Source organism: Cucumis sativus, chromosome 3, assembly GCF_000004075.3.
Source record: "Cucumis sativus cultivar 9930 chromosome 3, Cucumber_9930_V3, whole genome shotgun sequence".
Taxonomy (NCBI): Eukaryota; Viridiplantae; Streptophyta; class Magnoliopsida; order Cucurbitales; family Cucurbitaceae; genus Cucumis; species Cucumis sativus.
In genome coordinates, this window is record NC_026657.2 from 14,031,480 (window position 1) to 14,175,658 (window position 144,179).

The 144,179-nt window shown below is 32.1% G+C and overlaps 9 protein-coding genes, 1 long non-coding RNA gene and 1 other non-coding gene across 31 annotated transcripts; 7 read left to right on the forward strand and 4 right to left on the reverse strand.

Moving 5' to 3' along the window:
- Nucleotides 1–5,362: 5,362 nt before the first annotated feature.
- On the forward strand, nt 5,363–8,082 carry LOC101220982 (uncharacterized protein At4g06744). The gene is made up of 3 exons (XM_004140662.3): nt 5,363–5,972; nt 6,794–7,299; nt 7,469–8,082. The coding sequence occupies exons 1-3, from the start codon at nt 5,390–5,392 to the stop codon at nt 7,730–7,732; spliced, it is 1,353 nt and encodes a 450-aa protein (XP_004140710.1). The 5' UTR covers nt 5,363–5,389; the 3' UTR covers nt 7,733–8,082.
- A 2,061-nt stretch (nt 8,083–10,143) lies between these two features.
- On the forward strand, nt 10,144–10,232 carry TRNAY-GUA. Its single transcript is given in 2 exon segments — nt 10,144–10,180; nt 10,197–10,232. It is a non-coding gene; the product is annotated as a tRNA-Tyr (tRNA).
- Nucleotides 10,233–10,253: 21 nt separating this feature from the next.
- Nucleotides 10,254–46,584, forward strand: LOC101220748 (actin-related protein 2/3 complex subunit 4). Of its 11 annotated transcripts, XM_031882608.1 has the most exons (11): nt 10,254–10,484; nt 10,880–10,945; nt 11,045–11,161; nt 11,359–11,504; nt 11,648–11,700; nt 13,472–13,499; nt 19,349–19,423; nt 19,607–19,711; nt 20,644–20,733; nt 21,104–21,212; nt 26,289–27,265. In XM_031882608.1, the coding sequence occupies exons 4-10, from the start codon at nt 11,487–11,489 to the stop codon at nt 21,191–21,193; spliced, it is 459 nt and encodes a 152-aa protein (XP_031738468.1). In that variant the 5' UTR covers nt 10,254–10,484; nt 10,880–10,945; nt 11,045–11,161; nt 11,359–11,486; the 3' UTR covers nt 21,194–21,212; nt 26,289–27,265. The 11 variants fall into 11 exon arrangements, 10 of the variants coding, with proteins under 10 accessions (XP_031738468.1, XP_031738467.1, XP_031738466.1 ...); XM_031882607.1 differs by lacking the exon at nt 11,045–11,161; XR_004215251.1 differs by lacking the exons at nt 11,045–11,161; nt 11,359–11,504; nt 26,289–27,265 and adding exons at nt 30,852–30,949; nt 46,024–46,584 and having other exon boundaries at nt 10,258–10,484.
- On the forward strand, nt 32,403–34,045 carry LOC101203557 (uncharacterized protein At4g06744). Its single transcript, XM_011652940.2, has one exon. The coding sequence runs from the start codon at nt 32,713–32,715 to the stop codon at nt 34,000–34,002; it is 1,290 nt and encodes a 429-aa protein (XP_011651242.1). The 5' UTR covers nt 32,403–32,712; the 3' UTR covers nt 34,003–34,045.
- LOC101220507 (UDP-glucose flavonoid 3-O-glucosyltransferase 7) lies at nt 34,085–36,127 on the reverse strand. The gene has a single exon (XM_004140660.3). The coding sequence runs from the start codon at nt 35,881–35,883 to the stop codon at nt 34,450–34,452; it is 1,434 nt and encodes a 477-aa protein (XP_004140708.1). The 5' UTR covers nt 35,884–36,127; the 3' UTR covers nt 34,085–34,449.
- Nucleotides 46,585–53,314: 6,730 nt separating the features above from the next.
- Nucleotides 53,315–57,456, reverse strand: LOC101220279 (CBS domain-containing protein CBSX1, chloroplastic). The gene is made up of 8 exons (XM_004140659.3): nt 56,927–57,456; nt 56,288–56,372; nt 56,135–56,199; nt 55,732–55,780; nt 55,322–55,374; nt 54,251–54,366; nt 53,838–53,895; nt 53,315–53,747 (listed from the first exon to the last, which is right to left on the reverse strand). The coding sequence occupies exons 1-8, from the start codon at nt 57,143–57,145 to the stop codon at nt 53,673–53,675; spliced, it is 720 nt and encodes a 239-aa protein (XP_004140707.1). The 5' UTR covers nt 57,146–57,456; the 3' UTR covers nt 53,315–53,672.
- Nucleotides 57,457–67,689: 10,233 nt separating this feature from the next.
- LOC101219802 (polyadenylate-binding protein 8) lies at nt 67,690–73,089 on the forward strand. The gene is made up of 9 exons (XM_004140657.3): nt 67,690–68,432; nt 69,996–70,114; nt 70,214–70,870; nt 70,961–71,038; nt 71,201–71,290; nt 71,524–71,661; nt 71,869–72,042; nt 72,133–72,339; nt 72,570–73,089. The coding sequence occupies exons 1-9, from the start codon at nt 68,186–68,188 to the stop codon at nt 72,822–72,824; spliced, it is 1,965 nt and encodes a 654-aa protein (XP_004140705.1). The 5' UTR covers nt 67,690–68,185; the 3' UTR covers nt 72,825–73,089.
- A 1,191-nt stretch (nt 73,090–74,280) lies between these two features.
- On the forward strand, nt 74,281–75,101 carry LOC101220038 (40S ribosomal protein S16). The gene has a single exon (XM_004140658.3). The coding sequence runs from the start codon at nt 74,358–74,360 to the stop codon at nt 74,790–74,792; it is 435 nt and encodes a 144-aa protein (XP_004140706.1). The 5' UTR covers nt 74,281–74,357; the 3' UTR covers nt 74,793–75,101.
- A 23,419-nt stretch (nt 75,102–98,520) lies between these two features.
- LOC101219559 (exocyst complex component SEC15A) lies at nt 98,521–104,100 on the forward strand. 3 transcript variants are annotated; one of them, XM_031882872.1, is made up of 3 exons: nt 98,521–98,887; nt 99,356–101,767; nt 103,892–104,100. In XM_031882872.1, the coding sequence occupies exon 2, from the start codon at nt 99,370–99,372 to the stop codon at nt 101,737–101,739; it is 2,370 nt and encodes a 789-aa protein (XP_031738732.1). In that variant the 5' UTR covers nt 98,521–98,887; nt 99,356–99,369; the 3' UTR covers nt 101,740–101,767; nt 103,892–104,100. The 3 variants fall into 3 exon arrangements, with proteins under 3 accessions (XP_031738732.1, XP_031738731.1, XP_004140704.1); XM_031882871.1 differs by lacking the exon at nt 103,892–104,100 and adding an exon at nt 101,923–102,176; XM_004140656.2 differs by lacking the exon at nt 103,892–104,100 and having other exon boundaries at nt 99,356–102,015.
- A 13,034-nt stretch (nt 104,101–117,134) lies between these two features.
- LOC101219319 (U-box domain-containing protein 26) lies at nt 117,135–119,561 on the reverse strand. Its single transcript, XM_004140655.3, has one exon. The coding sequence runs from the start codon at nt 118,723–118,725 to the stop codon at nt 117,448–117,450; it is 1,278 nt and encodes a 425-aa protein (XP_004140703.1). The 5' UTR covers nt 118,726–119,561; the 3' UTR covers nt 117,135–117,447.
- Nucleotides 119,562–131,367: 11,806 nt separating this feature from the next.
- Nucleotides 131,368–140,235, reverse strand: LOC116402531. Of its 9 annotated transcripts, none has more exons than XR_004214959.1 (9): nt 139,894–140,235; nt 139,664–139,820; nt 139,427–139,526; nt 139,043–139,250; nt 137,244–138,821; nt 136,635–136,696; nt 136,376–136,492; nt 131,612–133,879; nt 131,368–131,503 (listed from the first exon to the last, which is right to left on the reverse strand). It is a non-coding gene; the product is annotated as an uncharacterized LOC116402531 (long non-coding RNA). The 9 variants fall into 9 exon arrangements; XR_004214958.1 differs by having other exon boundaries at nt 131,612–132,399; nt 132,704–133,879; nt 137,244–139,250; nt 139,894–140,234; XR_004214960.1 differs by having other exon boundaries at nt 131,612–131,731; nt 132,266–133,879; nt 137,244–139,250; nt 139,894–140,234.
- Between the last annotated feature and the right edge of the window lie 3,944 nt (nt 140,236–144,179).

Genomic DNA, 144,179 nt, shown 5'->3' on the forward strand with positions numbered 1-144,179 from the left:
TGTGAAAAATTAATTAATAAATTAAATAGATATTAAAAGATTTTGTTTATGATTGATTTTATTTTTTTCCTAAAATGATATAAATAAGTCAAAAGTGATATTAGAAGATTTTATTTTTTAAAAAAATCATTTCTTTTTTTAGTACAAATAAGATAAATGTGATACTAAAAGAGTTTTTTAAAGATAGATTGATTTATTTTTGTTTCCTCGCATAATAAAAATGAAATATTATAAGATAATATATTATTACTAAATTTTTACCTTTTAAAAACAAAAAAACAAAAAAATAAATTTACCTATTATTACTAATATATTTTTTTAAAAAAAATATGTGTAAAATAAAATTAGGTAGCTACACTAAGTATAATAACGATTAAAGTATCTACGCTAGAAATTCATATGACAGAATCAAAGCTAGTCATATGTAAATTGCAAAATAATGAATCGAAGCCAACAACTAATCTAGATATGCATCCACATTATTGTTCTCTAATTAAAGGATGGTTGGAACCTTCTTAAGAAAAGAAACAATGAGAAACTAAAAAACCAAATACAAACAATATATCAAGACTTTAACATTTTCACAATATCAAAAACAAGAATTACAAGCAAACAATGCCTTTCGAAGGAATACAAGCTAAGCTTAAAGACTACACATTTTCAAATACCAAAGTAACCAAAACAATTTACCTTATTTCAAGAATTTATAACAAATAAAAACTTAAAGCAACAACAATTTAGCCCAATTTCAAGAATTTCTAACAAATAAAAACTTAAAGCAACAATAATCTACTATGAAATTTTTGGTTGAGAAGAGAGCTTGAGGTTGAGGTTGAGGAGAGAGAAAACTTGAAATATGGTGGGTCAAAACAGAAACAATTGTAGTAGCCGAAACGAAAATGATTGTGGGTCAAAGAGCTTCTTCGTGGTTGTGGGTTGTCGATAGAAATGGTAATGGTTGTGGGTCGCCGGCGAAAACGGTGGAGACGCATGAACTCGTGGGTTGCCGGTGAAAACAGTGGGACGCATCAAAATCTTGGCCGCCAACGGAAATGATGTGGGGATACGTTGCAATCGTGGGTTGTCGATGGAAGGAGAAATGTTTCAACTTGGGTCGCGGTCGAAAGCTTTTGTGCATCGTCGCCGGCCGAAATAGAAGAGCTTGGGTCGTCGGCGAAATGCTTCTTGGGTTGTCGTCTGTCGAAATGGGAGCATGTCATCGCCGGTCGAAAGAAACCCGCCGTCATGGAGTGGAGTGGTGAAGATTGGGGATGGGTTTTGGGAGGGGGTTATCGTGAGAGGTAGAGGGAAAGGGGAAGATTAAAAAGAAATAAATATTTATTATATTGTTTAATGAAAAGTGGGAGGGAAAATGAAATTGGGGGAAATTTTCTAAAGTTTTAGCAACAACCTAATTTTGTTGTTAAAACTATTTTATTTTCAGTGACATTTACTAATTCTTTCAGTGGCACAGATCACTAATAATACTCTTTTGTGACATATTTCGTGTGTTGTTATACATGAATTTTTAGTGACAGAAATTATTTGTGCCACTAAAATTTTGTCACTGAGTAATAAATTTCTTGTAGTAAAGAAAAAGTACATATTATGGCAGTTGTATACATTCCAAATTAAAATGAGGAAAAAAACTGTCATAAAAGTTCGCATTTTCTGTAGAAAAAAATAGAACTTTTCGGATTCAAAGAATTTATGATAGTTTTTAACTGTCATAAATCTATGACAACTTTTAAATGTCATTAAATATAAATAATAAAATATAATTTTCATTACAAATTATTAAAATATAATTTCCCCTTTAATTTTCCTCCAACTTTTCATTAGAAATTATTAAAATATAATTTTATTTTTATTTCCCCTTTTTTCGTTATCTTCTTCATGATATAGAACCCAAAGAAATATCAACTCCAACTACAACCCCATTCTTCTTCATCTTCACAACATTTCTTCTCACCGATGGAGACCTACGGTGAAGAGACTCACAAAAGTTTAGATAATCTGTGGCACATTTCAAATTTGGAGTTCCAAATGGCCTTACGTGGGTTTCCATTTCTGATGTTCAATTTTTTTTTCTAATGTGCTGAACGTGGAGGATTGAGATGGTAGATTGTTGCAGCTACAACATGGATAAAGATTTTATTAGTTGTTTTGAATGACTTACTTCCTGTCTTCCCTTACAAATACATTTTAGGGTAAATTACATGGTCCTAAGTTTATGTTTTGTGTTTATTTGATCAAACAAAAAAATTTAGCCCCTATGCTTTGAAAATTAATTATAAATGGTCCCTAGGGCACTTGACCTATTGGAAGTTCCACATCATGTTAAAATGTTATGACATCCTGCAACTATGGTAGTCTTTTTCTTAATTTTACTTTATGCGCGCTTAAATGATCATTTCTTTTTAAACGTGTTTTGATAAGGAACATATTTCTCCATGTTAGAAGACGAAACATATATGGTATACATTTTGGTGCTATTCAAGGAGTGAAGAAAATCTAACTACTTTTTGCCATGTTGTAACTGTTAAACGATGATTTAATATTGATGTTGATTTGGTTGACATATTTGGTTCTATTTTGTCCTGGTAATGTTTAGTCTATGGGCATTCTTTTAAAGGGACACATTTTATTTTGTATTTGTGTGCATCGTTAGTTTAGTTGATATGTTTGTTTGTTATCATTCATTATTGTAGTTTTTCACCATTCTTCACTTATGGATTGTTTTGGTAGGCAGTTTTGTAGGATGAACCTTTGTGGGATGACTAAGTGATTGTTAGGACAATTCTTATGCAATTTTTGTATGCATAAGCAACCTTCTTCTCCCATTTTTCCATATTTCTTTTCGATTATGAAAACTTGGGGTAGCTTTTATCTTTTCTTTCCTCTTCCCATGTATACTCTTCTATGTTTTCTTTCCTCTTCCCATATACTCTTGTATGTCTTCTTGTGACTACATTTCTACATTTAGTCTATAGATTATTTTTACGAGGGTGGGGTCTAATTAGGATTATAATTTGAAGTTCTTTTTACTTCTATGGTATAAGTGTAATCAGTGGCAATTTATAGATATAGACTCTACATGTTAGACTACTAATAGCAACAATGTTCAATATTCTTCCAAACAAATTTGGCACTCATGTGACTTGACTGATTTATGAGAATTTTAGGTGTACAAACTTTCTTTTTCGTTTACTTGTGAATTGATTTGCTTTGGAAATGTTCTTAGTCATACTCTAAAATGAGATTTTGTTTTCTTACTAGGTTTGCAAGAATCCATTCGAGAAGTGAAGTCATATTGAAGCAATTGGTTGATATAAGACTTTTTGTATGGTTGGTAGTAAAATTTTGGTTCCAATGTGCTTATTTTAAACTTGTTGGTAGCAAAAGATGTCATTGTTTATTCTTTTTGTATGTAAACTACCCTTTACCAAAAAATGGTTATTAGTCAGTTATATTGTACGAATATTGCGAAGAATATGATAATGCGTGTATATATTAAAGTGTTGACTCTTTATTTTCATATGGGTGTGATGTATTAGAACAACTTTGTGATTTGACTAGTTAGTGTAATGACAGAGCGGTAAGAACAAGAAATGACATTAATGTATTTTATTGTAAAAATGTAGTAATAGAGGAATATATGACAAACAAAATGTCAAATTATACAAATTTGTGACATTTTGTAACCGTCGTCAATATTGAAACAATGACATTTGATTTTATAAAAAACCATGTCACAATTGACATATTCTTGATAGAAATTTTTTTTTCATATTATACGAATTTGTGAAATTTTAATAATTGTCGTCAATATGCAAAATATGACAGATAATTACTCTAATATGTATGGGCTAATGACAATTATTTGTTGTCATAAAATATTAAATAATGATATTTATTTTCTGTCATGAAAACATTTATTGTGACAGTTTTTTAAAATTATCATCGATAGTCTTTTCATAACATATGATTCTATAACCGTAAAAAATTGTCACAAATTTTGTTTACGACAGAAAATAACTATCGTCGTAAACCATTTTTCTTATAAAATCATTAATGATGACTTTCTTTTGGAGATTACTTACCCTCTTCCTCTTTGTAGTAATTGGTTTGGGTTACCTAACAATATTAGAGTTATTTTTTACCCTTGAAGTTGTAGAGTATCAAACTGAACGCAACTCAATTATTTTTCAATTGGTATATGTTTATCTGCTCAAACGGTCAACTTGAACACAGAGTCTCATAATTTTCCTCTTAGGACACGTGCTCTCCTTTGCCTAGTCCTAATTTATTTCGAAAAGTTGTTTCGAAATACAACTTGGTGGGAGAGATTTGAACCTAGATAAACTCGTTTCTTTGTAAACATACCGAAAATTCATGTTAGCAACAGAAAAATAAATGTAAATTACGTTTTCTGCTTGATTAAGAATATATATATATATATATATATATATATATATAAATAAATAAAAAGAGGAAGTGAAGAGGGCAGGGGCATACGTAAAATTTGTCGACTTTGTATAATAAGTTACGACAAGTCGTTTCAAATTCCATAGCCATCTTCTTCTCGCCGACACCCCCTAACACGTGAACTTCTTTGTCTCATACATTACCATCCAACTATCATTATATTTCAACTTTTTTAGCAACCTTCAATAATTCACCTTTTCTTTTTTTTTTCTTTCACTTCTAATTTTGCCTTTCTTTCTACGTTTAAACAAATTACCATTTTAATAACTTCATTTTTACCTTAGTTTTAGTTTTATTTTTATACTTTTAGACCTATTTCTGCATTGATTTTTATAATTCTAAAAGCTTCAATTTCTTTTTTGATAAATATTTTCTAATCTTTCATAGTTACTGTGCTTATTCTATATATACTTGATAATTGATATTTTTTTCTTTTATTTAATTAGCTATTTTTAACTTATTAAAAAATGTAGAATTGAATTACGAAAAATAAATATGATAGGTTAATTAAAAAACTATTAAGATAGTAATTAGAGTTCCAGGTCAAATTGGCAAAATAATCAAACTAAATTGATTAAATTATAACTTTTAATAGTGGAGATTAATTAAACTAAAGTGATATTATAGTTAGAAGTTTGATGTTGTCCAACTCAACAAATAAAATTTAGAAATTTCTCTCTTATGTAAAACATGTCAAGTCACTAATAATTTTTTTTTAATTACACAAGATAATGTCCAACCTCTAAGGGAAAAAAAAAGATTATATAATTTTATTTTAACAAAAAATTTCGATGTATAGGTTATGTTAAATTTAATTATATAAAATATTTAAACAAATTATAAATCTCTATTTAATACTTTTCTACCTTTATTCTCTTGTTACATACAAAAAAACACATCCATGGCTTCTTTCTCTTCTCTCTCGATCCTCCTCCTCCTTCCTCTCTCCTTTCTCCTATTATCACCGGCGGAGTCCCGCCCCGCCGCCGCCACCGGTCAACCCAATTTCCGGGAGGCACTGGAGATAATAATTGGTGGCGGCGGTCATAACAATCCCGACCCAAATCCACCGGAATACCCGCCGGAGTGCCCTCCACCGCCGCCACCGCCATGTCCATCACCGCCACCGGAGTTCGAAAACGAGCGGTTAAGAAAGGCGTTCTTTGTGATACGAAGACTAAAGAGCAAAATCAAGAGCGGGAGATTGGACGTGGTGAGGACGTGGCAGGGGAACGACGTTTGCCAGTACGTAGGGTTTCGATGTGACCCTTTGCTGGTGGAGAAAGAGAGGAGCATTTCTGCGGTGATGTTCAATGGGTTCCGATTTGGAGGACCGGAGCTGTTTCTTGAAGGATTTATGGATGAATTGGATGATATTGCGGTATTTCATGCCAATTCAAATTTTTTTCGTGGCCCAATTCCTAAGAAAATTGATCGTCAACGGTTCTTTTATGAGATGGATCTAAGTAACAATAAGCTTCCAGGTTCTTACATTATTAATCTTCTCTTTCTTTCTATATTATCTTTTCATTTTTTGTTTTTATTTAACATTATTATATATGATGGGGTGTGATGTACTATTCACAAGTTTTCTTTTTTAAAAAAAGATGCCCCTCTTTTTGTCATGTTCATAAAATACTCTTCAAATTATTTTTAAATTTATTTAATTGGTGTTTGTTTAATTAACAACCTTCTTAAAAAAAAGTTTTTTTTTGTTGAAATAACCCATCCTATTCATTAAAAATATGATTTATAACTTTTTTTTTCAATAGTCTATCATATTTTGTAAATGATATATAATATAAAGGAGATTATTATTTTTTATATTTATAATTATTTTGGTTTCTTATGACTATATTTTTTAACTAATTTTTACTTTAAAACATTTTTTTTAAAGATCAATTTAGAAAAAATAATTAAAATAACTCTATTGAAATTGGACTTTTTTTTTAAAAAAAAATAAACGTGTAAAGTTTTAAAATGGAAAAATATGAATAAAAAAAATAAAATTTATATTTTAAGTCCATAAAAAAAAGATTTTTATTTCGTCAATAACAGGTTCTCTATTCAATATACCTTGCAAAGAGTGTTTACTTTTATTCTTCCCATAAACCTCTAAAAGTTTCAATTTTGAACTTTGTAAGGCAGTTAAACAAAATTAGAAACAAGTTTCGAAAATGATTTTTTTTTATTAGAAAAAATGGGTTAGAACACCATTGTACTTTTGAATTTTTTTCTACAGAGTCCATGCAGTTTGGATATCCAAATAATTAAATCAAGTAGTGATTTGAATTGAAAATGTCAGGGGGGTTTCCGACGAACGTGTTGGGAGCGTCGGAGCTAACATTTCTAGACCTTCGATACAACAACTACTGCGGCCCAATTCCGGAGCAAATTTTCGACATGGACATAATCAGTGCCATTTACATCAACAACAACCAATTCAGTTCAAATCTTCCCGACAATTTAGGCAAAACTCCGGCCAAGTACCTAACATTTGCCCACAACCAATTCTCTGGATCCATCCCCAAAAGCATCGGGGACGCGAAGAAGACGATGGAAGAAATTGTGTTCTTCGATAATCAATTGGAAGGTTGCTTGCCGTTCGAGATCGGTTCATTAGAAAACGCAGTGTTGTTTGACGCCGGAAAGAATCGCCTCACGGGTCCCATTCCGCTTTCGTTTGCTTGCTTGGCTAAGGCGGAGCTTCTCTACTTGGCTGATAACCAATTGTACGGTCCTGTGCCAGAAGAGATCTGCAAGTTGCCTAATCTTGGTAACTTCACCTTGAGGAATAATTTCTTTACTCAGGTATCTACCCCAACTATCTCTAATTCCTTGTTTGAATTCCGATGCTTATGATTTACGTTTTGATATATAAGTTGTTAGGTTGGAGAATAAAAGTTGTAATATTCTTAAATGTGAGTCTCTTACCATTTTTAACTTAGCTGGTTTTCTTTTTTATGGTTTGAAAATTCAGGTGGGAGCAGAATGCAAGAAACTAATAAAGAAAAAGATTCTAGATGTTTCAAACAATTGCATTCCAGGACTCCCAAAGCAGAGATCCAAAGAAGAATGCTTACAATTTGCATACAGGCCCAAATACTGCGGGAACGACAAGTCGTTCACTTACATTCCTTGCAAAAACAATCACTATCTTCATCCACACGTTTCTAAACCTACCGATAACATAAACTACGTGTCGCCAAAGAAAACTTATGCTGCTCTCACTCCCCCCTCCTAATAATTCTTAATTAAATCTCAAAACTTTATCATTTTCATTTTCATTTCATTAATAAACTACCCCTTGCTTTAATGTATTGTATAAGGCCAACTTTCACAAGTCCAAACAAATAACCTATACTGTTATTATTATTATTATTATTATTATAGGCCAATTTGATGCTCCATGGTCGTTGTTTATGCATTTCCCCCCATATACATATTATATTTAGATATCATTATTAGGGTTGGTGTTTGTTTTTTTGTTTTTTAATTTCCAACTCGATTTTAGTTGACTTTTTAGATAATTGTTGACGTGTTATACTTGTGAATTATTATCCAATAAATTGTTCCCACAATCATTTTCATCTACCTCTTGTCTATTTCTTTTTTTTTTTTTATGGTTGTTTCCAGTTTTCTTTACTTTGGTTAATATACTTCCACCTTTTATTCATTTTATAAAAGTTAGAGAAGTAATAAACAAGAAAGACAGACTCTAAATAAAAAGAAGAATATTTGACCAGCCTTAACTTAAAACAACATAACAACGTATATTTCTTTATTTAATTCAAACTGAAATGAGAATATATATTTATTTTCTCATTTTGTAATGCGATCAAAGTCCCACGTCGATTAGATAAAGGGATGATCTTAGATATATAAGTGAAAATAACTATTTTTATTAGTATGAGATCAAAAACAAATTCAAGTCATGAGGGTCTATACCCAAAACGGATAATTTTAAACTATTGTGGAAAGTTTGTTGTTCTAACAAGTGGTATATATTAGACTCTATGTTATGGATGGACAATGTCCTCTAAGAAGAGGAATTAGCTTAGATAGAGCTTGATAGAGAGTCGAGGGGAGGATTTTTTTTGCCATAGTTTGTATTTTTTTAAAAATATTAAAACCTACTATATAATATATTAAAAGGGTTATAAGTGTTAGGAAAAACCTCTCACTTCTATAGGAAAATTAAAAATAAAGAAATAACAAAGAAAATTTACGTCAAAAAATTACTATTACCAACACCAATTACAAGAGCACTTTTTAAAAAATTTTATACTACTCACATTCTTTTTACACTCCCAAGTTATAGGATACAAAATAAAATTTAACTAAAGTCGGTAGATATATCCCATTCAACAAGTCACCAATTGAAATCCAAAAATCGCGCACAAACTCATAGTACGATTTAACCTCCCGTCACGTCCTAGACGGTAAAAAATGTCATTGTTCTCTAAATAACTAATACTTTTTATTACGATAGAAATGTCACTTTTTGATAAATAAAAAAAAAACAGTGCATGTTTAACAAACAAAAATTTGATGTGTCCAAAAGGAAAAAAAAATGGAAATTGAAAAATTAAATTTGTACCAAATTTTTTTAAAAAATAGTGGAAAAAAATTTGGGTCATAATCTTTCACACGTAATCCTTTTATCAAACAAGGATTATAAATAATCCTCCATAATCCTCCCACGTAATTCTTGCCCCAAACAAGAATCATAAATAATTCCCCATAATCCTCATCCCAAACAAAATTATAATGATCATTTTTTTTTTCATAATCCCCTTTTCCTTATTCATTTCCTTCCTCCAAACACCCCCTAAGAGAATCAGAACATCACATATTAGAGAACGAACCATATCACATCAAATCAATATAAATACAATATCAACACAAGTTTAAGTTCACAAATTAAATTTTTTATCTGAAAATCTCGTGTTAACACTCATGTCAATGGAGTAAATTCACTTTGCAACGAATTAGTTTAACAATAATTCCTATTTGTAAACACAGTGGGTCGCAAATAGTTTATTTATCTAATTTTAACAATAATTCCTGATAAGGCTAAAGATACGTTTAGTTTTTTCTTTTAATACAAATAACAAGGAACTAATGAGATATTAATAATTAACCACAACAATATTGATCTATGGGATGATCCACAAGCTAGAAAATAGAGACTGGGGTTAGTCGTGCCTGGTACTAAATGCCAAAATGTGAGTAATAATTAAATTCGTGGACAAAAAGGAAAAGTCCGTAACAATGTTTCATAAGTGAAAAGCTTCGAATATCATCAACAAATGCTTGGACTTTGTTGTTGAAATAGTCCCAACTTTTAATCAAGTTCCAAAAAATCATCCAATCAATTTTAATCCATAAAAAATGAATTCATATTTCTGTGGTTGTAATAATAGCAACAACTTTGACAAACTCAAATCATTTAATATTAGAGTTTTTTCATCGAAATCGTAGTTTTATTATTAGAATTTTGAAAGTTTGAATTGATATTTTCTGACTAATTTTTTAAAAGTATTTCTAAGTAACCAAAAAAAGAAAATAGATTTGAAGGTTCAGAAAGTCGAGCTAAAAATTTATTGAATAAAAAGATATTAATCCCTAACTATTTCTATGATTCTCAACAATCCGACCTTAGCTCAGTTGGTAGAGCGGAGGACTGTAGTCGTAAGCACAGATAAATCCTTAGGTCGCTGGTTCGAATCCGGCAGGTCGGATTTTTTTAGCTTTTTTGATCCGTTCTATTAACCTACAATCTCATAATTAATTTAGACTTTTAATTAAATTCTTCAAGTCTTTCTTTCCTTTGCTTTCTCCGGCGTCGGAGTTTTGGAGTTTCGGCGGCATTGTACCAACAATTTCCTACTCTCACCAGTTCACTGCACCATCCAGCCAGTTTTCTTTATCCAAGTTCTCACTTCAGGGCGCTAATCTGATCTCCGAAAACTACTTTCTCTAATTCAGAAATGGTCGGTAGCGAACAATTCTTATTATCCTTGATCTTCGATTCGTTTGAAGTTGTCTATTTGGGTTGTGGTAATCTACCGCTTGAATAATAACGAGATCGTTGCGAATGAAGTTTATTCGTTTTACTTAGCAATGTCCGATATAGCTTACTTTCTTAGTGAAATTGTTGATGCTGATGTAATCGGACGCTTTGAATTCGATTTTCTTTTTCTTTTGCCGATTTTCTTCTTCATTTTGAGATGGTTTGTGGGGGAAGCAAGCTTCACCTTGATGAACTCCTGATTTTGAGATGTGATTTGTTTAGATACTTAATTTTGGAATGAGATTGATCTTTTGTTTTTATTTTGTTTCTTTCTTCTTTTTCTACCTAATTTTCTTTCTGTATGTGTAAACTCAGGCAACTACTTTACGCCTGTATTTGACGTGCATACGAAACACTCTTGAGGCCGCCATGTGCCTTCAGGTATTTGTATCGTTGTCTTGTTGCTGTTTTTTCATTTCATTTTCGTTTGAGTGGTGATTTTTTGCAGTTTGATTTATTATTTCTGTAACCCTCTATTAGGTTCGGGTAAACTTTTCATCCTACGAATTATTTGCCTAACGAACTTCAGGAATGCGATGTTACTGAACGCATTGCTTGTAATTGTTTCTTGAAGACTTAAGTTAATGTAATTTCATTGTAAGTGTGAGTGAAAATACTTCTGTACGCATGTAATTTCCGTTCTGTTCAAAATGCTCTGTGAGAAGGTATATGATAATACATATACAGAGTGGGGGCTTTTGGTAATGTTACATCTCTAAATTTTCTACTTGTAATTGAAGGATAAATTGAACTACCATATTGTTTTCTTTTACCCGCTTACCTCTTTCCTCTAGGAGAAACTTCATAGACATCCGGAATATCCTCCAAGTCACCAGTCTGAATGTTAAGAGAGAGTAGTGAATTCTAAGTATCTTTTGGTATTTACATTGACTTGGGAGTGAATGAAACTTTTCAGCTGTACATGACCAGTTACGTTTGTGTACGGTGATTCTCCCTGCTACTACTCGAATTTTTTTGTTACACTTTGGATATTTGCTTTATTTCTAATACAAAGCTCTTCTTGTTTTCACATGTATATGATGTTTGATCTATAAAACTTTTTTTTTCTCCATATGATTACAGAATTTTCCTTGTCAAGAAGTTGAAAGACACAACAAGCCGGAAGTTGAACTAAAGTATGGATCTTCTAGTAATCTTAAAACCTCTTACTGTATTTATATTAGATATATCCTAAATAGATATATCCTTGCTTGCGAGTCAGTGGAAACCAGAATTGTCTAGGTAATAAGTTTATACATGAGCTCTCTTGCGAGCATTCTAGGGATCACTTATGGAGGTTTTTATCTTGGGTATATCAAATAGCATTTTGCTTATCAGTACTTGCGTAATTATAACACTGTGATTATCATTCTGGTATGATAATAGATAGTAGAATGTTTTTTTTTGTATTAGAAATAATAGCTTCCATTTAGAAAAAAAGAAAGAAAGAATACAAAGGCATACAAAAAACCAGCCCACCAAAACACCTCATCTAAAGAAGGGGGACCGACTAAGTAAAATGTTACCAATGAAATAGTTTCAAAAAGTCTTCGAAATCGAAGCCCAAACGGAAATGTGGAATCTAATCAAGGACCAAGCCTCATTGGTCCCTTTCCTACCATGGAACACCTGGTCATTCCTCTCCCTCCAAATGTTCCAAATAAAAGCACACACCTCGAAAAGCCATATAAACCTCTTTTTCTCTGAAGAGCAAATGGAGGAGGTTCCTCAATCGTCATGCGAATGCTCTGGTGGCCGGCATAGCTAATGCCGAACTTTTTCATAAAAAACTCCACAGGCCCGAGCATATCGACAATTTCGAAAAAGGTGATTAAGGTATTCCTTTGCCTTCTGACAGAGCAAGCAACAAAGGCCCAACAAGTGAAGTCCTCCTCTTAACAAGTCTGTCAACAATGTTACTCGGCCAAACAAAACTTGCCAAATAAAAAACCTAACATACTTTGGAACCTCAGTCCTCCAGACCACGTCGAAAATAGACTCCCTAGGAGGGGATGAATCCAACAACAAATCGAACAAAAACTTACACATATATCCTTGACTCCAAACACGAGCATCCCTCCTTCCCTTCCTAAAGCTACACCCCTCAACCAAAGAAAGAAGAGATGTGACCTCCGTTGTTTCTCAATTGGTCAAATTATGACGAAACCCAAAAGAAAAAGACAGGATTCTCAGACCCAAATAAAAGATCTGACATCTTACAGTTTTTGGAGAAGGATAAATGATAAAGAGGTGGAAATAAAGAGCAAAGGGAACTCTCCCCACCCAAAGATCCTCCCAAAAATACATATCCTTACCATCCCTCACAAAGCAACAAGTAATTCAATTGGAGGGAGCTCAAAAGAGATATCCTTCCAAGGATTGCGATGTGTGTCTTTAACCCCTTTCTCTATCCATTCAAAAGGATGGGTGCCATGCTTACTCACAATAGTAGAATGATTATCACTTGTAACCTGTAGAATGATTATCATTTGTAACCTGTAGAACGATTATCATTTGTAACTTGTAGAATGATTTTCATACGTTTGTAGCTTTACCTCTCTCTTTTCCAAATGGAAAGGTCTTTTGTAACTACTCTTGGGATTCATCCCCTTTGCTTTGTAAGTTCATACCATCAATGAAATTGTTTTCTTCCAAAAGAAAGATTACTATTCTACTGTGTAGGTCATATTTGGTTGCTGCATAGTTTTTTGTCACTTGTCTTACTTAAATTGCATGTTCTGGTTAGTTGAACCCGTGCTGGTAGTTGGTTAATAGCTATCTGTCTTGTGTCTGCTCTTATACACCAATCCCCGAGTACTGTTAGTTTCTTTTGGTTACAACATAATAATTGAAAGGATTTTACTGATTTGTGTTTGCTCTTATTTTTTTGTTCGTTACTCTTTCCAGGACCAGCTCAGAGCTTCTTCTCAATCCTGTAAGTTCATGTCATTAATGAGCATTCCACCTAATTTAGCTGGTTTATCATTTTGTGCTTTGTTTTACTTTTGGGTGGGGGGAGGGGGGTTAGTGGAGGGTGGAGGGTATGTATGTGAAAGGCCTCCAATTATTCACGCATATATGAGGAAGGGTAGAAAGGGAATTACACCAGCGAATATTAATGAGGAATGATTGGAGAAAAGATCGTGCAGGGTAGGGCCCACTAGGGTGAAATGTAGGAAGGCCTATAAATAGATATCGATAGGTATTGGGTAGCTAGGTTAATTTTGTCTTCTTTATGGTGTAAGGCTGCTGTAGTCGAAAGGGGTCTCTATATTGTTTAAGAGAGACTAGTATGTTTTCTTTGCTTGTTTTTCCTTGCTTATCTTTGTATTGTGACCTTGTAATCTCTTTTTGGCTTATATAAATAAAGATACTTAGAGTGCCACCTCTGTTTAGCCATTGTTAGGGTGTTTGGTGTATTATTATTGTTGGTAGCCTAACATTTGGTATCAGAGCTCGAAAACTGGGGGTGGTTACGAGACTCATGGTGCAAAGACAAATCGAGGAAAGAGTTGAGGGAACTGAGAAAGAGATAATGGCCTTGAAGGAAATGCTCATTGAAATGAAGAAATCGATGGAGAGAATGACTGATGAATTAACAGAAAGCCATAGTTACAAAAAAAGAGAAAAGTCTAGAACTTCTGATGGTTCTGTAATGAAGTTAAAAGAAAAAATGGACGATATGGACACCACAAACGAGGCAAACTTAACCACAGTAGATCAAAGTAAATACAAAAAATTGGAAATGCTGATGTTCATGGGAGAAAATTCTGAATCCTGGGTCTATAGGGTCGAACACTTCTTTGAAATCAATAGCCTACCTGAAACAGAGAAGGTCAAGGTGGATATCATAAGTTTTGGACAAGATGAAGTAGACTGGTATATATGGTCTCATAATAGAAAGAAGGTGGAATCGTGGGAGGATTCGAAGGGAAGGATGTTTGAGTTTTTTAAGGACTCGGGCCAGAAGAGCTTAGTTGCACGGTTGATCAGAAGTCAACAAGACGGCTCATACAATGATTACGTGAAGAAATTTCTCAACTATTCAGCTCCCCTACCCCATATGTCTAAGAGTGTACTAAGGGATGTGTTTGTAACCGGACTAGAATCGAACCTTCAAGCCGAAGTCATCAACAGACATCCACAAACCTTGGAAGATTGTATGAAAGAAGCCCAGTTGGTCAACAATAGGAATTTGGCTTTTAAAATTGGCCAAGGCAGAGTGGGGATTGACAAAACAAAGAAAAGGAGAAGGAAACACCGGTAAGAGTCAAGACGGAACAAAGAAGGGAGTACAGAGGAAGACAACATTCCCAATGAAACTGGTAACCATCCCAATTAGAGGCAATTACCAAAAAAATGAACCTTCTATGAAATGACTGTCAGATGCAGAGTTCAGGGCTAGGCTGGACAACGGTCTATGCTTCAAATGTAATGAGACATATTCGCCCGGATATAGATGCATAATGAAGGAAAAAGGGAATTGATGTTATTCATCTTGAATGAAGAGGAGAGTATCGAGGATGAAGGCAGAACAGAGGAAACTACCAAGGAAGTGTTGGAACTGAAACAGATAAACCTCACAGATGGGACAGAAATTGAGCTGTAGACGATCAATGGGTTGACATTTAAAGGAACCATGAAGTTAAAGGGAGAAGTAAGAGGAAAAGATGTGGTAGTGCTAATTGACTGTGGGGCCACCCACAACTTCATACATAATAAGATTGTAGAAGAAAAGAAGTTACCATTGGAAAAGGGGACTCAATTCGGTGTCCCATTGGAGATGGCATGAGATGCAAAGGAAGAGGGCTGTGTAGGAGAATAGAGCTGAGGTTGAAGGAAATCACTGTGGTGGCTGATTTTGTAGTGGTGGCTGATTTTGTAGCAATTGAACTTGGCAATATGGATATAATCCTGGGAATGCAGTGGCTGACACCACATGAACTATGAAAATACACTGGCCTTCCCTAACTATGACATTTTGGATAGGAGCAAAACAAATTAACCTCAAGGGTGATCCATCTCTCATTAGAGCTGAATGCTCTTTGAAAACTATAGAGAAAACTTGGGTAAAGGAGGATCAAAGTTTCCTTTTAGAGCTGTAGAATTATGACATAGAGCTAAGCGATGAATTCGATGAAGAACAAGAAATGAAGGGTGATGAAGAAGAGGCCCCAGTGATAAAACTTTTTTCTGAAGCAATATGCAAACTTATTTGAGAACCCTAGATGGTTACCTCCCAAGAGAGAAGTGGATCACCGCATTCTAATGTTACCAGAACAAAGGCCTGTCAATGTGAGACCATAGAAATTTGGGCATGTCCAAAAAGAAGAAATTGTGAAACTGGTGGCAAAGATGCTACAAAGAGGGGTGTTTAGCCCCAACCGCAGCCCCTACTCCAGCCTAGTGTTTTTAGTTAAAAAGAAGGATGGAGGATGGAGATTCTGTGTAGATTACAGAAAACTAAACCAAGTAACCATATCTGATAAGTTTCCCATACATGTGATTGAAGAGTCGTTGGATGAATTGCACGGGGCCACAGTTTTCTTAAAGCTTGATCTGAAGTCAAGGTATCATCAAATAAGGATGAGAGGAGGACATTGAGAAAACGACTTTCAGAATGCATGAGGGCCACTATGAGTGCATAGTCATGCCTTTCGGCCTCACGAACGCCCCTGCTACCTTTCAATCATTAATGAATTAGGTATTTAAACCCTTTTTAAGACGATGTGTATTAGTTTTTTTTATGACATACTTGTGTATAGCACGGATCTTACTGAACGTGAGAAGCATTTAGGAATGGTGTTTGCGATGACGAGGGATAACCAGTTGTTTGCTAATAGAAAAAATGCGTGATAGCATACTCACAAATCCAATACTTGGGGCACTTGATATCTAATAAGGGAGTAGAGGCCAATGAAGAGTTAAGGACATGGTTAATTGGCCTCATCCTCATCCAAAAGATGTAACAGGGTTGAGAGGTTTTTTAGGCTTGACCGGTTATTATAGAAGATTCGTGAAGGGATATGGTGAGATTGCGGCCCCTTTAACCAAGTTATTGTAGAAGAATTCCTTCCAATGGAATGAAGAAGCTACAGTAGCCTTTGATAAGTTGAAGTTAGCCATGATGACCATACCAGTGTTAGCATTACAGGATTGAAATATGCCTTTCATCATTGAAACCGACGCATCTGGGATTGGTTTAGGACCTGTACTATCCCATAATGGTCATCCTCATCCCATAGCTTTTGTTAGTCAAAAACTATCACCTAGGGCCCAAACAAAATCCATATATGAGAGTGAATTAATGGTGGTAGTTCTTTCAGTGCAGAAATGGAGACATTACCTTTTAGATAAGAAATTTACAATAATATCAGAGGGCTCTGAAATTTCCTTTAAAACAGAGAGAGGTGCAACCTCAATTTTAGAAGTGGCTGACCAAACTCCTAGGATATGATTTTGAAATTCTTTACCAGCTAGGGTTACAAAACAAAGCGGTAGATGCCCTCTTTCGGATAGAACAACCTTTGGAATTGAATACTATGACAACTACTGGTATTGTAAACATGGAAGTAGTAAAGAAGGAGGTCGAAATGGATGAGGATCTCAAACAAATCATAGAAGAGTTGAAGACAAAGCCAGATGAGACAAGTAAGTATCAATGGGACAATGGGAGCCTTACTATACAAAAAGAGAGTAGTACTGTCCAAAACTTCTTCATTGATTCCCACCCTCCTACATACGTTTCATGATTTTGTTTTGGGAGGCCATTCAGGATTCTTAAGGACATATAAAAGAATGAGTGGGAACTGTACTAGAAGGGCATGAAAGCTGATGTTAAGAAATATGTTGAGCAGTGTGAAGTTTGCTAGAGATTTAGTTCGAAGCAATCAAACCAGCTAGGGTTCTACAGCCGATTCCTATTCCTGAGAAAATTTTGGAAGAATGGTCCATGGACTTCATTGAAGGGCTACCCAAAGTGGGAGGGATAAATGTGATCATGGTTGTAGTGGATCGGCTAAGCAAATATTCTAATTTTAGAAGAATGGTCCATGGACTTCATTTAAGGATTACCCAAAGCAGGAGGGATGAATGTGATCATGGTTGTAGTGGATCAGCTAAGCAAATATTCTTATTTCATCACCATGAAACATCCCTTCACTGCTAAACTTGTGGCTGAAGTGTTTATAGATAGGGTTGTGAGCAGACACGGTATACCAAAGTCCATTATATCCGACAGAGATAAGATATTTATCAGCAACTTTTGGAAGGAACTATTCGCTACCATGGGGACCATTTTAAAAAGGAGTACAACCTTCCACCTACAAACAGATGGGCAGATAGAGAGGATAAATCGATGTGTGGAAACATATTTAAGATGCTTCTGTAATGAACGGTGTCAGAAGTGGGATAAATTCATTCCATGGGCTGAATTGTGGTACAGCACAACCTTCCATGCTTCAACAAAAAACAATCCTTTCCAGATTTTGTATGGCAGACAACCCCCCTCCCCCCGTCCTAACAATGAGGTATAAGCTATGCTGAAGAAAAGGGACTTGGCTTTGAATGCATTGAAGGAAAACTTGAATATAGCACAGAATCGAATGAAGAAGATGTCAGACACTAAAAGGAGAGAGCTCAAGTTCAAAATTGGGGATGGGTATACCTTAATTTGAGACCATATCGGCAACGTTCCTTAGCTTGAAAGAGGTGTGAGAAATTGGCACCTAAGTTCTATGGACCCTATAAGATCATTGAAGAAATAGGGGAGTGGCCTATAGACTACAACACCACCTGAAGCATTTATTCATGATGTTTTTCACATCTCCCAACTGAAGCTCAAATTGGGAAATCAACAAGTGGTGCAAATCCAGCAACCAGTATTAATTGAAGAATTCGAACTACACTTGGGCCAAAAACCATACTAGGGATTAGTTGGAATAAAGAATTGGGAGCCAATGAATGGTTGGTGAAATGGAAAGGGCTACCTGAGACTGAGGCTACATGGGAAGCAGTCTATCAGATGAATCAACAATCTCCCACCTTCCACCTTCCACCTTGAGGACAAGGTGAATCTGGAGCCAAGGGGTATTGTAAGGCCCCAATTATTCACACATATATGAGTAAGGGTAGAAAGGGAATTACACCAACGAATATTAATGAGGAATGATTGGAGAAAAGATCGTGCAGGGTAGGGCCCACTGGGTTGAAAGATAGGAAGACCTATAAATAGCTATTGATAGGTATTGGGTAGCTAGGTTAATTTTGTCTTCTTTATGATGTAAGGCTACTGTAGCCGAAAGGGTCTCTATATTGTTTAAGGGAGACTAGTATGTTTTCTTTGCTTGTTTTTCCTTGCTTATCTTTATATTGTCACTTTGTAATCTCTTTTTGGCTTATATATAAATAAAGATACTCAGAGGCGTTTAGCCATTTTTAGGGTGTTTGGTGTGTTATTATTGTTGGTAGCCTAATATTATGTAGCTATTCATGTTGGGCAAAGCTTGTGGAAACAGCAAGCACTTATTTTCTTTGATTTGCAATTAGATTTGGGGAACTGTTAATGTTCCCAATTGGAACACATTTTATCTACTGTGGCATGTCAGCGTCAGTGCCTATGCATAATTTTTTAGTGATCCTATTTTCCTTCCCTCTTTATTTTCTTCAATTGGAGAATCATGTTCATGCAAAGAGCACCCTTGGGAGTTGGGAGTGTTGGGGAGTGACTTTTATATATTTATTTAAGGACACATGTGATCTTGCTACATTATATTGCTCTTGCAGATCTTAATATGTAGAAATGAGTCAGAGAAGTGTTTGATTGAGACATCTATAAACTCTCTCCGTATCAGTCTCAAGGTAATTTTATTCTCTTTGTTTTAGTTTGATGCATTAGTGGCATATGTAGTACCATAAATTCTTTTCTGTCCATTCCTTTGATCCACTTACCTGATGAAACACCATTGAATGTGTACGATTATTATCATAGATTGCCATCAACTTGTTTACAATAATTTGATTTGAATTTTTTCTTGTGCTCAGGTTAAGCAGGCAGATGAACTAGAGAATATCCTAACTAAAAAGTTCCTTCGATTTCTGTCAATGAGGGCAGAAGCTTTCCAGGTGTTGAGAAGAAAACCTTTACAGGTACCGTGATAATGTCTAATCATGACGTTAGCTTTGTGCTTTAGTTTAAGATGATATATTACAGCGACTGTGAACTATTCTTCTAAAAACAGAAGTTAAACTTTCAACTATTGGAGATTATTTATGAATAATCACTTCAAAATACTTGGAACTGTACTACTAGGATGATTGTGTCGTCTGAATCCTCAAGTTTCCACGAAATCATATTTTATTTCTCTTGGAGGGCATGATACTACCCCCAATTGAGAGAGAACTGAAAGGCGAGTTCTAGGTTCATTTTTCTTATACATCTTTGTTGAAGGACATAAGAGATATTCTCCAATTTCATTTATTTTGTTCTCTTATTGCCCGAGTGAATGGTAAAAAAACTGAATCTATAGGCTATAATATTGAGATGCTATTTAGCGACAACTATTTGTGTCTGCATAGCTAGTTGTCTTGGTTTTGGGATGACCTAAAAATAATCTGATTATGTTTTTTCTGGAGAATGTATGTATATATCTTAACAAGCAATATATTATTCAAATGCAAGAAATTGAAAACTGACAAAGAAATGGTGATAAAAAAATAATGTTGTATGTGAAAATGCTGTGTCCAAATATATGTTGTATTAAACCTTTATAACCATGAATGGGTTGTCTTGAAGGGTCAAAGATTCCGGATTAATTATCTCCTGTTTTTTTCTCTTCCCTTCCATATAACTAAAAATAATTATTATAAGCGATAAGCCTCTAATATTAATCCATTCTGATCAATTGTTTTTCCATGAAGAAACTATGTTTTCTTTTCCGATATGAACTACTTCCTCCATAATCGTTTATCTTCTTTACCTGTATTCTAGGCAATATTCCAGATTTGCTATTTTTGTTTGCAAAACATATGTAGTGTTCTTCAGAATTCATCTCTTATTTCTTTTTGGCTTCATTTTACAGGGATACGACATTAGCTTTCTTATAACGAACTATCATTGTGAGGACATGCAGAAGCAAAAACTCATTGATTTTATTGTACAGTTTATGGAGGCAAGATAACACCACCTCAATCAATTTGTAGTTATTTACTTGATTTCCTTTTCTTCTGCTTAATTATCTCTTTGATTTTCTTTTCTCATCAACTGATTTTTCTGTATGCTTTTATCTTATCAAGCCCGTCAATGAAGATACACTACTTCAAAAACTTTCTTGAACTTGTCTTGGAGTTCATAATTGAATATTTCTTTTACGTAAAAATCCTTCTGTCAATTTACTTTGACAACTTCGAACTGTTCTGCACAAATTTAAGAGCTAACATTTCTAGTTCCCTTTTGTGAAACTGTTTATGTAATTATGGAAGAGAAATTTATTGAATCGAGAGCTTGTTGAATAATCCTTTTATTTTCCCTCATTTGTGCAGGATATTGATAAAGAGATTAGTGAACTTAAAATGTCCGTGAACACTCGAGGAAGGCTTGTAGCAACAGAGTTTCTAAAGCAATTCATATGATGTCTCTTTCTCTATCTTGGTAAACTTTCCTTTCCCCTAATTTTTCTTCAGATTATTGTATTGCTGATTGTTAATTATATATATATATCCTTGTACCTCATTTAACAAGATTTGTTCCTTTTATATTTTAGTTTTATGCTACCCAATATTGGCTTTAGGATTTGATCCAAAAATACATGACCAGAAAACTTGACCACAGTTTTCTCATGAAAAACTTATGCCTTCCTCAATTTCCCGTCCTTTTTAAAATAAGATTTGATCTTAGCCTCTGTTTTGTGCTATTAATTATGATCACCAACCTTTTAAACTTCACCCCTCAGGCTTTTTGTACGTAAGTGCTATTTTTATTCATCCAGGGTTGAGCAGAATTCAAGAGCTATACCTGGGTTTGGCGTCGTAAATTCAATGTCCAAAAAGATTATCTAGAAGAGCTTTTTAAAAGATAAATGGATTCAAATACGAGAGAACTAAAACCAGATAAAGCATAGGACAGCTTGCCGGATAACTTCCAATCAAAAAAGGTTTTGACCTCTCACCTAGGGGGGAGGGGAGGGGAGGGGAGGGGAGGGGAGGGGAGGGGAGAGACACTAAGAAAATGTTGTAGGAAGCCGCCATCCTCTTGAGAAAAGAAAACTTGATAACGCTAGGCGAGAAAATGAATATACTCATCAGCAACTCAACATTCTAAGCCTCAAATAAATCCGAAATATCCTTCGTTAAGGATTTTAACGAACTCCAAAGAGATTTTAGGCTTTTCTGGTCGTTAAGATGTGGGTCCATTGGATAGGCTAATTCATTGGTGTCCTTCTGATCATTTTGTTGCTGTAAGTACTTGCATCGTCTGGACTTCAAATCTCTTTTGCTTCCTCAATCGCTTTTTGTAATCATAAAATTCTTTTTCATTGCCTTTCATTCTTAGTCTTCCTAACCCTAATTTAATCGTTAGGGCTTTCTACATTATCCACTAATAGCCTAATTAGTCACCATATTTCATAAAAATCGGGTCAAAATGTTGTATACATCTCTGCACATTTAATCTTTCGGTTTTACTTGGTTTTTCAAATAAGTAAAGAAAGAAATACCATATATAGGAAATAATTTAAATATTGAAAAAAATAAAAAAATACCATAAAAGGAAAATATTTAAATCGTAGCACAGTGGATCATACCCTCCCCATAGTTTATAATAAATATTAATGAAACTATTTTGAATATCAAAGTATGTATTTTAATTAGAATAGATTATTGCGAATAAACCACATTACATATATGGAAAATATACTATAAAAAAAGGGTCATTTTAAAAAATAGCAAAATTAATTAAAATATTTACTAGCTATAACAATATTCGAATTCTATCGATGATAGCTACAGATAGACTTCTATCACTGTCTATCAATAACATTGATGGAAGCATATCAGTGTCTATCAATGTCTTTTATTGATAGAATCTAAAAATTTCGACCTTTAGAAGAAGCAATTCAGCCCCCAAGAAACCCAATTACAGCAAACCAAGAAAGACAAGAAAGACCAAGAAATCCTGTTGTAAACCAAGAACTACTAAGAAATCAACCTATTCACACCCACAATAATCGATTGTATGGAAACAACGTACCTGGACATTTCTTAGACGATTCTGACTCTTCCGATGAAGACAACTTGCTGAACATTCATCAAGAACCTCAACAAAGGCTTGGACTTCGACCATACTTTCAAGAAGATCAAGAAATACGTATGAAAGTGGATCTCCCTACCTTCAATGGTCGAATGGACGTGGAGAAGTTTCTTGATTGGATCAAGAACGTAGAAATTTTTTTCGACTATGCCAATACACCCGAACACAAGAAGGTCCGATTAGTTGCTCTCAAACTTCAAGGTGGCGCAAGCGCTTGGTGGGATCAATTACAAAACAATAGACGATTATTCGGTAAACAATCAATAAGAAGTTGGCCAAAGATGTTACGTCTAATGAAGAAAAGATTCTTACCAATCAACTATCAACAACTACTTTACAATCAGTATCAACAATGTCATCAAGGCTCACGAAGCATCATGGATTATACAGAAGAATTCTATCAACTTGGTGCTCGAAATAATCTTCCCGAAACAGAACACCAACAAATTTCCAGGTTTATTCATGCTCTACGAGATGAGATTAAAGATATTGTACACTGACATCCTTTAACTTTTCTTTCAGATGCCATCTCCTTAGCTTCCAAGATTGAGGATAGTGAAGAGATCAAGAAAACCAAGAATTCTCAAAGAAAGAACAATGGGACAAACAACAAAGAACTAACCTAACTAATTCATTTAGAAACTTTCAACAAGGAAGTTCATCCACAACTTCACAGCTCGCCAAGAAAGATGAAAATTCATCAAAGATTCCAGCCACTAAACCAGGTGAGAATAACGCAAAGAAGAAGGTTGACAACATTTATAACCGTCCTACTTTGGGTAAATGTTTCAGGTGTGGACAACAAGGGCACCTCTCCAACGAGTGCCCTCAAAGGAGAACTTTGACAATTGAAGAAGGACAAGAAAATGACTTGGATGACATCTTTGAGATTTGAACACCGGATGAAGGAGATCAACTATCTTGTGTCATTCAGAGAATTCTTTTCACCCCTACGGTTGGACAAATACCTCAAAGGAATTCCCTCTTTCGAACAAGATGCACCATTAACGGTAAAGTGTGTCAAGTTATCATTGATAGTGGTAGTAATGAAAATTTAGTATCTAAAAAACTAGTTTCTGCCCTAAATTTGAAAACTGACCCACACCCGAATCCCTATAAGGTTAGTTGGATCAAAAAAGGGGGCAAAGCTACTGTTAGTGAGGTTTGTACTATTTCTTTGTCAATAGGACAACACTATAAAGACCAAATAATATGTGACGTTCTTGATATGGATGCTTGCCACATCCTTTTAGGAAGACCTTGGCAATATGACACAGATTACATTCATAGAGGAAGATCTAACACTATTGAGTTTGATTGGATGAGTCGTCGTGTAGTTCTTTTACCTATAGGCAGCTCCACCAACACAAAAGCTAACCCTAGTAAAGGAAAACAACTTTTTTCTGTAATTAAGGGTAAAAAGTTCCTGCCTTAAAAAATAACACCTATCTTAGCCTTTGTCATTAAAGGAAACAACAGTGAACCTTCAGAAAACTACCTACCTAGTGAGATATCAAACCTTCTAACCAAATTTCCAAACATTATAGAACCAACCACTTCTTTGCCACCTCTTAGAAATATACAACACACTATAGATTTAATGTCCGGTATTACCTTACCTAATTTACCACATTATCGCATGAACCCTAGAGAGTACAAAATATTACATGAACAAATAGAAGAGCTTCTTAACAAAGGTCATATCCAACCTAGCCTAAGTCCTTGTGCTGTCCCAGCTCTACTTGCACCAAAAAAAGATGGTAACTGGAGACTTTGTGTAGATAGTAGATCTATAAACAAAATTACAATCAAATATAGGTTTCCCATACCTCGTTTATCCGACCTCCTTGATCAATTAGGTAAAGCTTCCATCTTTTCCAAAGTAGATCTTAAGAGTGGCTACCACCAAATTAGAATTAAACCAGGGGATGAGTGGAAAACAACCTTTAAAACCAATGAAGGATTGTTTGAATGGTTAGTTATGCCCTTTGGTCTTTCTAATGCCCCTAGCACCTTTATGAGATTGATGAACCAAATCCTACAACCTTTTTTGAATCAATTCATTGTAGTATACTTTGATGACATACTCATTTATAGCTCATCTAGGGAAGATCACCTAAAACACATCCAACTACTTTTTACAGCCTTACAAGAAAATGAATTACAAATTAATCTAAAAAAATGTGAATTTTTGTGCTATAGTATTCATTTTCTTGGATTTATCATAGGCTGCGATGGTATTTCTGTTGATCCCAAAAAGATTGACTCTATTAGTTCTTGGCCACAACCAAAAACTCCAAAAGATATTCAATGCTTTTTAGGTTTAGCTTCTTTCTATAGAAGGTTCATCAAGAATTTCAGCACCATAGCAGCACCTTTGACAAACTGTTTAAAGAAAGGCAGTTTCCAATGGGGACAAGTAGAAGAAGACAGTTTCTGTAAATTAAAATTAGCCTTAGCTAGCCCCCCTGTTTTAAAACTACCAAACTTTGATAAACCATTTGAAGTCACTGGAGATGCTTCGGGTTTAGGTATAGGAGCTGTGCTTAGTCAAGAAGGTCACCCTTTAGAGTATTTTAGTGAAAAATTAAGTACTTCTAGACAAAATTGGAGTACCTATGAACAAGAATTATATGCCCTAGTGCGTGCTCTAAAACAATGGGAACATTACCTACTTGCTAATACTTTCATCTTGCTCAATGACCACTTTTCTCTTAAATTTCTGAACTCCCAAAAAACAATTAGTAGAATGCATGCCCGATGGCTACAATTCTTGCAAAGATTTGATTTTGTGATTAAACATACTTCGGGTAAGTCTAATAAGGTTGCTGATGCTCTCAGCCGAAAAGGTATACTTCTCACCACCCTCCAAACTCAAATAATTGCTTTTGATCACCTTCCTACACTGTACCCTACTGATATTGATTTTAGAAGTATGTGGAAAAATTGCTCTAACCATAAACCTTGTAAAGATTACCACATTGTTAATAGTTTTCTCTTTAAAGGTGATGTTTTGTGTGTCCCTCATACATCTTTAAGAGAAGCAATAATTAAAGAAGCACATTTTAGTGGATTAGCAGGACATTTTGGCCGAGACAAAACTTTGGTTGCAATTAGCTCTAAATTCTTTTGGCCACAACTCAATAGGGATGTTACTAATTTCATCAAAAGATGCTCCATTTGCCAAACAGCCAAAGGTAACTCTCAAAATACAGGTTTGTACACTCCTTTACCTATTCCTTCTACAATTTGGGAGGATTTATCTATGGATTTTGTTTTAGGATTACCAAGAACCCAAAGGGGCCATGATTCTGTTTTTGTAGTTGTAGATCGCTTTAGCAAAATGGCTCATTTTATACCTTGCAAAAAAACTTTTGATGCTTTGAATATAGCTAACTTGTTTTTTCGAGAAATTGTTAGATTGCATGGAATTCCTAAAACTATAGTTTCGGATAGAGATGTAAAATTCTTGAGCCATTTTTGGAGATCCCTATGGAAGAAATTTGACACCAACCTCCTGTTTAGTACCGCCAGCCACCCACAAACCGACGGCCAAACAGAGGTGACCAACCGAACTCTTGGCAACCTCATTCGATGCCTTAGCGGGGACAAGCCTAAACAATGGGACCTAGCTTTACCTCAAGCAGAATTCACCTTCAACCACATGGAAAATCGCTCAACAGGGAAGTCTCCATTTGAGGTTGTATACACTAGTCTCCCTCGGGTAACTTTTGATTTAGCTAATCTACCTTCTGTTGTTGATGTCAGTATGGAGGCTGAAGCAATGGTTGAACGTATCTCCAAGCTACACCAAGAAGTCAAGAGTCATCTAGAGCTTGCTAATGACTCCTACAAAACAACCGCCAACTATCACAAACGCTTTAAGGAATATAGTAGGTGACCTAGTTATGGTGCACCTTCGAAAGTCAAGACTACCTGCTGGTCATCACTCCAAAGTGACCAACAAGCGCATGGGCCCATTTCAAATATTGGAAAGACTCGGCCCCAATGCTTACCGAGTAGACCTCCGAGCAAACATGAGAATCAACCCATCTTTCAATGTTGCCAACTTATCACCTTACTATGCACCAAATTCCTTCTCTTTAGCTCCCTAATCTTCACTTGAGATCGAGTTTTACCCTAGAGGAGGGGTTTTGATGTAGAACATCTCCCTTCTTGATGTTTCTTGAATTTTATCCTAGAAGAGGGGTTTGAATTACCATTTTTATAGTTTTGGATTAATTTCCAATTTTGTATCTTGAGTTAGTTATAACTAACTCAACTCCAAGTTAAACTAACTCAACCCCAAGTTAGTTTAACAACCCTTGTAATCTCCAACCTATAAAAAGGCTTCTCATTTTCATTAATAAGACATAAAAAAAAAGGCATTATACATACAAAATTCCAACTTTGCAGTCACTGCATCAGATTTACTTCTTCAAGCACACTAAAGCTATATTACAAAATAATAATAATAATAATAAATGCCTCTCAACATTAGATTGCAACACTACCCTTAGTAAGACCTTTCATAAATGGTTCAAAATTACCCTTTATGAAAGAAATACAGGATGTATAGTAGTGTGGCCATGGCAGAGAACGACAAAGTTAGTAAATACACATACTATAAGTTGCTTTTTTGAAGTCCAAGAGATTGGATTAGAACCAATGAAGACAATGAATCTAGAGGTGGAGTGTTGATTAGAGGTATCACCAGCCCAATCGACAAAAGGTCAGTAGAGATAATGAACCTGTGCAAAATTTTATTCCAAGGGTCGAAATACCATATAGATACCGTAGGATGCATTTAACTGCAAAGAAGTGAATAATAGTGAACACAATTTACGGAGAATGCAATATCAAGGTGAGTAAAAGTAAGGTATTGTAAGGAACCAAAGAGTCGTGGGTATATGAATGAGCCATTAAATGGCAGATCAGTAATATAGAGATGATAGAGGTAGACATCAATGTGGCACAATTTTTTGCAGAAGACATTTCAGAGGTGTGAAGATCATTTTAGAGGTGTGAAGAAGATCAGTGACATATTTGGCTTGGTTGACAAAAATGTCATAAGTGGAGGAATATATTTCAAGACCAAGAAGTACTTTAAATGACCAAGGTTAGATATTTGGAATTCAAGAGCCAATTGTTGCCTGAGAACAAAAGTATACAAAGAGTCAGGTCTAGTGACAATGATGTCATCTATATATAGAAATAAGTGAGAGAAGAATCGATAGAGCGAATAAATAATGATGAACTAACAACAGAAGCAACAAATCCCAGAGTAAATAAATAAGATGTAAACCGATCAAACCATGCACGAGGGGCCTGTTTGAGACGATAAAGACTCTTGTGAATGAAGCACAAGTGATTTGAACATATTTTGTCTTGAAAACCAGTTGGTTGAGACATGTAAAACTGTTTCGTAGAGAAGACCATGAAGAAAGACATTTTTGACATCTAAATGGGTCATGGACCAGTTGTATTCAACAACAAGAGCAAGGATAACTTGTATAATGGTTTTTTTTTTTTTTTTACAACAAAACTAAGGTTTTGTCAAAATCAAAGCCTTGTACCTGATGATAACCCTTAGCAACTAATTGTGCTTGTAATGAGCAACATAACCATCAGGATTATATTTTGTGCAAAAAACTCATTTACAACCAACAACATTCATAGATGGAGTCGAGGTACTAATGCTAATGACCAAGTAACTTCGGCTTGTAAAGCATTGAATTCCTCACACATTGCAAATCGCCATTTAGGATACTTGTAGGCTTCAATATATGATATGATGTGGGGGTTTTGAGAGTAGTTGTGCTAAGTAATTCTTTTGGTTTAAAAATGTTTTATTTTGCTTGAGTTTGCATACCATGGGTGTTACGAGAAGGAGTTGGAACTGGTATGTTGGGTTGAAGTTTATGTTTTGTATAAGGCTTGAGGAGAAGATAGCATGCACACCCAAAAATGTTTAAATGATGCAAAGTAGGAGTGTAACCAAAAAAACATTTCAAATGGTGAAAACATTTTAAGTGAAGAAGAGAGCTTTTGATTAATAAGAAAACTGTAGTAGAGAAGGCGTAAGGCCAAAATTCTAGAGGAACAAAAGAATGAAAAAGTAACGACATTGTTGTTTCAACTATGTGGCAATATTTACGTTTTGTGATGCCATTTTGTTCAGGTGTATACAAGCATGATTTTTGGTGAGAAATACCTTTGGAATCAAAGAAGGATTGTAAAGGAGACTTGCCAAATTCTCTTCCACCATTCAATCGAAATAATTTTAATTCGTGAGAGAGTTGATTTTCCACAAAAGGGACAAATTTTTTAATAATAGAATTCACTCCTTTTGGTCTTCAACTTTCGGCTAGAGGAGCTGTAGTGAACTTTAGTTTTTTTTTTTTGCAAGTTTTTGTAGAAGCATCTCTATGTTGTGAGATGTCAAACGATTCATTTTTCATCTCAACTAGCTCTCAAGTAAAAGTATCTTCTTTTGAATCATATGACTCATACGATTCTCATGTATAGTCGAAGGGGTCCTATCATGTTATCAATCTTGGGCATTAAAGTTTGGCAATTGTCTCGATATTTACAAGATTGAGAGATACAAAAAACAGTAGCTAAAAGCATCCTAAATTACATAAGCACAAGTATATAATTTATTTGAGATAAAACATTTGAACTTAAGAACCTGCGAGATGTTTACGAGATGAAAAAAATAACAAATAACTTGTTGACATGTTTTAAAACAACTCTGAAACAACTTTAAATCAACTTGAAACAATTAAAAATTATATTAGGTTTATACATTTAAGATTTGAATGTTCCACCAAGAGAAAATGACAAAAAAAACTATATATAACAAAGCAAAGTCCAAAGGAAAATAACCAAAAAAAAAACATAAACTCTTACGGGACGAACACAAGAACTTGATCAAAATTAGTTATGGAATAGGAAGAGAAATTGAGAGAAATGGAGTTTGAAAGAGGTTATAAAGATTGAGAGGCTAGAGATTGGATGGGTTTTTTTCTTTCTTTACGTTCTGCTTTTACCTTGAAGAAAGGGAAGGGAAGAGAAGGGTAATTAAGATAATTCATCCTCAATTTGTCCTAAAAATCATTTTTTTTCAAAAAATCAATCCAAAAGTCTTTTATCTTATTTTTTGCAATTCCCCCCAAAAAAAATCCATTTTTGAAAATATACAAACATTTATTTGTTAGAAATTTTGTTTAAATGACAACACTTCTCACGTTATAGCAACAATATATGATAAATCACTCGGTGATATTTTACTATATTTTAATTCATTTTATTATATTTAATTTTAAAATAGTCTTATTCAATGTTATTGAGTATTATCCGTACTATTTATTTGTATTTAAACGAAGAGTGAAAAAATAGAGATAACTTACCGAACCATGAGATTTTAATTATGATATAGGAAAAGATTAATATGCATAAAAATTGAAAATTGAAAACAAAATAATCATGGAAGACTAAAGTATATATCAAATTACATTGTGGCCTTGTTCCACCACATGCTTTTGCGAGGGTTTCCCATACAATATCTCATTAATTAAAACATATAGCTCACTTGAATTCCTTACTTTTGAGTCCAAATAATTAATTGATACATAAAATCTAAAGAGTGGTTTAGTTGATTGTTTGGTATTCAATACAAATTCAAATTATGTTTTAATGAGTTTAGTGAATATTCATTTGGTAAGAAATCTAAATTCTAGAACTAGTTTTGGATTTTATAATTCATAAAGAGTATAAATTATTAAACAATAATTTTATGTATTTTGGATATCTAAATTTTGAATTTGAAAGTTTAAAATGCAAACTTGTATTAGAATAGATAGAAACACGATAAATATAGTATTTCATGTAATAAACTTAATTATTTTTATTAAACTAATATGTATTATATATTTATGATATCACCAACTAATAATTATAAATATATATATATATATACAGAGTGATGGGGCTAAAATTGACTAATAGAAAAAGCTATAGAAAAAAGGTTGGAAAGGAGTCCCCCCAATGAGCACACTGCTAAGATGAAAGATTTAATTGTAAGTAGTGCACAACACACCTACTCTCCACTACCTTTCTTAAGATCATTAGGCGCACTTTATATTCATCTAATGCCTCCATCTATCATTTCTAACTTGACAATTATATATATACAAATCTTATGGCTCTAATTAATTTCCTATGGACCATTTACATTTTATAGCATACTCTATAAATGTAGGTGTAGATGTTAGCAAATCATTTCTTATACACTTGTAAAAGAAATAGTGATTCAAATAATGAGTGAAAGTCAAAACAAAAACTTAACATGTGACCCCAAATGTTTGTATACATAGTGGACTAAAAGATATAAAGTAGTTAGAGACAAAGATTTGACTAAAAAATGGACTACTTGTCCTCTAATTCTCATCAATAGAAGTATCTCCGTTGAATAAGAATAGGATAAGTTAGAGTCAATATTATTTGGTTAATTTAAGAGGCAATGTAAAGATCAATCGATATATAGTTAAATGTAGTTTGAGTAGTAAATGTTCTTCTTTTGATTGGTTTGATGGTTCAATATGATTCTTTGGAAGTCATTAATCTCATGAATCGTAACGATTTTGATTCATTGTGGAGGAGGCTTTGTCCTTAGCTAAGTTTGTAGATGTTTCTTCATTTTGTTAAATTCTGATGGAGAAGAATAATGTTGCCTACAATTTAGTAGTTTTAGCTTTCTCTCTAGAATCTTGGAAAGAGATCTTTCCTCTTGTCGTTGTTTCCCTCTCAATGAGAGGGTTAGAACTTTAATTGTTGGTTTCAAATTTTATATATTTTTCTCAAAACAACGTAGTTCAAGTTACAAATATTATTGTTTTTACCCTGTTATTTGCTAGTTCACATTTTCTCCAACTTATTTCTAATATAATATTTTTATTTAGAAAAAATTGTAGGAGAACCCGAATTGGTAGAACTTTGAAAGTGAAGTATCATTCCAATTCTAACAAAGTGAATTCAATCTACAATCTTATGGCTCTAATGAATTTTCAGGGACATATTTTGCTTTTCATAACATGTCCTACATTTTGTAGGTGTAGATGTAAGCATATCATTCCTTATACACTTTTAAAAGGAAGAGTGAATCCTTCAAAGTAATGAGTACAAGTCGAAAATTTTTAAATAATCATAATAAGAATGAATTGAAATCATTTTGAACTTTACAATTCTAAGCTATAACATGACCCAAAATATGGTTAATATAAAATTGGCATCTGCATAGTGGATTTAAAAGCATATGTGACTTAAAAATGGACCAACATGCCTATGGCTACTTTACATTTATACATGTAAATTGAACAAGAGTAGTGATAATGAATAGAAAATGATCAACGCTGAACTCAAATAATTAGATATAACTGTCTCTTCCTATCACTATTAATAAGTTTAAATTTTAAATTTTTTCCTCTTTATTATAGTGTTATAATCTTCTTTTAAAAAAATTGTTAAAAACAAATCTAATCTTTCAAGTTTACATCTAATTAATCTAGACAGAGTTGGAAATTATTAAACACTTTTAAAACATGAGTTGATAAAATAAAAAACATTCCCACATTCACTATAAAACCCACAAAGGAAAACCGAAATTGGCCAATTACCTACCACATTTTATAGTGTGAGTCCAAATTCAATCACTATCATAAAAAATGTATTCATTTTTGTACATATAAAAGAAAAAGAGCCTCATAAACCCTCTATAAATCTTCCCAAATCCTCCTCTCATTATCATTATCCTCCTTCCAATTCCCTCTCTTATTGCCTAATTATGCAATTCATTCTCACCACTCTCCTCCTCCTCTCCCACTTCCTCTATGTATGCTCAACCAGATGTCCCCCACCACCACTACCGCCGCCTCCTCCCCCACCACCGGAATGCCCTCCACCTGAATCCCCACCACCGTTACCGCCACCACCAGAAACTTGTGAATGCCAACAGGACCTCAGATTCTTAGACCAAAGACTGGCAGTGGTGTACCCCATTATTCAGACCTTCAAAGCCCTCATCACTTCTGATCCATTAGGCGTCACACAAACTTGGGTTGGCTCTGATATCTGTAAGTACCAAGGCTTCTACTGTGACCACCCCCCAGACAACAAATCTGCTGTCACCATTGCAGCTATCGATTTCAACGGCTTCCAACTCACCGCCTCGACACTTGATGGCTTCATCGACGGTCTCCCTGACCTTGCTATCTTCCATGCCAACTCCAACAACTTCTTTGGTACAATCACCCCCAAAATTGCATCGCTCCCATATCTTTACGAGCTCGATTTAAGCAACAACCAACTGTCGGGTACTTTCCCAGTTGCCATATTGAGTGTCACTGATCTGTCGTTCTTCGATATCAGATTCAATTTCTTCACTGGGTTTGTTCCTCAGCAACTTTTTGTAAAGAGTTTCGACTTCTTATTCCTCAATAACAACAATTTTGGAATGAAATTACCCATTAACTTCGGCTCTACAACCACGCCTTATATCACTTTAGCTAACAACAAATTCACCGGTCCGATTCCGAGAAGCATTGGAAAGGCTTCTGCCAATTTGACTGAAATCTTGTTACTCAACAACCAGCTAACTGGGTGCATTCCATACGAAGTGGGATTCTTGAAAAAAGCCATCGTTTTCGATGCCGGCGAAAACTTGCTGACTGGCCCATTGCCTTGCTCACTCAGCTGCCTGGAGAAGATTGAGCAGCTAAACTTCGCCGGGAACTTCCTTTACGGCCAGGTGCCAGAGGTGGTTTGTGACCTGGGAAATTTGCTGAATCTCTCACTTTCAGATAATTACTTCACCAAAATCGGCCCATCGTGTAGAAAACTGGTGAGAAATGGTGTCCTTGATTTGAGAAAAAATTGCATAAGGGGACTACCTGATCAGAGATCCCCATTGGATTGCTTTTTTTCGTATTTGTTTCAATATCCTTGTCCATTTCCGGCAACTTATGGCTTTGTTCCTTGTCAGAAGTCTAAAAGTATCCATTCTTTTGGTACTGGTCAACAGAAAAGAAGCTATGTTCCCATTGCCAATGGTGGTAATTCCACACAAAAACCATAACTATATTGGAGCAGAAAAGCATTATAATAAATATATGTGTGTATACAGGAGTCAAATTTACGTCATACTTCCAAATCAAATCTAATCGTAGAAAAAACACTTGACATTGACTATTTCTGTGGTAGTTGTACAATGGATATGTTGAAAATGGAGCTCAAATTAACATAAATTTGAGTGTTTATGTATGTATGTATACTGTATTATATCTGGTAAATGGTAATAGAACAAGAGGGAATGACCCACGTTGACTGAACCATTATAGATTGTTAAGACTCAAGACGCCACAAATGGCTCCCGACATGCCTCAAATGCTCCCTAGTGATCTTCATATGTATAGATATTTCTGGTTAAGGAATCACCAGTTATTCATCTAACCCTTCAATTACTGTAACGATATAATAAGAAGATACAAAAACTATCTTGCGGGTCATTCTTGAACGAAAACGTTCAAATCTGAGACCTCAGGTCTTTAAAGAAAGCATTCAAATCAGAGGAAGATGATCCGCCTTCTACGATGGCTTTCCTTGCCTGAATTCCAAGTGCTTTTGCTCTGCTTCTCATTTCTTCAGCTTCTTCACCCACCATAACTCGATTCACTGCCTTCTCTATAGCCTCACTCTTTATCTCATCTTTCCCAGCTCTTCCCCAATACAAAGCACCAACACCGACCCCAATTTGCAGGACATCAGTTATCAGTTTCTCATTGTAGAATTGTTCAGCAGAATTTGGCCATGTAACCATCGGCACACCTGCAGTGACTCCCTCCAAAGCAGAGTTCCAGCCACAGTGAGTCACAAACCCGCCAATCGATCGGTGATCAAGAATCAGAACTTGCGGTGCCCAGCCTCTGATGATCAGTCCTTTCCCTTCTACTCTCTTCTCAAATCCTTCAGGCAACCACTCTTCTTGATCGCCTTTTGCTTTCTTCACAACCCAAATGAAGTTTTGCCCTGTACCTTCAAGGCCCTTGGCAATTTCCAGCAGCTGAGAATTGGTTAAACTCGCAAGAGAACCAAAACTTACATAGAGAACCGAATCAGGGTTCTTAGAATCCAACCATTTTAAGCATTGATCCTCACTAATGGAGGAAGAAGACCCCCTCTGTACATTATCTTCCTCAACATTACTGTAAAGCGAAAGGGGACCAATATGCCAAGCCCTTCTCCCTAGAACATTCCTGTAATAATCAGCATAAGCTGGTTCAAGCTCATAGAAACTATTGATAAGAAACCCATAACATCTGGATTCAACTTCTTTACTTGCCCAATAAAGCTTAATGAAATCCGTTTCAACCTCTTCTTTCAAAAACCCCGGCACTTGACTACGAGTCAACTTGATTTCATCAGGCAAACCAGGGATTACAAAAGGTTCTAAATCCGATGATACCTTCTTGTAAGGCCGATTCGCGATCAAACTCGCCGCCGCACACAGAGCAAAAAAACAAGTTCCATGAAACACAACCCTAGGAATCCCGTACTTTGCAGCCAAATCAGTCGTCCATGGAAAGAATGTATCGGCAACGAGGCAGTGAGGACGATGATGATCGAGAATCTGATCGATTTGAGGCTCCAACAAGGTGGTTGCCCTAAAAAAACTCTGGAACATTTCTGGTGACCTAGCTAAATCGAGACTCTCACAACCGTCGGGCAATCCGACAGCCACGGAAGGGAAATCGATGATCAGAAGCTCGATTTTCCGGCCTGGACGATCAAATTTGTTGATTGATTTAGCGATTAGAGGGGCGTTGAGAGGGGTTGTGATAATGGCGACATCGGCACCGCGAGAAGCGAATAACTTCGCCATGTCTATGGCGGGGATCGTGTGGCCCTGAGCCATGAAGGGGAAGAAGAAGATTCGGAGTTGGGTGTTTTTGGGGTCCATTGAAGAGGAAAAACAGGAATCAGAGAGATGGAAGAGGGGAAATTTGGCGGGAAAATGTGCAATAATAATTATGGTTCAACAATCATGGAATTTTATAGTGCAATTTGGAGAAAGAAAAAGAATTGTGAAGAAGATGAACTTACGATTTTTGATTCCTGTGGAAGAAAATTGAAACACTCGAGTCCCGTAGTCAAGTCTTGCGCTGAAAAATGGGTACCCTCGTCGCTATCACTCTTTCTAATACTTTTCAATTTAAGTTTAAAATTTCAAAACATTCGGTTTATACGTTTCTAGAAGTTGTTGAAGAACGAACTTTAGTATGCATATTTGTTTTTAGGGTTTGCTTAGCAGTTGAGATATAGAGATTCATAAACATTCCTTAACTTAATCTAATTCACCATCCAATATTTCACAAACAAATACTTTTAAATTATATTTCATTACTATATTTCTAACAATGATTTACAGAACATTTTATAATTTTTATTAATATAAAGTTTCTCTTTTTTTAATATTTACAATTTATTATTTTTCTTTTTAGAGAGAGTAACCACGTACACAAAGAGGGTGGATTTTTTCAATTAATAATAATATTTTTCAATTAACCATCTAACCAAATCTAAACGATCATGTATCAAACAATCTTGAAAAAAATCGTGTAACCTAATCTAAACAATTGTGTAGTCCAATACATTACACATTTAAGTGACTAATTAATCGTGTGTTGATTAAGGCATTTTTGGTATTTTTCAATATGGGTTTGTGAGCTTTTTTTCGTTTTTGAAATTGTTCTATACAGTGTAAATATTTTGCCGATTTGTTATTTTTTTAAAAAAAAAACCCTCATTTTTATTTTATTATTGAATAAATATAAGGGAATTTAAGAAATGATACACGATCGTGTACCAAAATCATTTGTATTTAGTACAAGATCGTATACCAATATTATTTACATATGGTACACAATCATGTACCAAGATCTAAACGATTTTTGTTCAAGATCGTGTACCAAGATCTTTTATATTTAGCACACTGGTACACGATCATTAGATCTATAAGAGGAAATATATGATAGATAACAAACATCATTTACCAAGTGAGAATTTGGAGAAGTGAAAAAAATAAAGAAAAAAAAAAAGAAAAATGATGAAGAATGAAGAAATTTTAGAAGAGGAAATGAAGAAATCACGAACAATAACAAGTGAAAGTGTGAAGAAGAGGTAATAAAATGAAGAAATTAATAGTGTGAAGAGGAGATGAATAAATCGTAAGGAAGAAAAAGAAAAAAAAGTGAAAAATCGTCTACAATATTCAATGACAAAACTGAAATTTATGAAAATATCATGACTTTTTTTATTTTGTTGCACGGGCCGTAAATATTATGTCAAAAGTAGTTTATGATTATTTATTTTTGTTAATGGTTACATTTTTGTTATCGCTTTTTTCTTGCAATGTGATACGGGTTATTTCTTCCGCTTCTTTTCTTTGGTTGAAATATACCACATTTTTATTACAATAGTATATTTATCATATACATTATTAGTTTTTGGTGTTGTAGTTAGGTTTTAGAGTATTTTTGGAATTTAGGAATAACCTTTGTATTTTTCTCACATATAATTACAATAACCAATGGTCAATTTATACAATTAATATCGGTTGATTTTGGGATGAGAATAATGTAAAATTGGAGAGATAGTGTACATGAAAGAATTGTGAATGAAGACAGATGGTCCTATTTGATAAGCAGATGAAGGATTCTTTGTAACAACCAATTTCCATTTATAATTTTCTAGAAACTGGTTGGGAATTCTTTATGGCTTTATGACTTATGTCTGATGTGGCATATTTGACAGATTTAGAAGTGTCCATGTCACCCTGATCTTTTACTCTAACATCCCCCTCAAACGAGAGGGTAAATCTATTACTTTGAGTTTGGAGCGTAAACTTTGAAATTGTGATCAGTGAGTTAGAGGCTTGGTCAAGCAATCAACAAGTTGATCTGAAGATGGAACATATCGAACATCTAGAACACTATGCATTACTTGGTCCCAAATGAAGTGAACATCAATTTCAATGTGTTTCATCCAAGCATAAAATACAAGATTGTTGCCAAGGACACCTACACTGAGATTATCACACCAGAGAATTGGTTTCAATGAAGAGGAGACATGTAACTTAAAAAGAAGTTGTTGTAACCAAATAATCTCCGAAGCAGCATGAGCTAATGCAGGATATTCTGATTTTGTATTGAAGCTAGCAACTGTAGTTTACTTGTTTTTTTAAGACAAGGAAATGAGATTAGTTCCAATAAACACACAACAAGCAACAACTAACTTGTGATCATCGATATTAGATGCCAAATCAGAATCTAAATAGGCAAAAATTGAGAGATAGAGACTTTGTTGGAATAGTAGGCTAAATGTCAGTGTGCCACTTAAATACCTTAAAACACATTTCACAGCTTGCCAATGAAGATCTGTGAAGTGTTTTAGAAATTGACTAAAATGATTAACAATATAGGCTATATTCGAACATGTGTGAATAAGGTATTGCAGAGCTCCTATAAATAAATAGTGGTGTTCCTTCAATAGCAAATAGGTGTTTTTCCACAATGCTAGGTAAAGGAGCAAGTTTAAGATCATCAAAATTAAGTTTGTGAAGCAAATCAAACACATATTTTTCTTGATTTAAGATAAGAATAGAATCAAGATAATGAAGTTGGAAGCCAAGAAAGTAACGTAAAGGTCCCAGATCTTTCAAAGCATAGCATTTATCCAGTAATGTAATTAAATTTTATATAAGAGATGGATCATTACCTGTGGTTATAACTGTTGGAATTTTTTGTCCTAAAACTCGTAGTTTGTAATCATTTTTGTTTCAATAAAGTTGTTATTGAGAAACTAAATATTATAATCCTAAATCCAATAAATCAAGTTCCAAGGCTATTTTTTGAATAAACTTGAACTTTATGTGTAAACATAAACGTGGATCAAGTTCGAGTATATATAGCCAAAATAGTCTATAGTATATGAATAAAGGTTGGGCGCCTTATTTAGAGAAACTATGGATGCGACCCACTTTGTAGTACAAACGAGGTGATCCTGAATCGTTCATGTAGAGACATGAAAGTGGGGCATCCTATGTAAAGTGTTTACATAAGATTGAACCATGAATTAGTCTTTTTTACGTTATAACACCGTTTACTGTTTAAAACTGACTATCTCGATTATTGATGACCTAGGTAACTTAATCTTAATCCTGAGTTAACTATGAACTTCTGTTCACACGAGATTATCCTTAGATCTGTATAGGTGAGGGCAGCTCATCAACGTTGGCCCAATAAGCCTCCCATTTCAGGGGTAAGATCGGGTGGATAGCTGGAAACATAGGGTACAAGATGGAATTCACTCCTACTTGCTTTAGGGTTAGTAGATAGGTTGTTCTCTCAAGCACTGAATCCAAGTCTTGAAAAAGGGGCCCCACCCTCTCATTGGCCTGAAAGGGATTAAGTTTATAGGTTGAACCTTAAACCAATTGTTCAATAGTGGATTAGTGGGACTTAAGGAGCAAGATGTAATCTTGGGGGTAAAACGATATTTTGACACAGCCAAGGTTACCAGCAATCTGTGAAGGATTAACTTACTGAATATGGTTTTATCAAATGGACACAAATATATCTATAGTGAGGGGAGTGCAACTACGGGACTTTAGTGGAATGACCCGTTAGTTAACGAATGTTGATTAACTCGGTTTAAAAGAGTTTAGCTAGTTAATCTTGAATCGTTGGAGCCCATGATCTATAGGTCCATTAGGTTCCCATGCTAGCTCATATGGATTAAACTTAGAACAGTGTGATGAAATAAGTCGAATTGTTCGAATTGGGAGAAGAAAGAGAAACCGACAAATATAGTGATATAGTCGTCGGTCTTCTAATTAGAAATAGAACTTTATGTTTTACATAATATAAGTATGAATGCAGATTCATATTAAGAAGCTCGGAATTGATGGAATTGGTCAAAAAATAGTAAAAAGTCAAAATGTTGACTTTTGACTTTTGACTTTGAAAAGTCAAACTTTGACCGGCCTTATATTCAAATGTGATTTGAATTTTGGGAAAATGAATGCGGATTCATGCTCGAGAGGTTGGAATTAGTCAAGACGGACAAAATGGTAAAAAGTTAAAATATTGACTTTTTACTTAGAAAAGTCAAAGTTTGACTTTTGACTTAAAATATCTGGTGACCATTTTACCCTTGGACTAAGTTAGTGGAAAAATCCAACATTTTGTTGGATAATCCCACTAACTCTTAGTGGGATATGTGACTATATGAGATGTAGACACCTAGCCCACTAAGTTCCACTAATTGTTAGTGGAACATTAGGTGTTGAGATTTGGTAAATTAATTACATGCATTTTTGCATGTAATTAGGTTATACATAGGGGAGTTTTCAAATGGTTGAAAGCTTTTGCCTTTTTTAGTATACTCCAAAATCTCAGCCAAGAAAAAAAACTTCTACCTTCCAATTTCCTTTTATCTCCATTACTTTCTACATCAAATTGGGTCCCACAACCCGGTTCTTTGTCCAGAATATAGTAGTTGAGCATTAGTGGTGGTCTTGGTTTGAAGAAGGTATAAAAGTTTTTTGAAAGCTTCAAAGGTAATATTTCCTAAAACCCTAATTTGATTAGTTTGGGGTTACTTGTTAATTGTGGCAATTAGGGTAGAAATTCAATTCTTTTTCCACTGTGCATGTCTTAGTTCTATCAATAGCATCATCAACCTACAACAAAAGTAAAACGATGAAGCAACTTTGCCTCAAAATAAGCCGTGAAGAATCAAGTTTGGAGTTGAGAAAGCCCCAATTGAGTAACTCACAGGTCAAAGTGACATTCCATGCATAGGGAGTCTGCTTCAAACCATATATGCCCTTGTTCAGTTTACATATATAATAAGAATAAGAAGAGTTAACATACGTGGGTGGCTGAGACATGTAAGCTATTTCTTCAAATTTTTCATTAAGACATTATTTACGTTTAATTGTCGAAAAGCCCACTCTTTCAATAGAGCAAGTGTAAGCACAACCCATATTGTTGAGGCTTTAACAACCGGGCAGAAAGTTTCAAAAAAATCAACCCCTAGGTTTTGGAGAAAGCCCTCAGCAACGAGGCAAGCTTTGTATCTTTGAATCAAACCATCTAGATTTCATTTGAATCTGAAAACTCGTTTATTGCCAACCGCGTTTTGAGAGGAAGATAAAGGGACTAAATATCATGTCTGGTTTGGAATGAGAGTAGTGCATTCTTCATCCATAGCTACTTTCCATTGAGCTATAGAAAGAGCATCTCTGAGCCGAGTTGGTTCTATTAGGGCCCAGTTAGTGACAAAGGTGTTAACCCAGGCTTTTGGCTTGAATATACCAAACTTGGAACGAGTAATCATAGGGTGGATAGAACTAATGGGAGTTAGTGTCGATGTTGGATTCGTCGGTAATAAAAGGAGGTTTGGCGTTAGTGAGAACTTATGGGTTTCAGTTTGAGGTGTGCCATGAGAGGAAGAAGAAACTCGAAGCGAAAGGGTTTCAAGAAGGAATGAGGGTTGAGGTGAAATATTGGGTCGAGAGGATGAATTTAATGAAGTATTTAGAGAAAGGGATTAAGGATAGGTTTCAGATGGGCTGGGGCTTAAATTGGGTTGAGGGGTAGTAGATGACGCATGTTGAACTGAATTGTTTAATGTGGATTGGGTTACAGTATTTGATTAGTTTAGGATGGATTGTATGGGTTGGGTAGGACATCTTATATGGGTTGGGCTAAGACATTCTGTGTAGGCTGAGTTACAATGTACGGTATGGGCTTGGTGATAATATTTGATATGGTTAGGAACGATGAAGGCTTGGTAGAGATGAATTGGGCCGAAGTAAAATATTGAGGAAATGGAAACGCTGTCTTATTGAACTTAACATGTCAAGAGATATAGATTTTGTCAAACACTTAAAGCCTTTATGAGCAGAGCTTAGGCCAAGATAAATGCATTTCTCCGTATGAAACTCTTTTTTTTTTTTTTACCGGTACAGTCGAAGACACAGGAAGCAAGTACACTAAAAAACCTTCATATCAATAAATTTTAGTTTATGAGAAAATAATAGTTCAATTAGAGACTTTCCTTGAAGGACTTGTGTTGGTAACCCATAAGTATAACAGCCGTTAGAAAAGCATCCTACCAGTAATTTAAGAATATTTGGGCTTGGACAAGAAGTGTAAGCCCTGTTTCAACTATATGTTTATGTTTCCTTTCAACTCTTCCATTTTGAGCAGAAGTGTAAGGGAGTGAAACTGACTACTAATTTCCATGTCTGAACATAACTGATGAACTTTTTTATACTCTCCATTGTTATCAGATTGAAACACTTTAATTATTTTGTTAAATTGGTTACCAACATATGTTATAAATTGTTTGAGGTTTTAATAACGATACTTTTTTGTTTAAGAGAATATATCCAAGTATATCCACTAAAATCATCCACAAATAAAATGTAGTATCAAAAGTCATCAGTTGAACATACTAGAGATGGGCCCGAAAGATCAAAATGAACAATATCAAAAGATTCAGTATCATGAGATTTAGATATAGAGAATGGAAGATTATGGTTCTTACCCAGTTAACAAGAGTCACAAAATTCCAATTCATCATAGTTAACATGCAATTTACAACTCTTAACTACATAATTCAAAAAAATTTAAGATTGTGCCAGATAACTTTAGATACTGCAACATTAATATTAACAAGATTGATTCCTCCTATTAACACCAAGTTTGAATTATCCTCATTTTTGTGCAGATGTTGTAATTTTGTAATGTTACCATAACTAACCTCAGCTACTCCCTTCACACTAATATTATCCAGGTGGTAAAGTCCATCTTTAAGTGTTCTGTTCAATATGATTTTTCTTGTAGCCTTGTCCTTAATAAGACAAATCTTACTTCTCACTTTTATCTCTCATAAATTAATTTTGAATCATATCCAAAAATAAAATTATATTATAAAGTTTAGTTAAAATATAAATTTTATATTATAATATATCATTATACATTATATTAATGCTCAAAGTATTAAATAGAAAATATTAAAATTACATCACAATTATTAAATAAAAACACATAACAATTATTGAATAAAAGGATAAATATCACACTCTCTCCCAGACCACCTACTCTGAGCCTAGCTTGAAGTCAACCAATTTTGTCTCTAACTTCTCGACGAGATCTGCTGACCCTACCCTCCAATACCAGTACTAACCAAACACACAGAAGCCCAATAATACAACTTTAGAGAGAGAGAAAATAAATCGACCCTTTTTAACCAGCGTTGAGATAAGTTTTACTGTCACGCTCCGCTCCAAATGTCTCTTCGACCAAGTGGCCCCGAGATAGAATGCTAAACGCCTAGTAAGCATAGCAACTTCTTTAAACCACAAAATTTAAACGTAGAATTTTAACATGAATGAGACAGGAAAACTTCATTGATAAACAAATCGCAATGGTACATTTGATTCTTAGTACACAAATCTTTCAAAATGAAATACAGACTTAAAACAACGAATTGACTTTTCTCGCCTAACTTCTAGATATTATACAAGATAACAGCAGCCACTACCAAAAAGATGCAATTAAGGAGGCACGATAGGCGATCAAGATAGCAAGTTCAACATCAAATGTCCTTTGCTACTTGAGGGGGGTGGGGGAGAAATAAAAACATAACATTTGAAAGGTTAGACGAAAAACGCCTAGTGAGTGGGTTTGGGACTTGGGATCTTTTATCAAGTGCTTTGAATAAATCAAGTTTGCCTTATTGCCACATAGTCATATACCAAAACGAGTGTTATAGTAAAATGTAAGTCAACTATTTTAAGTTTGTCACGTAGATTCATCATGCATGTTCAATTACGTTTCTGTGTATCCTCTTCTTGGCTAAAGCGTTTACCACAATCTTTTGCCAAGTTATAGCCATGCGGAGAAATCCCAATGCATTGGCAAGTACCATCAATTCTTTCACGCATAACACGTCTTTCAATGCCAGATCACACAACAAGCAAATGAACATCTCATATTAGATCACACAGCAAGTATGAAGCATCATATTTAAGATCACACAGCATGAATAGGGCATTTTATTCCAGATCACACAACAAGAATAGAACATCTTATCCTAAATCACTCAGCAAGGATAAGGCATTACATCTCATAGGGTATAAGGATGGTCTCATTTTATCTTTTTAACATTACATAAGCATTTTCATTTTCCAAATGATGCCAACATCATAAATAACATAGGACTCGAATCACATGTTACGACATATTTACATTATATAGTCCAAAGGATTTGGTTTTCAAAAGAATTCTTTCTTTTGAAAGTTCACACATCCTTCGTATAAGTAGTTTATTTCCTCATTCTAGTCTTTTCATTTCGTTCACGTGTCACACATTTTAATAATTTGAAAGCAAGAGGAACTTCATATCATCATGGTTTTCATGGAAATAGGTTTAAGTATTTAAATGTATTTGAGAAATTTTTTTTAATAAGAACCATTGACAATCATCGTCGACTAGCTCCTAACCTACTTCCTCGACCAAAAGTCTCCCTTGTACTTCTCAAAATCCTTGTAAAAAATGAGTTTATTTCTCATCTTGAGTCCTTGGATACTTCCCTAGTTCTTTCTTAACAAACTCAAGGTAAAAGAAACTTAAAATGCCCTAAATTCCTTTATTTATAGATCTCTCTAGTGAGATTTTTCATGTCGGAATGATTTCTCTTTTATGCGGCGAGAAGTGGTCAAATCTCAAAATGTCACGTGCCTCTGTCAACCCCTTAACCTAAATTCAGACGGTCAGATCCAATCAATCTTCGACCTACTAACATTTAGGTCATATCACTGTCTCTAGGCGAAGTAGCTTAACTTTCCCATTTGTTCGTTGCGTAACTCTCTTTGCGTTCAGATTTTTTCATCGCATAATCCTTTCATAAAACATGTTTTACTAACAGAAGTCTCCTTGTGCATTATCCTTATCGCAGGGCCTTCATCACGTTTGTGATACATGATCAGGGTCTTACACTTACATAGACTCTTTACAAATGTTTAACATTCTCATACGTTGACATATTGACAAACATGGACTCAACATGTTTTTACTAACCACTAGATGCACAAATATAAACAACAAAATTGGCACAGCGAACTATCGACAGCAAGTCAAACGCCTCGAGAATATGATCTCTTTTTGGAAAGTGAAAATTATTTTGGAAATTGTGAGCTAAAAATTTTAGTGAGTGACGATTTTGTAAAACATGTTTTTTAACTAGTTATATTCAAAGGTTAGCTTTTAACATATGCAAACCATCATTTAAATAACATATAAGCTTCTAGAACATTTCAACTTTGTAAATCATTTTTCTCAATAAATAATTATATATTTTCTAAAATGTTTCTATGTTTATTTTATACCCCGAAACTCGGTCACGTTAGCTTGATAACTCAATACTATCGTTCTTGATAAACTCAATCATGATATGATCATGTCTGAACTCGGTGAAGATAATATAGTAAAATTGATACTATCCTGCCTGAACTTGGTGGTAGCTATCTAAGTGGCTAGCAAAGCTACATACCCCTGATACTCTGTGCATTGATCATAGATAACTCAGGGTATAGAACAAACATGATTTTCTCTTTTAAAACATTTTTCATCAAACTCATGCTTTGCAAATATCTTTCTAAAACAGTAAACCCTTTAATTTTAGAAATCTCAAATTATACTTATAAATCATTTCTTAACTAGCTCATACATGTTCAAAATAATCTAATTGAAAACATGTTTGTAAATAGCTTTAAAGTCATACTTAATAAATTAAGCTTGGAAATAAACTTTGTAAACCATTTAAATGTATATATCACTCACAGATGGTAGGTAATAACTTGTAGAAATACAAGTTATTGTGGCCTTTTAAGTAGAACAATGGAGTCAGAACACGAAATAAAGTGTCAAAACGTGTAGCTTTCATCGCAAATTTATAAAGATAAGAGAATATAACTTGCATAAGTCTTCATACCTGTTTTACAATGTTTTTCAATGTTTTATCGCAGGATTACGAAGAAAAGAAGAGACATAGTGAACCGCAAGAGGAAAGCATGCAAAAGATTTGTGATAGGAAGATTGCCTAGTGATTAACTTCCCTAGGCGAGACGCCACATCATCACACAATGAAGATTCACTAGAAGACAAGAATGGCAGTTGGAGTTGATATGACTTGACAAGACTGCAACCTGTGCTGACACGTGCAGACAAATTATAAAAGCTTCCCAACTAAAGTAGTTTATATAAAGCCTCCATCTCTACCATGTAAACTTGATTGGTCTGAATGGACCAAACCCTAGAGAGCTTCATGTGAGCTGACGGAATGGACTTAACTTTACCCTTCTGTAAAAGGTCTTCCACCTCTTCTTTGGTATACCTTATCAGTGAGAGCTTAGAGAGAGATTAGAGAGAGAATCCATCATCTTCTTAAAGAGTCAAGGAATGCTTAGGCATTCTGTGGCTCGGCTCCCTTCTTACTTTCCATTTTTGTACTTTCTTTGTAATATTTGACTTTTATATTGTACAATGGCCGAAAGGCTTACAGCTTTCAATACATTGCATCTTTATTTCATGTTAATCTATCATTCCTTTATTGTTCATCTGTTCAAGTGTTATAAGTAGTTATGTTTATGATAAGTTCTTGATAAGAGGTTTTTGCTTGTAAGGTTTATCGCGTTTAGTTGAGCTTTACTCCTCACTTGGCCAACATTTGTCGCCAACTGCTCGAGAGGGTAAGTGGCAAGGACGACGTGGCTAACGTGCATATGAAGGAGTTTGGAGACAAACTCCATCCTATGATCAAACCTCCATTATTTGTGTCCGAAAGAAGAACAAGTGTGGTAACTTGACACCGAGAAGTTGTCACCCTTAAAAGAGAGGCAATGTAAGTCTTACAAGTAAAAAACTCTAGATAGCTATCGCTTAATTTATCTTTATCATTGGCATCTCAAGAGACAAGCAAGTATGTCGTTTAGACACTGAGAAGTGTTCGCCTTAATTAGAAGATGAATAATTGATCTCTATCGTATCAAGGACTATTGCATGGCTTAATCACCTAATAACGTGAAGACATTCCTTCCTACTTTCTAGTGTAAATAGTAGATTTCATACTCATACATTTTTTTACTTCACACTCTATATATATTGTATACCGTCTAGATGATAAATGAACTTTATAACTAAAGCTTGATAGAAATTCTCTATGTCAAATCTTGGCTTACCCAAGAAACCTATCACTTCACTTACACTTGGGCAACTGATAGAAAAATTTGTGCTAAACGCAGATATAGAAGTTACGCGAAGAAAGGAGTGTATGCTTTTTATTGCACAGTCTTGATTTAGAGATATAGTAAGTATTTTGCATGCAATGACCATACTCACCGTGTAACATAATCACAAACTTAGAACCTCAATGACACACCAACAAACTAATTGATTCTGCGAAGAGAGGTTTGTGATAGGATCATTAAGATAATGAATCTAATTTACACATATCACTCGCAAAAACCCCATGCAATAAAATCACAAGCAGTAGCTAAATCCTTGGCTTGTAAATTTTCCAATTTCTTCTTGTCCTGAAATAATCATATTTATCCTTAAAAATCTCCTTTTAATTGAGAAAACATCCAAACTCGAGACAAATTATGTCAAAATACTAAAAAAAATGCATAAAAATGGCTTGTGGGCTGTGCTAGAGTGCAGGCATAGGTAGCAGACCTAGCGCGCGTGTGTAGGGGCTTTGTGTCGCATGCTAACCTTGCATGCGTGCCTCATACTTGCATGGTCGTGCATTGGGGTGTCCCTTGTCGGGTGGCCGCGCACTTCATGCACACACGGTATGCCATGTGTGTTGCTCATCGCGCGCAAGATATGCTCCTTTAGCACCCCAACATCCTTTATGTGCAACAACACTCTGGTGCTTGGCCTATCTTGTACAACTCTTAGAAACTCGGTTTCCATCAAAAATCTTACTTCTCACTTTTGAGGTTAATAACTTAAAGTCAAAACTAACTTCCTTCTACAAAGTTATTTAGAACTTTCTTAAGTATCTTACCTCCAAATGTCAACTTAAAACTCTAAGTGATGCATTTTTGTAGCCTCCAAAAACTTAGCACTTCTCAAAGTTACCTGAAAAATGACCTTTGATGCTTTAGCTTGAATGTTGGCTTTTTTCCTCAACTACTTTTGGTCCAGCAGTCCTACCCCACAAACTAGACTAATTTTATGAAATTTTGCAACTGGAATTAAGCAAATAGAAAGAGTTGTTTTAAAGTACTCCTTCTCCACAGTTTTCTATTTATAGAGTTCCTTTGCGTGTCTTAGAGATGACACCTCCTACACACATTTTCCATCTCATATTTGTGTGGCTATACATTAACACCGCCTTGTTAGCCATCCTACATCTCGTACTCACATGAGTCCAAAAGTTGTTTGTCCTGACTTGCTTGTCTTCCCTTTTTCGCCTACCACATTCCTAGTTATCCTTCATCCTATTTATTAGTTTAAGGCTACCATGACACTTTAATTATAACATTTAAATAATGTCACTTAGGCAACAATCAATACTTCAGCCATGCCTTCCTTTGCCGCACATAGAGGTTATTGGTACTTACTTGTTGCCTGGTCTTGGCCGCATGGGCAGCTCACCTACCACATCTCCTTGCCTAGCCACTTGCCAACCTAAATGTTTGGTCGATTCATATCACCGGTAATGAAAGATTTGTTGTAATGTGTAAAGATTTGTTTGATCCAAGAGAGACAGCCACAATAAACCCATAAAACCAGAGAAACGGGAAGAACAAGACTAAAAAATGTTAAAGAGAAATTTTGGGAACTATTAGACAATGGATTGATATTAGCATTTTCAACCATTTGTCTTAGAAAAGTTTGATCCTTACGAATTGTGGTAGAAATCGGAAGGTCTTTATGAAAGGAAGAACAAACATAATAAAGCCTTATTAATGAGGCGTCTTGTTAATTTGAAATTGAAGATTGAAAAGTCTGTTCTAAACACTTTTGTGGTTTTTAAAATGTTATTAACATGATGACTATCATAAAGATTGTTTTTTATAATGAATTGCTAGTTGCATTCTTGTTAAGCTCCTTGCTAGACAGTTGGAGAACCTTAGTGTTGAGTATTAGTAATTGTGCTCTAGAAAGTGTTTTGTCTTTGGATGTTATCAAGAAAACATGTTCAATGAAGAAATTAGAAGAAAATTGAGATGGGAGTTGATAATTCACATGCTTTTGTTGTTGAGAACCGTGGAAGAAATAAGAGTAGGAAACCCAAAGGTCATGGAACTCAAATGAGAGGTCGAAGTCTGGAGACAAAGAGACTAGGATATGTTATTACTGCAACAAGTTTGGTCATATCAAGAAGTTTTTCTACCGTTGGAAGAAAGAAGAAGGTAAAAAGCAAGGGAAGCCAGATTCATAAAAGGAAGAAGTTGATAAAAATACTACAACATATTTTGTCACTCTTATTTGTTCAACTAGTGAGTGTCATCATGTAGAGAGTTCAACCATAAAGTGGCTGGTAGATTCAGGTGCTTCATACAATACAGTTGGATTCTCAAAAGAGAATATTTTATGAATCATCGAATCTAATGATTTTGGTAGTGTGGAAATGGGAAACAAGATCAGCTCAACTAGAATAATTGTGTTAGGTAACATTTGTGTGAAGACAAATGTTGGTTGCACCCTTATATTAAAAGATGTGCATCATATTTCTTATTTACGTCTTAACTTGTTATATGTAAATGTCATTGGCAAAGAAGGTTTTTGACATACCTTTGTTGATGGTAAATAAAAATGATCCAAGGGCTCAATAACAACTGTTGAAAGGTGAATTATGTTGCTCTCAGTACGAAATGAATTTGAGTATATGTATTTTCTTTAGCTAAATGCGGTTGAAAAAAAGAATTTCCTAATACGTGGCATCAAAAGTTAGGACATATGAGTAAAAAGGATTAAATTGTTGACAAGAAAATTTCTTATTTTTGAATTATGTAACAACATTTTAAAATAATCATATATATAGCAAAATCTATTAATGACAGATTTTTGATTGATAAATAAGATTTATTATTACAAATATACCCTTGACTCAGAATTGAAACTAATTTGTTTAAATAGTTTGGACATGATTGATATACGTAGGGATAGAAAACATAAAATTGAAAGAGAGAAAGAAAGAAAAAAAAAAGTGAAAAGTGAGAGTGTGAATTGGGTTGAGGTGGCGTATGAAGAATGGAAGAGTCATGTGATGTGTGCTTTAGATTTCAAAGTCGAAGTCGAAGTCGAAGTCAAGAATCATTTGAATGGGGTAACGTCTTTTACTTTAACCAAAACCCTTCATTATACGCCATTGACGATGACACACACTCACATCATTTGAATTTTATAACTCATATGTAACTCCTTCCATATTATATTTTATATCACACCATTCATTTTTTTCAACCACTAATTATACCATATAATCTAGAAATCAAAGCAAGGAAACAGGTAGATTCTTGTTATAAACTACAAATTTAACCAGAAAGTTTTTTTTTTCAAATAATTAACAAAAGTAGAGTACATTCAAAAGAATAAAAAAATCAAGAGGGTGCTTTTGGTTTCGTGCAAAGTCATGTACCACTTAATTCAGTCAACCTACGTGACCTGCCATGTCAATGCACGCGTAAATTTGGTCAAATGTCAAGACTATTTCATTGTCTTTAATATCCTTTAATCATTTATTAATAATGAAATTATATATATTTTAGGGATTTTTTTAAAAGTAGAACAAAGCGCGAAAATATTTATACTTATAGAACAATTTGAAAAAAAATATTTCTTGAGAAAAAGATGATGGAAAAGGAAAAAGACAAGTTGTGGAAGAAAGAAGATGAAAAGAAAGGAAAACCTAAAATACTTTTTAAAAAGATGGTCAGCTTCATGAGTTTTTTTTATTTTTTTACACATGATGTAAATATTTTCGTGTTTTGTTATATTTATGAAAATCAACCTATTAAAAACATACTTTTGAAAAAATGAAAAATAAATCTTTAATTGAAATTGGAGCTAAATTTTAATATTAATGATAGAAATATAACTTTGGTTCGCTTTAAATTTTATTCATAAAGTTGAACTTGAGTTGATGTTGTATTTTTATTGATTTAATGCGATATGGTTCAATATCTAAAATTTGATCATACGATTTTTTATCGATTAGATGCTTACGCTTGGTTTGAGGGAAGCATGTGATGTTGGTGAAGTTTGAGTGTTAGAAGAAAGTTTGTGTCTTCAAAGAAACTTCGATTTTCAAGGGCGGTCGACTACAAGAGTTAGGAAGTCTTCTAGCTCTTAGAAAAATTCTCTCTAGACCTTCTAGAGTAAAAAATGTTCATCTATTGAACCACATAAATTTGGGTTATATTTAGCATTAGCTTGATTCTTGGCTCACTTGAACTAAAGTTCAACTAAATAATATTTAATTGAACCAAAATAATTAACTTGATCCAAAATAGTTAATTTGATCAAATGGTTATAATGAAAACATGTAGCGTCAGAATTGATCACTTTATGTCTTCAGTTTTAATTTAAAACACATACCAATTTTTTAATTGATCCCAAATTCAATTATTTGTATTTTTTATCGTTGATTTAGTAAATAAGATGACAAATTTGTGATTAGTCCATTCAAACAAAAGGTTTTAAAATAAAATATATTACTAGAAGTGGAATTTAAAAACATATTTTTAAGAAATAAAACGAAAGGAAAACCTTCAAAGGGAAGGAAGAACTAAATTTTATTAAGAAAATAATAAAATTGAAATTGAAATGACAAAGTTATTAAAGGATTGAAAATTAGGAATTGAGATATTAAATAATTAATATAACAAAAATATATATACTAACAAAAAAAAGCTTGCAATGATGAAGAGGCAGACCAACAAGTGAGTGTGATAGCGTGGCATGAAGCCGTAGACCCCATACATTATTTAGCTCCTAAATCGTGTACTATATACACAACTTCACTACGCTACTTCTAACAATTTTTTTTTTGTCAATAAAAGTCAAAATAACACTATCTTAAAAGTTAGGTTTAATTCTTACAATTTGATAAGATCTCATCAGCAGAGTTTAAACTTGTTAAATACTTGGCTTAGTTGCCTTGGACTTAAATCATAATTTACTAGTTTCCAACCAAGGTTTTAGTCAAAAATCTACATGAAGATATCAGTAAGATTTCGATAGAAATCATGAAAAATGTATAAAAACAAAAAAATAAACAAAAGTCAGATAAGTAACTGTCTATACTTATTTATATTAATGACATTTTGATATTTATTAATGTAATTGTGATATTTGTTTTTGAAAAATTGTCAAAAAATAATAATAATATTGATAAAATATAATATTATTCTTGAAAAAAAAACTGATTTCTACACTGTAATGAAAATATTGACTAAATATCATGATCAATCCATCAAAATTTTAAAGGGACAAATAAGAATTTAATGTTATGTCCTCGACACGTCAAAAATCCATAGAAGCAATTTTTAAAATACTAAAATATTTGTAAAATTTTAGATTCTATAATTGTGGATAGAATCGTTTTATTAACACTAGACATTGATAGTGTATAAGTATCAACTTTCTATATAATTGAAGTATTTTGAGTTATTTTGTCATTTGAAATACATGGATATTATTGATGACTGGTTTAATTAATTACCCTGCACAAGTCACCGTTAAAACATAAAAGATAAACCCTTCACAAGTGATAAATTGCTATAAGCGAAAAAACGGATCCCATCCCTTCTCTGCTTCTACCATTTTTGAGAGATGGTTTATACATTTTGTCCTAAATATTCAACAAGAAACTCGTTGGATTTACAGACCCAACAACTAATCGATCCATTACATGGTGCCTTCATTCACTTACATAAGTCAAATCATAATTCTATTCCATAGTTTCTTAAAAAAGAATGAAAATGACTCCAAATGATATCCTATCAAAAAAGTTCACAAGCTAATACAAAATAATGTAACCGATGTATAGTGCCAAAGGTTTCGTATTCTCTCAACACTATTCCAATTACCATCCAGCCTTTCCAATTACTCTCTTTTCTCCATTAAGTTTTAAGAGATCTCAAAGCCAACCTAAACTGGCACCAACCAGAAAGTTAGAGATTCAAATCAAACTATATATATATATAAGGTTGTAATAATTCCCAAAGGAAGTCACGCCATAACACTAGGGATAAGTCTCACAGTTAAAACTAGAGCTCTAAACCCAAAGAGAGAGAGAGGTACACAGATGCTAATCATATTCAAAATGTATTAGAAAAATTTAGAAAATGAGGTTCCAACTGAAATGACAAACTTAATAGAGAAATCTTTCAGTGGGATGACCTGAAATGCTGGGATACCCAAATATTGACATAGACCGACATTTCTTAGTTAGGAAATTGGGAAGAAAGAATCTTAGAGAATCAATAAACTTCCCTTTCAACCTCTAGTTTACTTCAGGATGGAAAACACAAGTTCATATATTTGTAACAATCCAAACCCGACGTAAACTATAAGGCACTACAATCGTGATCTACAAATAATGATACGCTTCCTAGTAGCATTTACCTCAAAGCGGCACCTGCGAAAATTTCTAGAATTATGTTGACCTCTCAGCAGCTCGTTTTATTTGCAAAGCAGCTCTAACAACATTTCCCCTAGTAATGATCCCCACCTTTAACATTTAAACAGAAGTAACTAAGATTGATAGAGATTTTAAATTTTATTGGGCTTTAAAGAAGAATAGAACAATAAATATTCCTACCAGCTTGCCATCAGCATCGACTACCGGCAATCGACGATATTTTGTTTCAAGCAACAACCTATAAACAATAGATAGTTTCAAACCTCGGTACCCACAGATTAATTAGTAAAAATGAGTAAATATTTTACTCCACAATAAAAGAAATCAGGGTGGTGAAAAATGGTGATCAAATAAAGTAGCGGAATAACATGGGCACCTGCACACTATCTTTAAGAATTAACAGTTACAAAAGTAAAGAAAAAAGAACTACTTGTTTAATTTTTTAAGAACGCACATAAAAAGTAGAATAAAATGAAATTGCATACTTAAAAAAAATAATTGATTAAATATCCAGGTCAAACATTGGAGAAACCATGGATTCTGTAGATTCAGATGGTAAAATAATGCAAAAGAGAGAAATATAAAATGATTACCTGGCAGCATCTTCTAAATTTGAAGTTTCACGAACAGCTAGTGGAGAAGATGTCATTAGGTCTCCAACAACTTTACCATTTGTTTTACAGAGCAGTTTCTGGATCTCATTGAATGTCTGGAAACCATATTCAGGAAAAATAAACTTCCATCACTTTTTAATTAAAAAAATGGCAGGGAACCACCGATCCACATAATTCACGGTCATGATGATCGTGTGATTCTTCTTTCTTCAAGAAATTTACTTAATAAAGGGATGTCAATGGCAGGGCTAAATTCCGCGACTCTTCTTTCTCAAATTAATTAACTTAATCAAGTGATGTCGATACCAGGGATATCTCTCCAAAAGATTTTACTTAAACCAGTGCTGTCAATGTTAGAGCTAATTTCTGGCTCTACCAAAAATCTAAACATAACAACTTTGGAACCATAAAGAAAAGAAAAACTAAGTAAAATGGGAAAAGTCGCCTATATGTAAACTACTGAAGGTGTTCATGCAGTAGATGGACTGAGTTAGACGAGATTCCGAACCAAACACAAATATTCAGTTGCAATTTGTCCAACCAAATAAACCTGATCAGATGACAGCAAAACCCCAATCCGGCTTTAGTAATATTTTGGTTGGGTTAGGTTGTTAGACTTAGAACTTAGTTTTCTTCAATAAAAGATAATAGTAAGCTGAAGTTATTTATTTCAACATTTTGTAAGTAACAGAAAGAAGTGTAATAATTTAAGAACCTATTCACCAGTTTGCACACCATAAATTGAAAGCAGTAGTTCAATGTATCAATAAATATTTCATTTTTTGAAAATGAGTACTCCAAAGATCAATCAAACAATATTTTGGAGTACTTTCCAAAAGGGTCTGAGAACAATATTCTGGAGTAAAAAAATTATTTAAAACAAAAAACAAAACAAAACTTTCTGCTGATTTGGGTTCACACAGCTGAAAACCAATCCAAACAGTGGATTGATCACGTTTTCTGAGGGTGTTTTTGTTAAAAATCCTCATGTTTGTGAAAAAAAAAAAAAGAGGGCAAATAACCAGAAGATAAATGGCACTGCTTACATACTTTCCACGAACTATCCACATCAGGAAACAGATTGGTATCACTCTGAGTACCACCTAATTGCCAATAATAGGGGGGAAATATTATTAAGAGAAGCAATGATTTAAATGGATTATAACAAAAAATAATATTTTTAGAGAAGAAATATTTCATTGATAAAATGAAATAAGAGAAGACCCCAAGCACCCATGGGTGATTACAATAAAGTTTCCCAATTGGAAACTAAATAAGAAAGCAAAATTGAAGAAGCATCTCAAATTTAGGAATTAAAATAAGAAGAATAAAAAAAAAGACTAGTAATTTAACAAATGAAAAAGGAAAGAAATCCAATTTCAACAGAAAAATAAGCAAAGAACAATTCCTCGTGTAATGGTGATTTCAGTTGAAACCCGGGCTATGGGAAGTGAAAATACCTGAAATGGAATCAAGTGCTAATAAGTCATAATCTGAGACAACTCCAACCTGCAACAGCAAAACACAAGCCAAATTATTAAGAAAGAAGAGTAGCACTTTGGATTCTTTGCTAGCCGTACCCTTAATATAAATGGACCAAAATTCCTGGCCTGACTTAAGGGTAAGGCTTTGACCATAGATGCACAAGTGCACCCCAAATCCTCAAAAAAACGAAAGAAAAAATAATGTTGATAATTTTTGCAAAATCCTCAGCGAAACTGAGGACAAAGAGAAGACCCCTTCCCCAGTCCCTTCCACAAGAATATCATCGGACTTTGGTAATTCACTTCCATAGTAAGTTGACAGAGGAAATATAAAAAAAAACGCGCAAGGAGCACAAAAAGGTGAAAAGAAAGACTCTACCAGATTCCAATCATCATCGACAACAGGAAAGCCAGTTATTCTCTTTTCCACCAAGACCTCTAATGCTGTAAGCACAAAAGCCGATGAAAGAACCAATTAGCATTAGCAACTCTAACCAAAACAATTGAAATTTAGTCCCTCAATCAACCGCACCTTCATCAACTGTTGTTGTAGGTTTAACAACATATAGATTCTCCTTTCTCGTCATAAAATCACCAACCGTATATGTTCCTCTGAGCTGAAAATCATCATGATAGAAATAAGAGCAAAACACGACAGCCAAGCCGTCAAACAGAAATTTAAAACATCAGGTCTAAAATAGCCATAAACAAGTCAATTCCCCAAACTCTCCCTCTCTAAAACAAAACATATAATAAACATAACATATAGCTTATATTATACATAGTAGCACCAATAGGACCAAATCGATAATTGTTTATAAGCACTTTCGAGCGTCTGCTTTAGTTCTATGCTCCATTCTAAAATTATGCAGCATAATCGTAGACGGTACAGGTTCTTTTCCACGGATGAATCGTCGTGAAGGAAAAGTATAATCTCTATATTACTTAACAGCCGAAATGAAAGCATATTTTGGCGGTTATGTCCATACTTATTCACGTAGGTAGAACACAGACATACAAATCTTAGTGAAGAGTAGAGATATCGCCTAATTCACTACATAACGGTAGGTCAGCAATTAGAGTGCGGCTTGCAGTAAATAAACTAAAAACAAAAACATAATCGTGATTAAGTTGTGAATAGAACAAAGAATATGAGAAGGAAATGACAAACCGGAAAGGAATCAACGACGCCAGCTCCAGAAGAAGCAAGAACCAAAGGCAAGGGAGGTCGAGCGGGGAATCGGTCGGAGATCCCAAACCGGTGTAGCTTAGAAAGAGAATTGGTCGAAAGCAGAGGGCGGGAGCACCATTGTTGACGGTGAGAGTGAGGAAGATGATGAGGATAAGGGCGCGCAAGAGGATGTGAATTGGAGAGAGAGATGGAGCTCATTTTGCTAGATGATTGAGGAGTAACAGAGAAATTCAAACGAATCAATGGCTGATCCAGCGAACGGAAGAGAAATACAACCGGGAAATTTTCAGAGTGAAGGTGGAATCGGAGAATTAGGTTGTAATTAGCTTCCGATCCGTGTAAGGATAGGAAACAAGAACACTTTTCCAAGAGAAAAAAAGGCGTTTTAATGGAGAGAAAAATCCCCGTCTAGTCGGTCGGAGATATTGAACGTTTCGGTGACTTTAATCAATGAGAGGACACACGATGTGTGATGTTGGGGTTTTAGCCTTAGAGTTCAAAAATAATATTATTTAGTAATTTAAGTTCAACACGTAATAATTGTTGCCCGAGTTTATCATGAATTTATAGAATTGAACCGACTCTAAATGCTTTATGCAATTTTTTATAATTTAAAAACTCTAATTTTCTTTTAACATGAACTTCCACTAGATGCATTCTGATACCACGTTTGATAAACATGAAATATCATTATTTTTCTGAAGCTCAAACATCACTTCAAGTTAACTCAATGGTTGACAACCCCAATCCATCCACATATTCAATTGGATGTAGATCTCTTTTTGGATTGGATCGACTCGTTTAACGTGTATTTGAATCAATCCTTTCGATTAGCCTAAAAGTTCAATCTTACCCACACACGTATAAAAACCGTAAAAAAAAATTAAGAGATATAGATAGAAATGACAAATTTGGAGGTAGCAGTTGGAAATATAGCAAAAATTAACATGAATAAAATTTTTAGCAAATTGGGGATGTACAAACTTATGGTGTCTATTAATCCCGACTTTGTCCTCTTATTCTACTGTATTTCATAGGTAGGTTCGAAGTATGGAAATTCTCAATTAGTTATCTTATTCGAAAATTCAATCTTTAATAAATTAATAAGATTTCAAAATTATATAATTAATTAATCTATAATATATATTTTTAAATTAGATTATGAAAATATTGATTTTTTAAATTAATGTATTTCTAATAAGTTTTGAAAATATGATTTTTATCTTCTTCTTTTTTTCTTTTTGTTATTTTAGATTATATTTGTATATGTATATTTTCTATCTGTTCATAATCTATATTTAAAATATTCAATTAATATATGGTAAATTTGAGATATTATTATAGGATTAGATTATTAAAATACAGCTCAAATTTAAATTTCTCAAATAAGTATTTCTAATAAGTTTGAAAATGTGTATCTTTAAAAAAAAAAAATTCTTTTTTATTATTTTAAATTGTATCTTTACATGTTTATTTTTAAATGTCCACCATCTATATTTAAGAAATTGTTAATAGATTTTTATAGTTAGCTTTTTAGAAAACGGTTGTAAATATGTCTTTTATATAAGTTTTTGAAAGGTTGTAATTTATGTTATTTGATTTTATTATTTGAATGTTAATTTGTAGGTTATATCTTATTTGTTTAACATTGTTTGTATATTAATTACATTCTTTATAACTAACAAGTTTTTTTTATAGCTTTAGAACTAATAGTTTTACAACAAGCAAAGACTATTTTTTATGGTAGATGAATTAAATATTTTCGGTATCTTGATTATCGTATCGTTGAGGTATATGTTTCATTTCAAGAACTTGTATAATGTATTTAAGGTAAACTTTTTTTTGTCTTCCAATCTATCTGTGTTATGTTTTCGTGGTTGTTAACTCTGTATCAACGGGTGTTGCATGAAGTACTCACCGTATTTAATGATTATACACAATTAACATTTAAGGATTCTAGACAGTGAATTTATAAATAGCAAATATAACTTCTACTTTAGTCATTTTCTAAGTTTTTTCATCTTTTCAAGTTTTGTACCAAACTAAATTTGCTACAAAATCTTTAATTACAAAAATTCAACCCTAGAAAATTGATAATTAGATTTAAACTTGTTTTTCAACCATAGTAAATATTAAATTAAAAGAAAATGAAATGGGAGTTTACATGTAATTCTTTATTTCATTTATTTATCCATCAAATTTTGTTGTATCAATGGTTTTTATTTAATAAATAAATTTATTTTGTAATTGATCATGCACTAAATTTCATAGGGCTTTGGCAATGTGAATGCCTTAGGGTTTTGATGGCTTAAGTTGTTGTCTTTGCATTCTCTTTGTTGATTTTAACAAAATATTTGGTAAATTAAATTAATAATTTCCTTTTAGCAAATGAGTGGAACTTGAGAAGGCTATAATTAAAAAGAATAATACACAAAGGGATGTGGGACTCAAAGTGTAGTAATAGAAAAAGTTATGTTGTTTTAGGAACAAGGGACACAGAGGGTAAAAAAACTTTATACAAAACTGAATAGATGTAAGCTTCCTGTTAGGGGTGAAATCGAGTTGGATTGGGGGACATTCTTAACCCAACCCATATTTTCGGGTTATTTGGAATGATAACCTGAATAACCCGAATTTAGTTTTTAACCCAACCTAATTCAAGTCGGGTTGTATATATAAATACTTTTTTAAAAAAAAAATTCCGTTTTCTAGTTTCTAATGGTTAGAAAAGTTTGAAATTGTTACATTTAAATTTCAAACATACATACAATAAATTCAAAATTTATATACCTCTAATTTGTTTTTTATTAAAATAGTATTTACCTCTAATTTATTTATTTATATATTATATTAATGTGGGTTGGGTTGGGTTGAACCGAATTTTTCAACCCTCCAACCGAGACCCAACCCAACCCAAAAAAATAAAAAAAAATTAACCCAACCTGAAAAAATAAAAATAAAAATTAACTCAACCCAACTCATATTTTAACCTAACCCAACCCAACCCTTATAACATGGGTTGGATAGCCCAGGTTATTCGGGTTTAACCTATATTTGTACACCCCTACTTTATGCCCATGCATATTTCACTGTCTTGGTGTGTTGCACTAGCATCACTTTTGTGGTAGAGCCTAAAAAGTTTAACGCTTAAGTTAGTCCTTATTTGATCATCATTACATAAGGGATTTAGGAAAACCAGTATATTGTAAAAGAAAACTACCTACATAAAAAATTAATGTATCTAAAATAAATTTAATGGTTAAGCATGCTTGATACAAAAACATAGAAATATAGAGAAGTTGGAACTTACTTTCCTTATTTACTTTGTATTTACTAAGAAGCCAAAAAGATTATTTTTGGGAAAGAGATATTTTTTTTTCTTTCATAAAGAGTTTATGCAAAGAACTTATGTTTCACATATTTGTCGTCGTCTTTATACAATTCTTCCCCTTTCTTTCTTATGAAGAAAAGAATGTTGGACAAATGTTGGGATACGTGGGAAAACATCTCACCTTCCCTCAAATAACTCTCTTAGAGGAGGTGTTTATGTTCGGAATCAAATGCCTCTAAACTTATTTGATGGGGTTCTAATGCTTGAATATTACAAATGTCTGTGTTTGGGATGCATAATTTAAAAATCTGAATTTTCTAATTTTGTTTAGTTTTTTTAATTAATTATATGTCCTAAATTTATTTGTATCAAATTTTAATTGATTTTTTAATATTTTGTACCTCTAATTTAATTTATTGACTCTTTTGATTTTAATAACAATAATATAAAAATGAGAAATTTTAATATTAGATAACAATAATTTTGATTACAGTTGCATTAACATGATTGATCTAAGTAGGAATATTAGAAATCATTCACAAAATATAACAAATTATGTAATCATATATTTACGAAAGTTCTAATTAAACAACATTAAAAATGGTCTAATATGTTTCAAAATAAACATAACCAAAAGGGTCATTCAAAAGTGGAAGTTAAGTAGAGTTACATTTAACTATAGTTATGATTGTCTTTCTATGACACACATACAATGTATTTTAAAATACTTTTATCAAAAGATGTCTAAATAAAAATGAGTTTTTTTAAAAAAAAATTAAAACACTTTTTCTTTAGTCAATCCAAATAAGTCTTTAAGTCTTCTACCTAAATTGACTAACGAAAAAAATGAAAAATATAATTAAACTAAAGGAAAATTGCATAGAATAACATTTTGAGAATATGATATAGCAGTTATAGCACATTGCTTTAAATTTTGCAAATATGGCAAAATTTTCACTTCTTCATCTTAAATTTAATATTATTCCTAAACTACCCTTCAATAACTTATTTCTCTCACTCTTTTTAATGCTCTATTCATTATTTATTTATGCTCTCATTTTTTAAGGCCCTAATTATTTGTTTATTCTTATATTAGAAAAATTATTTATTCTTTATGTCTTAATCTTACTTTTAAAATATAAATAGTACAATAATTGCGATATGAAATATAATATAATGGTTGTTGATCGGAGTAATTTAACTTTATTTGTGATTTTTTTTTGTTTTTACTTTCTTCAACGTGTATTTTGAGTTGAATTTAATTCCAAATGATTTTGTTTTATTTTTTCACATTATTTTTTTTGTTTTACTTTGTCTCAGTTTCGTATATCAGTGTTCTGATATATTTATATTATATGTATTAGTTGGTTAATATACTTACTACGTGATTTTTGTTTTTTCAAATTTTATGCAGTTCATTAGATTATTATTAAGTATATGAATGATGTAACTCACTTTATCATTATCAAGTATATCAACAATATATTATTAAAGAATATAAGTAAAGTGAATCATTATCAAGTATATGAATCAAGTTTACAAGTGTATGTCAATAGTATATCAAATGTATAAATAGGACTTCAAGCATATTAAGTGCATTTAATCAATCAATTGTATAAGTAAATAATACAAAATGTATATGCAGTGTATCAGGTGTATCAAACATATATTAGTAATGTTTCGGTACGAGTATATCAAAGAGTATCAGGTGTATAAAGTGTATCAATTGGTGTATTAGGTGTATCAGACGTGTATAAAGTGTATCAAAAGTATATTAGTAACGAGAACATTTGTGACATTTTACCTCTTGATGTGTGGGCTGGACTTCGTTTTTGTCATTTTTGCAAATAATAAAATGTGTGTGATATAGACTTAATTATTATAACTTATTTTGTCATTTTTGCAAGAATAAACCATGGTATATATGTGATATATAATTACAATTTTCACTATATTACCAATATATTAATATTTAATTTATACTCGAGATAGGTTATCAACCTTTACCTTGGAAAAATATAATAAAATAAACAAAATCTCCTAAAATGAAGAAAATATTAATTTTAAATAAAGAACAAAAAAAGGAACATTAAATAAAATGATCTAATAATAATAGTAATAAATACTCCCCAAGAAAATAAAATAGAATAATGAAAAAATACATATTTTAAAAAATATTTATTGTGATTAAATCAAAAGTGTATATGGGATGACTAAGAAAAAAAAAAGTTTTTCAAAAATTCATTTTTATTAATTTTTCAAGGTTTGCATAAGTAGCAAAAGAAAGTGGTGGTCAGAAGTTCATCGACCGAGTTTGTAAAAAATGACACATAGTGATCGATCAACAATGGTCACTAAGGTAGTGTTTGAAGTTGATAGATGATTTTCTAGATTGAATTAGAAAAAAAATGTAATCGAGGGACTTGGATAGTGTTTACTATTCAATCCCATGGGAAAGAGTGTGGAAAGTCTTGGTGAAGATGGTCAGTGATCAATGGTGAAAACGATCAATAGTTGCCAATTTTAAGACAATTGGTTAGTCATCGACCATCATGACAATCGATCGTCAAGGGTTATGGCTATTGATCATTGACCATTAGTACGATCGCTTGTTAATAGGCATGAGATCAATAACTAATGAAGATTGGTTGTCGTTGATCAAAATGTTCATTGACAATCAATGGTCATTCGAAGTTGATGATCAAGATCTGGAGCTGACGGTTAAAACAATTGGTTGTTGTGACTGTCGATCAATCATCGTGGTTGATTATGAAGTTGGCTAACAATTGTTGCCAACGATCATTGATAAGATGTTAAAGTGAAATTTTTTCTAAAACATATGACATTAAATAATTTTTTTAAAAAACATATTCCAAACTCACTTAATCCCAAGAATTTTATTCCACCGGGACAAACATGAGTTTGGCTTCAAATGTCAAACCCACTAATTTCAAAGTCATGGGCCAAACACTCCCTAAAGGAAGTTACTAATTTAAATTAAATTAAATTGAATTAATTATTGATTAAATCATATTTAATTAATAATTATTTTTTAATGAAAAATTGTCAAAAATAGAACATTTGACAAAATATTTACCCTTCATAAAAAAATCAAGTGTAATTAATTTTGTCTTTTAATAGTTTTGTTGTATGAAGTGTTAATAGTTTGTTAATTTTTTTAATTAAGTTAAATAAATTAAATTTAAATTATCAATTAATTTTGCAATTAGTTAGTTGCTAAATTAAATATATTTTATTTAATTAATCCAATTATGAATCATATTTGTATATAAATTTATTTCACAACCGATAATTTTAATGCACATTATATACGCATTAAATTCTAACCTATAGTTTTAATATGAATATAATTCACATTAAATAAATATTTGAAGTCATTCAAATATTTTATTTTCTCATAAATTAATTTTGAATTATATCCAAAAATAAAATTTTATTATAAAGTTTAATTAAAATAGAATTTTATATTATAATATATCACCATATATTATATTAATTCTCAAAGTAAATTTGAACATTTCAAATTATATAAAATCAATATATATTAATTTCATTACTCTTTACAAATCAGACATAATGAAACTACATATCAGAAGTTACAAGAATATTAAATTAATTAGCTAAACTCATTAATCAATATTTGTTAATGGTGTGTACACTCCACTAAAAACTCGCAACTGAACTCTCACTGTAGCTATATTTTACCCCTAGGTTACTTATAATCCTTAAATATTAGTGCTCTTATAATGAACAACTTATTTATGGTCCAACCAATAAACAAAAATCTCTCTCATGTTATAGATAAGGTAGAACTCTTTGTTGAAGTCCTAGAGACACAAATTTCATCTTGTGTGATTATGTTTTCAGCTTCTCACTCAATCTTATCCCCAAAATGATAAGCATATTGAGTCGATAATCTGGTCATTCTCACTCGTACAAATCAAAAGACAATCTTGAGTGTATTAAGATGAAGTTACTGAGGTCATTTTAATGAAATAGAAACCTAACTAATTAATGGAGTTATATCTAGTGGTTACTATTCTATAATCTAGTCTTATGTAAACTCATTGCATAGGATACCCCCACTTGCGTGTCACCTACATGAAAGCTTTTTTAGATTATTGCATTTGTATCAAATACAAAGTGAATTGTATTCATAGTATTACCAAAATAAGGTACCCAATATTATCCCTATACTATAGACTCTTTAAGCTATATATATCTCAAACATTAATTCATGCATGTCTCTATATACAGTTAAGGACTCATCAAACAACCTAGAATGTTAGTTTATTGAGATAGAACTAATAATCAACAACACATTATTAAAATTACAAAATTAACAATTTATTAACGACGATCAATGAATTACATTTACTATATACTAGTTTAATTTATGACATAAACCCAACAATTATTTACTACTTTATATTGCATTCCAATCTATTCAAAATTTTACTTTAGTTACTTTTAGTTTCATTAGGTCATATTCGTAAACAATTTAAACATTCATTAGGTCATATTCGTAAACAATTTAAACAAATGTTAGTCATGTGGGTTCGATGCTCTAAATACTTAGAGACTATAACTTCATTGACAGTTTATGTTTGCACTTAGACTTAATTCACTCATATTTTTATCACTCGCACATTTGGTCGATCAAGTTTTTGGCACTGTTATCAAGACTAGAATATATATATATATATATATATATAGATATATTTTAATTATGTTACTTACTGCAACCCCATTAATCTTATTTCAAGGAATAATCTAACATTTTTTTTGTTTTCTGCTTTGCGAGACAGAGTTGGTGCATACAAAGGAGGTAATGCATTTTATTAATTTGACCATGAGATATAGAAAGAACCTTTCGCCACATGAGACAAGAGCAAAGGCGAAAGCGTTGGAGAAAAAAAATTAATCGCAAAAGAGACCTCTAAAGCAACCACATTCGTGCAACTTGTGCCAATGGACCTTCTTGTAAACAACCCTCCCATAAACAATGTGCAACAAAAATGAAGAAGATCCACTGTTGCAGCAGCAACAACAACACAAGATGCAACAATAGATCATATATTATGCTGCTCCTGTATTTCAAACTTTAGACACGGGCATTCTAGAACCAACAATTGATGTGCCCACATTTAAGATGAAACTCCTGATGTTTCAGATGCTGAACTCATTCAGACAACTTGACACTTGACAGTGAATGTATAAAAACACGAATAATTTCACATGAACATAAACTCAAATTTAATTAGAAAATTGAAATACCCGTACATTAACAAGATTACAAATAAACAGATCTATTGCAAAATAATTGCTAAGCATGCTTTTCAAATAAAAAAGATAGAAAATACACAAATTTACTGTTGGTGAGGACTTTAATTCTACAAACATCTTTAGATTGAATGAACATCACCAAAAAGGAAACCTCTCTACGATTTTGAGATCTTTTCAGGTACTAGGTCTTTTAGAGCCAATTTGGATTGATAATTGAGTAATTTTTTTCACACAAGTTTTCTCAATTATCACACACCACCCTTCTTCTGTATTGGAGGTTTTTTTATTTAACTCGAAGAAGATGTCAAGATAGTGAACATGAGAATCTTTCAACACGTATCAAAGGGAGTACATGGAAGTTATCCCTCTATTTTAAATTAATCAAGGGTTTTTTAAAAAATATAACAAAATCGGCAAAATATTTACACTTAGAAAAAATTTTAAAACAAAAAAAAACCTACAGGCCCACAAAGAGAAATACAAAAAATGCCTCAGTCAACATGCAAAAAAATATAACAAAATCGGCAAAATATTTACACTTAAAAAAAATTTTAAAACAAAAAAAAACCTACAGGCCCACGGGGAGAAATACAAAAAATGCCTCGGTCAACATGTGAACGTGTAATTCATCTTCTAAAATCATGATACGCTATCATGTAGAAAATGATACACGATTGTGTAGTTCTTTTTAACGATGCCAAAAATGCTTCAAATCAAACGATCGTGTTGACTATGATATGTGGTTGTTTAGATTATATTCACACGATCAGTTCTTTTTAAACGATAGAAAAAATGTTTCAAATATAAACAATTGTGTTGATAATGTTAAAAGATTATGTTGGTTAAGGAAGCCATGTTTAAATCATGTCAAAGTGATATTTAAACTGATATTATGAAATAAGAGTTGTAAAAAAAAAAGGAGAAGATGAAGAAAGAAAGAAATTTTTTTTAATAAAAATATAATAACAAAGATCTGGGAAGAGCGGAAGAAAACGATAAAAGAAGATGAAAAAAATCACAAATAAGAAAAAGAGAATGATTAACCGTCCACAGTATGAATAGCAAATATAGAATTTATAGAAATATTTTAATGATTTCACGGGCCTTTCTTATTTTTTTTATTTTGTTACGTATTTTGTTGTGTTTTTGTTAAATTTATCAAAATTAACCCAATTAAATTCATATTTAATTAATTAGTATGATTTAAATGAATATTTATGTTGTTTTCATTTAACTAATTAAATTAAATTAATTAATTCTTTAAGTAATTAACTACTGATATTTAATTTAGTCCCTATTCTTAATCATATTGATATATATTTATTTATCTAATAAGTTATAGTTTTAATTTGTATAGCCACGTTACTTTTAAACATATTAGCTCACTCACCACGAGCTATTTTCTTTGGAAATTTTTTTCTTAAGTATCTTTTACACGGGACACTATAGAAGGACTTAAAGCTAAGAACTATTTAATATGTATTGTAATACTTTAAAATTAATATTAAAATACAAAAATCAATAATGTGAGGATAGTATGTACCTAAGTAAATGCACCGATACTTATAAGTTCAAATATTTGATTTCTTTTATATTTTATGTTTTGTTTGTGGTTTGAACTCACGTTGTAAGATCGCCTTTCCTTCTAGCAATGTAATATGTTTGAAAAAAAAGATCAATCACATCGGTTATATAGACTAGTATAGGTATAAATTCTTTTGGAAAGACTATGGAGTAGTATAATGAATTTTCTTTCTTTAAAATTGTTATGGAGTAGTATAAATATACATTTTTTTGGAGAGGGTTGCGGAATAGTAAAATTGAAAATACTTTTTTTTTTTTAATAAAAAAGTTTATTCTATTTTTAAAATTCTAGTGAGATATATTTTTTCTTTTTATAAATAAGTTTGAAATTTGATTCTCTATTCTTCCTGAAGACCGTCACTGGCAACCGAAAAAAGTTACCGTTACCGGTTAGACTTGACCTCGTCAGATGGGCCGCAGTGTATTGCGATGGACGGTTGAGATTTCTTAGGTAGATTTTTTCTCTAGGGTTTACCCAGAACTTCCCACATATATAAAGCCTTACATCTTCTCCCTCTTCCTCTTTCTTTTAGTGCAGTTTCATCTGCCCTCCAAACCCTCGCGTTTTTTTTTTAATTTGTTCACCGTCTCTTTCTCCGTCGCTCTCTACGTCACGCGCCGCCCCGCTTTCCGGCGGCTACTCATTTCTCCTATCGGGTCCTTCCGATTATCTATCCTATCCATTTTTCACTATCATTTATCTCATCCTGAAAAATCATAACCAATTATTCCTTTCTTTTAGTAGTAGGAAGATTTTTCCTTCGGGGTTGTTTATTTTTGCTTCAATTTCCTATTATCTTTAAACGGTTTTTGTTATCCTCCCCCGGTTGTTCGTTGCGTTTTGCTGGCCTTTTTTGAGTGTCTGAAGATTCGCCGTTCATTCATTCCTTCTTAGGGTTTGTTTCTGAATAACAAAATTAGGAGAGGGAAGTGAGGAGAAAAGAAAAAAAGAGCAAAAACAAAAACATATTAATTCATTGAAAGATTTTTTTGAACAGAGTGAAATTATTTCCAGTATGGCGACTCAGGTGCAAGCTCAGCCTCAGAATGCTATTTCCGGCATCAATCCAGCGGCGAATGGCGGTGCCAATTTTGTCACTACTTCTTTGTACGTCGGAGATCTGGACCTGAATGTCACGGATTCGCAGCTTTATGACATTTTCAATCAGGTGGGCCAGGTAGTTTCGGTTCGGGTTTGCCGAGACTTGACGACCCGGCGATCTCTCGGTTATGGCTATGTCAACTACAGCAACCCACAAGATGGTCAGTTTGTCTTCACTTTTCTTCATTTCCCTCTACTGTTTAATGTAATTTGTTTCATTTTTTTTAGTTTAATATTTAGGGTGAACATTTCTCGTTCGGCTGATTGCTTGGGCTAGTAAAATGTAGAGTTGATATGTAAATATATGTGTGGATCATGTTTATTAATTCATTGATTTATTTCTCTATCTGAGATTTTTGAATCCCAAAAAGTTAAGCTTGTAGCAATCTAATGTTTAGTCGGGAAATTAGTGACACCAAAGTAGATAGCTTGTATAAAAGGTCGGATGATTGCTTTTAGGGTCCAATAATGAATAATGTTTACTGTATGATGGTTATTTCTTTCACTAATAAATTGTAAAACGCCAGACTGTTTGTTTCATTCTGTGGAGAATTAGAAAGTCGGGCTGTGGGTGGACTAGGAGGAGATGCTGTGGGTCATTTTGTTGCGTTGTTTGGGCTTCACTCTTCAGGATAAGAATGTTACCTTCTACGGTCTTGAAGTACATCTGTTTGGAAATGATAATGCAAATAGCATGAGTACATCTTAAATGTTCCATATCTCAAGTTGATGGTTGCTAGTCACACTACTGGGAGGATCTGAATTTGTTAGATTGTGATGCATATTTTATGATTTCAGATAACTTTGAACTAGAAACTTGATACAAGAATTTAGTTTTATTATTGAAAGCTCTATGGTGATTTGTCCTTCATTGAATGACAAATGTTCCATGTAACAACAATTATTTATTTTCATCACCATATACACCTGTAGCAATTTTGCTTAATTTTGGGCCTTTGGCTACCTTTATGTAAATTCTTTCACAATTAAGTTTGTGCCTTGAATTGTTTAAGCTTTTCATACTGATGTATGTAGTATGGACTCCTTATTCTTGGTGAGCTGTCAGAGTCCAACACGCGAAAATCTATGTCCCATATTATTTTTTTATTATTATTTTGGCACAAGCACACCAACGAACATACACAAACACATTAAAGAAACCCCAAACCTTTCAAATCAACAATGACCCTGAAGAGGGGTGGTCAGCGTCGGCAGCAAAGGGTGGGAGATTGAGCATCTTTGACAGTGGCAGTGCAGAGAGAGGAGAATGGGGGGGGGGGGGGGGGTGAGTAGGGGGAAGAGCAAGGGGTGGCTGTGGATGTGAGATGAGCAGAACAGTGGAGGGAAAAAGAAAGAACGTTATTTAGGGTTACGTTCTTACTTTCAAATGGGCTTTTGGCTTTATTACATTCCTATGTGATGTGTCTGTTGGGTTTTTATTTTATTTATTTTTTAATGGCCTTTTCTTCTTCGTTATTATTTACAAAACATTATTTTAATAATTAATGAAAAAGGTATTTTGGGTTTGGTATTGTTGATATAAAATGATGTCCTATTTTTTTTTTAAATTTGCGGATTGTAGGTCCTTGTTCTTTCTTGTCAATTGAAAAGTAGTATTTCAAATTATCATGCGATTCAAACAATGAATTTCATATTCTAATACCTCACTAAATTTTAAATAGCCACGTTTTTTTCTCTATTGTAATCCTATTTTGCCTGAACAGCTGCAAGAGCATTGGATGTGCTGAACTTTACCCCTTTGAATGGAAAGCCTATTAGAGTGATGTATTCTCACCGTGACCCAAGCATTCGCAAGAGTGGGGCTGGAAATATATTCATCAAGGTACTAGTATTTTTCATTTTATGTTTATTATCTTGTCCATTTTATTTGAATTGTTTATTTGATTCTGTTCTTGAGTTAACTTTTCACTCTAATTTTCAGAATTTAGACAAGGCAATTGACCACAAAGCTCTACATGATACATTTTCTGCATTTGGTAGTATCCTGTCTTGCAAAGTGGCTTTAGATTCCTCTGGCCAGTCAAAAGGCTATGGTTTTGTGCAATTTGACAATGAGGAGTCTGCTCTGAAAGCTATTGAGAAGCTGAACGGTATGCTGTTGAATGATAAGCAAGTTTATGTAGGACCTTTTCTTCGTAAACAAGAAAGAGATGGTGTTGTTGACAAATCCAAATTTAACAATGTATTTGTAAAAAATCTTTCTGAGACTACTACTGAAGAGGATTTGAACAAAGCTTTTTCTGAATTTGGGACACTCACGAGTATTGTTGTGATGAGGGATGCTGATGGCAAATCAAGATGCTTTGGATTTGTTAATTTTGAAAATGCCGATGATGCTGCTAGGGCAGTTGACACCCTTAACGGAAAGTTAGTTGATGATAAGGAGTGGTATGTTGGAAAAGCACAGAAAAAATCTGAAAGAGAAGTTGAATTAAAGCACCGGTTTGAACAAACTATGAAAGAAGCAGCTGACAAGTACCAAGGGGCAAATTTGTACATTAAAAATTTAGATGATAGCATTGGTGATGATAAGCTTAAGGAGCTGTTTGCTCCATTTGGCACAATCACCTCATGCAAGGTTGTAATAATATTGCAGTTTAACTCATGACACTACCTTTGGTTTAAGCCTCTTGTGGTTAAAGTATTATGGTTATTTTGTGTGTTTTAGGTCATGCGCGACCCCAATGGCATAAGCAGAGGTTCTGGATTTGTTGCATTCTCAACCCCTGATGAGGCATCTAGAGCTGTGAGTAGATGTGCTTATTATTGTTATTATTTCTATTTATGATTTGGAAACATCCATACACATGGTTAATTTATTTGTTGTGGATTATCCACTCATATATGCTTGTCATTAATGATACAAAATATGGAAGGACTGTAATAGTTCACTTGGTTTAATTGATAGCTTGTGGAGATGAATGGCAAAATGGTTGTTAGTAAACCATTATATGTAGCACTTGCACAGCGGAAGGAAGATAGGAGAGCCAGATTGCAGGTACTTCCGTTGATGTTTTCATACTTATTCTTGGCATTACCATTGTATTGTAACTTCAATTGTCAGAACTTGTAACATCAATCTCTGATGGTTGCTTTCTTCTTCTTCATCTTCTTCTTCCTTTTTTTTTTTAAATAAAAAAGTTTGTCTAACATTTATGTGTCATGACTTGGTGCCTAAATTTGTCTAACATTGTGAGTCATGACTTTAATATCTTTGAGTATGCCCTGTAGGCTCAGTTCTCTCAAATACGGTCTGTTCCCATGCCTGCTTCAGTTGCCCCACGGATGCCAATATATCCCCCTGGTGGACCAGGTATCGGACAGCAGTTGTTTTATGGTCAAGCTCCTCCTGCAATGATTCCTTCCCAAGTAACTACCTCCACCAGGCCCTTTTTCATTTTAATTTCATATTCTGTCTTTTGTTCTTGCACCAAACTAGTGGTCAATAGTTGATGTTCATATTTACTCATGCATCTGTGATTCGATCCTTCTATGCCATCTGGAAAGTGTGGTGTGTATGGTTAGCCCTAATTTCTGTATTATTGTTTTGTGTCTTACGGGTATTGTTTTTGCCAGGGTGGGTTTGGTTATCAGCAGCAGCTTGTTCCTGGTATAAGGCCTGGTGGAGGACCAATGCCAAATTTCTTTGTCCCAATGGTTCAGCAGGGTCAGCAAGGCCAGCGCCCTGGGGGCAGACGTGCAGGAGCTGTCCAGCAAACTCAGCAGCCTGTTCCAATGATGCAACAACAGGTTGGTGATTTTTTCTTTCTTTATTTTCTCTGTCTGTTGGGCTTCCTCTTGTTGTTTAATGTCTGTTTTGGTTGGTTCATTGGGCGATAGATGTTGCCTAGAGGAGGACGTGTCTATCGCTATCCCCCTGGAAGAGGATTGCCTGATGTTGCTATGCCTGGTGTTGCTGGAGGCATGTTTTCTGTTCCATATGATATGGGAGGTATGCCATTGCGTGATGCGGCACACTCTCAACCTATCCCTATTGGTGCACTGGCTTCTGCTCTGGCAAATGCTACTCCAGACCAACAGAGAACAGTAAGCATTTTCTGTACTATAAATGTAGTTTTTGGATATCACACCTTGACGAAAGTTGGGACTATTGTCCAACTGTGTCTCAGATCTTTGTATTATACTGTTGAACGAAAAATAAAATAGAGATTGAAGTTTATATGAGAACATGTGCAGAAAGATGGAAAGTATATGTAAGCCTTTTATAGGATAGTTGTGGTGTTTGAAGTCTTACATTGCTTGTGATTGATGTGTAGATGCTGGGGGAGAATCTTTACCCGCTTGTGGAACAGTTAGAGCCTGACAACGCGGCCAAGGTAACTGGAATGCTTCTGGAGATGGACCAGACTGAGGTTTTGCATTTACTAGAGTCCCCGGAAGCCTTGAAGGCGAAAGTAGCTGAAGCTATGGAGGTTTTGAGGAATGTTGCGGCAGCTCAGCAGCAGCAGCAAGCTGGCAATGCAGCAGATCAGCTAGCTTCTCTGTCGCTGACGGAGAACCTCGTGTCGTGAGTTACTTGTGTTCATAAAGCTCCCTGATTCATGAAATGAAAATGTAGTAGTTGTGTGTGATACAATTGACTGTTTTTTTAATTTGTGGAGACTGCAGTACTGGCATAATTTGTTTGTAGTACTGGCTTTTATCTCTGAAGACTTTGCTGACATTTTCTTTTCTTTTTAGTTTTCGGTTAGCAGTACTCTCTTTTTCCCTAGAGGATGAAGGTTTTTGTTCTTGTTTTTTTTTTTAAACATTAATCCGACTTAGTGCTCTACTCCACTCTCTTGTGTTATGTGTTTTCCCTACTTCACGCTTCTTTGAGCAGGCATAAATGGTTTCTCGTAACTGGGAATGGCTGGCTTCATTTTAGTAGAATAAAGATCTAAAAAGTGGGGGTGGAGAATTTGATTGTTGAGAGTTCGATTTATTCGTTTAATGAATTTGTTGAGACTTCTAATTTTCTTCTTTAGAATGTTTCATTTTCCTTATTTCTCTTTCGTAGCATGTTTGGTTGTAACGGTGACTTTTTTTAAATATGGCGATCTATTTACTGCGTTGGAGGACATTGATATATGAAGTGTACTAATGAGTAGTGAAATAGCTTCTAAATACGTCTTAACAGTGTACACGTTCAAATTTTAAATCTCTTATATTGCATTCAAAATAATATTCAAAATAATATTATTAAGTCTAGTTATCGCCAAAAAGAAAAGAGAAAGATCTAATGGCATTGAGTGAAGGAATTTTTTTTCTAACTGAAGAAGCTATTTCGAAAAATGGGCATAATAGGTTAGATGATAAATAAGTTGTACTCAAATATTTTTGATCTAAACGGAACCAAATCTGATCTAAGTATGTGAAATTCAAATAATGGACCGGTGGTTCAAGAGTTATTCTATTGGAGATTTGAATTGGTTCAAAGAGCCCGGGGATGGTGGTGGAGCTACGTAAATCTTTTCAAATTTGATAAAAAGTTATAAAAAAATGTTTAATATCACAAAACAATCAAAGTGAAACAAACATACTCGATTAATCTTCAAAATTTAATATGTAAAACTTTTACTACAAATTTTGAAGTTATATAGGACGGAGAGATCATATTATTTATTTAATCAATTTAGTAAAAACAAATAACTTCGAGAGACAAAATCTAAAATTTAAAGGAAGTAAAAAATTGAACCATAGAAATTATTTAACAAACTTGGAACCAAAATGATGAACTTTTTTTTTCATTTATTTATTATTTTTTAAAAAGAAAAAGAAAACTCATAAAATGTATAAATATCAAAATAAATATTGATAAAACATTATACTTTAAGCTTAATTTTTGGAAAGATAGAGAGATGGTGAAGTTGGGGATTAATTTAATTTTTTCAAAAATAAATTCCGTTTTCGTAATTTGATCATAAACTGAGGGTCCATTTCGCAACGCCAAAACCCTAAACAAACAAATCATATAAATACCCTTCAGCAGGTTTTGCCTCCCGCTTTCACCATCTGTTTACAATTGAAGTCCTTCACTCCGATACTTCTCTCAAGCCCTAGCAATGGCGGCTCCGATCGAATCGGTGCAATGTTTTGGACGTAAGAAGACGGCGGTTGCCGTCACCTACTGCAAGCGCGGCAGGGGCTTGATTAAGATCAATGGCTGCCCAATCGAGCTTGTTGAGCCAGAGATCTTGCGCTTCAAGGCCTACGAGCCCATCCTCCTCCTTGGACGTCACCGTTTCTCTGGTGTTGATATGCGCATCAGAGTGAAGGGTGGAGGTCACACCTCCCAGATCTATGCCATCCGTCAGAGTATTGCCAAGGCTCTTGTTGCCTTCTACCAGAAATACGTGGATGAGCAAAGCAAGAAGGAGATTAAAGATATTCTGGTCAGGTATGACAGGACTTTGCTTGTTGCTGATCCTAGGCGCTGTGAGCCCAAGAAGTTTGGTGGTCGTGGTGCTCGTGCTAGGTTTCAGAAGTCATACCGTTGATCGAAGAGTACTAGGGAACTATTGCGGAGACTTGTTAGTCGGTAATGATAATTTGTTTTGGTTTTTGAGTTTACATAGCTTTGAAGACTTTAAAATTATGGTTCTGTTTATGCTTTAGTATAAGTATTTGGAATTTGAAGACTTGAGTTTTCGTTGATATCGCGATAATTGCACAACCAAAATGTTTTTTGAAACATCTTGATTTTCTGTTTGTGTTAGATTATTGTGCGTGCAAAATGGACCACAGTTATCTTATGTGACAGATTTTTGTTGTTGATGATGATCATTTACCTATTGAGCTTTTTGTTATTTGGGATATCTTTTAGATAAGTATTTGTCTATTGGGGCTCTTTAGAGTTTCTGAAATATCTTTAGTACTTTTCTTTTTTGGTTTCTTTATTTCTATTGTTCTTCAATGCGTCTGTAAATACTACCTGGGTTATCAATGCACTGCCCTTTGCTGAGGATTTTTTTTTAAACAATTGTGCTAATGTCTGCCTAACTGTGGAAAAGTTATCCAATGCTAACACAGTTGAGCCAACTCTTGATAATTTTTGGCTTTAGATTCGGAGATTTGTATGCCTTTTCTCCAACTCTGTGAACTTTGGTTTCCTAAGGGCAGTTGTTTAGATGTAATGTTTGATGGATTGTTGATTAGGTATTGGCTTTTCTTTTCCTACTGCGAGGGATGGTCAAGTTATGAATATGGTTTGACATTGTCTCTTAGGTTAAACTCCATCATAGATCATGAAACGAATGTCAAAGGTGTTTAGCTTATGTGTTAGTACTTTTGAGATAAACAAACCTACATTCTTAAAATGTGAGTTTGCCTTTTAGCTCCAATCTAACATAATTGTTCTTGAGCCAATTTTCTTATCTATATTAGGGTTGAATGGTTTTTTGGTTATTGTCCCTTAATTATTCGAAAGTATTTGACTTCTTATTCAATTTTAATTAATGACAAGCAGTTTATTTTAAATCCGTTGGTTGTGAACTAGTCATATGGTTGTTGGTTCACTGAATACTTTTTTCTTACACTGTTATTTAAAATCGATTTGTTGATTATTTTTTTGTTTCCTTCTGTAGAAAACCTATTTCTCATCAACATTAAAATCATTGATGATATAATCTAACTAGATTATGGAGGCAATTTTGTTTAGAACGTTATTTCTGCTCTAGGTTTGATATGTTCTATTTAATATACAATTGTTCTTTTAATCATAAAGAATGATTTCAGGAGGAAGATCAACGATGCTTACTATATTGTTTTTATTCATTGAATATTTCATTTTCACTTTGCAAAAGTATGGTATATATTTTGCTTTCTTGGTTTGAAATTTAAATTGTGTTGATGGTGTGTAAAATCAGAGGAATTCAAAAGAAAAATCATTCATATTGTTGATCCGATAGAGATTTATTTGATGCTGATGTAAATCTTATTGGGGTCCTGAGAAGGAGCTCGTTAAGCTCTAGCACAATGTCCCAGTAACATAGTGCACAGATGAACTAGCCTAATAATGGTAGTTAAATTTAAACAGTTGTCATTAACTACATCTACGAAGATAGAATAATGTCATCATGTCCCATTATGACGTAATGGTATTATCCATGCAATTAAATTAGTTATATAGTAATTGTCATTTTCATCCTTAAGCTATTATATTTCTCAAACTTATCATTAATTAATTTTAAATTATAACGCTTTTACGAATTTAAGCATGTGGATATATGCTCCTCTAAAATTCAAACCATAACGAAGGAAAAAAGAGATAGAGGTCTTTCAAGTTTATTTGTATTATTACAAATATGTTTCTCTTCATTATTCATGTGGGAATCATTCTACAAATAACAATGAAAAGTTTAAACACTGATTCATGCAATTTTACTAAAATTTTAATTAACAAGGAGGAGACCAGCCAATTTTCTTATGATTTTTCATTGACCAACTGTCCCAGTTCTACGTAACAAATCTTATGGGTCCTCCCACTCATACTCTTATTTTATACTCTCTGAGTTGACAGTTTATCCTAAAATAACAACAACCAATAAATAAATGCTAAACTACAAATTCTACTCTTATCGTTTGAACATAGTTGAAACTTAACCTATATAGCTTTTAGTTTTTCTTTTCATTCGCTAGTGTCATACTATACATCAACTAATCTTTCGAGATGATTTTACAATATTGTAATGTAATTGTACACGAATAAATCTTAGATGATCACCATATTTTTGGTATTAGTTTATTCTAAATTCTTTACCAAACTCAAAAGCTTCAAAATTAGCCCTCACACTTGTGCCTTAGCTAGCTTCAATCTAATCTCAATTCAATGATTCACGTTTATCTACTTGGCTACTTTACACCCCACCTATTCTTTTTTACTTTACGTTAAATATTAACAAAACCGTCTAACCCATTTACTCAAATAAAATATTCCTACATGAAAAAGAGTATGATTTTTTTTAATAAAATCTTAGTAATTAAATTGAAACTTTTTAGATCATAGAGACTTAAAATTAAATTCAAACCATAGAGTCGATATTGAAAATTTCACCAAACTATAAGGACTAAATCAAAACTCTTAATTCTCAAAAAAAAAAAAAAAAAAAAAATCAAAACTCTTACAAAATATAAAGATCACGTTGCTAACTTTTTCTCAACTTGAAATTAAACAACAAATATAAATGAAAGACATGAGATATTTCCAAAACTTGATGTAGTAACATTTCTTACTTTGTCTCAATAGGCAGCAAACGTTTTCTTTAGAGATAAATTGTACATGAAAAATATCATATCCTTTAGAAAAAACATATAAAATCATAGGGATGTAGCTAGTTTTAAATCAACACCATCAATACGAGACTTTCTATGCAGAAGCCAAAACTAAAAATTTATGTGGAGAAGTAATAATATTAATGGGAACCTTAATATCAATCTTCGAGCAATCTTGTAAATCAATCGCGGAATCTATATTAAACTGCAAACAGTGATGTAACAGAAAGAAGGGGCTCAAAGAAATCAAGTACCAGAAAACACAATTTACCAAATCTTCAATATTTCTGATATAAGATTATTCAACAAGCATAGAAGAAGTTTGGACCTCTGATCTCTAGAGAATCGCGCTGTTCCATCAAATTCCTTAGAAAATCAATGAGATATGTAAAACTACAATAAGTCTATCCTATTGCCTATTCAACATTCTGAATCTAAAATGCAACTCACAGGGCAGTGTCATAATGAGTTTAACACAGTTTGTTTCCTCTGCAACAGCTGCTTAGATTCTCATAAGAACCAAACTTTAGTTTTGCTGTCAAGAACATAGGCTAAAAAATGTAATACCATATCAGAGGTATACTAAGCATTCAAGAAAGGCTTAATCTTCTCCTAAAACTATTTCCAAACCATGCCTATAACCAATCTTTTCAAGCTCCAACCCTTTAGCTAATGTCTAGTAACTAATATGCCATAATATCTTAATGATATTCCAATTTATTCGACCACAGTCCAATTCAGAATCGAACAAAAGGCTATGAGAAAGTAGACAAGTAGCAAAAGATGAGCACACCATATCAAAGGTATACTAAGCATTCAAGAAAGGCTTAATCTTCTCCTAAAACTATTTCCAAACCATGCATATAATGATATAACCAACCTTTTCAAGCTCCAACCCTTTAGCTAATGTCTATTAACTAATATGCCATAATATCTTAATGATATTCCAATTTATTTGACCACAGTCCAATTCAGAATCGAGCAAAAGGCTATGAGAAAGTAGACAAGTAGCAAAAAGTGAGCACAACACATCAGAAGAATGCTCTGTTTGGACTGACTTTCAAAGTGGAAAAATCGTTAGTAAGCACTTGGAAAGTCATTCCAAATAGACCCGAAATGCTTACCTTTATAATCCAACCAAAAAACACAATGACAGTCAAGAGTTGAAAATCAATGATCAAAAAGGAAAACTAGCCTAATTCAAACCCAATGCAGGATGTTGTGTGTGGTTTCTGCCAAGTCAACCATGGGCAGGCAACAACGAAATTCAAGCTTTCATGGAGCTTTTAACAAGATGACTAAAAAGTAGGCAATTCTGTGCTGTGAAAACAATAAAAGAATGAATAATCTACATTAAGGATCTAATAAAGTACTCACTCCTCAATATTAGGGAGGTTGCTCCCTATTAAGATAGCTCAGTGAGTCATATGATAGCCTGATTATATATTTGTATGGTTACAACCCAATTATTCTTTTGTATTTATCTTTTTCAGTTGTATATTTTGTATGTACTTCTTACAGAGTGCCTCGATATAGAGGGTCCTGTGCTTGATCACATTGATTCAATAAAGAATAATTCTATTTCTTGTGGTCATTCCTGTCATTCTGAGAATCATAACCGCCAACAAGGGTCCTAAATTATCAAGTTTTCCACTTGAAGATTACCCATGCCTTCAAGGGTATCTCCAAATATCCCAGTCTTTGCCTACTTTTTTTTATAATTGTAAAACAACTAAACTAATTCTACACATAGAAACTAAAAAAATTTAGACCACTTTTGTGTAAAAAGAAAAAGAGATAGAATTAGCTGAACACCTAAAATTTGGGAGAAAATGTTGTTATAGAGATTTGTAAAAGAATCATCAATTACCTACAATAGTAATTGTTGAATGGAGCTGGATGAGCTGCCTTCAATAAATATCTTAAGAGATGGAAATCTCTTTCAAATGGGCTGTACTTATTTCACTAAACAACTGCATTTTTGTGATAGAAATCCTAACTGTGAAGCTCTCTAGCTCTCAGAGCCAATGCTCTCTGTATAACAGAAGCTTTCTCATTAGTTGAGTCCACATTCAATCCAGCTTCAACATACTGAGATTTATGATCAAGTGAAGATAAGCTCTCCCACTCATCAGCCATGGCAGAAAAATCCTCCCTCATCAACAAAGCATTATGAAGAATTGAGCAAGCACCAATGTAAGCAACAGCAGTTTTGAACTCCTCATGAATTGGTTGACTCAAAACTCCCCAATTTCTCAAACTAACAATTGCTTTCAGAGCTGGAATGCACATCAATCGGTGAGCTTCATTGAAACTCTCTTCAGTTGACCCTGAAACAGCTCCTGCAAAAGGCACTATTAACCATGGAAGCAAAGGATATTCACCATGTCCAAACAAGTACTTATTCACAGCCACCCCATGAAGGTAAACCGGAGGAGAATTCAGAAGCCTTCCTTGTTCAATGTCTTTAAACAGCGTCGAGGACATAAGCACTGTCGAGTCGTCCTTATTGCCACGAAATCCTGCAACAATACTAAGGATTCGTGACGAAGAATCAACAACAAGTTGAGTTGCGACGCTATCTTCATAAAAATGGCTATTTCTAATAATCTTGAACCTTGTACAAGAAACCACACCGCAGCAATTCGGAAGCCCAGCAAGATCTTCAAAAGCCGAGGATGTTAATTCCAGCTCATTGGGGCAAGGGAATTCAACCCAGAAGCGAAAATTAGTACAGAGAACTCGACACAATTGTTTAGAACAGAACCTCGCTACAGACTCCGAAACACCAAATTGGTCGGAGATTGTGGAGAAATCGCAGCCAGTGGCGAGGCGATACAAACCAACACCTAGTCGAATCTCAACGGAGAGATCGAGAGGCGAACCCACCGGGTCACGACACTCGAGAAGGGGCTCGAGCAAACCAGAGAGCCATTCAAACGTTGAAGAAGTCATTCTGAAGTGATTTCTGAAAGAATCAGGAGTCCGGGTCCGAAACAGATGATGAACTCGTCCATGGGAAGACCCCAATTCGAGATGGTCGGAGCGATTGGTTCTCTTCCTCTTGCGGGAAACAGAGAGAAAGGGAAGGGAAGCGGCAAAATCCTGGGAAAAGAGGAAGTGGGCGAAGAGATTGGCATAGAAACTGGAATCTGGGGCGGAATTGGAGAAAAGGGAATGTGGGTTGGAGGAAGGGAAGAGGAGGAAGAGGAGGAGAAGGAGTTGGGAGATCAAAGAAGAGAGTAAAGCAGCTAAACGAGGAGAATCCATTAATGGGTGTGTGTCAGTTTTGCAGTTGCAGTAGTTGGGATTGGGAATTTTCGATTCTCTCGGGAATCGAGCGGCTGCGAAGGAGATGGGTTTTCGGTTTTTTTTGTCAGCGCGGGCGTGGGAGTTGTTGAATCTTGTAGAAATTACGCCATATCAACACCTGCTTGGTTGCCTGCACAAATCAGCTGGCCAATCTCCACGCTCTTTTTTGGTTTCACATGCCTTTCAACTTGCTTCTTTATTTGCTATCTTTTTCTTAAGTTCCTTTCAATTTAGGGTTTATGACTTTTTTTTTTCTTTTTCTTTTGTTAATTTATATTTCTGTTGTGAATAGTATTTGAGTTAGTTTATACACAATCAACAAACTTTATGACATAATCTCTATGATCTTAGAATATTCGAGTACCAACATAACTCGCTAGTTGCTGCTTGTCTATCCTCTAAGCCTTGATTGAAATGACCAAATCAAACATAATAGCCCAACTCAATTGAACTCAAACAGAAATTCAAAATTTAATGAGTTTTCTTTTTGTTTGGTTCAGTTTTAAACCTAAAAGAAAATAGATTTTGTGATTCAATTCCTTTTGGGATTTGAAAATTAAATTAAAAACTAAGTGAAGTGAATACATTATTTAGAATAAAAAGACAATAAGTTACAAATAGAATCATATATTTTTATTTATAAAAAATTACAGGTTAATTTTCATAAATATATCTATTTTTTAATATTTCATGTAATCTAAACGAGCATCTACTCAAATCTAAACGATTTTGTCCAAATATATTAAATATCCACTTTTAGTAATTTTCACCGTGTCCGTAAGCTTTTTTCGCTTTCAAAATTGTTATATAAAGTGTAAATACTAGTTTGTTATATTGTTTAAAAATCCAAAAATACCTCCAAAATTATATTTATATAAAAATTGAACATCAAACCTAACAAAGATAAAAATAGCAGCGTTGCTGATAAGAAGACAAACGGTATGATTTGATATGTATATACAAAACCAAAATTTTGGATTTGTTGATTACCAAAACGGAAGTGCGAATACCCCCATATACTCTCGTTTCTCTCATCTCCACTTTTCCTTTTGGTTTCACCTCTGCTTTTCAAATTCCTTTCTTTTATGTGCTCCTTAATTTATTTGGAATTTCATGGTTTCCTTCTCTTCTTTTGTTTTATTATTTTAAACAAATTAACTTCTTTTAAATAGATCTTTCTTTTCACTCTTTCATTTCAAAAGTATAAAATTTTGGGTTTTAAAAAATATAGTAAACTAACAACGGTTCAACAAATTTGAAAACAGAAAAAACTTACATGTCCACAGTTAAAAATTAAAATACCCTAGTCAACACGTGATTAATCAATCACATGCGCGTGTAATTGTTTTTCTAAACAATCATGATACACAATTGTATAAGAAATGATACACACTCGCGTTTAGGTATTAGTACAAGATCGTGTAGTGTGCCAAATCTAAACGATCTTGGTTTACGATCGTGACCAATCTTATTTATATTTAGTACAAGATCGTATACTAATATAATTTAGATTTGGTACACGATCTTGATTTTTGTTCAAGATTGTGCGTCAAGATCTTTTATATTTAGTACACGATAGTGAATCAAGATCGTTTAGATTTGGAATAATGAAATATATGAGAGATGACGAAGATCATTTACCAATTGAAAATTTGAGGAAGTGAAAAGAGAGAAAAAAATATGAGAGATGACAAAGAAGAAAAAAATTCTAGAAGAGAAAATGAAAAAACTACGAACAAGAACAAACACGAATATAATGAAGAAATAATAATGTGAAGAAATTAATAATATGAAAATGAGATGAATAAATCACAAATAAGGAGAAAAATAAATGAAAATCGGCACAATATTTAAGAACAAATTTGAAATTCATAAAAAATATCTCGAGTTTTTTGATTTTGTTAGAGGAACCATAAATATTTTTTATTTTTGTTATATTATAACAATTAACCTAATATTTTAATTTTTATATTACATAAAATAAAATAAAGATTTTTTTTCTTCATTTTTTTACCTTTTAGGAGAATAGAATTTTAAATTTCAATTCAAATATTCTATAAAATAAAATAGGAAGATTTTTTTCTCTCATATTTTTTCAAAAAAAATATAAAGGAATTATTATAAATAGCAAAAAGTGAAACTATTTACCCGTTATAACAAAAAAAAAATAAAAATAAAAAAACAATAAAATGAATGAAGTTGAATAACTTTAACGTGGGTGGAAAATAGTAAAATTAAAAAAAAAATGAAGTTTTATAAAAATAAGAAATAATAAAATGAATGAAGTCGAGTAGCTTTAATTTATGTGGAAAAAATGTATAATTAGTATTTCTCCGGTGAAATGGAAGAATCGTAATTTAGGAAAAAAAAGAAAAATCTGAAAAATAAATTACATTGGCAAGATTTAAAATAAAATAGTTTTTTCTTTATATATTAAAAGTAAAATAGTTTTTTCCTTTAAATATCAAGAATTGGATAGTTTTTTTTTTTTTTATATATATATATTATATAAAGATGATAAAGTTGGAGGCTCGAGCTCCCTAGGCCTATACTAAATTCGTCGGTGTCGATATCGATATCATTTAGATCTTATACCAAGAAAAAAAAGATGAAAAATGAAGAAGAAAGAAAGAAATTCTAAACTAAAAATAAAAAAATTGGTAAATATTGTAAAATGAAGAAGAAATAAGGATACCAAAAAATTAATAATTCAAAGAGAAAATAAATAAATTATAAAAAAAGAAGAAAATGATTTAGATTTAGATTTATTTGAATATATGATTTCTTTTATAAAAAGAAAATAAAACTTTTGGAATGATGAAATCTTAAATACTCGGAATGCCTATTCTTCAAGAATCATTCTTGGGGTAGAAATCAATATCTTGGAATTGATGCCAATATTCGAAGTTAATGTTCTTTTTTCTTAATCAACTTTAATTTTAATAAAAATATATATTTGATGAAACAAAATTCATTATTAAAAAAATCCAAAAAACATTTATTTCCTTAAAAAATAAAATCATTTCTCAAACAATAACAAACTTAGAAACCAATTTGGATTCCATGATTTTTTTGGTTAATTTTTATAAATATAACAAAACACCAAATATTTACGATCGGGGTAACAAAATAAAAAATCCATGATATTTTCATAAATTTCAAATTTGTTATTGAATAATGCTAACGATTTTTTACTTCTTTTTCTTCTTCTTTACTCTTTTTTCATCATCTCTTTCTATTATTAATTTCTTCATATTTACTACTTCTTCAAATTATAATATTACGATTGTTTATGTAAATATTTAATAATTTTTTATTTATTCTTCCAGCATTTCTTCATTCTTCATTTCTCATATCTTTTCTTTTTTTAAAACAAGATTTAAATGATATTGATATAGAATCTAAATTTAAACGATCAGTTGTTCATCCTAGATAGACAAAGATAGAACATTATCACTAATAAATCGTTTAGATTTGATACAAGATGGTTTAAATTGGGTATAAGATCGTTTAGACCAGATACAATAGTGCAAGATCCTTTAGGCTGTGTACAAGGATACAATATCGTTTAGACCGGTTACAAAACCATTTTTCACAAGTGTGTGACTGATTAATCGTAGGGGTATTTATGTTATTTCATGTTGTGGCCCTATGGACTTTTTCTTTTTTAAAATTGTTCTATAGAGTGTAAATATTTTCGCGTCTTGTTATATAATTGAGTTTTTTTTTTTTCTTTTTGAAAACTAGTTTTTCGTTTTCTTTTTCCAATTATTTAAAAATAAACAAACAAAATTAAAACGATTTCATAAAAAATATTTTCCTTAAAAGCAACTTTCAAACTACTTACTTTTATACATTTTTAAAACAAATAAGCAAAAATCATCTTTAAAAGATATTAAAAAAAAAAACTTTAGAAAGTCAAAGAGGTTGACTTTACTAATATTCTTGAGCTAATGAATTTATTTTGGAATGTCAAATTAAATTGAAATAGATTTTCTAGTGGTTTTTTACCACACATAATTATTATTCATTATTTGTAATAATAGTGATCAATAACCAAATGAGATTTAAATATCCAAAACATTTTTTTTCTTATTAAAGACGTTTCTCTATCAATAGCACGAGAATAAATAAAATTTTGTTCTTTGAACGAATGTTGTGCGTGCTAATACATTCTCCATATACAAAAGATCTCGATTCACACCCTTAATCTTTTATTTGCAAACCAATTTAACATATGTTGAGTGTCTAATCACACCCTCTAAATCAAGACCGGTGTGAAAAAGTCTTCCTCGTGGGAACAACGTCAACCACTTTGCATTGCAAACCCATAGCGACACTTTATGGAACCGATTTTTTTTATATAGTTCTCTTTCCATTTAGGGTTCCTCACTGTATGAATTTACTACCCTACATTTATGGAAAGATAGAAAAGAGAGAATCGTTTTCTCACAAATATCTTCACTCTTTATTTAGGCACACAAGAGTTTGGTAATCTCACAAATTCTCGTTGATTCTTTTCGCTCCGATGTCGTCCTATATTGCTCCTTCCTCTTGTTTCTCATCAGACACAGCTGTAGTTTTTTCTCCCATTTTCTTTCTTCGTTTAGATATTTTCCTCACCTTCGCTCCTTGATGTTGCTCTCACTTCCTCTTGCATGGGTTTTTCATCTTTAATTTGTTTTCACAAGTTATTCTTATCTAAGGGAGCATGAAGTTCTCTGTCATTCTTTTGTTCATCTTCATTTTCCGTTCCTTGACAAGACTTCTCTTTTTCCTTTATCATTTTTTCGTATCGTGATTATTGCGTTGCTTTGTGGTGAGCCATTTTTTTCATGTTTGTTTTCCAGCGTTCATCTTCTCCATGGTAACAATGGAGTTCTTGTTCCATTTTTCTCATTTTGTTCATCTTCTTTTTCTTTTCACCAATATAATTTTTGTTCTTCCTTTATTTTTCCAACGTTTCAAGCAAGGTATAACACTTCGATCAAACTATTTTTTCAAATTCTCATATTTTTTATCGCAGATCTTAAGAGAGAAAGAGATCTCGAGAAACCAGTCAAAAGATCTTGAGAACAGGTATTTCATTATTATTTGCTAAAACTTGGTTGGGTTTAAAAGAGTTATGCAAATTCTAGCATGAGTAAATCTGTTTATTTCAACAAGAAAATGACTAGTACAGTAATTTCTTTTTTGGTACTGACAAATTAACATGAGAAAACTATACAACGTAGAAAAATACTAAATAACACTGTGTTGGTTATAGACGGACTCAAATTTGTTTTGCCTGAGGAATGTACTCCAATCTCTGGATGATTTACAACATGAAAAGTTTGTGATGCATATGTCAAATGGACGAAGGCCAATGACAAGGCCCAAATTTACATCTTGTCTTGTTTAACTGAATTTTAGCTAAAAAAAAGCATGAGAGCATGATTATTGCACGACAAATCATGGAGTCCTTTCATGAGATTTCTAGACAAAAGTCCACTCAACTCAAGTTGGAAGCTCTCAAGTTCATTTTCAATGCACGTACGTTGTTTGGAAATATGTTTTCAACATGATAGTTCAATTCAACGTGTGGTTGAAATGAGCGCTATTGACGAGTTCAGTCAGATGAACTTTATTCTAAAGACTATTCTAAAGAGTTATCTACAATTTTGTAGTAACATGCTGTTGTGAACAAGATTAACTACAACCTTACTACTCTCCTTAATGACTCTAGACCTACCTGCCTTGGTTGAAAAACAAAGGATATATTAGAAAGGGAGGCAAATGTTGCCATCTCTAACAAATTTTTTCACAAGATATGACCTCTAGGTTAAGTTTAGAAATTCTTCTAGGAATAAAAGCTGGAAAAGAACAAAGGGTGGAAAGAAAAATAAAGGTTGCCTAAACTTATACCTCCAAAAGGCCAAAAAGACCAAGGTTTCAAAAGAAAATTGTTTTCATTGTATTCTAGACGGACACTAGAAGAAGAATTGACTAAGAAAAAGAAAGTAAAAGATTTATTTGTTTCGAAAAGTTATTTGGTGAAGAATGATGATTTTGTCTGAAAAATTGATTCAAGGACTACTAATCATATTTAGTATTGTTTATAGAAAATTAGTTCCTGGAGGTAGTTGGAGGTTGGAAAGAAGATCATGAAGGTTTGGGACTGGAAAGCCTGTGTCTAAGCCTTAAATTACTTTTCCATAAATCTTACTTGTGTTTTTTGAATAATCTTTATATATAGTTACTAATATTAAAAGGAACTTAATTTCTTTACCTTGTATGTTGGAACAATTTTACTCGAGATAGCATTTTATGTAAACAAATTGTTTATTTTAAGAATGGTATCAGAATGTGTTTAGTGACATCAAAATGTAATTTTTACGAATGCTATGACAATTAGAATCTATCATCTCAACATTGAACTGTTCAAAACCATGACAAAAAATAAAAGAAAATACTCCACCTTTGACATTATCTAAGATTAGGTCGCATAAATCTAAATAGAATTGAGAGATATCTAAATGAGTTAGAAGAAAATTCTTTTTCAGTATGTGTGTCATGCCTTAAAGGCAAAATGAATAAAAGTTCAAAGGTTGTTGAGCTTAAGAGCCTTTTTAGAACTTGTACATATATACATATCTTTGTAGTTTAGCGAAGGAATGAGATTTCCATAGCGGAAGCGGATGAATGTCTGCAAATGGAATTCAATTTTGAAAAAAGAAAAATTTAGAGAAAACATAAGTAAAGCCTAAACATGCTTCTAAGAACAAAAAGGAAAAAAAAAAAAACTAACATTTATAAAATCTTCCAAGAACACCACGAAATCTTCATCGTTATTTTCAAGGTGAAAATCAACTAGGAGTTGTAACTTGGTTTTGTGAAGAGGAAAACTCTTTTAGAGATTTTTTTTTTAAAACAGAGAGATCGTAAATCACATAAAGGTTGAAGATTGTATCTTAACCATCATTTTCTAAAAAACAGAGAGATGAAGGGGGAAATTATCAAATAACTCCCTCCCTTTCCGTTCGCGTGGGAGTTATTCTCTTAATTAAATAAATATTAATTAAAATAAAATAAATTTAAATTTAAACTATATTATATCTTATATAATATAAACTTTATATTATATCATATATAATATAACCAGTAGTTTAGATTTCTCATATGTCTTATAATTCTAATATAAATTGAAATCATATTAATTTTGACCTATATTTTATTTATAAACTTTATTATTATTTTAATCATATTCAAATACTAACTTCTCTCCTAAAAACTTTATATTATAATGTATCAAACACATTATATTAATTGTATCATATGCATTTTATTCTCTTTAATCAATTTGAACAATTAAAATTAAACCAAAATAAATTTGATTCTCATTTATCCTCATTGAGCTAACAAGGGACCTTATAGACCTATAGTTTAAAGCTCCAATGATACAAGATTAATTAATTAAACTCTTTAATTAAATTAATCTCTATTAATTAACTATTAGTCATTCTATTAAAGATTAACAGTTGCACTCTTTTTTACTGTAGATATATTTTTGTGTCCATTAGATGTAACCAATCAACATTGCAATGAACCTTCACAAATTGCTCATAAGTACATCTAAATAAAAAGTTGTCATTTTACCCCTGTAGTTACATCTAACACCTTAAGTACCACTGATTCCTCTAATGAACAATAAGTTATAGTCCCACTATAACTTAACTTCTCTCGAACCAAGAGAGGGTGTGGCACCACATTGTTCAAGTTTTAGAATCAACCCTTAAGATAACATTCTCTCTACTTACTCTATCTATAGAGAAAGACTGAATTTCTTCTTGTGTAGATGTGTTCTCGATTTTCCAATTAGACGAATCTCCAAAATGGTAGGCATATTGAGTCGACAATATAGACCACTCTCACCCATGCAAATTAAATTGAGTTCAAATATTATTTTAATGTGAATTGGATTCATATTAAAATTATTGGTTATGAGAGAAATTTATATTTGAATATGATTCAAATTTAATTTAAGTTAAATATAAGATATTTAATTTAACTATTAATTAATTAGAGAATTAATTAATAGTTTCGTTCAATTTGATTTAATTAAATTAAATCAAATTGTCAAAAATGACAATTTTTACAAAATATTTACAACACATAGCAAAAATTTCAGATTCTATTAATAATAGACATTGATAGCTACTAGTGATATGACTATATCAGTGACTATCATTGATAGAATTAAGAATTTTGCTATAGCTTGTAAATATTTTAACTTATTTTGATTTTTTTAAAAATGTCTCTTAATTTAAAACTATAAGATGTTGGAGAGATATTCATTAAATATGATTTAAATGAAATATTAATTTAATTTAATTAATTAATTAGTTAAATTAAAATTTCTATTAATTTAACATTTTTTAAATCAATAAAATCTCTTGATTCTCACCTACTCCTTTTCCTACTCCGGAAAAAAAGTTATTAATATTCAAAAGAAAAACGGTTTTTCTTAATCAATAAAAAAACTAATGATTTTGCTTTTATGCAAGATAGTTTCTCTCTAAAACGTTTTCCATTCCAATTGGTTCCCACAAACCAATCTCATCCTAGAGGATAGGAAGGTCTCCGGCGGGTGGTGTCCCCAATTCAATGGATTGTAGTTTCAAAGACGTCAAGAAGAGTAAGTTCTCTGTATCTTTTAATTTAAAAACATGTTTAGTTTTTTTTTTCAGAATTTTGATTTTAAATATTGTCAATGTATTGGTATTTAAGGATTCTCAAATTAAATTGAGGAATGGTTCTGTAAAATCTTCTATGCCTAGGACTTTTATCCCTTCAATTACTCCTATAAGAGCTCATTTGGCGACCTATACTTTAGGAAAATGTGTTAGGGAACATTCTAGGGATACAGAGACATGTTCGTGGTCCTAGAATCCTTGAACTGGATGACGACATAAACCAAAAACAAAACAAAGAAGTCGTTGAAGAATGACATCAAACCCCAAAATAAAAACTGAGTATGAGGTATTGTCGTTAAATGTTTTGGGAACACCACCAAGAGTTCTACAAATTTCACTTTCCACACATTCTTCAAAACAAAAATTATAATAAATAAACTTGAATGTCTTGCTTGGCTTCCTTGCATAAGAGCCTTTTCATCCTTCCTTACTTGGACTTAACGCTTGATCACCTGGGGAGGGAAGCTTGATAAACATTAGTCAAATACTTAGTGAGTGATAGTTTTGAAAATATTTGGGGAATATAATACACAAATTATTTTCATTTCATGTACATACACAATGCCTGATTTCATGAAACATAAACACACATTAGTCTTTCGTTAGTCCTTTTGCCAAGGGCGTGAAACATTCTCATGTATAGACTACTATAATGACTGCATTATCATCAACATCTCTTGGGATTCCACTGATTCACTTTGGTTTCTTAGGCCACTAACACAACCACATTGGTTAATCTATCACCACCCACGTTCCTCTCACCCCATGGTTGTCTTGACTCATTATGTGCATATAATAACTAGCTCATTGATAGGAATATGACTAATGGTTTATTCTCAATCATAGCATATAATCAATAACATGAACTTTAACTTGAAACATAACAATAAAGCCTTCTTCATAAATCATGCTTTTAAAAAACATAAACGTATATCACATGAAACATGAGGTTTAGAAAGGAAAACTTTAGAAATATGAACCTCTTTAGAAAAATCAGTCGCAATACTAGATTTCCCTTTTTGCTCAGAACACTTTGAAACCTAACCCACTTCTTGCTGGAGACTCCTTAACAACATAATTCTTAAGTAATTTCTTAACAAAGTCTCAGAATAACACATTTTTCTTCTATCTTAATTTCTTATTAAATTAATCCTAAATTAGATTAGTCATCTCTTAAAATCTCAAAACTCGTCAACTCCTCTTAGCTATAAAATACATGTAATATGCTTAAGACACTTGGATTCTCGGTCGAGATTGACCAGAGATCCGTCGAGATGTTCACCCTTGCACTTTTGTCTGAGAACCCTATTTCTTACACTTTTGTCATTCACCTCGGTCGAGCAAGCATCGAGTTAGCCTCGGGATCCTTCAAATTCCTTCTGTACCTTCAATCTACGTTAAGCATCAAGATATTGCCCCAGGATTAAACTCTTGTCTTTAATCTTGCCCGAGATTCTATATGATTGCCCGAGATCCTTAATAATTTCCTTTCTGCTTCCAATCTCAATTGAGTAATACTCTACGATTCCCTTTATTTTTTAGGCACTTGTCTCACAATAAGAACGTTTTATAGTGAGGCTTTCTATTTATTAGGTACACAATGACCATAGTGGATACATAAAGAGAAAGATGTAGGAGGTTCGAGAATGGTTTAAGATCAGAAATTAGAACCCTTGTCAAAACCATCGTAGTAAGATATGATTATGCAGAATTGGTGGACGAGACTCTACACATTGAAAAGAATTTAAAAGGAAAACGACCAAGTTTGGTGGTAAGTGGAGAAGGAGAAAAAGAAAGTGTTGAAGATTTTAGTAAAATGTCTAAGCCTACATTTAGTCGAGGATCAGATTGGAGTGGCGATACAAGGTTTGGGTGTATCCGAATGCAACAAAAGACATTTTGGGGCTTGTAAGCGGATGAACATTATTTGTTTTAACTGTGAAAATGTTGGGCATTATCAAAATGAGTGGTAGGTGAGGAACCTACGCCAACAAGAGTAAAGTCCCACTCAGTTCAACAGGGTAATGGAGATAGAATTTTGAGGATGAAATTGTTGGGGGGGGGGGAGAGAGAGAGAGAGAGTTATGAGACCATATCTGGAATAAAAGGGCCAATTTTGGAATAAGTGTTATGATGAAGATTTGAAGAAGGCGTTTAAGTAGAAAGAGTGTAAGAACCTGAATGTTTTGTTAAACACTTAAGTCAGATGATGAGATAAGAATATGTGACATTATGAGATTAATATGTGAGTTGGGTTTGTACGTAGGAAGAGATAAGCATTTAGAAGAATTTGGGGAGACAATAAAACGTCTAATCTTGATTTGACAGGTGTTTATATGTAAGGTTAAAAGTTAAGCATGATTAAGAAAAATATTAAACTTACATGTGTAAAGTTTTAAGTAGAAGCTGACAAGTTAAGAGAAGATTAAGGATGACTAATCTGGTTTAAGATTAGTATAAATAGAAATGAAAAAAATTAAAGAAGGTTGAGAAACTTTGATTGGTACTGAGATGAAAATTGTTGAAAAAAATATAAAAGTAAAAAAATTGAAATAAAAACTTAAATATGAATATTTCAAATAAAAGTTTGAAACAACCTACTAAAACTCTAATACTAAGGAAAAACTAGTTTAATAAGTAAATCTTGCATTTTTTTCGACTATGACCAACAAGTTCACAATAGCCACATTTAACGAGTCTTTTGAACTCCATTTTAGAAGGAATTCTAATCTTTTTTGGTCGACCAACTCAACGTTTTACATTCGGTAGGAGGAATGACAACTTCAATTTCTATATTATTGAATATATGCAGCAGTATATATGTAACAAATCAGATAACATAAATATATTATGCAGTAGTATATATGTAAGAAATCAAAGAAAATACTGATTGGATAGAGAAAAAAATAAAGAAAATGATACGAAACATGAAGGAAAAAGTACTGAACTAAAGTATGTCTTATTGTATATATATACAGTTATATATAATGATGAAATGGTTTATGTATGATCAAATATATGAGGTAGTATATATGTAACAAATCACATTAGATATATGTATTATGAAGTAGTATATTAACAATTAAAAAAATATTGAGTCGTTACATAGTATGTGTATGCAATGGTATATAAATTAAATATTAAAAATTAGAGAACTAAAAAAAATTGTGAACGAATTATCCAATATATGCAGGAGTATATATGTAATAGAACACAAAAATTTACTTCAAAAGATACAATACCATATGTGTAAATATATATCTAGAACACATATCCTATAATCTATGTATACCGTACATGACAAGAAGATGAATTGAAAAAGAAATAACAAATTTCTTGAAAGAAAAAAAACTATTTGCTAGAAAACGAAAATTAAATATTATACAAAAAAAAAAAAACACCATTTCGATGATGGAATGAAAAAGCTATCTTATACCATATTTAAATTATAAACATGTAATATATATAAATATATATGATATAACAATTAATGAAGTTATAATTATATAAGATATTAGATGATTGATAATTGGAGAAAATTGTTTAAGATTTTTGAAAATATTAAAAAATTATTTAAGATTTACCTATATAATTTTTTTAAAATAATTAAATAAAGATTAAAATGGTTATAAAATAGGATGATTTTCTAGTTTAGATAATAAATAAAAAATTAGAACATTCGTGAAATATCAATCTTTCCTCTAAATATTTGAAAATTTTGAATTGTGCCGTAAAGAACAACACTGGTTTAGAGTTGAAGTTTGGTGGCTACAACAATAGCTCAAACATTAATCACTAGAGCATCATAATTTTTTTTATCCCAAAGGGGCGCGTTAAATATTTCCAAATTCATAATATTTTAGCCCCTTCATAGCTCCACCCTTGGTTATCAAACAATGGCCGAATATTTCTAACTTCCAATAAAATAAAAAGATGAGATAGAGTTTTAAGTGCACCTAATCCATGGATACTCTTTCTATACATGTATGTCATAGCACAATAGAACCGTTTGTGATTTGTAAAGAGATTAAAAAAAGAAAGGTGTATTTTGTCTTTATTTGATTTCCATCCCATTGAAGTGGTCTTTTGGTTGGGAATTGGGTTAAACTTTTTCCTAATTTCCCCACTTAAAAAATAAAATGTAATGCAATTTGTACCATTCTCATTGTTATAATTTGTAATATTTCGGAACTTTCAATGGGAATTTAAAATTAATATTTTTGTCTTTCAACCTTTAAATTACCATTGGGAGTTGACAATTACAAAGGCCTATGTTTCCTACAATCCTATTCCACACAAACTACAAATAATGTTATTCAAAATTTATACTTGGAATAAGCATTTTGGCTTTAATTTGTTATACCAAATCCATCTCATTTCCACCCATTTCAACTTACTTTTCTTTCTCATCATTTTCATGTTTCACTTGTTCTACTTATGTTCCTTTCTCTATTCTTTATGCGTTCTAACACATTTTAAATCATGTAAGTAACGTTAAGAAAGACTTAAAATAATTGAAAGTTAACTATCTATACCAACAAGATGCACCTTCTTTTTCAGTGGTTCAATCAGGAACTCAAAAGTTAAGCATGCTTAATTATTTTGAACAATTTTATGTTGAATGACCTCTTAGAAATTTTCCTAATGTGCATGTGAATGCAAACAAAACATGCTAAAATAATTCTGGTTGGTTTGTGAAGATGACTCTAAAACTAGTTTGAATCTTGAGTCTGGGTGTTACAAAAATAAAAGCTTTTGAAAAGAAAATGATGTACAAATGAAATTTTATTTTAATGACAAAATTTCTAAAAATATTTATAAATATAACAATCTATTTGTGACAGGGCAAGATAGACCAAAATAAACAATTATTTATATCTGTGTAGACATAGATAATAGCCTATTTTGGCCTATCACGATGCATGGTAAATAAACAGTAATATTTTATTCTATTTTATAATTCATTTTCCATATTTAAAAATGATCATGCACAAAATTATGTTGTTGTGAGGGAAAATGTTGACGTTGAATTTTATGAATATTTCTTCAATTTTTTTTATTAAACAAACTACTAATAAAAGAGTGGCATAAATATATATTTATTAAAAATACTATAAAATGAGTTCTTAAAATATATTTAATTCAACTATAAACATTAAAAAGTTAGAGTAAGTTTTGTGGTAAAAATGAGAGGCAACTTAAATACGAAAATCGAGAAAATACAATATTAAACTAACTTAATTTAATATATAAATAAAATAATAAGAAAATAAGAAAAAGAGTACATATTTCATATAATTTATACACTTGCAAAAGTACAATTTATTTTGTAAATAAGCCTATTAGGTTATCCTTTGAATAAACTTGTTGTACAATGATACCACCATTTTTTTTTCAAGATTACGAGTGTAGAAAAGTTTTAGTGAAATATGTTTTGTTGTATCTCGTTTAATATAACATCCTTTAATTTAAGCTATACATGTCGTGTAGGCTTCGCATAGTATTGTTGAAAGAATTTTACAAGAAGACAAGTCACATATTCCACGAATGTGCGAAATCATTGATCTTAGTCATACACATTCTTGACTTGGCTTGTGCTTTGCAAGAATTTCAGCATGATTTGAGGGAGTGATTGTTATTGTCTGTTTCACTAATCACCATGACATAACAATTCATTCACATGTGAATAGATAACTTATTTGAGATTTATCTTTGTATGGATCAGATAAATATAAAAAATCTACAAAATCAATTAACGGTGTGTTTGGATTAGATTTTCAAGTGTTTTATTTTTAAAATAAGTTATTTTAAAAAAAATTAAAGTGTTTGGAAGTTACTAAAAACTATTTTTTCTAGTGTATTTTAAACATATTTTACAAAAATGAGTTTTTTTAAAAACATTTTTTTCTTAAGTATAAACGGACCCTAAATCAAATTTTAATTTATTTGAATAAAATAAACTCATACCAATTGTTGCTCGGAGATTACAAAGTATATGTTTAATTCAATTTCAATGGCTTTTCGTTAGGGAGGAATTGTATCTAGCTAATAAATTTACTGAAATTGTAATATCTCGTATTTGCATTATTATCAAGATACATAATGCACCAATTTCACTAAGATATGGTTCTTTTGAACGTAGAAGTTCTTCAGTATCATCTCGAGATCGAAATGTATCTTACTTCACATTTAGTAAACAAACTTGCATTGAAATGTTTGATGGATATGCTTTATCCATGTAAAATCTTTTTTAAAAATTTCTTGTATAAGTTAACTAATGAATAAATATATGCTAAACGCTTAATTTGTAAGTAAAAGGAAAATTTTGTTTCTTGGAGATTCTTCATGTCAAATTCTTTCTTAAAATATTCTATTGAAAACTATTCAGAAGTTTAAATTATATTTAAACCATCAACATATACAGTTATAATAACAAATCTTGACTATGATTTTTTTTATTTTATATAAAAACGCATGAACATATTGGATTATTTTGATATCATCTACCATATTCGTTCTAATTGTTTCAATTTATATTTAATTATCTATGTGATCTTATTGAATGTAGTTTTTGGAAAGTTGATTGATATGATTCTAAATCCTTATAGGATTTTCTTATAAATATTATTAGGGTATTTAACTAAGATTGTCTAAAATGGTACACCATATTACAAGATTGACCTAAATTTCTCAAAATTTTCATAAATGTCCTAAATTGACTAATATTTTACACAAATATAAGGCCCAAATGACCATTTTATCCATCTTTATTATTAATAATATATTAAAAATAGAAGAAAAAAAGAAATTAAGTGGACCATGATTAAAATTTAAATTTATTAGATATCATTTGTAAGTATGGTAAGTAATTAATTCTATTATGATAATATTATAATTAAAATTGTTCCTTAATTATTTTTTATTTGGTGATTTTGTTCAAAAATTCTTCCCTCCCGATCTATCTCTCACTTTCCAATTTCTCTTCCTGTCCATTATTTCTTTCGTTTTGTATTATTTTTCATATATTTCACGTAATTATGATATATATATTGAATAATATGATGTATATTTTATGATTGAAATGTTATTATATCAATTTGTTTATGTATTTTATTTAAATATATATATCTTACGTAGTAAATAATACGTTATATTTGAAACAATAGTGATTATGTATGAAAGTTGTGGAACATGAATGAGAAAAAATTATGATGAATATATGTAATATATGCCATTCAAACATTAGTTGTTCTCTAGTATATGTAATATTGAGGAAAACTGAATATGTTTGCGATATAGGAACTTTGATGAAAGAATTGAAGATCTAGAGAATTGTGGTTGAATGAAAAATTGGTTTATCAATAGCATATATGAAATAATAAATTGTATATTTTATGAATGAAATGTTATGCTATCAATTAATTGTTAAACTCGATTATGAATAGTATATATATAAAATATATATATTATACAGTAGTATATATGTAATAATTTGTTTAAAAAATAATGATATGTTACATAATATGTGCATGCAGTGGTATATAAATTCAGTAAGAAAAATTTACATAACTAAAAAAAAGATATGGATGTATTCTTGAATACATGCAATAGTATATATGAAATAGAACACAAAACATAAATGTATTATTCAGTAGTATATGTGTAAAAAAAAAAAAAAAACGAAACATATATATAATTCATGTATGGAGTGGTATATCGAACATGACAGGAAGATGAACTGAAAAATATAAAATTAAACAAAATAGAAGAAACATGACCGAAATATATGCAGTCGTTGTCGAAAGAAAAGACCAAAAAAATTGAAGGATGAAGTCGTAGTTGGCGACTGATGGAAGCACTCAAATTATTAAGGTGGTATGGATAATATGAAGTAGCTGCGGAAGAAAAGACAGAAAAAATTGAAGGATAAAGACGTTGGCAGCGACGAATGGAAGTACTGAGATGATTAACGTAGTGTGGATAATATGATATACAGTTATACTTAATAATTAAATTATTCGATATTAGAAAAGATTTTGTTTTATACTTAATTAAAAATGGACTTTTACAAAAATAGCAAAATATTATGATAATAGACCTTATATCACAACATTTTCTATATTTGCAAAAGTAACAAATTTAAAAGTGATGACCATCTGATAGTCCGATGATTATCGATAGTCCTCTCTAATAACTTATGATTACCGTCTGATAGTCGTTTGATATCACTAATTTTTTCATATTTGCAATATGCAAAAAATTGGTGCCACAGATCTTTCTTTTCTGGCCTTAGGCGCAATTCAATATGTGGTGTTTGCGTCCCACTATTTTGGATATAAAGAAGTCCCACTATTTAAGAGTAAATGACATCCATAAATAAATAGGGGTGTTGGGAGCTTTCTTCATTAAAAAAACAAGTCGCAAAGAATATTACATTAGAAAAGGGATTATCTGAATCCAAAGGTCAGGAGAGATAGGTCTGTTTTTTTCTAAATGTTTTGGTAATTTGATGCAATTTCTTAATTAAAAACTATTTCTAATTTATTTCCATAACAAAGTTAGACATTAATTAAATTTATAAATAAGCAGTTATTATTTAGTAATAAATTGCATATAAGGTGAGTAAGTAAATAATTTTAATTTAATTAAAAAATTATATAATAATTAATAATAATAATAGAATTATAATTGTCCAAATAATATAGGAAATCCTAATAAAAAATAAATTTTAATTCAACACATTTGTAAAATTTCATATTCAATTTAAGTGTTTTGTTGAATGTTTGGTATTATTAGAAGATACAGAAATAAATATATACAGCCACCTCATTTTATACCAAAAATTAAGACAATTACACTTTTAGCCTTAAAACATGATAAATTTACGAACCTTTTTCGAATAAAACACTTGCCGCCCCATGTTCGTCTTCAACCTTGCTCTGGCACTCTCAGCAGAAACCTCAAAATCTCCTCTCCATTTCTCCATAAAACTCTCTCTCTCTCTCAACCTTCTCTTCACTTTCCGTTAGCTGAAGGTTGAATCTCCATACCTGACCTCGTTTCATCCTACTCGGATTCCCTCTCTTTTGAGCTCTCTCGTTCCCTGTTTAAGCCGGAGCCGGAAGTCCTTTCTTTCACTGGAAGGTTACCCTGTAGTTATCGCCTCTCTTGATCGGAGGCCCATGATGTTTCCTGACTTCACATTAGCAGTGATGGCCATCTCTCTGTTTTTCATTCAGTCTTCACCTCTCTATGCTTGATCAAACTCTCCATTGAAGGTCTGTTTGCCGGTTGCTTCTGGTATCGTTGTGTTTGTTTATTGGAGAGATTTTTTGTAGTGTCTTATTTGAAATGAAACGAATCTGTCTTTAATTTCGTGCTTTTAAGTTTTTATTGGTGATTTGGATTTGGAGGTGTGCCCTAAAGAACTTCACGGGCTGCCTCATGAAGCAAGCGAAACAGTTCATCTTCTTCTCGTTTTTCCATTTATTTTTCGTAGTTGAAATTCCTACAACTCCACTTTCTTTGTAATTGACGGTATATAGGTCATTTTTTAAGGCCTCCTCATCTTAGGTGCTCAAGTGCTTAAGAGACTTTTTGTTAGTGATTCTTTTTGGAACGAGTATTGATTGAGTATCAATTCTTCACTCTCATTCTAGCATTTTTTGCTCAGCGAAACGAGGTTAATTTTTCCAAAGGATATAGATGATGTATTAAATATATACTTTATGCGTATGTTTTTGCAGAGTTGATCTTAATTATGGAGGTAAAGCCAAAAAGGAGAAATGCTGCAGAGAATGGGGAAACTACTGAAGATTTGGTGTTTGCAACATTCAGTGGGAATTGGGAGGATCTTGCTCCAATTGTGAGATATGCATTTCAAACGGGGCGGCCAGAAACTCTTCTTCATCAGTTGAAGAGCATTGTGAAGAAGAAAGAAGTTGAAATTGAGGAGTTGTGCAAGACTCACTATGAAGAATTTATTTGTGCTGTTGATGAACTTCGTGGTGTATTGATTGATGCTGAAGAATTGAAGGGCAAATTATCTACTGATAATTTTAAATTGCAAGAGGTAGGTAGTGCTCTCTTGGTCAGACTCGAAGAACTTCTTGGATCTTATTCTATTAAAAAAAATGTGACTGAAGCCATCAAAATGTCTGAGACTTGTGTTCAGATGTTGGAACTTTGTGCCAAATGCAATGATCATATCTCGGAAGGTCAGTTCTACCCTGCATTGAAAACTATAGATCTGATCGAGAAAAATTATTTGCAGAAAATTTCTGTTAAGGCACTAAGAATTGTCATTGAGACAAGAATTCCTATGATTAAATCTCACATTGAGAAAAAAGTTTCAAATGAATTTAATGAATGGCTTGTTCACATCAGAAGTTGTGCCAAGGTTATTGGGCAAACGGCTATCGGTCATGCAGCAACTGGTCGCCAAAGAGATGAGGAGATGTTAGAACGTCAGAGAAAAGCCGAGGAACAAAGCATTTCAGGTCTTGGAGATTTTGCATATACTTTAGATGTTGAAGATATTGATGAGGACTCTGTTCTAAAGTTTGACCTAGCACCTCTTTATCGTGCATTTCACATTCATACAAGCCTTGGAATCCAAGAGCAGTTTCGTGAGTATTACTATAGGAATCGAATGCTGCAGCTTAAGGCAGACTTGCAGATCTCCTCCACTCAGCCTTTTGTCGAATCATATCAGACACTTTTTTCTCAAATTGCAGGATATTTTATCGTGGAGGATCGTGTCATGAGAACTGCTAAAGGGTTATTATCAGCTGAACGTGTTGATGCAATGTTAGAAACTGCTGTTAGCAAGTTGACATCCTTGCTGGAAGAACAATTTTCCCTCATGGACTCTGCAACCCACCTTCTCCTGGTGAAGGATTATGTCACACTTTTGGCATCTGCTCTTAGACTGTATGGGTATGAAATTGCCCCGGTTCTTGAGGCTATAAGTAAAAACCAAAACAAATACCATGAACTTCTTTTGGAAGAGTGTCGGCAGCAGATTGTGGATGTTCTTGCTAATGACTTACATGAGCCGATGGTTGTAAAAAAAGATAGTGATTATGAAAACAACGTTATCTCCTTTAATCTCCAGCCATCGGATATAATGCCTGCATTTCCGTATATAGCAACATTTTCTTCTGCAGTTCCTGACGTCTGCCGCATTGTGAGGTCCTTCATTAAAGGGTCTGTTGATTATTTGTCTTACAGTGCACATTCTAATCCTTTTGATATTGTGAAGAAATATCTGGACAAGCTCCTAACTAATGTTTTAAATGAAGCAATACTCAATACTGTTCATAGCAGCTCCGTTGATGTTTCTCAAGCCATGCAAATTGCTGCAAATATAACTGTCCTGGAAAGAGCCTGCGACTTTTTGCTTGGCTATGCAGCTCAACTATCCGGGACGCCTGGTTTTTCAGTTGAAAGGCCACAAGCTAATCTTGCTTCTAGTATTGTTCTCAAAACTTCAAGAGATGCAGCTTATCTTGCATTGTTGAATTTGGTGAATACCAAAATAGATGAGTTTATGGCTCTTACAGAGAATATTGGTTGGACTTCTGAGGAGGTTTCTGCTAATGCAAATGACTACATAAATGAAGTGCTTATTTATCTTGACACTATAATGTCCACCGTACAACAGATTTTACCTATAGAAGCCTTGTATAAGGTTGGAAATGGAGTGTTTGAACACATATCAGACTCTATTTTTGCAGCTTTTCTTAGTGATAGCGTCAAAAGGTTCAATGCTAACGCAGTCATGGCTATTGACAATGATCTAAAGGTGCTGGAAACATTTGCAGATGAGAGGTTCCACAGCATTGGATTGAGTGAAGTGTATGAAGGGGGTAGTTTTCGGAACTCTCTAGTCGAAGCCAGACAACTTATTAACCTTTTGCTGAGCAATCAACCTGAAAACTTCACGAATCCTGAGATAAGAGAGAAGAACTATAACATGTTGGATTACAAGAAGGTGGCTAGTATATGTGAGAAATTCAAAGATACTCCTGATGGGATCTTCGGGAGCCTTTCAAGCAGAAATGCGAAACAAAGCAGTCGAAAGAAGTCAATGGACATGCTGAAGAAAAGACTGAAAGATTTCACCTAACAAGGCTTGAAGAGTGGGTGCAATAGCAGTAAGAACTCAACTCTCCTCGCCCTATTTGATTCAATGCCTGTACAATTTTTCTCCTCTGCTGCATTTTATTTGGATGTTTTGTGTTATATTATTTCTTGGTCATTGCAACATTTTATTTTTGCTCGTCTTTTCTTTTGCCACTTTTGGTATTAGGGGTGAGCATGATGGACCGAAAAATTGAATCAACCGAACAAACCGAAGACTCTCATTGGAAAATGAGAGGGGGGTCGGTTTCAGAAAGTTTCAGATCAAGAATCTTCAAAAAGTATTTAAGTGTTAAACCAACCGACCCGACAAAAAATCGACTGACCCTTACTCATCAATGTCAAAATCGATTTAAACATTTATTAAATTGAATATGATCGGTTTGTGATCGATTTTGTAAAATAAAAAAGAACTCTTATCAACCGATGATTACCCCTACCTAGTATTATAAGAACAGATAAAAGGTAGTACACAAGTCTGATATATCTTAACCTTAAGGGGAACCTTTCTTTATTGGACAAAGGTGCACATTACACTTGAGGGTTAGGGTTTCGTTTAACACGGGAATGGTTGAGTACAAATTAGATCAACTTACCATTACTTTCACTTTGCATAAATCCTTGAAATCCAAACTCACCCTAAGATCATGGGAGCCAGAATATTCTTCCTAACCCAATATTTAATATCCTTAAGATGAGGAAAAGTTCAAAGAGTGGTGTCACGAATTAATGGAATGAAGTTTATTTTAAAGTATTTAAAGAATCTGTATTTGCAAATAGGTTCAAAATATAAAATTCTATTAGAACAGGCTTAAATTTTACAACTGCTTATGTGCATCTTTTTAGGTTAACAGCAAGCTTGAATTAGTTTAGTGATATATATGTGTGTGAGTATATTGTAAAAAGTACCCTAACTTTGTAATTTGTTTAAAAAGTACCATTTCTTTTAAAAGTTGTAATACATGATCTTTTATTGGTATTTTAAAAAAAAACCCTTCAAAATTTTGAAGAGAGCTAGGAAATGAGAACGGTTGTTATGATGATCGAATCAACAAGCTGGAATCAAAATTCTAGTCTTAAGTTTTATTTTGTAAAGATTTCTATTATGAGAGGAGTTTTGAAACTTTAATTAGAAGTCAAAGATACTTTTTAGACTAAATTATTAAAAATGTGGTTCAACTTTGTGTTTTATGTAAAAAATATCTTAAGCTTTCAATCATTTCTGGTGAACTTTATGGTGAACATTATAAGTTTGGGCATGGTTAGTCTATGGATCAGATATACGAGTTCAATCACATGAATATGAGTCGTATTTAGCATTTGAGTTAAATTAAACTTTTTTTTTGTTTGATTGGACTTTAGCCCAGATAAACAATATTTATTGGGATAATTGCAAATTTAGCAATTAAATTCAAATTAATTAAGTATATAACACAATTTTAAAAAATTTGCAAATATAGCAAAATTTGTCTAATTTTATCAATGATATAAGTCTATCAGTGATAGACCATGTTGCAAATATTGCTCTATCACTGATATATCATATGAAGTCTATCAGTGATAGTTTTGCTATATTTGCAATTCTTTTTAAATGTTACTATATCCTTAATTATTATTGCTAAAATAGTCATCAATTGCAATTTCCCATATTTATTTGGATCAATAATTAACTTTGATGGAGGTTCAAATGAAAACACGTGCCGTCATCAAAATTTGTTAATTTATATCTTCAATTTCAATTTGGGACACATGTCAACTTTTAGTTAGTTACAAATTCAATTATTTGCTAATTTGGTAAATGACGTCACAATTTTTGGTTGGTAACAAATTTCTTATTCAACACTCTCATAATTAGTATATGAAGTTAAAATTGATAATATTTCGTTGAAAAAATAACTCTAAATTAAAAATGTCTATATCGTTAGTATCACGATAAATTTATTTGAAGTTGTTACATTTTATGAGATCTACAATATTTATTTTATAGCTTTAATTACCGAAAATGCATTTGCATTGGTGTTGTTTTGAAAAAGGAATGATCTATTCAAATGTTGATTCTACAAGATATTTTCCTTATCGGTGGTTCCATTTTTCGTTTCTCCTATTGAAATCTTTCTTTATTCAACACTTTGTTGCAGTGGAAGTTAGGTGTAATGTCCTATGTTTGGGAGGAAGACATGAACGAACGGATATCACATCTGAATGACAACGATAATGAGGACATGAAAGTAAGGTTAAGTAAAACTTTAAAAAAAATAAAAAAGTTACTACCTATATCAACAAGGTGTACATTTTTTTCAGTGGTTCAATAATAGAAACTCCAAAGTTAAGCGTATTTAGCTTGAAACAATCAAGTCACACACCGCCCCACATGTGTTCTTACTCGCCATGCAAGATGCGACATGACTTTGAGTATTCTTGTCGTGTCAAACACAAAAAACACTCAGCTTGAGATCTTTAAGCTTTGCTTAATCGCCCAAGTTCTTTAACTTAACTTAAAGATATACTTTGGTGATATAAACACTTAACACATCAGAAGTGATAAAACTTAAACTTTTATTACTTAAGTAAAGCGTTTTACAAAAAACTCTACAACACTTAACAAAATATATAAACACAACTTAAACTTTAAAAACTTGACGACTCCTGGTGGTCTCTTCTCGTCTAACAGTTCCTCACCCTTTCCTTACTTGGCCTTAACACTTGAAACCTGGAATGTAAACTTAAAAACATAAGTCAAAAGACTCGGTGAGGTTTTAAGAAAACCTTTTCATGAATTATCTTTTGTAAGAGCATAAAATCACTTAAACATACATTTCACACAAATACACATTAGTTAATACATGGTTGTCTTTACTCTTTATATGCACATAACAATTAGCTCATTGATAGAAAAATGACTAATGTTTTAAACACCATCTCTCAATCATTTGAATCATATAAAACATACTTGAAACATATCATAAGTTTTTCATATAAATCACTTTGGAAACATATGTATCATTTTAATTTAGAAAGGTTTTAAAGGAAACCTTTCAAAACCTATGAAATACTTTGAAAGAAAATACTCACACAACTTAGAAACTCAGACTCTAAATGCTTTTTTTCTTCTTCTCGCATAGTCACTTTAGCAACACTTTAACACTTAGCACATTTTGTCTTCAATCTTTCAGAGTAACAATACTTGACTTTCTCCCTTTATTCCTCTATTTATACTAGTCCTAAAAAGGATTAGTCATGCTCATATTCTCAATAATTCACTAGCTCCTACTCTTAGTAGTTCATGTGTAAACTTAAGGTTTAATTTAAACATGCTTAGCTTAAACTTTTACAGGTGGCCAATAAGTAAGCTTAGGAAATTTTCCAGAAGTTTCCTCTCTTCAACGCCTAGTTCCAATAACTCCCGAAGACTTTTAATCGCCCAATTGTACTATAATGCCAATCATCCATCGTGTTACAACAGGACACATGAAAGATGTTCATTACAAAAAAATCATATAATATAAAACAATTACAAAAAGTCAAATTTTAGCTTCAATCCTTAATATAACATCCCGATAATGTACGATAATTAATAAAAATTCCTTTTAAATTTAATTTCTTCTTTTTCTTTATTTACCCCATCATATCAATTTCTCTCACAATCACTATTTATCTTTCCCCAAATAATTAATTATCTTCCATAATAATTAATCCTCACTATATTAAAAGTGGTTTAAAAGTCCTCTTTTGGAGAGGTTATGTATCTTAACCATTTTTTAAGAGAGATGGGAGACTCCCTTCACAGGAGTTATTCTATTAATTAAATATATACTAATTAAATTAAATTTAAATTTAAATCATATTGTATCTTATATAATATAAATTATATCATATATAATATAATCAATGGTCGTTTCCACAAATATATTATCTTTACTCTTTTCCATAATTAATTATCTATATAACCATATATACATATAATTGTCAAATCTCTATCCAAAATTTTCATCCTTCAATTTAATTAGTTAAACACCCAAATTATTAAATTCAATCTAAATGGCACAAAAAATTCAATTATATTAATTAATTAAATATTCAACCAACAAATATTTAACTAATTCTAATTTCACAAAACCATCCATTTTAAATCAAATATTTCAAATTAGCGCCCAATAGTTCTAGCTAACGTAAATAAAATTAAGATAATTATAATATTGATTTAATTTTTGGGGCGTTACGAACGCGCAAGACGCCTAGTAAGCATAATTAAATGTAATCGATAAGCTTAAACATGGAATGTGAACTCGATGAAATAAGAAGATTCATTGATAATTCGAATCACAGAGTGCACTCGGTACTTAATACAATGTTTCTTTAAAAAGAACTATATGTACAACTCAAAATAACATTTAGACTCTACTCGTCTAGCTTCTACATGCTATGTGATCTGATAGTGGCCACTACCAAAAGATGCGTCTCACGGATGGCACAATAGGCGTTCAAGATTGCAAGTTCAACACTGGATGTTTTTTGCTACCTAGGGGGATTAAGAAAAATATTTGAAAGGTTAGACAAAAATGTCTAGTGAGTGTGATCTTTTATCAATATCTTTGATAAATCAAAGTTGTTTTCTCGTGCTATAATCATTTCACCAAATCATGTCTTAAATAATATATGGCTTAGTCAATAAAGTATTGTGTTTAAATTAAACCATCTTAGTTTTATCAACAACTTTCACAAATTATAATTTCACATGGAAATCATCTCTTTTCAATTCTTTCATCGTAATTCATATCCCATGGTATGCATCTCGCATATATCATAAAGCATCTTCCATAACTAATATGGATGTTTGATCACATCTTTGTACCTCTTTTCTCAGCTCGATCAAGAGTTTACCATACTCTTTTGTCAAGTTGCGACTATGTGGAGTAAACTCAACACATTTAGCAAGTTTCATCAATTCCAATGTGCATAACGTATGTTCCAATACTAGGTCACACAACATGAATATGCCATTCTATTCTAGAACATACAACAAGAATAAAAAATCTTATACCATATATATCACACAATAAAGATAAGACATCCCATCGTATAGGGTACAAAAGATCATCACATTTCATCATTTTAACTTCTATCAAACCTCGTGCATTTCTTAAATACACATTATTTCATCACATCATTCATTTTCATACAAGTTCAATTCATTTAAAAATCATGTGCATTTTATAAATTGGAAAGCATGAGAGAAATTACATAGTTCATAATATCAATAGAAAAATTGTAAGGATTTAAACTTATTTTGGAAACACTTTTTATTTTGGAAAGCGATTAGTAAGAATCACTCACAATCACAATGACACTCGGTTAACTTCTTAGCCATGAGCTCCCTTGCACTTTCTTGCAATTCTTGTCAGATGCAATCTTGGAATTTCTCTCAATTTTTCTTAAATGAGCTTAGGTTAAAAGCAACTTCAAAATGATTGAATTTTCCTCCATTTATTGGTGAAGTTTCACATGCCGAAATGATTACTTCTATCGACGATGAGAATTGGTCCAATGATAGAATGTCATTTGTCCCTACCACTTCCTCCTTTTGAATTTGGATTGGCGACAAGGTCAAATCAATCGCTGACTTGCTTACACAAGGATCACATCACTACTTCCTAATAAAGGAAGCTCAAAGCGCATAACAACTTGGATGTGTAACAGTCTTTAATGCATACTTAGTTCTTTGTTGCAAGCATTCTTATCGTGCAAGGCAGATCGCTATCAGTGCCTCACAACTACTACCTCCTTATTGGAATTTTGTCCTTAAAATTGAATAAGCTTATGCGAAGAGTTGTGGGTACTTAGCTTTCATTAATTCTTCACTTTCCCAAGTGGCTTCTTCAACGCCATGGTTGCTCTGCAAAATTTTGCTCATAGGAATCACCTTGGTTTTCAATACTTGTTCCTTTCTGTCTAACACACACAAGAGTCTTTCTTCATAAGTCAAGTTGTTTTCACCTCTAAGGGTTGCTTTTGGAGTATATGCAAGGAATTTGGAGCATACTTTCGTAACATTAAAACGTGAAAGACATTATGAATTCTAGATAGCTCCATAGGTAACTTTAACTTATAAGCCACCGGTCCCATGGGTGTTAGAATCTCATAAGGTCTTATAAATCTCGAGCTTTGTTTTTTCTTCCTTTCAAATCTTATTACACCCTTCCATGGTGATAGTTTAAGAAAAACTTGATCTCCAACTTAAAATTTCAAAGCTCTACAACGATTGTCTGCATAACTCTTTTGTCTGTCTCGAGTAATTTTTCAGATTTTCTCTAATCACCTTGGTGCTCTCATTCGTTGCCTAGACTAATTTTGGGCCATATTGCTTTCTCTCTCCTAATTTTTTCCGACAAACTTGTGTTCTACAACACCTACCATATAATGCCTCAAAAGGGACCATTATGATAATAGAATGGTAACTGTTGTAGTCAAATTCAATCAAAGACAGGCATTCATCCCAACTTTCCTTAAATTGTAGAAGATAGGCTCTCAGCATATCTTCCAATGTCTGAATAGTTCTTTCAAATTGACTATTTGTTTGTGGATGGAACCCAGTGCTAAAATGCAACCTATTTCCTAAGGCTTCTTGCAACTTTGGCCAAAGTTTGAAGTAAAGCACGAATCTCGATTGAAGATTATAGACACCGGAGTCCCACCACTTGGCGTTTTTGGGCAATCCAAATAAGAGGTCCACAGTAATATGTTCTCATTTTCATCTAGGGCTTGGCAAAGGGCATAATAACCCACCCACCTTTTGGTGTTGTAGTTTGGCTCGTTGGCAAATCAGACACTTAGCCACAAACTTAGCTATTTCTCGTGGCATACTTGGCCACCAATAATGAACTTTCATGATTTTATACATTTTGGTACTGCCAGGGTGCATATCACATAAGCTAAACTATGTGCTTCTTCCAAAATGTTCTTCGTTCTTTTAGCAACGTGCCATCACTTTTGAATGTGCAATTTGTGTATTTTTCACACCTTACTTCTTCTGTCAACTTTCTCAACAAGGGATCTCCTGGTTACAATTTGACAATCTCTTCTTCTAATGTGGGCTTTACTTGAAAATGAGTTATCAAATTTTCATTTGTTCCTAAGTTTAAGACTACCTTCCCCTCTTTATTCTCTACACTTGAGCTTTTTCTACTCAACGCGTCTGCTACAACATTAACCTTTTCAGGATGATAGGCAATATGATGTGCAATCATAATCTTTAATAAGTGTCATCCAACGTCTCTGTCTCAAATTGTCCTTTTGATCAAATGTACTTCGGGCTCTTATGATTAGTGAAAATATTACACTTTGTTCTAAATAGATAGTGCCGTCAAATATTCAACGCCACTAGTTTCAAGTGGTGCGTTTGGTAGTTGTGTTCATGTGATTTCAGTTGTCTGGACATGTAGGCTATCACCTTTCCTTCTTGCATCTGAATGCATCCTAGACCTTAAAATTAGAGGTATTTTATTTGACATCTAAATATCATTAATCTAATCCAATAAACTAAGATCCAAGGTTATATGATGTCTCACTTGAACAATATGTGGTCCACTTACAAGTGCGTCATGTTCAAGTTATAACCTAAAATGTGATCTGCAGTAAATGGAAGAAGGTTGGTTGTCTTATCATGGTAGCACTGTAGATATGACCAACTTTGTAATTATTACATGAAATATAAATGTTATAGGGATATTAACTACATTGTTCATGTAAAGACATGTGATCGAGGATATATATTATATATAAAGAAGTTTATGCACAAATTGAATTGTGGAGTAATTGGTTTCTCTTTATAACATCATTGCTTGAAGAAACCAATATTTCACTAGGATGACCATACGAGATTTGATCTTAATTTTGAGTGAGGTGAACTTTTTTTTCTAACGACAGTCCTTTGATCTTATCATGCTCTGCCTCACAACACATTCTGAATCTAGTGTTGTGGCATACGAGCGCGACCTGAGCAGCCCTGATGCCTCAACTGAAATGCCAGAACGCTCACTCTTGTGTTGTACCAACACCCCAATCCTATTCACTCTATGCAATGGAACAAAGATGCAGCCGCCTAGACGTCCTACGTGAGATTCTCCGTCAAGTAATGCGTCAAAAAGAAAAATTTAAAGACAAACACAAGGAAAATGTATTGCTGGGTGTAGAGGAATAAATAATGAAACGTTCATTGATACTTTAGAAACTAGTACATTTAATACTTTTACGACATTCATCATGAAAACATTAAACATGACTCAAGACATCACATGTACTTCTCTCGCCCAAATCTCATGCGTTAGGTGATTCACAATACCTCAGTTTCATCTATCATTTTCATTAATTATTTTGAATTTATCCCCTTTTTAAGATCTTTCATCATAACTCATGGAGATCATTTCTTTTCAATTATTTCATCATAAATCTTATCGCATTGCATGCATTTTGCATATGACATAATCATCTCATAGGATCACATTACGTATGTTTAATTACATCTTTCTACCCTATCCTCGGTCCAAGCGTTTACCACGCTCTTTTACCAAGTTGCAGCTATGTAGAGTAATCTCAACACATTTGGCAAGTTCTATCAATTCCACTACGCGTAATGCGTCTTCCAATGTCAGATCACACAACAAGCAAATGACATCTCATACTAGAGCACACAACATGTATGAGACACCCTATTCAAGATCAAACAATATTAATAGGACATTATATTCCAAATCACACAACAAGAATAGAACATCTTATCTCAGATCACACAACAAGGATAAAGCATCTCATATTAGATCACCCAACAGGTATGAGGTATTCACGTCGCATAAGCTAGGTATAAAAGATCATCTCTCATTTCAAACTTTATCAGATCTCATGCATTCTCCAAAATATATCATTTCAGTTCAAAGTAAATCCAATTCATTTATAAGACATATATGTTTTAAGAATTGGAAGCATAAGAGAAATTATATAGTTCATGGAATCAGTAGAAATATAATTACGATTTCAAAAACATTTTAGAAATTATTTTCATTTTGAAAAACATTCTATAAGAAGAACCACTCACAGTAACAGTCAACTAGTTCCTTAGCCTAGCTTCCTGGCTAAAAGTTTCCTTACACTTCTTGAAATCCTTACTAGAATTAAGCTCGTTTTGCGTCTTTGAGGATCTAAGATATTTTTCCCCAGTTCCTTCTTAAATAAGCTTTGGGTGAAAAATAACTTCACTCTGACCGATATTCTTCCATTTATAGGTCTCTTTGATGAATTTTCCATGTCGAAATGATTAATTGTCCCTGCCGACAACAAGAAGTGGCCTAATCTCAAAATGCCATGTCTTTGCCCATTCTTTATCCTGAGTCTTGATTGGGCGGCGATGTCATATCAATCACTGACTCTTTGACACAAGGGTCACATCACTGCTTCTTGGTGAGGTAGCTCAAATTGCCCAACTGTTTACCACGTAACCCCTTCGTGAAGCAATCTTCCACCGCACACCCCTTTCATGAATCAGAATTTACTCTTACAAGTCTTTTCGCATAGCGATCTCTCCGTAGGACCTTCATCACATTGGTAGTACTCGATCTCTCCACAGGACCTTCATCACATATATCAATAGTACGAGACGACATTGTAGTTTAAAACCGACATCATAGATTTCCAACAATGTCAGTTTAAAACTGACATTGTAGATTGTTTTTCTGTGCTCGCTTTTACAAATTTATTTTAATTAATTGTTGCATTGTTGTCCATTTTTATGACACCAAATAGTTTTAAAACCAACATTAATTGTCTTGGGTTATGCCAACAATGTTTTTTTAGAAACTATAATATTTCTCTTTTACTTGTATATTATACAAAATCAAAAAGTCAAAATCGAGTCTGTCCATTTCTCTGTCATAGATGTCGGTTGCCAACCGACATCATATCTCTTTAATATCGATTTTAAACCGACATTAAAATTCAATTTTGTTGTAGTGAATAGACAAAATCAGAATACAAACAAGTAGCGTTTATGAGCATGAAATGAACAAATAGATGAAGGAGGACTAAAGTGTAAAATGAGTGACTAATGAAGTACAATATATAGCTAAAAATTGTGTACTTAGTGATGATCGAACGATCGAACGATCGAATGATGAGCGCTTAGTGTCACTCGAACATTAGAGTTGGAGGAAGTAGAAAAGGAGAGTGAAACAATTGAGATATTTCGAAATGTTTGTGCAATGTAGATTCGGTCGCTCTAACTTAAAGCCTTAAATTTAATTAAATATAGATGATAGTTGTGTAATATGAAGTTTATCTATTCAATTAAAAATGCAAATTAAACAATCTCAAACCGTAATCAAATTGCCTTCACTAAATGCTTAAATAACAATTCAAAGAAAATTACATTTGTAGCCCATTATCATCTATTCATCAATTGAATCCAATCAAAATTACTTTGTTTTTCCTTATTAGGAATTGGTAAAGTGGAAACTTTATGATAACGTTCTCTCAAAGCTAGCAAAACTATTTTGTAAAAAAGAAAAAATCATCACTTGAAAGTTTTAAAGAGAATGAGACCTTCACTTTTAGTTGTCAAATCACATCGGAATCCTACATTAATTGCAGGTAAGAATGACATCAAAGATATGTTTATCCGTTGGTTAAAATGTTAGCATCCCATGCATTAGGGCTTGCTAACTCCAAGAACTCATATTCAATATAATGCAATTTGTTAGCAAGATGTCAAAATCACCCATCAAAATTGAACTCAAATGGATTCTACCATAAACCAAACCACAGCTGGCAAAGGAGATATGTTGAATTCATTGTGTTTGATTGTGGACTCCCAAACTCAACGAATACAATGCACCATTGTAGAGGGTTGTGAATTTATCGGATTTATTCGAATGTTTCTTGAATATTCTTCTTTTTCGCTTGTGGTAAATATTATGAAAAACAAATTCTATATAATAGGGCTTGCAATAAGTTTGTTCGTGTGACGACAGAGCCCTGACCTCCTTCCTACATGTATTTAATGTTGTGTCTCTTCTTGAAGTGAGGAATCAAATGAACTTTTCTTACGTTGGACTTTTCTTCCATTAAATTTTGTGTGTATTCAATTTTTTTTCATTTTAATATATTTATTCAGCCAGAAGAAATCCACTGTAAAACTGATTTTACTTCTATATAACTTTTGGAGGAGATATAATGTCCAATTTCACCGAGGTTAAGGAAAAAACAACACATCAATTCATGGGACCCAAATGATGTGGTTCCATTTGCAAAACTTCAAATTCCTAATTGAGACCATACAAAAGAATAGGAACAAATTAATTAAAGTTAAAAATTGTTTGTTTATTTATATTTCATTTACTTGAGGTCATGTGAGGAGCAATAGCCATCAAGAAACCAGATGGAAGAATATATAAGGAACCAAAGGCCATGTGATTCCCAATGGTTCTTTCCTTCTATTCTTTCCACCCAACATGTGACCATTAAATCTTTCCACATATATATATATGTATTTTTTTGAAGCCACACAAGTATTCCCACTTACAACTTTGGAACAATCCCCCACATCCATTGTATCACCTATAACTTATCTGCAGGCCTTTCTCACACATGTGGGGCTCATCTTCTCTGGCTCTTTTTAGTCAAACCTTTCTTCACAATCACATTTGCTTTCCTTTCTAATCATATTTCTTTATTTCTTCCTTTGAATCATCTCAATTGCATTATTATTTTCTTATTGTTTTCTTCCATAAAACTTGCCTACCTTCTTCTTTTCAATAATTCTGAGTTTCTCATCACTTTCTTTAATACTTCTACTTTGGTTAGAAGGAGAGCTGTTCATCTTTTTAAGTTTATACACCAAGTTAATTAGTTAAATATGTTAGTTAGATGATTTAATAGGACCTACGAGTAGATTTTGTTTTCGAACTCTTACGATTATAGTTGGTTTTTCACTTTATTTGATATTTGATAAATGTTGGTTTTTCACTTTATTTGATATTTGATAGGATGAGATGTTCTTAATAGCAAAACAATATCTAAGTAGAAAAACACGTATAATGCATATATTACAAATCTTAGGCTAACGAATTTACATTTACTCACCCTAGTGTCAGAGTTTCGAGAGTAATTATCTCACGGAATAAAATATATCATCTTTCTTTTGGAAGTAGCACTAAAATATCAACGAACGAAACTTTATGCATGTATCGAACTTTAACAACTTTGAAAATTGAGAAAATACATTTCAGAGAAGACAAAAGATTATTGAAACAAAAATTATTTCTCAAATTGAAAAGATCACTCAATTTAAAAACATATCCATGGCCATTTGAATAATCATGCATTTTCTTTAATTTGGTTATTGTCACGAAGTGAAGCAACCACTCACGAGGAAAAACCAATTATTCCAACATGCGATTTCATCACAAAATCAAATGGTAATGAGCGTCCGAGTCCCTAATTAAATTTTCTTCATATTTTAAGTCAGTGTGTACGAAAGAGTGTTAAAAGATATAATATAAATGAAATATGCTCGTTTGAACTGTGCATCCCATAATAATTGGCTAGAAATAGAAAGAAGACATGAGTTGGGTTGATTTAGTTTATATTTGAGAATGTGTGTTTTCTAATGAACGTTTGTTTTCATGATCATTTGGGTTTTAGAAAGTTAAGCTTACGAATAAGTCATTTATTTTTTTCTCTGTTAATTTTGTTTTCTTTCTATTTTCTTCGTATCGTAAAAGTGAGTTTTATTTTAGATGGTTGAGGATTATTGTTGAAGAGTATTGAGATTGCCAAAACCCACCTCGACTACGACTCAAATGTCTTTTTATTTTAACTTTTTTTAAAAAAAACTAGCCAAATTATTGTTGAGAAATTTGATAAACTTGAGAAAGTATTTAAAATAGAAAAAAGATCAATCATCATACTTGATTTTTGCCATTGTTGAATTAGGTATTATCTTGTATTTTGTATTGTATTATCATCTTTAAAATCTGTATTTTAGATTTGTGATAGAATTACTTTTGAAGATTGGATGATTCCCCTGTTAATAAATAATAAAATGTGGTAAGAATGAACCAAGGCTTTCTTTACTCGGTCTATCTCATGTTATTACATTAGGTGATGTTTATTTGTATACTGCATACGTATTGATACATTCACATGACAAAATTCATAAACAAAATGTCGCAATCCAATTGACGAGTAGAAGTAATTAATTCGTTTGCGTTCTAAAATTACATCGTCATGTGATTACCATCATCGTAGCAGTTTGGATTTGAGTCATCGTTACCATATTTGTTAAACATCTAGAAAAATACTATGAATTTTGACATACTTATTGTTACCATTGTCGTTATTGTTTTGGATTAACCCAAACCATAATTATAATGGTAAATTTGACAAAATTCATAGTTTTAGGTAAATGTAGTCAAAGGCAATCCGATTACATTTGCACTTGCAATTAATTATGTTTGATCTATCAATTGAATTTCATTACAATTACACCAATTTTCAATACGAATATGCAAAACAATTATCTAAAATTATATATTTATCTGTTATTCTGTAAATAAATAAATAAAAAATATCAAATTGCAAGTTTAGTTAACCGTTTTTAAATTTAGAAAGTATCTCTATCAATAGATTCTTTAACTTTCAATTTTTTATTTAATAAGTTTTAAGCACATTAAACAAATTTAAAAAGTTAATGAATTTGTTGGATATTAAATTTAAAATTTATTTTAATAGAACTTTAATTTAAACTTTCAAATTCGTGTCTACCGTTTTTTACCAATAACAATAAGCGAGGGAGCTATATAAAATTTTAGAGATTTATTTGGTAGAAAGTTGAAAGTTAAAAAGAGTTAAAAACCTAATTTATAAGATTTAAACCTATTTTATAGGGATTTGATTATAAGGCTAAAATAAACATAAATTTGAAATAAAACTAGTTTGAAAATAATTGAAAGAGAGAATTTGGGCAGAAGTGAAACAAAACCAAAAGCATTAGAATTATTGAGTGGATGTTTGAAAAATGTTGGTCAATCACATTGGAGGGAATATACTTAGGAAAACAAAGGAAAGGAATATAATGTTAATTATGTGCTTATAATAGTAGATGTTGATGTTGTTAACATGTTGAGCCAAAAGTCTCCTCCACAAATCCCAAAAATCCAAATGCAAATCATAACATTTCTTAATTATCATATCCAAAAATATGATACTTTTTGCTTATTATCTTTGAATCCCATTACCCCTTTCCCTTTCTCAACGCAAACTTACTAATAAGATGCAAAACTAAAGTGTAGTTGTGAAAGCAACACAACTCCAAAGGACCCATAAACTATAATAATTATTATACAATGGACCCCCAAACTACACTCAAAATTGCCCTTTGCCCTCTTTCACAATATTAGAATAAACGCTCATACTTTCTTAACAACATATATAATAATTAAATTCAAAGATGTGACCAATTGTTTTCCTTGACCAAATTAGTCAAGAAACTATAATCATTACGTATGACCAAAGCAATAAAGCATAGTTAAGTTTGTTGTAAAACTAATTTCATTAGCTACTTTGAAGAATTCAACGTCAAATTTATGAATGCACTTAACTAACAGTGGATAAGTCTTATAAATTGTCAAGAATTAAAAAGAAAAAAGAAAAAAGAAAAGTAAAACAACATAAGAGTAATGAAGTTCAAGGTGTACAATTTTTTCTTTTTAGTTTTGAAGATGGGAATACTTTAGTTCATTTAAGATGCATAAAGGAAAGCATGCTCCATTTAGTTGTTCATTGTGTTTAGTTTATAAATAAATTTATAGCTGCCAGGGGGTGGGTTGTTATTGAATGTATGATGTAAGATTCACCCATATTTGACTCAAATTCTTTCCTTTTCAACAAATACATGAGAGTGGGAGGTAGGTGTGTAGAGGCACATCTTCTTTTGTTTTATGATTTAGGAATAAAACACAATAAAACACTTCTTCATTTTAATACACTTCTCATCTTTCAAATGATTGATTCTTCTGAATTCCTATAACATAATTCTAATCTTTCATTTTTATACCAAGAAAACAATCATATTTTATGATACTCGTAGTTATTTTATTTTAATTTTCATGGCCAATCCCCTCTAGTAGGAGTAACTTGGGCCAACATGCTCATTTTGCAACCTGGGTTTTCTATGGGCTCTCCTTTTGTGGTGATATATAATAATTTTAGATAAATTTTAAATGTTTTTGATACTTAATTGGTTTGATCTTATCTTTCAAATAAGAAAATTCAAGACTAACCTTGGCAAAAACAATTTACGAGTGGGTTTCTGATTTGTAAAGAAAGAAAGTTGTAAAATGAGAAAATTAATGATGTCAAAATATCATTAAGATGAAATGATGTAACAAATGTCAAAAATCGTACAAATAAAAACTTAACAAGAGACTAAAATATATATTTTTTTTCTTTTTTGTTGAAAGATATTGAGCAAAAATAAAAATAAAAATTACGTACAAAACTTACATACAGATAACTACTATCAACTTCATCTCTTCCATTTCTTGTCTCTGTCTCTGTAGTTTTTGTTCTTTGTTTCCATTGATCAATCTTTAAACTTACCCAACAATCCATGGAGATTTGAGAATCCAAAATCTGAATAACTCCATACTTAACAAAATGGTACCACAATTTCACTGCAAGCATAATCGTCCGAATTTCCAACGGACTCTTGTGGCCATGAATCTCGAAGAAGCTTCAGCAACACCTGCGATTTCCGTTTAACTCTCTCCGTACAATCACTTTGCACCAACAACAACAACTGTGTCAATATCCCCGCCGCCACCGCCTCCCGCCGATTCTCCTCCGACGCCGAACACAGCGACACCAACGCTCCGACAGCAGACTCCGTCGCTCTGTCCGAGATCTTCAAAATGACTTTCACCAAAAGGGGAACGGTGAGGGCGTGAGCTGCAAACGCATCGCAACCGGTCGGAATTCTGCAAATGAGTTCAATCGTAGCTAGGGCTCGCTCGGCATCGTACTTCTCCAAATCGGGAAATCGGTCGATGATAATCTCAGCGGCGCCGGCGGAAACTGCCTTATGCCTGGTTTGTTTCACCAAACAGAGAGCAAATAAAGCCTTAACTCCGACCTTGAGTGCTCGTGGATACGCTGTTGGATCTCTAAGAATTTCAACCACGCCTTCAAACAATTCATCGATTCCACAAATTTGGGTTCGAAGCTCCGACGCTCGAGTTCCGGCAATTACAGTCTCAATCAACGCGGCCGCATTGATTCGGTCTTCAATGGAAGAATCAAAGAGAAGATGTGAAAGGTAACCAATCCGTTGAGGATCAGACGCAACAAGAACACACTCAGATTCCGTGAGCGGTAACATCACAAGAAGCGCAAGCGATTCACGGCTCAAATCAGGTGAAAACGAATCCGAACCCGAATCCAAATTGGAAAACACGACATCCAGAAGAATTTCACGAGCATTAAGCGATGAAATCAGAGACCGATTCTTATCCGAGTCACGAGCGAGTCCTTTCAACCGACGCAAAGCCGAGATTCTCAAACTGGAACCACTCGATCTCGACGAAGCTTGAGCAAGCAAAGACCTAACCAAAGAAGGTTCCGCCGGCTGCTTGGGAGTGGGAATCCGCTCAACACCATAAGACCGATTGGCAACACACCACTCCTGGATTAGCCGACGCAGAGTATGGTTAGGGATGAGGGTGAAGTCGGTGAGTGGAGCCCGAGTAACCGGACAGGTAGTGTTTCCGGTGGCAACCCATGACTCAATACTTGAACGGTCGTAAGTCTGACCGGTGCTGACGGTAACAGGATCGCGCATGAGCTCAAGAGAAATGGGGCATCTGAAATGGTATGGAATGTGTAGGCTCAAATCCAAAGGTTGAACAGCAACACTCCCAGTCCCAGGCATGTTTTTCAATCTCTATCTCTCTCTCTATAAACGCTTAATTTGTTGTCAAACAAGTGGGGGACGGGGACGAACTACTAATACTAATACTAACAAATCTGAGAACTCTGGCAAAATTCAGTGTTACCTTTTTTATTTTCTTGACTCTGTTTCTTCTTCTCTCTAAAATTGAATGGAACAGAGAGACATACCCAACAGCCAAAAAACAGAGAGAGAGAGAGAGAGAGAAAGTTAAAAAGAGAAAAACAAACACTGCCCTTCTGTAACTCTGTTCTTCTGCCCCTTATCTGACTTCTCCCCCACACGTGTGGTGCAACAATTTCTTTGACCTAACCATGGTTTATCTCCTACTCACATTTGGAACTCTATTACCTTTCCTTGGTTACTTCCACTCTATTTAACTTTAACTCAAATATTATTCAATCAGACTATCACTATGTAGTTGTTTTGTTTTTGTTCTTCCATGATTTCTTTGAATAATTTCTTCCTGTGCTTTAGTAATTTGGTCAAAAGTGAAAAGTAGGTAGATCCACTCTTTTCAAGAAAAAAAAAAAAAAAATCTTACTTGTGTTTACATCAATAAAACCTTAATGTGTGACCCAACTTCTTCTTCTTCTCCTTTCATTATTTTGTTCTTCTCTTATTTGGTATACTGTTGTAGTCCCCCCTTCAAAAATCTATTCATTATTCATTATTAACAATTTCTTTACTCCCTCCTTTTGGCATTTGCTCATCTACCCTTTTAGTTTTTCTTATTTATTTTTATAGATTTACTCTCCCTTTCCTTGTGTGGTTATTTGAATCCATGTCCTATTCTCTTGTTCCTTCCATTCTTAAAACAATTTCAACAACTATCTCTTCATTTATCTATGTATCTCTCCATTTGTTTGTATGAATCTTTCTTTTTCTTTTTGCTCCATTTCAAGTTTATTTCATTTTCAAACATTAACCATTCTAGAACTTATCTTTTAACTCGTGTAGGTTATCTTTAAAAGTAGAATTAGCTTTTTTATTCTATCTTCGTGTACACTCAAGATAAAAGGTTATCTTTGACCAATGAATTTTCTAATAAATGGATGATCTTCTTTTAGAATATTACATCATATGAAGTAAGGAATTCAAAGTTACAATATTTTCAAAGGTGTTAAAAGATACCTTAGTCATTTTATGGTGAGGAATTGATGTGGTTTTATACGAGTCAAACATTATGAATGTTAATGAAAATTTTAGTAAGTAAAATGGAAATAGATGGTGGTTAAAATTAAAAGGAATAGTTTCTTGGAACATTTTGATATTTAGAAAAATTGTAGGAAATGAAGGGATTATAGATGGAGAAAGAAGAAAAAAAAAGGAAAAATGGAGGGAGTGATTGGAAATATAGAGGGTAGGGGAAAACATGATTTGATTAGGTGAAGGGAATTGTGTTGTTATTATTAGAAGTGAAAGTAGGAGAGTCAAAGGTCAAAGAGTGAAGAGATTGAATAGAGAAATGTGTGGGGTCTACCTTTGTCTGAAGACCACCTTTCTTCCATCTTTTAATGTGTCCAAAACAACCACAACCTTATTATTATCATTATTATCTATCATTTATCATCATATTCATTTTCTCTTTCATTTATTTCTGATGTGGATAATAATATTCAATGCTTAGTTACTACTTCAACATGTTTGGTCCCAATTCCCACATAATCAACCATCTTCCTTATCAAACACATCTTACTTTTTTACCAAAATAAAGCATCCAACATGAAACATCAAATACCATTCAATTTACGCAAAAGTACTCATCACAACATCACACTATACTTTCTTACTCAACATCTCTTCTTAATTCTATATTTATATTTAGTCTTCATATCTTAACTCTCTAACTTAACTACAACATACCTCTCATTCTCACTTTTTACTAATCTTATACATTTCTATTGCTTGAACCAATATTACATGCGTCTTCAATTTTTCCTCTATAACAAGCTGTAGAAACGACATATATTTGCTTAGTATGTGTTTGATTTATGGGGGTGTGTATTCGTAAATACTCTCTCAAAAGTTATAGAAAATGGTTAGTTGAAATGTGAAAAGCTCAAATGAAACCAAGCATAAAAGAAAAAAGAAAAACTATTTAAAACTTGTTTATTTATATATAAAGAAAAAAAAGTAGAGAGGAAAGTGATAAGAAGGAGGAGGAGGAGGCGTGAGGATTTAGTTAGAGAGAGACCGTGAGGCGGCAGAGGCCACGCTTGAGCGTGACTCAGTTGTCTCCGGTCAACCCTGCAGTTCTTTTCTTTTTCCTTCTTTTTTTTGTTTTTTTTGGTTCTACACCTCCTTCCCTCTTCCACTCCACACGTGCTCCTCCCTCTTCTCCCAATTCCCTACTCTCACACGTGTGCCCCATTTCCCACTCCTTCAAACTTTATTCCCTTCCATTTCAATTTCCCTCTCTCCCTCATTATTTTAACTTATCCTCCTTCCCATCTTCTTCATTAATATGTTATATGTCTATACCTCAAAAAAACACATTTACAAACCCATACCACACTTACTTAATACGTATTTCATGCGTAAACTATTTTATATAAGAAAGTAATGACGATGAAACATTAGTAAAAACGATACCAAATAGTAAACATTGTAACAAATGAATGATTTGATTTTGAATTAGTGTTAGTTGTTGCTAATTGAGGAGTACAAATATAGCATATATATTGTAGCAATATGAGTTTATTATAATCTTGAATAATCCTAAAAGACTTAATACCTACTTTCTATATCAATCAAACAAATTCGTGTTAATCACTTCTAGAAGAAGTTGTAGAAAAGAAAGATGATGTTGTCATGTTGTAAATGATTCGAGAAAAATATTAACATCAAGCGTTGAATTTAAATTTCAAAATTTAAATCTTGAGTGTGACGTTTGCTATTTAGTTAGTTGCATATATTATAAATTTGTCTAGAAAATTAGAGATTAGAGTATTCATTTCATGGGTTAACTAAATATTAGTCTAGATCGAGTAGTTCAATGCCTAAAAATTATGACTTTCTTGCAAGCTTAAACTTTTTTATTAAACACATATAGCTTCTTAATTGGTCTATACATTCATAGTTTTTCTTACTAACAAATGTGAAGTAGGGATCAAAGGTTCGAGAATGTACAATATTGAGCTAAATTTTAATTAATTTGTAGTTTTTATTAGAGATCCAAAAAAATTTTAAGCTATTTATTGAATAATTAATTTAAAATTAATCATTGTCACAAAAAAAAATCAATATTTAGTGACAAAAAGAGAAATATTTGAAACTAGTATTTAATAGAGATCGAGGTCATAATAGCAGTTTTTAAACTTTCTTTTTCATTTTTTTAGTGTGTTTACACAGTTTTTTCTCTTGCATTAAGTTTAAACGAGTAAATTTAGTCTAAAACTTCTTTACAATATATATTTTTTCCATCTCTTATTTTAGCAAAAAGTATAACATTTTTTATTGGTTCATGATAGCTCTCACATAATCATATTAAAAAGTACTAAAAATTGTTACTTCTATTGAACCGAATCTTAAAATAAAATATATAATTTTTAAAATAAGCTTCAAAAGATGATCTTTCATGGGAATGGCAGAAGAGGACACAACTCATTCACATTAATAATAATAATTAAAAAAATACATTAACTTTAAGATAATCTTTATGAATTCTTTTTTAGATTCCATTGTTGGCTAATGATAATTAAAAAAAAAAAAAAAAAAAAAAGAGAATATTGCTGTGTTTATTTAATGGTTAAATTAGAACAATAAATTTTCTATTGGTCATTGTATTACCAACTTTCTCTCTTCATTGGTGAGTGCTCCTCTATTGCTTCCACTTTGGCACATTTACAAATGGACCACAAAGTGAATAATAAAAGTATTCCACTTTTATTTTATTTTTTCTGCCTCAAAGATATATATCAAAGCACTCACTAAATTATTAATTATATATATATATATATAAAAGGTTCTTTTATAACTACAAATGTATATAAAAGAAAGAAAATAGTAATAAAAAAAATGTTAATGTTTAATGACACATTTGGACTAGTCTAAAGAAAAAAAAGGTGATTTTTTATTAAAAAAGTTTTTTTAAAAATAAAAAGTGGTTTGATATCAAAATACTATTTTTTTTAAAAAAATGACTTACTTTTTAAATTTACAACTTGAGAATATAATTTAGAAGTGAATGTATTTCAATGATTATACATATCCGTTATTATTGTTTTTTTTTCTGTCATAAAAAATGATCATTTAAATTTTTTTTTGTTAATCATTCATCCGAGTAAAATATTTTTCTTAAAATATTATATTCTTAATCTTAAAATACTTGTAAAAGCAATTTGTGGTGTATAAATATAGAAGTATAAAAAAGACACTTTTGATATTGTGGTTGGAGATGGTGGTAAAGTTTGAAAGATAGCAGTTTTAAGTAAAATATTGGTTTTGGAATTTTGTTTAACACTAATTAACTAATTTCTCATTAAAGATTTTGTTTTCCAAAAGTTCGAAGGTATAATTTATCATCGTAGTGAATTTTTAAACCATTTTGTATTAGTTAAAAAACACTTCAATTACTTAGCTTTAAAACTCTGGTTAACCCTAAAATACAAATCCTTTAAATTGAATGTAAATGTAAATCAAAATCAACTTGTTTAGGAATAATGTATTTGGTGACTTTTGAAATTGGGTATCTAGCTTGCTTTCCATTTTCCCAAAAAGATCATCCTTCTAAAGATATTTTTTTAATTAAATAACTCTATCTTTTCCTTCAACTTTAAAGTTTTTCAAAAGCAACCTCAAATCAGATTGTAAAGGAAGAAATTCTCTTTGACCTTTGGGATTCCTACTTTTATTTAATGGGTCATTTCAAATCAATTTTCTTTATTTATATAAATTTATGTAAAAGAATTACTAGGAACATAGTACAACGTGACAACAAACAATATTATTGACAAGTGGATATCCTTTTTTTTTTTTTTTTCTATTCACTAACTTAAGTATTTGTAAAAATGTATACAAAAGAAAGTATTAGAAAACTGGTGAGAAAAACAAATTGATTATCTACCTATCATATATATCCTTAACAATAAATGAAGTCAATAAGTTTGTATTTAAGTTGTGAAGTTAAAAAATAAAGTTGTTGGATACCTGTGAAAAATAGAGAAAGAAGAGAAAAGTTTTTTAAGTTTTTGGTTAAATATATAAATTGGAGCCAGTTTAATGTTGGAGAAGTTGGTGGATGAAACAGATATGATTTATGATATTATGAGTTTATAAATACTAAATTTATGGTATTAATGAAAACCAAAAAGAAATATGATTTAATTGAGAGGAAACTAAGCTTAAACTTACAACTAATGAGAGAGGAGCGAAGGATTATTTTATTTAAAAAGAGAGAGAGAGAAAAATGGTTGATTCAAACTTCAATAATTCAAAATTACTTTCCAGGTGGGAGCTGGATATGCGCACCACGTGTACATGTGGTCCCTTTAGTAAAGTCCAAAAATCCACAAGAAAACAACTGGATTTTTCTAATTGCACTTTGGGTTGTCCACGTCCGCTTTATTATCGCCATGGGGGAAAAACTGGGTTTGCCCTTTGCAATTGGCAGTGCTAAATTATTGAACCATAGATTTATTATTATTATTTATTTATTTAAAAAAAGGTGAATAGATTTTTGTAATAGAAGAGTCTGGGGGGGCCGTGGGGGCGGAAAGAAGCACGTCCGCCTCAAGTCCTTCATATTAATTAATATCAAATAATACCAAAAACAACTTATTCAATTCTTATTCAAATTATTATAATTTGACTTTGATTTGACGATCTTAGTCATCACCAATCTTTGGTGTTAACATCATATCCATCAATTCAATATTTTATCATCTACTTCATATAAATACTACTATAGGATCATCCATATATATATATTCTTTTTATTATTCAACTCTACATATTTCGACTAAACATTTAACATTATCACTTCAAATGCCCCATTACTTTTGTTCTTTCATCTTTCAAAATTTTAAACACAATCTTTAAGCATTCATACTTTTTTCAATTCACAAAACTATCAAAATTAAAATCAAATAAGCATAAAAAAAAAACACAAACCACCCAACTGTATTTACTATATATTCTTTTTAGGTTAACCTACATAAATAAAATAAAATTCTTAAATATTTACGTCTCGTATGACAAAATAAGAAAATCTTATGAAGTTCGATTATTTTTTCATAAATTTTATATATGCTCTTGTTGGTTTTGAATCGTGCGGGACGAGTTGTGTACTTCTCCACTTCTTCTTCCTTTGTTTCCTTTGTGATTTATTAATCTCCTCTACCAAATTTTCTTTCTTCGGCGTTAGAGTATAATATCTTATCGTTTAATATCCTATTTCATCTTCATCATTGGTAAGAATTCTAAATTGTTTAGAAGATTAGTAAAAAAATGTTAACAAAGAGCTATGTATTGTTGCATTTCTAAACGATTATGTATCAAAATCTAAACGATCGTGTATGTTGTTTTATATGATCGTTAGATTTGAAGTTTTTCATGATCATTTACATTGGACTGCATGATTGCTTACAATAATGAACACGATCGTTTACCATGATCAATATGATCGTTTAAATTTGAAGCATTTTTTCCCATTGCTTAAAATGAACTACATGCTCATGTATATCATGATCTAAACCATTGTTTAGACTATAATACACAATTGTCTAGAAGAACATTACTTGCACGCATGTGGCCGATTAATCACATAGACTAGGTTATTTTTGGTATTTCGCATTGTCGGCATGTGAGCTTTTTTCTCTTTTAAAAAATTGTTCAATACATTGTAAATATTTGACTGGATTTTGTTATATTTTTGAAAAAAACCATTCTTTTTATAGTATTACACTCGGATGTAAATGGGTCTTAATTTTTCTATATTGGATGTTTTACGAGACTAGCTTAATTTGTGATCAACATACAAAATTAAAAAGCCAATAAACCTTAAGAAAAATAACATGAATGAGTAACCCTTTTCTTAAGGAACTTCTAAGTAAAAAGAGATAAGTGAATAAACTAGCACCATCATATATTCAAATCAAATGAGAGATAATTTTATATAAAGTTATTTTTTAGACAATTATTCTTATACGAACACGTTTATACAAGTAGTTTTATATTTGAGGTATTTAAAGAACATTTAAAAGAATTGATAATTACTACTCAACTTTTTTCTATAGTAGTTTTTGTTATAGTTTAAACCTAATTTAACTTGATTCCTACCTATGAGCTACAAAGTATGATTTTAAAAAAAATGAGGTGAGAATTACTAATTAATTAAGAAGGGAAAGGAATCAAGGCTCCCTTATGTAATATATAAAAGGAATTAAATGAAATTTTGGTCGATTTGACATGGTATCATCAGATTAACTATTGGAAGAAATTTTAGGTTTCTTGAGCTGTGCACTAATTAAAAATTAAGTCAGCAATGGGTGGCTAAAAGGCATACTTAATAACCTAATATATATATATGTTTTTTATATGTATGTCAATTTGTTTGATTACGGCGTTTTTTAAACTCTAAAAATTATTTATGGTGTGTGAATAACTTTCGTCGATGAACGAATTTGTTATAATCGAATAATTTTTGTTCGAAAACATCACGTGACTATCATAAAATATTGAAGCAAGGTTGTCATATAGTTATTTTGTTAAGTAATAGTTTCTTAACAATCACCTGTTTAATCCATCTTCGACTACGTTGTCTAACATATTCATATATTCATATAAATTAGGTATGTAATTATTTATAATTAATTCAATATTATCTACATGATTCCAAAGGGAGTAAGTGGACGATAACAAAAAGGAAAGAGAAAAAAGATACTCATATAAAATTACATCAAGTATAATTAATGTCATTGCATTTCAGAAAAAATATAGAATACCAAATAGGGTAGAAAGGGCTCACGAACCCAAACATATATTAGCAAAACTATATGAAAAAATGGAATATCAGTAGCAAACTTAGTCAAGAAACACGTGCAATGTACGTGATATCTTGTATTTTCAATTAGTCTTATTTTAATATTAATTTCTGAACATATAATAAATAAAATTAAAAGTTATATTATATAATAATTCTCATTTTAATGTGTTTAAAAAAAAAATAATTTTCATGAATAGAATAGATGGACAAATGGTCCGTGTGTTATAAAATGAAAAAGTCCATGAAACTTATTATATTTTAAAAATGAATTTAGGTTTGTCTTTCCTTATCATCGTTTTTCTTCTCTTCTCTTATGTGATTTTTTTTCTTTTCCTCTTTTGCGATATTTTTTCTTTCCATTATATTTTTCTCTTTCTTTTGCAAAATTTTTAAATATTTTCATGGGGCACTTACATATATGACAAATTTATTATAAAAAATTAGGCTCATAGTACACAATTTGTACATTTGCAAATATAGCAAAATACAAGTCCAACCCACATGTTAAACATATGAAATTACAAAGCTACCCTTCATCTTCCCTCCCGCATTTCTTATCCTCGCGTTGTTTCATCTTCCCAAAATTTAGGGCACGCCGAAAGCTACCCAATCGAACAAACTTCGAACGAAAAACTTCATAGAGACCATTTTCTTGATACACGAAATGGCAAGGTATTTTAGAGAGACTTCTATACACTTGATCTATACAACAATTATTTGATTTCTTTTTCTAACTCATACACTTCTGTACAGTTCTATACACTTTTATTCACTTAACTCAAATCATTATTTAATTTCTTTTTCTAGTATTTTATATTGTTGTTGAATACAAACAACTTTTTGAAATTGAATCTTTTTTTATCGAATACAAACAAAAAAGGGGAAAGATTGAAAAAGATAAAACGACGAAAAGAAAAATGAAGTTTGAAACGGGTGAAAGTTCAAAAAGTAGAAATAAAAAAGAAGAAGAAAGGATCATCGTCCAAGAAAGAGGTAATTACTGATATACCATTATATAGAGTTGATACACTCTATTTGTTTCATTGATAAACTGCTCATACACATATTATTAGTTTGAAACACTTGATATGATGTTTATGCATTGTTAAACTGTTGATACACTTGATATTTTGTTGATACATTCAATCAGTTAAATACACTTGATGCACTAAGAACATGATACACTTTATGTATTGAAACACTTGGTATGATGTTGTTACACTTGTTAAACTGTTGATACACTTAATCAGTTAAATACACTTGATGCACTAAGCATGATACACTTTATGTGCTTTGGACACACTACTTGTTATGGTTTGATGATACACTTGATTGAATGAATCATTTTCAATTTACTTAAACAGGTTAATACTGAAGAGAACCTTGCAAACAAAGTTCATTACTATTCACAGTTGACAATAATAGACTCTATTGTCAAAAAGTTGTCTGAAAAGCAAATGAAAATGTTTAGGAAGGGTCCATTTTGACACCTTCTTGATATTCAAATCAAAAAGTGTCATGAACAATTGTTAGTTCATTTGATTAGAAGAATGTCTAAATAATCAACTGATGACACTTTGATTTTCAATCTAGAGGGTAATATAGTAAAATTTGGATTGAGAGAATTCCATTTAATTAGTGGACTAAATTGTCAACCATTCCCACGATTCACATCTTCAAATATCAAGGAGGAGTTCAATAGTGAATTGAGAACTGTCTGCTTCAGTAGTACTGATACATTAGATAGAAATAAAATCATTGCTATCTTTAGTATAGCTCAACTTAGCGACCAACTCATGGTTAAATTAGCAAACATTCTTATTTTAGACTGTTTCATCAATTGTAAACAACTCCATAATGTAGTAAATTGGAAACATCTTAAAATGATAGGTGGAGAGGATAAACTTTGCTAAATTTTCCATTGGGTAGATTGTCATTTAACTTAATAGTTGATTATATGAGAAAAGTTGTAGAAGACTTGACAATCAATTTCTCACTACAAGGATTTCCACACATTTTGGTTTGTTTGGCATTAGAAATCATCCCAATGCTTTCTGAAAGTCCAAATGGGATAGCCACAAGAATTGGACATCGAAGCCCAAGAATCATAAATTGGAAAGTAGAACAGCAACCTGTTTGGACATATCTACAACAGAATTACTTCAAGTAAAGTGATGTAAGTTCTTTTTCTTTTATGTCCTAATAAGTCATATAATACATTGTAGGTATATCACTTTGTTTATGTACCTGGTTAACTTCATATAAAGGTATCAACTGATATAACTTTTATTTTAAAAATGCAGTTTACAGTTATCCCTTTCACCCCAACTAGCGATGAACTAATCTCTCCGAACTTTCAATTCTTCCTAAATGACCCACCAAATGAAGTTGAGAAAGAACGAAGTGAAAAAACAGAAGATGATTAGAGTGAAGAAGGTGATAAAGAAGAAGGTGATAAAGAAGAAGGAATTGTAAATGATGAGACAAAAAAATCATTGAGACAAGAAATTCAAGAAGTGAAGAAGGACTTGGAAAGCTTGAAAAATACCATGGAAAATGAAAAAATGAGGTATTGAAATTGTTAAATAACATAATCACCATAATCAATGAAAGAATGCCAACAGAAAAACAATCACAAGAATCGTTCCATGAAAATCATGCTCCAGCTTTAAGTTTGCAACGTCTTGAAGAAAGAATGAACATTCATAACTTGGATGATACAGAGGTAAATATATTGTTTTTCTTTTGAACTGAGTTAAATTTATTATTGTTTAAGGTATATCAACATCATCGATATAACATAAAAGTTATATAAATATACTGATATACATCATAAAGAAATAAATTTGTTAATACTGATATATTGATATTATAGATTAATGAAGAAGAAATTAAACAAGAAAAGAATACAAAAGAGCTAGAGCAAGCAATCAAGAACATTGGTAAGTTCATCAACAATGTAACATACATTTAGATTACTTATAATAATTTCATTTTTCATAAATCATAAAAGAATCATGAAGATGGTGAAAAAAAAACGAGGAAGAAATAGAGACTCAAGAAGTGAATGCAGAAGATCAACCAATAAACGCAGAAAATAAAGATAAAAATGTAAGTAACTTGTAATATAGTTTCGTAGAATACTAAGGTATATCCTTTTATTGTTATGTTTGTTTTAATAAAATTTTCTACTTATTCTTTAAAGAATGAAAAAGACAATGAAGAAAAACAAATTAATAAAGTTTCAAAAGAAGCAGATGGACCAACTGTAAGTAATTTAGTACATCTACATTTTGATAATATCATCAGACTTATTCACCTATATTCATACTTTTATTTAAAGATTGGAGAATCTGAAGAACAACCAAATGAAAGAGAGTTACATTGAAAGAAGTTATTGGAAACAAGCCTCAAAGTAGTTGAAAACATCCTCAAAATTAAAGTGGTTATAACTAAACAATATGTTTCTAAGCTTAAGTTTACTAATTGATACACCTTATTATTCTATGTACATAAACTTGCTGATACATGTTGATTTATTGTTATGATATCGAATTTTGGGTGATAACACAGGAAAAACACTAACAAAATGAAGAAGGGAGGACAAAGAAAAAGAACGATAAAGACAAACAAGTGGTAAAATTATTTTTTAAGTATAATATTTTTAGAATTTTAATTTTATTTTGTAGAATACTAATAAATAAAATTGTATTTTTTAGGTTATTGAAAATAGAGTACTTACAAGGAAAACTTCACAACTTGCTGCCCATGATGAAAAGTGCAAAGTGCAATGTGAGCGGCCAAAAAGGAAACTGAAACCCACACCAAAAGCTATTGATTTGGAATTGGCCAAAAAGAATAAATCTCCAAAAAAGGCACAACAATCACATGTTGCATTTGAACCATCGAGTTTTGATTTGCTACCTTGATAAACTTTTCTTTTAGAATCTGTTTGCACTTTTGGAATTTGTTTTCATATGCGATATACCTTATCTTGAATCACGTAGGTATCTTCTATATGTGATATACTTTATCTTGAATCATATAAGTATCTTTTGTATGTGATATACTTTATCTTGAATCATATAAGTATCTTTCGTATGTGATATACCTTATCTTGAATCATATAAATATATCAATTAAGAACAAAAAAGAATAATAAAAAAATGAAGTAGAGAAGAAAATATTCCAAAATAATTAAAATTGCTAATACATCATTTATAATTGCTAAATTTTAAAACAAGTAAATTGTTTAAACAAATACATCACTAATAATTGCTAAATTTCAAAACAAGTACATTGTTCAAATACTACATCATTGATAATTACTAAATACTAAAACAATTAAATTGTTCAAACGGGTTCAAATGTACAAGTCCTAATATTATGACTGACTCTCTTACAACGGCTGCATTTTGTGCTCTTTGAAACTTCACCAATAGAAGAAATCCTTCTTTTTCGAGGCCTTCCTGCTGAACGTCTGTATACTAGAGGCAATACATTGTCATTCACCTCCACAACACTCCAATTAGTATGGTTGCCAATCAGATGAACTAATCCACAATAAATTGCAAATAATACACTAGCATAATAATGGAGTGAAACAAATGCATAAGGATCCAAATTAAGGCTACGAATCACAAGAAGAGCATGAGCACATGAAATTTCTTCTAGATCCCAAAAAATACAAGTGCAGCTATTACAATTCAACTTTACTAAAAAATTCTTGCCTCCATCAACTACTTGAAATTCAACTTCACTCATAGAATTAACCTGAACAAAAAAATTATGGTATATCATTAATGTATTAAATAATCGTTACACTTTAATACAATATATCAATAATTCACTATTATAAAGAAATATATAAAACACACTTACAATGAAGCTTTGTGATTCATCAACTAGCTTTTTTATTATTCCTTCAGCCAAAGGACTCAAACACTCTTTGAACATGAGACTGCTTCTCTTCTCTCATAAAATCATTGTTGAATAAACTCTCTAATGGCCTCAAGCAAGGATGAAACTGGTAAGTCTCTATCAATCTTCAACTTAAAATTAAAACTTTCACAAATATATGTTGTCATTATTTGATATCTTCTCTTTTTCTAGAGTATGCGCGTGATCATCTCTCAAAACCAACTTTCATAAGATATCCTTTAATAGATGGGTATATCGACTCCATCCATCTCATATGTAACTCAGAATCATCTATTGTATAAGAGTATGCACTTTGACAAAAAATATTTTCAACTAAAGAGTCTTTAAATGACAACTTGACACTCTTCAAAAGATGTTCTACACAAACGCAATATTGTACCATTGGAAACACATCTAAAACACCTTTCAAAATACTTATATGTCTATCAGAAGCAATGACCAATCCCTCTCGATCTCCAAGAGAAAGTTTTAATTGTTCAAAAAATCATTTCCAAGAAGCATCATTCTCTGAATCTACTATACTAAATGCAAGAGGGAAAATTTTACTATGATCATCCATAGTTGCTGCCGTTAACAATGTTCCACCATACTTACACTTTAAAAATGTCCCATTAACGGCTATATTTGGTCTACAAAATCTCCAACCTTCAATTGATGATGCAATAGCCATGAAAAAATATTTGAAATGGCAATTTGCATCTATTTCATAAGCAGTAAAGTAAATGAACCTACAAAAAAAGAAACAAAATAGAACAATCAATTTAATAAAAGCACTAAATAGTAAGTGCATACATCATACAATAAGTATACTTCATCATAGATATTTTAGTAAAATCATATACAACAACTAGCTAGTATACCAACTATACAAGTAAAATAGTGAATGAAAACATATAATTAGTATTGCGTACATCATACAATAAGTATACTTCATAATAGGTGTATCAATAAACTGATATACAAAAATTGGCAATAGTATAAAAAAACGAAATAAGTTGAACAAGATACTAAATTAAGTTGTAAAAAACAAACCTGGATTTATTTTCTTTAGTTTTGAAAAGAACTTTGGAATCAAAGCATAAGAATTATCGGCATCTCGTTTCAACAACTTCATAACAGATTCTTTTGATCTCCAAGCCTTATAATAACTAACAGAAACTCCATAATTCATACGCATATGGTGAATGATATCTTTTGGTGTTGAATGGGAATAACTATATCTCAAACAATCAATCATACATTGACTAACAAATTCTGAAGATGCTTGCTTATGAGAAGAATGAACAATCATTGAGCAACTATGATCACTAACATATTTTCGAATCATCCATAATTCACTTCTTTTATAACGCGATGCTCTAACAAACCAAAGACAACCATATTCATTACATCCCAACTCAATGGATCTTGAATTAGATCTCAATGTCTTAAACTATAAATTAGTCTTGACAGCTATAAAGCGGATGCCTTCAACAAAATTTCTTTACTACAAAACAAATCCTTCTCCTTAAAAGCCACGTCATTGTTAGTATAATTAGTAATATCAACATCTCTAAAAAGTGCTAATTCACATCCTAAATCAGTCTCAACTAGAGAAGAAGAAGAACCAATTGACACATCCAAAATCGTGTCTATAGAATGAGCAACTAAAAGATATTGGGTAGATTGATCCTTAACCAATGTCAAGAACCAAGTCACATCTTTGTTTTTAACAATCTTAAGAACATGTTGAACACCATTACCTATAGGCAACAAAACTGAAAGTTCAATAGATGACTCAATCTGAATTTCAGTATGTATCAAGTTCACAAAAAAATCAAATGATGATGTCACTCCATCAACCAAAACACAATTTGTTTTGTAATCCACGTAGCACTGCTGCTCATCCCATTGACCACTATGAAATACATTGATTGCAAGCTTAACCATAACTACAATGAACTGCATTCATTTTGAGAGAATAAAAAACACGTAACTGTATTAGTCAACTAATATATATAATAAAAGTACATCAAATCACTAACGTAAAAAATTGATACAAATTAAAAAACAAACAAACTCTGCAAAGTCTCATTCGGTAAAAGAATATAGGAAGAAATACATCCCTGAACAAGAAGAGATGGTGGTGAAGAGGAAGAAAAAGATGAGGAGAAGAGACGTAGCAAATAGGAGAAACCAAGAACGGTGGAGATTGAAGGACGAAGAAAACTACAAAGAGGAAGAACGACAAAAAGAGAACGAATAAGTGATGGAAGAGTAAGAGGAAGAGAAAATAGTGCAGATTTAAGAGAATGACATTTTTGGAATAATGAAAAAAGTAAAATACAAAATATCAACAAAAATTAAAAAACGGTTATATTTGCAAAATTGAAAAGTTTGGTGCTAATATTGCTAAATCATATTTGTATTCTGCCACCCAATACAATTTTTCTATTTTCATTTGCCCTTCCTTTTCTTATTCTTTTTTTTTTTGCATTTTTTATTTTCCTTCCCATCGTCTTTTTCTATGTTTTTTTCCCTTTCTTTGGTAATTTTTTTTATATTTGTATTCAAACCGTTATTTGGTTCAAGATTGTGCTATTTTGTTTTTTAAAACTGTTATTTGGATTTTTATGACCGTGAATTTTTTTTTTTTGAGATTTGGCTCCCATAATTTAAACAATCAGTGTCAACTTTAAATGATCGTGTGCCAAATCTAAACGATCGCGTACCAATTTTTTTTTTTTTTTTGATAAAGATCGTTTAATTTGGTTACCCTAGTTTAAACGATCAAATCTAAACAATCGCGTGCCAAATCTATGATTGTACCAAAAAATCTTGAAAAAAATTGTTTAAATTTGACTACCCAAATTTAAACAATTAAATTAATTGTGTGTCAAATCTAAATGACCGTGTACCAAAAAAAAAATATTGAAAAAAATAGGTCAAATCTAAACCATCGTATAGGAAAAAATAGCAAAATCTAAACAATTATTTCTCAAATACATTATGTGCACTAGATGCCAATTAATCATGAGATATTTTTTTGTATTTTTCATTATAGATTTTTTTCGTTTCAAAATTATTCTATACCGTGTAGATATTTTGTTACTTTGTTTTATTTTTAAAAAGATCCCTTAACAAAATATATCTAGTTTATAGAGAGAAATAGTGTTCTAGTAGTTAAATTATTCGATTAATAGGTTAATACTCTACTATTGTAATATATATAATGCGTTAATTTTTATTGTAATGATTTTAAGCTCAAAATGATGTATTGTTTATTTAGTTTAATTATTACTTTCATTCAATTAAATCTTTTGTTTTTTTATCGTTTTGTTCAAATTAATTTGGATTTCATTAATTAAATTGCTTTATAAGAATATAAATGCATGTATTATTTTTCTTTTGCACCTTCATCTCCCATATACACTCAAAATTAAAAGAATGAATGTCCTAATCATGTAATACACCTCTCACTTAAATAGATGTATTATTTGGAAGAGTTGCGCCACATCAACATCAAATGCACTTACCTAAGATTTTACTCACCACTCGATGAAGAAGGATAATATAATTTTTTTATGAAAAGTATAGGGGTAAGAAGCAGGTAAAAATTCTCTCTACATGGTCCTTTTTAATATAGTAGAGATAAACATATACATGCATATACATATATATCTTTTCTTGAAATGTTGATGCCTTAGGATAGAATGTGGCATACACCTATTATTTTAGAAAAATATATTTTATATTTGTATTATTTTTTACTAACATCCCCTTCTCATTATTTTGGTTTGTACCTAAAAGCAAATAAATGATACCAAACACTAAAGTTCATTCAATGTTCCCATACAAGTTACAAGTGTTTCACATAAATGCAAAAGAAAAAAGAAAAGAAAAGAATACTGTTTACATAGCAAAACACTAAATTTGGTCCTAGAAAAACAAACTTCTAACTTTTAGTATGCTTGCCATGAAGTGATCTTCATTAAAAGTTGAACAACAAAACAAATAATAATAATAATAAAAAAAAACAGAAAAAAATTGGATAGCATTCAAAAATTCGTCTTCAAAATGTTTCAATAGCATTTTCAAAAACATTGGAAAAATATTATAAAATTTATTTTATAGTGGTTTTTATTGCATTCGAAAAACGTTATCAAAACGTTTCAATAGCTATTTTAATAATATTGAAAAAACACTATCAAAATGTTTCAATAACGTTATATGCCCATTGGTGCATGAACTTTCATAAAACACTATCAATATATGCCCATTGATGCATGATAATAACCTAAACATATATCCACAGCAGAGCAAAACCTTACTTGAAAAAAAAACACCAAAAACTCATAAGAACAATAATCCATTAATGAAAAAAGAGAGAAACAATACAAGTTCCAGATATTCCAAACAAACAAAAACAGCGAGTGACGAACAAGATAATGCTGGAAAATAAATCTAAGGGCAAAAGCAAATCGAAGATGGATTCATACATGATGTCAAAGAACTTCATCATATTAAAATGAGTGTGAAGAACACATTAACAAAAATTTAGAGAAGTAGAGCATTAAGCATGTAACCAAAAGTTAAATTTAATGGAAAAATTCATACATGATGTCAAATAAAATTGAATAGACAACCATTAAATCACACATTTGCAAATATTTTTATAAAGTTCTAGAAGGAATGAAATTTTACAAAATCAACCAGCATACTAACCTCTTTAAAAGGGAGCAACCTAGCGATCTCGCCTTTAACGATTGCAACAAGAACTGATGTTTTGAACACATCACGTACCTTCTTTTGTTGTGTTGATCAATTTTTTTCATATCAAAGCTACGATACAACAAAAAATGATCAACAAAATGCATGAGGAAATCAACCCAAAAGAAAAAAAAGAGTTTAGTAATGCAAGGACTGCAAAGAAAAAACAAATAAAAGTTGGTCAATCATTAGCTCTATTAAACACATCTTATACCTTTCCATCACCTTCTTCCATTGACATTTTTGGATTATTTAGATGCATATAAGAAGACAATCCTAGGATCCCATTAAAACACACTGTAAAGGAAACTTAAAAACAAGTAAGAAAATATACAGCTCTTGAATGTAACAAATAGGTGTATGTTGTCGATCGAGAAACTATAACTTACATTATACAAATTTTAGTAAGTCTTAAATCATTTAAAGAAAAAAATGTCCAATATTTTCAAAAAATAGTTTATGAAACTTAAGGATCAATACTAGTTTCTCTTAAAGCAAAAAAAAGAAAAAATGTACTAACCGAAGCTTATGTATACTAATAACAACACTACCTCAAACTTCTTCTTGGATATGAATTCATATGGTATAGTATAATTGATTCGTAAATAAGCAATAAGGTAGAAAATCCTATCATATACACAATTCAATTTTATACAACTAACTTATCTCAAGATGCAGAGCAATTATGTACGAAGGACCATAACCAAGCCCAAAAAGAGCAAAAAGAGCAAAAAGAGCAATTATCTACATAAAAATAACTTTTTTTTTAAACTGCTAAGTGGACCACATTTTTTTAAATTTTATTCTAAAATATAATAATTACCTCAACTCGGTGTTGTAATGACTTCACATAGTTGATAATCTCATCCAACATCAAAGTTTTTGGGTTCTTAACCGGTAACTATGTAAGTTACCTTTGAAATTTATTTAGAACTAATTTTGTACGTTTGAGTTATTTTCCATCTCCAAACCATCAAGAAAACCTGTCTATATCAAAAAATTTAAATGAAGTTCTCAATAAACAGATAAAGGCTCTAAACTTCACCTAAACACCATTTTAGTCCTTGTAAATATTCTAACCTCAAACACTAACCCTAAATTCAAACTTCATAAACAACGTATAAGATCTTTGGCTATTAGAAGAAACACAATGAAATATGAAATAAAGAATAAACGATGTGAGTGATCAAACAAATTCATAACAACCGAAAGAATTACACAAATGGTCTTAAATATCAAACTTCTTATATTTCTACCTCTAACCAACAGTGAAAATGAAGCAGTTGACTTCTCTATTGAAAAATAAAGCAAAGTTTTGTCTCTTTATGATTCACCATACACGATCACAAAATCTCATGAAAGCCACTAGTCAAATAAACCAACAGCTAAAACAAAGTAAAAAAATAACAAAAACCCACAAAGATGTTGAAAATCATTACCCAGCCCCATGAAATCAATATCAACAACGAAAAAACATTTACCCATCTCCGTGCATCCATTTGAACAACCATGTTGCTTCATGGTGCCTCAGAAAAGAAACTATGCACTCCAAGCTTCAAGTCTAAGCCCTTGAAGATATATGTAATCCAACAAATACAAAAACAAGTAAAAAAATTTCATCCACATCCTTAAATTCCCAATCAATTTGAACTCTAAGACACATGGATCCACGTCAATTCATCAATTTTCACTATATGAAACATATACTACTATGGGTTAGGAAGACTAGACATTGAATTACCCTTCAGTAACTTGATTTTCATCTATGAACCAATGACAGTATGACCATGTTTTGTTTTGTGACTCCTTTCCTCCCCTTCAACTCACTTCCAATTTCGTGTGTAACACACTAAAATGCGGATTAAGAGTATATAGCACTCTAGATTGATTCCAAACAAGAGTTAAAAGAAAGCAAAAGGAGAACAGAGTAGGAGGGGAAATCAAATTAGAAGATTGATGGTGAATAAAAATAGAAAGATGAGACAATAAAGATGGAAATGCAATTTAATTGAGATGTTTTGAAGATTACCTTTAAATACACGTAATACCAAAATTTTAAAGGAATCAATGATAATCAGAAGTTGAAAACAGTAATATCAAATATTTCTTTAACCCAATATGTTTAAGGGTGAATTTTGTGGTTCTCACACACATCTTGTGACTAAGATCAAAGACATTGAAAGTACAATAATAAAAGTTATAGAATAAATAGATTTAAATATATTAGTAGTATTTTTTGTTGGATACACATAAGTGATTTAGAAGTAAGAAATTATATGAATGAAAAATCAAAATCAAAATAGTTAAGAGATATGACACCTTTTCCACAAATCTCACAAATCTCGAACATCAAAACATGTTTTCCCGATGCACCTTAAATTGCACCTCAATCCTCATAGATCTCGCACATAAAAACATGAACTAACATAAAGACAAATACCAAAAACATGTTGTAATGCTTTACATATGCAAAATGAAGATATTGATTCCAGACTTAAGATTGGAATTTTTAACCATATATTACAGTAATTATTAAAAATTAAAAAGGTATTAATTTCATAATCAAGATTTTAAAATAATGCATTTGAATGGTAAAGATAAAAACAAAACTAATGAGCTTACACTGTGGCGCACAACAAAAAGATCTTCTTAGGTCCAAGTACCAACTTTAAGGTTGTGTAGACCGCTTCAAGCTATTTCTTCTAATACGAAGCTTTCTGACGTCGTCGTTTCCCTGGGTGCTACTAATCGCTGTCTCATGGCTCAGTGCACCACCACCGCCTGCTTTTCTAGCGTGCTCGACCCTCCTTCCCCCACCCCCACACACACACTGCGACATTTTTCATGAGCAAAATTAATTAAAAATAGCATAACCCATATCCCATTTTGGGTCTAGTCGGTTCATTAGAAATTTTAAAAAATGAGAGCTCCAAATATTAATGGTTTCGTTTTGGTAGGAACTTGCAAGTGCTAAGCACGTGCATTCCGAAGTTAAAGTAACTTTACCTATTCGAGATATGGACTCTCCTTCTGCTTCACCATCATCATCATTATCTTGCTCTATCTTGTTTCTGCCACGAAACATTCCTTTTCTACTAAAATTCCTCTGCAATTTTCATATATTACGATAATTATTATTTTCAATGCTTAATTCCTATTTTAATAACGTCTTTGATACATCAAATTTTCTACTCTTTTTTTTTTCTTCTTTTCAGTAAAAAAGAAAATAAAAAAGAGACTCACTGAAATTCTTGAATTGTGAGAAATTTCCTTGTTGTTAAAGATTGTCCATATTGATGATGAAGCTATTAGATTTTTTATTGTACTGAAATCTGTTAGTTTAATAAAAAATCACTGACTTTTATAATCCACTGTTCACCTCTCCAGGAGTAATAACACCCTGAACGAAAGAATAAAAAACATGATTCAACATAAAAATGGTTAAAAACCAACAAGAGAGGAATTTTTCTGACCTTAGGCGTGAACAAAATCGAAGAGAGGTTTGAGACCTACAACAAGATGAAAGTGAATGGGTGTGAAAGAACAAAATCGAGGAGTGAATGTGGGGAGAGATCGAATTGAAGAGAGGATTGAATTGAGGATGGAGCATGAATGAATGGAAACGAACTTGAAGAGAGGCATTTGGGGAGTGAACGAACGAAAATGAAAATGAGCATTTGCGGGAAGCGTAACCAGGGCAAACCCTAAAAAAAGAACTGAAAATTTTCCCGCTTTTAATATTTTGCGCATTTTTTAGTTTAGTTTCTATAGCATGTTTTTAGAAATGTTATGGTTTGATGCTATTAAAAGGCACATTTGTTATAGTGTAAACCCACGAGAGTGAGCTCGTGCTTCTCAGAAGTTATATAGTGAGGTCGGAAAAATGTCACCCCACTCTTTTTTTTTTTTTAGATATATATTGATATATATTCTTCCTATATATTCACATTTATTTTGACGTACAAAGCTTGATCCTACTTTATCAACTTAAATGGCTCGAAGCAGCTTAGGTCATTCTCTTTAGCTCGGGCTCTAACGAAATATATTGTTCCCCATAGACTTTTGATCATTAATGCCCTAATCTCAGCCTAAAATTAATTATGTGTAATTTTCATCCTCTATATATGAATCTTGGTAGCAACAAGATGCACACAAAATTTTCTTATAGTACAATTTTTCAATGTTGAATCAAGTCCCTTATAATGAATCAAGTACTTCAATTATAATTTTGAATCAAAACTTTTTTGTATTTTGAATTAAAACTTTTTATGATTGTGAATCAATCATGTACATACGCATATATAACAATTTACATACATACACTGGTATATACATATGCACTTGTATATACATATGTGATAACAGATATATATGTACAATATGTATCAGTCAATGTGTGTTTATACATCTGTATGTGTGTACACGTATTTACATGGTACATACATGAAAAAAAAATCAGAATTTTGATCTCTTATGTCCAATCATCTAACTTTAGATTTCTGTCAAAGCGAAGTCTTCTCCAATCTAGCCTTATTCTAGAAGACCTTAGTGGCTATGGAAGCCTTACTAATCAACACATGAATCAAACACAAATGGCCGCCGACAACGCCCCTTTCGCGGCCAGTTAAGATTTATCCATTGTTAATTTGGTAGTGCGCACAACACACTACTGGAAAAACTACCTACTATGACAATTGCATACATTTCAAATTGAATGGAGGAAAGAAATAACTGTCACAAAAACTAAAAAATCGCATTTTTGATGAAAAAAGACGGAATTTTTCGGATTTCACTTTTTGCAATAGTTATTTGGTGTCATAAAATCAATTTTTTCCTAATTCTAAAAATACTAAATAATTTATTTACTAAAATAAAACAAGTCCAAAATTCTTTCTCTACCTCCTCCTCCTCTTCTTCTTCTACTCTTCTTCTTCTTTTTTTCTTCTTCTCTGTGGAAAATCCACGCGTTGCCCCTCCTTCTAGATTTTTCCTCCATTCCGCTAACCATCTATCTCCCTCTCTCACGCACGTTGGGAACGACGAGACTTTTCATCAACGACACACCTGAAATCCCCCTCTTTCTCTCCTTCAGCCGACGCCACCACCCAACACCCCTTGCACCACTGAACTCACTGGTGAATCTCAACAATTATTTCTATTATTTGTATTTATATAGTATATTAACTTCAAATTCTTTCATTTTACCCACAATGTGGTATATTGATGGTTCTTTTTATGAAAAACATCCCTCGTAGTTTTGATTTTATAGGAGATATGTGTTTGTTTTGTCTACCACCCTATTCAATATTGTTGTTTACGATCATTTTTCTAATTTGAATCTACATTTTTTCTTCATGGTTGACTATGTGATGAAGCATTATGGTAGCTTACAATGTGTTTGATAAAATGTCTCAATAAAGTATTTGGTTGATTTTTAATTGATTTTTGTTCGTTCGAATTAGGAAATCAAGGCCAAGGGAGATTTTATGGCTATGGGCTGAAGCTTTGAGGAAAAGAGAATAAAAAATGAAATGTGAGATTTTAAACTTTAATGGCGAGTAGGATCTTTTTGTTTGTCTGTGCATTTTCCAAGTGAATTTGAGTACTTGTGATTTTTCTATTGATCTTTTGTTTATGGTTGCTATTGAGTTCTATTGTAATTGCATGATAGTTACAACATAAACAAACTATATATATAAACTTGAACACAAGTACTTGTTATCTAACTCATTACTAAATTGTTGTAATTTGGTTACTCTTGATTTACTAATGATTGAAGATTAAAAAAAGTTATGAACGTTTTCACTATGAGGAAGAAATAAACTCTTTATGTTGCTAATGAGCTTACCTTGATTTATAGGAAGCTCTAATAAACCATCAATTTAAGCAATTGTTTTGGCCTTGTTATAGTTGTGAATACTCTTTCTTTTTGTTGGTGTTGGAAGTCAATATGCAATAACAGTCCTACTCCTCTTAGACAGAGAGAAGTATGATATTTGTGAGGTAGACATTTGCTATTAAACCTAAATGTATCATTGAATTTCATTTTCCATTGTTATTATCTTTGAAAAAGAAGCCCGACCTTCACTCTCTTTTTCTTTTTGTCTATATTATGATCATGCAATCTTGGAAGCATTATGGTTTCTTTTGTAACATAAAATTATTTGATTGAAGAATAGAGAGAAGTGATTATTGATAATTATAGGTATGTTCTCTCTCCATTTCTTACAATAAGGATAGTAGCAACAAAAATTACTATATGTTCATCTATATTGAAAGAAAAGACAAAAAAATAGTGGTGAATTAAGATTTATTTTGTATGGTAGAATTTTATTTGGCACTTACCATGCTAGATCTTTCCAAGAGGAGTAAATTTGAAATTTTCGAAATACACCACTGCTTGAAACATAATCCACGGTGTATATTATATACATTGGAAAGGGATGTTAGTCCTCTGCAATGAAATTTTGTTTATGAAATTGTTTGGATTTATTAGGAAGTGGAAGTGAATCTTTTCTTGTAGACAAAAAAATGAAATATTCAATGGTAAACTAGTTTTTGGGTATCTCCCATTTGAAGTTACTTTAAACTTGCAAGACAGGGGAGGTGTTTATGTACTTGCTTATAACTGCAGTTTCAGTTTCATGTCTTTACCTTTTTTCTGTTTATTCATCCCCTTTGTGATTCAATGGCTGTGGAGAAAAAATTCTTTTTGCAATGTTTGATTTATTATTTATCTTTTCCATTTGTATCAGTGTTTAGTGTTTATGTGTATTCAAGTTAAAACTGGGGGGAGTTTTGAATTAATTAGGTCGTGTTTGTTATCTATTTGGTTTTTGGCTTTAAGTTTTTTAAACTTAAGCCTATACACTTTTCTTTACCTCTACTTTTTATCAATGTTTTTAAAATTACGCCAAATTAATGTTTTTGAAACTATCATTATTATATGTGCTATAATTCTTAAACAATTTACTCGTAGAGAGAGAGAAGCAAAATTCTAGAAATTGAACTTTGAACTCATAAATGCATGTTTTTCTAGATATCACTTTCATTCTTTTTCTGACGTCCCATTACATAACATATGGACACACACAATACCTAAAGTAAAGTTCAAATAAGTCTAATCATGTGTTGCCTATAGTAGTATATAATGTGTTCAAATAATTTATGGCTAATTAGAGGAAGTTTTTGTAGCATTGAGGTGACATACTAAATCAATTAAGGTGAGAGGGAGACAACAGTTAAAGGAGAGAGAAAGGGGGAGCCAGGAATGAAAGAAAAAGAGAGAAAGTCACATGAATATTTTCAACAGTTTTTGTGAAAATTAAACTCCATACGAAAGCATTATCTAGATTGTTTTGGTGATCTCTTTTAGTTGCTTATTATAATTTTACTGTGGAGACCAAAATTTGATGTCTTGAATAAATATAAAACGATTCTCATTTCTATTTTGTGATTAGCTAGTTGAGCTTATTTTAATAGTTATCAATTAAGAAGTATGGTTGTTGTTGAAAAATCAGTCCTTTAACTGTATGAAACTATATTTTCTTCCTATGACTACCTTATGGCATTTTGAATAATTGATTGAATTAAGGATTAGCATAAAGTTCTCTTACTTCAAGGACGTTGTCGTTATTTGTTCAAGTAAGTAGTTTCTACCTCCCTACCAAAATACATATTGAACTATTGTGGTTTAAAGTATATTTTGTATAATTCTAGTCTCGTTGAAAGTGTTTTAATCTAATTAGTATGGTATATT

Bases quoted from the DNA above. Each gene is read 5' to 3' on its own strand.
- LOC101220982 (XM_004140662.3), top strand. From the start codon at position 5,390: ATGGCTTCTTTCTCTTCTCTCTCGATCCTCCTCCTCCTTCCTCTCTCC. The intron at 5,973-6,793 runs GTTCTTACATTA...TGAAAATGTCAG, and splicing joins AAGTAACAATAAGCTTCCAG to GGGGGTTTCCGACGAACGTG. The intron at 7,300-7,468 runs GTATCTACCCCA...TTGAAAATTCAG, and splicing joins GGAATAATTTCTTTACTCAG to GTGGGAGCAGAATGCAAGAA.
- LOC101220748 (XM_031882606.1), top strand. The intron at 10,946-11,647 runs GTATTTGTATCG...ATATGATTACAG, and splicing joins AGGCCGCCATGTGCCTTCAG to AATTTTCCTTGTCAAGAAGT. The intron at 13,500-19,348 runs GTAAGTTCATGT...TTGCTCTTGCAG, and splicing joins CAGAGCTTCTTCTCAATCCT to ATCTTAATATGTAGAAATGA.
- LOC101203557 (XM_011652940.2), top strand. From the start codon at position 32,713: ATGCAATTCATTCTCACCACTCTCCTCCTCCTCTCCCACTTCCTCTAT.
- LOC101220507 (XM_004140660.3), bottom strand. From the start codon at position 35,883: ATGGACCCCAAAAACACCCAACTCCGAATCTTCTTCTTCCCCTTCATG.
- LOC101220279 (XM_004140659.3), bottom strand. From the start codon at position 57,145: ATGAGCTCCATCTCTCTCTCCAATTCACATCCTCTTGCGCGCCCTTAT. The intron at 55,375-55,731 runs GTATTTTCACTT...ATTGGCAATTAG, and splicing joins AGCACTTGATTCCATTTCAG to GTGGTACTCAGAGTGATACC. The intron at 53,748-53,837 runs GTAGGAATATTT...TAAATGTTAAAG, and splicing joins TCGATGCTGATGGCAAGCTG to GTGGGGATCATTACTAGGGG.
- LOC101219802 (XM_004140657.3), top strand. From the start codon at position 68,186: ATGGCGACTCAGGTGCAAGCTCAGCCTCAGAATGCTATTTCCGGCATC. The intron at 71,039-71,200 runs GTGAGTAGATGT...TTTAATTGATAG, and splicing joins CTGATGAGGCATCTAGAGCT to CTTGTGGAGATGAATGGCAA. The intron at 72,043-72,132 runs GTTGGTGATTTT...ATTGGGCGATAG, and splicing joins TTCCAATGATGCAACAACAG to ATGTTGCCTAGAGGAGGACG.
- LOC101220038 (XM_004140658.3), top strand. From the start codon at position 74,358: ATGGCGGCTCCGATCGAATCGGTGCAATGTTTTGGACGTAAGAAGACG.
- LOC101219559 (XM_031882872.1), top strand. From the start codon at position 99,370: ATGGAGGTAAAGCCAAAAAGGAGAAATGCTGCAGAGAATGGGGAAACT.
- LOC101219319 (XM_004140655.3), bottom strand. From the start codon at position 118,725: ATGCCTGGGACTGGGAGTGTTGCTGTTCAACCTTTGGATTTGAGCCTA.